General features: G+C 51.3%; 1 protein-coding gene across 5 annotated transcripts; it reads left to right on the top strand.

The window, feature by feature from the left end:
• The first annotated feature begins 13069 nt into the window (after positions 1-13069).
• ARHGAP8 (Rho GTPase activating protein 8) lies at positions 13070-118639 on the top strand. Of its 5 annotated transcripts, XM_054675649.2 has the most exons (13): positions 13098-13152; positions 26418-26744; positions 47082-47231; positions 61813-61900; positions 68652-68783; positions 74903-74989; positions 82638-82736; positions 85747-85857; positions 105513-105586; positions 108220-108297; positions 109174-109302; positions 115589-115692; positions 118130-118639. In XM_054675649.2, the coding sequence occupies exons 3-13, from the start codon at positions 47153-47155 to the stop codon at positions 118448-118450; spliced, it is 1302 nt and encodes a 433-aa protein (XP_054531624.1). In that variant the 5' UTR covers positions 13098-13152; positions 26418-26744; positions 47082-47152; the 3' UTR covers positions 118451-118639. The 5 variants fall into 5 exon arrangements, with proteins under 5 accessions (XP_016794856.1, XP_063663758.1, XP_054531624.1 ...); XM_016939367.3 differs by lacking the exon at positions 26418-26744 and having other exon boundaries at positions 13070-13152; XM_063807688.1 differs by lacking the exon at positions 26418-26744 and having other exon boundaries at positions 13084-13101.
• Positions 118640-118916: the final 277 nt, after the last annotated feature.

Genomic DNA, 118916 nt, shown 5'->3' on the forward strand with positions numbered 1-118916 from the left:
CTGGCCCCTGGATGCTGCCGGGCCTGGGGTGGCCCAGGGACTGGTGGCCCCTGCTGGCTGGCACTTGGGCCCTTGGCAAGGCGGTCCCTAAGCTCTCAGTCCTCCTGCCCTGGGGCAGGAGGGGAGGTCCCTGGGCAGCAGCCAGCAGCATCCCCAACCACAGATTGGGGGGCTGCAGTCCAGGAGGGTGGGTACTGGGCCTGGGCCCTGCAGCAGCTCACAGGACTCAGTGGGGGCCCCGAGGAGGTGAGGAGGCTGCACTCCCACTCCCAGAAAGCAGCAGCCCACCAAGAGGGGGTGTGTGTGTGTGTTCTAGCCTTGTTCCCAAAGATGTCAGAGGTGATCTGCATTCAGACATCTTATAAATTGGTAAACACCTGTAATCCCAACAGAGTCTCGCTCTGTCACCCAGGCTGGAGTGCAGTGGCGCAATCTCATCTCACTGCAACCTCTGCCTCCTAGGTTCAAGTGATACTCCTGCCTCAGCCTCCCGAGTAGCTGGGACTATAGGCATACATCACCATGCCCGGCTAATTTTTCTATTTTTAGTAGAGACAGGGTTTCACCATGTTGACCAGGTTGTTCTTGAACCCCTGACCTCAGGTGATCCGCCCACTTCGGCCTCCCAAAGTGCTGGAATTACAAGCATGAGCCACTGCACCCGGCCCTTATTTATCTTTTAAGGAATAGAGTGACTCAGGGAAGAGGCGTGGGAGACCATGTGCTCCATCCTGTTTGGTCTTCAAGGCATCCTCCTGGAGAGCTGCGCCTTGTCACAGAGTCAGGGCTCGATGAAATTATATTGACAACAGAAATGAGCAGACACGGCTTCTTAACATTTGCTGTTCTGTCTCCCACACCCTAAGGTTTGTTAAAAGAGTGAAATCGCTAGTTAATTAGTTAGTGGTTGGTCTACCATCGGCATCACCGGGGTGTCCAGTGGGGTGGATTCCTCTGCATCTCCAGGGCTGGGGTTCTAGAAACTGCTTTATCGTTGTCTTTTGTGTGCTTGTTGTAAGTTTTGTGCAGGATTCTCGTGAATGCTCTACCCCTTACCTCTCAAATGCACAATCTCAGGCCCTGGCCCCATCTGCTGACCCTAAATCTGCATTTCAGCCCCGCCTTGGGGTCCGTGGGCCTGCCGGGACATGTGAGCCTCACCTGCACTGTGACAGCGTCTGGTGTGGAGGTGGCACTTAGGAAAACCCAGGGTGGGTTACGATAGGCTTCCCAGTGACCCTGACTGCACCCCTGCTGAGAGCTCAGATTTGTTTGGGCGTGTGTGTGTGTGTGTGTGTGTAAGTGGGTAGGTGTGTGTGTCTGCACGCACGCACAAGTGTTTGGGTGTGTGTGTGTGCACGCACGAGTGGATGGGTGTATGTGTGTGCATGTGTGTGCGTGTATGTATGTGTGTGTGTGTATGTGTGTATGTGTGTGTGTGCAAGTATACACCACACAGCAGCTAAGCCCTGGTAGGAGGTCTCAGAGGCGGGTCCGCTGGAGTGCTGATGCCCACCCCGCGTGCCCTCTCAAGCACCCACTTTGGACCCCGTGATATTCATCTCCAGAAGGACTAGCTCCATTTCAGGAAAGTGCTGCTGGGTGGGCTGTGGCCCAGGAATCACGAGGTAGGGGGCAAACGTGCTCTCTGGATGTGCCGGCCCTGGGAAGAGGAAGAGGAGGAGTCCCAAAGGTGGAGATGCCTGCAGCCAAAGGCCCTCCCAGAGAAGGGAAGACTCCCGAAGAAGAGAGAGGGACTGGGAAGCGTGTAGGCCAAAGGGGTGCCCACAATAAGCGCGGGCCCATTTGTCATTTTCCATCTGACCATGAAAGTAATAGCTTACGGCCAGGCACGGTGGCTCACACCTGTAGACCTAGCACTTTGAGAGGGCAAGGTGGGTGGATTGCTTGAGCTCAGGAGTTGGAAACCAGCCTGGACAACAGGGTGAAACGCTGTCTCTATAAAAAATATTTTAAAAATTAGCCAAGTGTGGTGACCCGTGCCTGTAGTCCCAGTACTCTGGAGGCCGATGTGGGAGGATCACTTGAGTCTGGGAGGTTGAGGCTGCAGTGAGTCGTGATCATGCCACTGCACTGCAGCCTGGCCAACCGAGTGAGACCCTGTCCCTGCCACAAAAAAAAAAGTTGGCCTATAATTGAGACTTCTGGGTCTACACCCAAAAGAATTGGAAGCAGGATCTCAAAGAGATGTCTGCACACCCATGTTGATAGCAGCATGCTTCACAACCGCCAAAAGGTGGAAACAACAAAGTGCCCATCGTTAGCTGAATGGATATGCAACGTGGTCATCCATACAAGGGAATATTCTTCAGCCTCGGAAAAGAATGAAGTCCAAATAATAATAATAATGAAGTCCTGATACATGCTACAACATGAATAAGACTTAAAAACCTGATGTGAGGCCGGGCGCGGTGGCTCATGCCTGTAATCCCAGCACTTTGGGAGGCAGAGGCGGGCAGATCACGAGGTCAGCAGATCGAGACCATTCTGGCTAACACGGTGAAACCCCGTCTCTACTAAAAATACAAAAAGTTAGCCAGGCGTGGTGGCCGGCGCCTGTAGTCCCAGCTACTCGGGAGGCTGAGGCAGGAGAATGGCGTGAACCCGGGAGGCGGAGCTTGCAGTGAGCAGAGATCGCGCCACTGCACTCCAGCCTGGGCGACAGAGCGAGACTCCGTCTCAAAAAAACAAAAAACCTGACGTGAGGTGAAAGAAGCCAGCCAGGAAAGACCACATACTGGATGATTCCATTCCGAGATGTTCAGAATAGGCAAATCCACAGGGACAGAAAGTAGCGTGGTGGTCGCCAGACCCTGTGGGAGGGGAGTTTAAGGAGTCGTCGATGGGATTCGAGTTTAGTTTTGCAAGATAAATAAGAGTTCTGGAGATCGGCTGCTCAGCGACATGAATGTGACTTAACACTACTGAACTGCCCACTTTATTGTGTGTATTTTACCACAGTAAACACACAAGGAAGGGGAGAGGAGAGGAGGGGAGGGGCGCAAAGGAGAGGGGGAAGGGAGGGAAGGAAGCTTCCACCTTTTGGCTGTTGTGAAGAATGTTACTATGAACACGGGTGTACAAATATGTCTTTGAGATCCTGCTTCCAATTCTTTTAGGTATAGACCCAGAAGCCTTTTTTTTTTTTTTTTTTTTTTTTTTTTTTTGAGACGGAGTCTCACTCTGTCGCCCAGGCTGCTGGAGTGCAGTCTCACAGTCTCGGCTCACTGCAGCTTCCACCTCCCGGTTTCAAATAATTCTCCTGCCTCAGCCTCCCAAGTAGCTGGGATTACAGGCGTGCACCACCACACCCAGCTAATTTTTGTATTTTTAGTAGAGACAGGGTTTCACCATGTTGGCCAGGATGGTCTCAATCTCTTGACCTCATGATCCACCTGCCTGGGCCTCCCAAAGTGCTGGTTTCACAGGCATGAGCCACCGTGCCCAGCTAACCCAGAAGTCTTAATTATAGGCCAACTTTTTTGTGTTTGTTTTTTGTTTTTTGTTTTTGCAGTGGGGACAGGGTCTCCCTCTGTTGCCCAGGCTACAATGCAGTGGCATAATCACAATCAGTCTCACTGTAGCCTCAACCTCCCGACTCAAGTGATCCTCCCACCTCAGCCTCCAGAGTAGTTGGGACTACAGACACATGCCACCACACCTGGCTAATTTTTTTTAATAAGGAAGGGAGGGAGGGAGGAAGGAAGGAAGGAAAAGGGAGAGAAGGAAGGAAAGGAAGGAAGGGAGGGACGAAAGGAGGAAGGAGAAAGAAAGGAAAGAGAGAAGGAAGGAAAGGAGAGAGGAAAGGACTCCTTCCTTCCTTGCAGTCCCTGTAGCTGCTTTCCTCAGGGAGCGTGAACTGATCGTCTTGGCCCCTCTACTGAGACTGGAGTGGAGGGACACAGCACTCCATCGGGGGACCGTGGTCCCCAACTCCAGGACTGTCCAGCAGTAAAGCAGGCAGTAGCCTCAGAAACGCTGGGAGGAGTAGGGAGGATGCCGAGGCACAGGAGCCTCTGCCAGGGATGCAACTGACACAGACTGGAGATGAGCGCCTAAGAATCAGGATGCTCTTTCTGGTCCCCATGTAGCTGGGGGTGGCGATATGACCAGCCCTGGCCAGTGAGTTCTAAGTGGAAGTGATGCGGGGCGCTCTAGAGCTGGAGCATTTCATTGCCAGACACAGGCCCCTCCAGGACTGTCCTTCCCTCTGCCACGGTGGTTGGCAGTGTCCCAGGCAAGCCTGCTCCAGCAGGCAGACGTGTGGCCTGGATAAGAAGGCCGGCTACGGTGGTGGAGGCCCCTGTGATTGGGAGATGCTTGTTGCTCGGCACAACCAGGTTTGACTTGACACTACGCTCCTTTTTCCCAGTACTCTAGAATCACATAGTCCTTGAGTGGGGAGAAGGCCAGCATGGGATATTTCATTGTATATATTTATGTATGTCATACACTACCCTCATGGGCAGAGCCAGGACCTCCAGGGTCTGATCCTAAGTTGGGCACTGTGTGATATTGCGCAGGTTGCCCTGTCCTCAGTTTCCCGATCTATAGCCAGGATCTTCCCAGCTATGAAATCAGTGACCAGCACTGTTTCTTTGCCTGTCTGTGCACCGTGGACTCACATGCAGAGCAGGGCTGTTAGATTGTAAACTCCAGACACCAGACGTCTCTGACAAAGGAGCTTCGTGCAGATGACAAGCATCGGGCAGATGCGTACTTAATGGTTTTTGACCTGAAGGTGATAATGGATTAATAATAAATGGATGGTTTTACCCCCAAGAACCCTTCTTCTCATTGACTGATGTGTTTGCAGAGAGCTCAGAACTGCTCTCACAGGCTGTAAAAAGCTATAAAAATGTAAACTATCATTGACATCATCTGCAAGAAGAATTTCTCATACTGACATTTCTCTTCTCACAATGGGGATTCATGTCAGCCTGTGTTTGGTGGGGGAGGAGGCCAGGGGAGTGTAAAATATGAGGATGCAGGATCAGGCGGGCTCTGATTTGCAAGCAGCCGAGGCAGATGCCAATGACCATGCAGAGAAGGAGTTTATTGAAGAATGTTGCGAGCTCTTACAGCTGTGATGAGGTGGGTGAGCCAAGCCCACTTCCAGGAACGGTGTCCCAAATCACCCCACACGACAGTGGGCCTGATGGGAAACCGGCAGCATTGCAGCCATGGAACGGGGAAGGCACCCATCATATGGGGATGGTCCCACTGCACAGAGAGGCACCCATCATATGGGGATGCTCCCACTGCACAGATGCTCCCATTGCACAGATGCTCCCACTGCACAGAGAGGCGCCCATCATATGAGGATGCTCCCACTGCACAGATGCTCCCATTGCACAGAGAGGCGCCCATCATATGGGGATGCTCCCACTGCACAGATACTCCCACTGCACAGAGAGGCGCCCATCATATGGGGATGCTCCCACTGCACAGATGTTCCCATTGCACAGATGCTCCCACAGCACAGAGAGGCGTCCATCATATGGGGATGATCCCACTGCACAGATGCTCCCACCATGCAGAAAGGCTCCCATGATATGGGGATGCTCCCACTGCACAAATGTTCCCACTGCACAGATACTCCCACCACACAGAGAGGCGCCCATCATATGGGGATGATCCCACGGCACAGATGATCCCATTGCACAGATGCTACCACTGCACAGAGAGGCACCCATCATATGGGGATACTCCTGCTGCACAGATGCTCCCCACACACAGAGATGCCCCAGTTACGCTGGAACAAACCCCACTGCCACCAGCGCCAATACCCATTGTATTCCAGGCACTTCACTTTGTAGCCACTGTGTCCTCCCTCACCATCCAAGCTGGGCATCGCTGGGGGCACCCTCTCCAGGGTTATGAATTCTAGGGCAGCCTCCTCTCTCAGGGTGGACATCAGAATGGTGCAGTCTGTCACTGTCTGGTCTCTGGTAGCAAAGGGACCGGGTGAACCCGTTGTCAGGCCACCTTGGGGCTGTGAGATGTCTGTAAGGTCGGGAGTGCCAGTATGGTAAAGGCATTTGAGGGGTGGGCAGGTCGGTGCACAAGATCAGCGTCCACCCTGCTGTCAACCAGGGCAGCAGGAGCATGGCTGCCTCAGCTGCAAATCAGAAGGGTTTCCATTATTGGACCCAAAGATCCCAGAAAACCCAGTGGAGGCAGTTTGCAGGCGGTACTAACCACACAATGCATTTGCTCTGACACGGGACCAGGGCACGTAGTAGACGGGCAGGGGTCAGGGAACCTGCCTGGGGTTCTGGGCCAGGCTACACAGGGATAAAGCAAGCCCCTTAACCGACTGGATCCCAGGATCCTGGCCCATAAAGGGAGAGGGTTGGAAGAAGATCTTCCACATCCCTTTTGCCCTAACCTGTCAGTCATACACCCAAATCGGGGGGCAGTGTTGGCTTCGTGGTTTTAATAAGGTTAAAAGCAGGCCAAGTCTTAGCTCAAGAAGCTGGCAGGCTGAGTTAATTCTGGAGAAAACAAACGGGAAGCCCAAGACCTTGGACATAGATCTTTTATTCCTTCCTCCTTGAAATTCTCCATCCCCAAGCGCTTATTAATGTGGGATTTGCTGCTTGGGGGAGAACCAACTCTCCGACTTCAGAAACATTTGTAAGAGGAAATTTAATAAAGCTAAGAATAATACCATTCAGATGTAATTCCTTTATTTTGCATGATTATTCCTTCTTTTCTATCGCAAGGCATTTGAAATGCAAGGAGTTATTGGGAAAGCAACAAAAGGAAATGGCTAACTGGTTGATTACTGACTAACAGTGCTTGGGGAAAAACAGAAGAAAGAACTTGAAAAGGGAACCAGCCTGGGTTGTACAGTTCTTTTATATTTCTTTTTCCTTTGATTATGAATGGCAGAACACACCTGCATTCTTTGCCACACAATCATTCGGTATTGTTGCTTTATTGTATGTATGTTAATATCGCTAAGCTATGGGGTGAAATTTGTATGAGATTTTCACAAAACACAAATGCAAGGAGGGTGATATTTCCCCTGACATCTCTTAATACTGTGAAATTATTCTGCCAGCCATAGGCCGACTGCGGGGGGGGGGGGTTTCCCTTACTCCCGTCCAAAGTCGCTTTTTAAAACAGAAACCCTGCAAATTGCCCTTCTTTCATGAGGGCCGGATCTTACATTGGTATTATAAAAGATGTTTACATTCCACAAAAGGAGAAGAGAACCCTGCACCCAGCGCCAGATGAAAACGATCCAGTGTGTGTACGTTGCTGGAATAAGACATTGTGACTTCCTTGTCATGTTTTGAGAGCAATGAAGTGTTACCACTTCGAGTCCTTCGAGAGCCAGGAAAGTACAAAATAATAACACAAAAATTGTGTTGTGTTAGTTGAACAGGCCACAGGCTAGGATGGCTACGAATTCTTTGCTCAGGAATAAGGCAGCTGCTTGAGTGTTGAGAGAATGAGATGGAGGTTGTCCGTTCATATTGTCAGAGATGTTTGAACCAAAACGACTCCATCTTGAATAGGGGCTGGGTAGAATAAGGCGGAGACCCACTGGGCTGCATTCCCAGGAGGTTAGGCATTCTTAGTCACAGGATGAGATAGGAGGTCAGCACAAGCTACAGATCACAAAGACCTTGCTGATAAGATAGCATGCAGGGCCGGGCATGGTGGCTCACAGCTGTAATCCCAGCACTTTAACAAGCCGACGCGGGTGGATCACCTGAAGTCAGGAGTTCGAGAGCAGCCTGGCCAACATGGTGAAACCCCGTCTCTACTAAAAATACAAAAATTAGCTGGGTGTGGTGGCAGCGCACCTGTAATCCCAGGTACTTGGGAGGCCGAGGCAGGAGAATTGCTTGAACCCGTGAGGTGGCGGTGGCAGGGAGCCAAGATGGCGACACTGCACTCCAGCCTGGGTGACAGAGTGAGACTCTATCTCAAAAAAAAAAAAAATAGCATGTGGTAAAGAAGCTGGCCAAATCCCACCAAAACCAAGATGGCGATGAAAGTGACCTCTGGTCATCCTTACTGCTCATTATATGCCAATTATAATTCATTAGCATGCTAAAAGACACTCCCACCAGTGCCATAACAGTTTACAAATGCCATAGCAACATCAGGAAGTTGCCCAATATGGTCTAAAAAAGAGTGGACTCTCAGTTCCAGGAACTGCCCACCCCTTTCCCGGAAAACCCATAGATAATCCACCCCTTGTGCCTCCCTCAGACTCCCAAGTAGCTGGGATCCTCCTGCCTCAGCCTCTCAAGTAGCTGGGATTACAGGCACCCACCACCACGCTCAGCTAATTTTTGCATTTTTAGTAGAGATGGGGTTTCACCATGTTGGCCAGGCTGTTCGCAAACTCCTGACCTCAGGTGATCCACCCGCCTTGGCCTCCCAAAGTGCTAGGATTCCAGGCGTGAGCCACCGCGCCCGGCCAGCTTGGGTCATTCTAATCTCTTCTGAAATGAAGGAGAAACCACTGCCCGAGAGCCTCTGGAAAGGCCTGGTGGGCGGCAAGGGTGCTGGGGCGGGGGGGTCCCAACTATTCACGGGGGGTATGTCTTCGTCAGCAGCGTGAGAATGGACTCATACATCCTCTAATCAGACTCCTCTGCAATTGTCTGGTCTTCATCAAACCGAAGCATAGAAATACACATTGGCCTGTTGCTTTGGGCCTTCATTTCCTTAGGAAAGTTCCTGTGTCACATAAAACGTACTTTAAACATGTGTGTAGGTTTTTCTCTGATAAATCTGTCTTTTGTTATAGGGGCCTCAGCCATGAACCCAGCCATGGTTGAGGAAAAGATCTCTTTTTATCCCCAACACCAGCACTCCCCATGTGCCAGGCTTTGTCATCAGGGCTTGGGGAGAGAGAAAGAGAGGGCACAGTAAGCCCCAGCCATCCGGGCAAAGTCCAGTTACTCTGGCCTGAACTGCTCACTGTGGCCGGAGGAAGGCCTGGGTTGACTGGCACAGGCCCAGTTCCTTCCAGAACCTGAAATAATCATTGTGGCAGGGAGTCGTTGATCTAAAGGAAAAAACTGAGGCAAAATTAATACAAGTAAGAGCATATTTGGGGGCTGCGTGCGGTGGCTCACGCCTGTAATCCCAGCACTTTGGGAGGCCGAGGCAGGCAGATCACCTGAGGTCGGGAGTTCGAGACCGGCCTGACCAACATGGAGAAACCCCGTCTCTACCAAAAATACAAAATTAGCTGGGCGTGATGGCGCATGCCTGTAATCCCAGCTACTTGGGAGGCTGAGACAGGAGAATCACTTGGACCCGGGAGGCGGAGGTTGCAGTGAGCCGAGATCATGCCATTGCACTCCAGCCTGGGCAACAAGAGCGAAACTCTGTCTCAAAAAAAAAAAAAAAAAAAAAAAAAAAAAGAATATATTTGGGTCAAGTTTGAGGACTGCAACCTGGGAGTATATATTCAAGTTGCCCTGAATATTCACTGTGATTAGCAACAGTTACAAGTAGGTTTTTGAAGGAAAAGAAGAGGCAGTTCCTAAATTGTTTACCAAGAATTTACATTAAAATAACATAAATTGGCTGGGTGCAGTGACTCATGCCTGTAATCCCAGCACTTTGGGAGGCCAAGGTGGGTGGATCACCTGAGGTCAGTAGTTCAAGACCAGCCTGGACAAAATGGTGAAACCCTGTCTCTACTAAAAATACAAAATTAGCCGAGCATGGTGGCGGGTGCCTGTAATCCCAGCTACTTGAGAGCCTGAGGCAGAATAATTGCTTGAACCCTGGAGGCAGAGGTTGCAGTGAGCCAAGATTGAGCCATTGCACTCCAGCTTGGGCAACAAGAGCGAAACTCTGTCTCAAAAAAAACAAAAACAAACAAACAAACAAAAGTAAATTGTTCTAAAGAGCTTCTGCATAGCAAAAAGGAACTATCAACAGAGTAAACAGACAATCTATAGAATGAGAGAAAATATTTGCAAACTATGCAGCTGACAAAGGACTAATATACAGAAACAATAAGGAACTTAAACGAATCAACAAGAATAAAATAATCCTATTAAAAAGTGGGCAAGGGGCCAGGCACGGTGGCTCATGCCTGTAATCCTAGCGCTTTGGGAGGCCAAGGCAGGCGGATCCCTTGAGGTCAGAAGTTTGAGACCAGCCTGGCCAACATGGTAAACCCCATCTCTACTACAAGTACAAAAATTAGCTGAGTGTGGTACCGTGTGTCTGTAATCACAGCCACTGGGGAGGCTGAGGCAGGAGAATTGCTTGAACCCAGGGGAGGAGGTTGCAGTGAACTGAGATGGCGCCACTGCACTCCAGCCTAGGTGACAGGGCAAGACTCTGTCTCAAAAAAAACAAAGAACAAAAGACATGAACAGACACTTCTCAAAAGAAGACATACACGCATACAAGCAGCCAACAAACATGAAAAAATGCTCAACATCACTAATCATCAGAGAAATGCAAATCAAAACCACGAGGAGAAACCATTTCACATCAGTCAATGGCTATTATTATTATTTTTTTTCTGCCAGCATCTTGATTTTGGACAGAATGGCTATTATTAAAAAGTCAAAAAATAGTAGATATTGGCAAGGCTGCAAAGAATGGGGAATACTTATACACTGTTGGTGGGAATGTAAATTAGTTCAGCCACTGTGGAAAGCAGCTTGGAGATTTCTCAAAGAACTTAAAATAGAACCACCCTTCAACCCAGCAATCCCGTTAGTGGGTACACACCCAAAAGAAAAGAAATCATTCTACCAAAAAGCCATCTGCACTCATATGTGCATAGCAGCACTATTCACTATAGGTTAGATATGGGGTCAACTGAGGTGCCCATCAATAGTGGATTGGATAAAGAAAATGTGGTACATTTCCAACATGGAATACTATGCAGTCATGAAAAAAGAATGAAATCATGTCCTTTGCAGCAACATAGATGCAGCTGGAAGCCATTATCCTAAGTGAATTCATGCAGAAACAGAAAACCAAATATGACATGTCTCACTTCTAAGGGGGAGCTAAACCTTGGGTACCCACAGATATAAAGATGGGAACAAAAGACATTGGGGACTCCAGAAGGGTGGGGGGAATAGGGCAAGGGCTGAAAAACTTCCTATTGGGTACTGTGCTCACTACCTGGGTAAGGAGATCAACAGAAAACCAAACCTCAGTGTCACCCAATATATCCCCTAACAAACCTGCACATGTACCCCTTGAATCTAAAATAAAAATAAAAATAATAAGTTGTTGATTGGCTACACATTGTTCTCTGTATCACAAGTTGCAGGAACATGCAGATAATGGGTGAGGCAGTGAGTCAGGAACAAAATGCTTTTAAACCATGGCCCCCACGGCCGGGTGTGGCAGCTCATGCCTGTAATCCCAGCACTTTGGGAGGCCTGAGGTGGGTGGATCACTTGAGATCAGGAGTTCAAGACTAGCCTGGCAAACATGGTGAAATCCCGTCTCTACCAAAAATACAAAAAATTAGCTGGACATGGTGGCAGGCCCCTGTAATCCCAGCTACTTGGGAGGCTGAGGCAGGAGAATTGCCTGAACCCAGGAGGTGGAGGTTGCAGTGAGCTGAGATCGTGCCATTGCACTCTCAGCCTGGGTAACAGAGCAAGACTCTGTCTAAAAACAAAAACAAAAAACAAACAAACAAACAAACAAAAAAACCATGGCCCCCAAGCACTGCAGGGGGACCTGGACTGAAGTCCTATACTACTGTTTCTCTGGGCCAGATATATTTTGTATCTAAGCTGCTTTCCTCAGATACAAAATTTCCTCAGACACAAATCCTTCAACAAACCCTAGGGAAAATTTCCTCTCAAGTCCCTCCAATTCTCCCAGTTCTGCCAGGCTTTGCACACCCCTAACGAAAGGGGCCAGGTGCAGTAGCTCACGCATGTAATCCCAACACTTTGAGAGGCTGAGGAGGGTGGATCACTTGAGCCCAGGAGTTCCAGACCAGCCTGGGCAATATGGCAAGACTCCTGTCTCTACAAAAACTACAAAAATTAGCTGGGTATGGTGGTGCACACCTGCGGTCCCAGCTACTCGGGAAGCTGAGGCCGGAGGATCGCCTGAGTCCAGGAGGTAGAGGCTGCAGTGAACCAAGTTCGAGACACTGCACTCCAGCCTGAACAGAGCGAAACCCCTATCTCAAAAAAGTAAAATTAAAAATGGGGCCCGGCGCAGTGGCTCACGCCTGTAATTTCAACACTTTGGGAGGCGGAGACGGGAGGATCGTTTGAGGTTGGGAGTTCGAGACCAGCCTGGCCAACATGGTGAAACCCGGTCTCCACTAAAAATACAAAACTTAGCCGGGCTTGGCGGCGCACGTCTGTAATCCCATCTACTATGAAGGCTGAGGTGGGAGGATCGCTTGAACTCGGGAGGTTGAAGCTGCAGTAAGCCAAGATCGCGCCACTGCACTCCAGCCTGGGCGACAGCGCGAGACTCCGTCTCAAAATAAATAAATAAATATATACATACATAAAGTAAAATAATGAATAAATAAAATAAGAAATGGGGAAATGGATCAGCAAGAAAGTGCCCGCCCCAGGCATGGGTGCCGTGCGGGACGGGGACGCGGCCCAGCCGGGAATCGGGGTGCCCAGGGTGCGATGTGCGAGGGGCTCCTGAGCGCGTGTGCTCTGCCCGCCCCCGCCCTGTCCTCCCGACACACAGGTGGACCCAGGGTCAGCTCGTGCACCTGGGAAATGGCTCCCGCCGGGTAGCAAGGGCGAAGGGGCGGAGGGGCGGAGGGGCGGGGCTGGGCGGAGGGGCGGAGGGGCGGGGCTGGGCGGAGGGGCGGAGGGGCGGGGCTGGGCGGAGGGGCGGAGGGGCGGGGCTGGGCGGAGGGGCGGAGGGGCGGGGCTGGGCGGAGGGGCGGAGGGGCGGGGCTGGGCGGAGGGGCGGAGGGGCGGGGCTGGGCGGAGGGGCGGAGGGGCGGGGCTGGGCGGAGGGGCGGGGCTGGGCGGAGGGGCGGGGCCGGGCGGAGGGGCGGGGCCGGGCGGAGGGGCGGGGCTGGGCGGAGGGGCGGGGCCTGCCCGGGAGCCACGTCCGGGGAGCGGCCAGGTGAGCGGCAGACCCGGCACGCAGGTGGGGGCCGGCGGGGTCCGTGGCGAGGTAAGGCGGGCGGTGGTGGGAGGGAGCGCGCAGGGAGGAGGCCGTGCTCGGGGTGGGGGGGTGCGCCGCGGGGGTTCCCAGGGCGTGTACGGGGACAAGGGGCCGCTGGCCGGGTAGGGACGCCCAGGCGGGCGCGACGCCACGTGCGGCCAGGGGGAGACCCTCCGGCCGGCGCGCAGCCTCCAGGTCCCCTGTGGGTTCTAGACTCCCTCTCCCTTCACCTCCTTTCTTTCCCGCCCCCCCCACCCTCCCCTCCTCTGCTTTTTCCCCTGTCCTGTTCCTTCTCACCCCGCACCGCCTTCCCCGCCCTCGCCTCTCTCTGCCTGGGTTTTGGTCTGGTCTGGCCGGACGGTGTCAGCTCAAATGTTCCTTTTTTGCTTCCGTCCTGGGGTCTCAGGTTAGGTCGGGTCAGCGCCTGGGGGAGGCACCTCCCCCGCCCCCACACACCCCAAACCTACAAGGTGGGTGAGGTCATTCCCGTTTCACAGATGAGAAAACGGAGGCCGGGGCAGGTGCTGCGCTGATTCAAACTCAGGGGTTGGGGGTCTGGCCGGTTCAACACACAGCGGTGGAACCCCCCGGGAGTTAAAAGCAGAAACTTTTTTTTTTTTTTTTTGACACCGAGTCTTGCTCTGTCCCCAGGCTGGATTGCAGTGTTGCATCTCTGCTCACTGCAACCTCCGCCTCCTGGGTTCAAGCGATTCTCGTGCCTCAGCCTCCCGAGTAGCTGGGATTACAGGCACTGATACCATGCCCAGCTAATTTTTTGTATTTTTAGTACAGACAGGGTTTCACCATGTTGTCCAGGCTGGTCTCGACCACCTGACCTCAGGTGATCCGTCCGCCTGGGCCTCCCAAAGTGCTGGGATTACAGTCGTGAGCCACCGCGCCCGGCCTAAAAGCCCAAAGTTTAAACCAATCCGCTAGCAGCCTCGGAGGTCGTCAGGAAGGCAGGGAGGCCCTGCCTTTCACTTTCCCTCAATCCTGTGGGGGGTGGGGGGGCTCCTGAGAATCCCTCGGGCTCTGCCACACCCTGGCTTGGAAATTTCCCCGCTGCCTTGGGAGGAGCGTGAAGGCCCCGGAGAAGGAACCGCAGAGTCCACCCGGGAAGGAGGGTGGGATTGTTTGGCGGGATGGGAACAGCACCTTGGCCACCGACTTCAGGGTTTTGTGACAGAGGCTGTGTAGATTCCAGAGAGCTCTGTGCCGTCCCTCGCTTGCCTGTGAAATGCAGTGTTGACATTTGTCCAGCTGAGAACTCAATGCTTAAGACTCAGCCGTTTCAGAAGTCGATGTCCTTTGGTTGGCCTCTCTGTTGGCAGCTTTAGGATCATGTTTGTGGACTCCTCATTTGATTCACTGACTAACCATTCCCCAAACCAACGCCAGAGTTGGGGGTAGGGCGAAGAGGGACATGGGATGTGGGCCTGAGTCCAGCTGATTCTTGTGGACAGCTAGCTGCCTGGTCCCTGCCCTCAGGGGCCCAGAGTCTGGCTTCTGTGTAGAGAGAATCCAAGGGTTTGTGGGAGCTTAGGAAGGGCTTCCTGGAGGAGGTGGCCATTGAGCTGGAAGGTGGATGGGAGGTGGACGGGGAAGAGAATGGCACCTACTGGCTAGGGATACTTCGCTTGTGAGGTACAGGTGGAAAAGTCCATGGAGTGCCTGACGGGGTGGGCCAATTTACTTGGATAACATCATCAGGTCATTGAAACTTTTTTTGTGTGCGTGTGTGTGTGTGTGTGTGTGTGTGTGTGTGTGTGTGTGTGTAACGCAGTTTTTGCTCTTGTCGCCCAGGCTGGAGTGCAATGGCACGATCTCAGCTCACTGCAACCTCTGCCTCCCCAGTTCAAGTGCTTCTCGTGCCTCAGCATCCAGAGTAGCTAGGATTACAGGCGCCCACCACCACACCCAGCTAATTTTTTTTATTTTTAGTAGAAACGGGGTTTCACCATGTTGGGCAGGCTGGTCTCAAACTCCTGACCTCAGGCGATTTGCCTGCCTTGGCCTCCCAAAGTGCTTGGAGTGCTAGGATTACAGGCATGAGCCACCACACCCGGCCGAGTCATTGAAACTTACTTGACTTAAACATGCCTGGGACATCATGCCATCTGCCTAACAAGCCAGTTCTAGGCTGAGCTATTCATGGGCACACTGTAAACGATGGAGTTAAAGGCGGCTTTGGTTAAAGAGACGAGAGCAAGGAACTCAGGTCCTGGAGGTGCCTGACAGTATGTTTCACCACATTAAAAAAAACCCATCCCATTCCCTGATTTTACCCTCATTTCACTGATAGGGAAACTGAGGCACAGGCAGCATGAGGGTGAGAAAGAGATGGAGAAGGAGTCAGGAGACCTGGTTTTTAGGCAGGTCACTCTCCTTCTGGGGCACTCAGCCTCCTCATCTGCAAAAGGAGCTATTGGCCGTCCTTCCCCACTGTGATGGTGGTCACCAAATGGCCATGAAACCCTCACTGCACACTTGGCTGCCTGACTCCTTGCTCACATCAGGAGGCAGGGACTGTTACTGCCCCGTTCACAGATGAGGAAACAGACAAGGAAGGTTAAGGTCACATGGCTAGTGATTAGAGAGCCAGGCTTGGAAGCCAGCTATGCTGCAGCTACAGTGTCCCCCGTGTCCCCACCTTCCTCCCACACACACTGTGCTGAGCCACCTCCCTGGGCACTGAGGTGTGCCTCCCACATGGGAGCTGGTGTCTGGTGTAAGATGGAGCCATTCGGAGCCTGCCGGTGACTACCCTTCAAATCTATGTGAAATTAGCATGGGGAGAGAAAATAGACGTTTTCCATTTCTTTCCAAATTGTTTAACTTTTACCCCTTGGTCCTTTAATTAAAACTGATGCTCAAGGAAGATGCATCACGTGTGTCCAGATGCTTCCCAGGCCTCCCTGGGGTGCATTTGAGGGGAGAGCCTCTGGCCCTGCACTGTGGGACTTAGCTGCAGGAGAGCGCACTGCTCCGGAGTCCTGCCCCAGCTGCCTTCACACGGCGTCTCCCTGGAGCTTCTGGCAGCCTGTTGTGTCCAGATTTCTGTGTCCCTGGAAGGCAGAGGACCTGGCTGAGTGACTCTCTCTCCAAGTTAGGTCTTTGGGCCCCCATTTTCTCACCTCTCAGATGGGTGTCATAAACCATCGGTTCGTCTTGAGGCTGGGGAAGTGGGGGGTGGGGATAATGTCAGGGCTCAGGAGAGGCAGGCGCTGCAGTGGTTAACAACCAGGATGGGGCCTGCCTTCCACTCTCTTGACCTGGAGTCAGTTGCTGGCCACTGTGCTTGGTTTCCTCGTCTGCAAAATAGGGGCCATGTCATTACCAACTCATAGGACCATTAGGAGAACTAAATGAGTTAATGCATGCGAAGCGCAGGTGTTCCTGTTTATTGGTCTTGGTTCTGTCTCCTGACCTTGGGGGAAGATCTTGCTTGGGGAGAAGAATGCGCTTTGTTTAGAGCCTGCTCTTTCCACGCTGAAGGCCAAGGTCAAACAGTTCTTTCTTCAGTGGCCTGGACTTTCTAGGGGAGGAGAGTGGAGCCGGTGACTGTCCAGAAGGAACTGGTTGGGCAGGTCTGAATTCCTGAAACTCCTGGGTAGCTCCCCGCTCCCTTCCCCTACCTGGCCGTAAAATGAAAACAAGCAAAGGAAACTCAGACGGGGCAGTGGGTTTTTCTGGGCTGCAAGTTTGTTATCACAGGAAAGGTTGACCCCGTGTGGCACTCGGGTGGGGCTCCCTGAAGGTGCCTCTGAGGCCCCTGCAGCTGGGACTCCCACCTGACTCTCCAAAGCGGACCCCACGCTGTTGTAATTCCTTGCATTTTGTATAAGAGGGTTTATTTTTTCATTTCAGTTCTTTTTATTTGTGGAGAATTTTAGACACTCAAATGATGTACAATGAGCCGCCATTCTCCCAGCGTCAACCATAGCCACCCTGCAGCCAACCTGGCCTGTGCTCACCCCACACCCCGCCCCCCACCCCATACACCTACCCTCACCCTTCCTGCAACTCACCCTTCCACCCTCTCACCCCTTCTCTCCCCTCCCTATTCCCCATATCATTTTAGAGTAGCTCCCAGACCTCATACTCCATAAATACTGTAAGTTGAATCCCTGTTCTAAAAAGTTATTTTTTCCTCCAGCTTTATTTAGGCATAATTGGCAAACAAAACTAGTACACATTTACAGTGATCAATGTGGTTTTGATATATGTATGCATTGTGATGTTAAATCAAGCTTCAATCCACCCCTCACTTTTTTTTTCCGCATTACTGCAGTACTATGATGTTTAAAACGATTAGCAACAGTTTTTTATTTTTTCCTTTTATTGAGATAGGATCTTGCTCTGTTGCTCAGACTAGAATGTGATTATAGCTCACTGCAGCCTCGAACTCCTGGGCTTAAAGGATCCTCCCACCTGAGCCTCCCGAGTAGCTCAGACTACAGGTGCACACCACCCTGCCTCGTTAATTTTTAAATTTTTGTAGAGACGAGGTCTTGCTTTGTTGCCCAGGCTGGTCTTGAGCTCCTGGGCTCAAGCGATCCTCCCATCTTGGCCCCCCAAAGTGCTGGGATTACAGGTGTGAGCCACTGTGCCCGGCAGCAACAAGTTCTTAATATCAGCCAATGCTCAGTGTTCAAATTCCTAATTGCCTCAAATATTTAATTTTTTTTTTTTTTTTTGAGACAGAGTTTCGCTCTTGTTGCCCAGGCTAGAGTGCAATGATGCCATCTCAGCTCACTGCAACCTCCGCGTCCCGGGTTCAAGCTATTCTCCTGCCTCAGCCTCCCAAGTAGCTGGAATTACAGGCATGCGCCACCACACCTGGCTAATTTTGTATTTTTAATAGAGACAAGGTTTCACCATGTTGGCCATGCTGGTCTCAAACTCCTGACCTCAGGTGATCCGCCCGCCTTGGCGTCCCAAAGTGCTGGGATTACAGGCGTGAGCCACCATGCCTGGCCCTTTGATCTTTCTTTTAAATTCCTTCCAAACTTTAACCCCCTGCTCCTTTGGAGTGTTTTTGTTGTTTTGTTTTTGACATGGAGTCTCACTCCATCACCCAGGCTGGAGTGTAGTGGCGTGATCTCAGCTGACTGCAACCTCCGCCTCCTGGGCTCAAATGATTCTCGTGCCTTAGCCTCCGGAGTAGCTGGGATTACAGGCACCTGCACCATGCCTGGCTAATTTTTTTTTTTTTTTTTTTTTTTTGTATTTTTAGTAGAGATAGGGTTTCACCATGTTGGCCAGGCTAGTTTCGAACTCCTGACCTCAAGTGATCTGCCCACCCTAGGCTTCCCAAAGTGCAGGGATTACAGGCATGACCCACCGCCCCCAGGCTGTGCTGCTTTTTCATAGCAGCCAGTGGCCTCCACCTCAGAGGTACAGAGGGGGATCCCTGGATGGGGTCACAGAGGGAGTCGGAACAGGTGGGAGGCATAGGGCTGCCTGAACTTCTCCAGGGACCCGTGGCAGTTTCCTCTGGCTGCAGGGAGGGCAGGTCTCTTTAGCCTGGCTAAAGAGTAACCAGATCTTTCTGTGAAGAGACATCTGAGGCCGGGCACGGTGGCTCACACCTGTGATCCCAACACTTTGGGAGGCCGAGGCAGGCGGATCACAAGGTCAGGAGATCGAGACCATCCTAGCCAACATGGTGAATTAGCTAGTGGTGGTGGCGTGCACCTGTAAACCCAGCTACTCGGGAGGCTGAGGCAGGAGAATCGCTTGAATCCGTGTGGCAGAGGTTGCAGTGAGCCAAGATTGTGCCACTGTACTCCAGCCTGGGTGACAGAGTGAGATTCTGTCTCAAAGAAAGGAGGCATCTGAAGGCCGAGGCTGGGTGTATGGGGGCTCCGTGAATCCCCACTTTAATTTCCCAGGAGGCCGGTGAGGAGGTAGATTTGAATTGAGACTGAGTCATTGAATTGGACTTTAGCCAATGATGATAATAGAAACCATCTGTGGCTCACTTACTTTGTGCAGGGCTGTGCGTTCCAGGTAGTGGGGAGGGGGGGAACATAGCGTGTGCAAAGGCCGTGAGGTGGCAGTGGGGGGTGTATTTGAGGGGCAGCCGGGAGGCCGGTGTGCCAGGGCAAAGGCAGTAGGGTGGGAGTGAATGACATGAGCTCTGGAGGGCAGCAGGTCCAAACCACAGGCTCTTTCAGGCTTGTGCAGGGGTTTGAATGTTATTCCAAGAATGACAGGAAGCCCTTGACAGAGGGTTGTCATGGAAGGTGTTGAATAGGCAGTTTGGATATTCAAGTTTGAGTTGGGAGAGAGGTCGGTCCTGAGATCTGGGTTTAGGAGTGGAGGACACGGATTTACCATTTTTTAGGCGGGAGAAGAGAAAGCCCAGTGTGAACCCAGCAGGCACAAGTGTGGATGGTAGGGATCATGGCAGAGGCCCCAGCTGCATCCACTTCAGGGACAGCCTGGAATGGCAGAGAAAGAGGTGAACAAGGTGGATGGTGGGGTGACCCTGGAGTGTGGGTGGAACCAGGCCAGGCTGGGCCTTGGATCCCGGGGTCTGTCCCAAGCCCTCTGCTTGTTCTTTTATTCAACAGACCTCCCAAGTCCCTGCTCGTGTCCCCAGCCCCGGGTTGGCTGAGTGCAGAGACTCAGACGTGAGTCAGACATGGCCCTGCTGTCAGGGCACACACAGTGATGGGTCAAGAAGAGCATACAGGTACATGGTGCAGACTGATGAGGGCTGTGATGGATCTGGGGGCTGCCAGAGCCCACAGGAAGCCCCTCTCCCAATCTGGGGTAGGCAGGGCACCTGGAGCATCAGGACGCTTTTGGCTGTAATTAACAGAAAACACAACTCTGAACCGGCCCAAAGTCAAGGGGGGTGCATTAGCCCATGTAGCTGCAAAGGTCTGGGGATAGTATGGAGATCAGGTGTGGCTTGATCAGGGGTTAGCTATTCCCTTCATTCTCTGTGGGCTGCTGGGTCTGCAGAGGGGCGGCAAGTTGGCTGCAGCCCTCCAGGTCTCATCTGCATACCCAGCTGCACGGAGAGACTCTCACGTGGTTCTCTCTTGAGAAACAGGATCTTCTGTCTCAGAAGCACCTGGGATACTTCCTGGAGCCTCAGGGGCCTGAAGGAACCGATTCCCGTGGTCAGGGAGATTGCCTCGTGCTGATTAGCTCTGGCTTGGGTTTCTGAATTAACCTTTGAAAAGGGAGATATGATTACTCTTAGCCTAACTGGGCGGGCCCTGGGAGGCGGGACAGCCTCACCTCTTACAGCTGGAGGGTGTGCAGGTGAGAGTTGCGCACCCGAATGATCACCTGGGTGCCCTTGCGCAGGGCAGCAGAGATGCTTGGTGTTCCCTAAAGGCTGTGTGAGGAGCCCTGAGTCTTGACCCACAGGAGAGGGGGTGACCCCAGCAGCCCTTTAGAGACCCCCTTGCCCTTTCAGGGTGCTGAAGGTTTCCTGCGGTTTGTGGGCAGGCCTCTGACAAGGTCCTGATGCAGGTCACAGTCAGCTTGTTTGGACTTCGCTGCCGCCACCTTCGGGGGTCTCACGTATCTGCTACCTGGACAAATGGCCTTGCACATGCCGTCTTGCCAGCGTTGGGGACCCAGTGGTGGTTGTGATGAAGACTGGGTAGTGAGGGTCTGTATTAACGAATTCATGCATAGCTGAGACAAAAGAGTGGAAGTTACTTTTTATGGGATGCCACTGGGGGACCCTGGAATCCCAGCTCAGTAGTGACCCCCATTCAGCCATGAGCAAGATCTCCTGCCCCCATCATTCCTGGACTTTCCCAGGAGTCGCTGGCCAGTGTCTGCCTCAGGTATGACTGTGTGCAAGCTTCTTTGTCTCTGGGTCTTGGAAGCTTAGGCCTGGGTGGCATCAAACTCATTGCCTCCTTCTCCCAAGAGCCCTTTATCAGAACACCCAGTTCCAAAACGAGAGCCTGCATTGTGCAAATACCACAGCGAGCTCTTCCTCTGTATGCCCTGCACATCGGACTTGCCACTCAAATTAAGTTTGGTGCTAATTTGCCCGAGGTAAATAGGTGTTAATTTGTAGCTACAGCATTAAGATAATTGCTGTGAGGGTCTATTTGTGTAATGTGCAAATATATTTTTACAGCAACAAACCATTTTGCTATGAATTATAAATAGAACAGTTGGGCGATTTGAATTTTCCTTTGCATAACATCCACTCCGCCAGCATGCCTGTTCGGGTCCATGTCTAATGAGCGGCTGCAGCCATTAGACTGCAGCCACAGATGCTGATGGTGCCTCTGTGTCCTTGTCCCCGACCCTGGGGGGGATCCGAGAGAAATGGCTTGTCAGGGAGGGTCGGGAGGGAGTTGAGGCATGTGTGGACTCACATGCAGGGCGAGGCAGGCTTTGGGGGATGGAGCTTCTGCTCTGAAGCCCACTGGCCAGGAGAAAGGGCCCACTTGTAATGTCTGGTTTATTTTCACTTCATTTTGATGATTATGAAGGACCTGCATGTACCAGGCCCTGTACTAGGCACCACGGATACTGTTTGAGCAAATCCAGGCATGGGCTTGGTCCTCGTGAAATTTTGATCTGCTAAGGGAGGCCCATGTTAACATTAGCAAAAGGATCACGGAAATAAGTGCCATCAGCCCTCCGTATTGGTGGCCTCTGTATTCGTGGGCTCCACATCCGTGGCCTCTGTAACCGTGGACTCTGTATCCATGGGCTCCATATTATGGGTTCCTCATCTGTGGATTCAACCAACCACGGATTTAGTGTATTGGGAAAAGAAAATAAATGGTTGTGTGTACTGAATTTATACAGACTTTTCTCCTTATTCCCTAAACAACACAATGTAAGAACTATTTACAGGCATTTACATTGTGTTAAGTGTTACAGGTAATCTAGAGATGATTTAAAGCATACAGAAGGATATGCATAAGTTATATGCAAATACTACACCATATTTCAGCAGGGGCTTGAGCATCTGTGGATTTTGATATCTGCCAGGAGTCCTGGAATGAATTCCCCAAGGGACATCTGTAAACTTGCACCTGGTTGAGAGCTATGAGTAATGGATACAGGGAGCTAAGAGTATATGGCGAGGGGCCTGCCATGCTCCTGTTTGGAAAGAGAGAATATGTTAGTCAATTTTTACGCCGCTGATAAAGACACACCCGAGACTGGGTAATTTATAAAGGAAAGAGGTTTAATTGACTTACAGTTCCATGTGGCTGGGGAGGCTTCATAATCATGGTGGAAGTGAAGGAAGAGTAAAGGAACATCTTACATGGTGGCCAGCAAAGACAGAGTGAGAACCAAGCAAAAGGGGTTTCCCCTTATAAAACCATCAGCTCTCATGAGACTTATTCACTACCATGAGAACAGTGTGGGGGAACCCCCCCCCCCACTCATAATTCAGTTACCTCCCACCAGGTCCCTCCCATAACGTGAGAATTATGGGAGCTACAATTCAAGATGAGATTTGGGTGGGAACACAGCCAAACCATATCAGAGAATTGTCTTAACAGAGATCAGAGGGACAGATAGGAGCTGACCTGCAGGTGGGGGCTGTGGTATAATGAATCTTAGCTGAGCACAGTGGTTTGTGCCTGTGATCCCAGTGAGCCGGAAGGCTGAGATGGGAGGATCACTTGAGGCCAGGAGTTTGAGACCAGTTTGGGCAATATAGTGAGACCCAGTCTCTACAAAATACATGAAAAAGCCAGGTACAGTGGTGTGCACCTGTAGTCTCAGCTACTCGGGAGGCTGAGGTGGGAGGATCGCTTGAGCCCAGGAGTTCAAGGCTGTAGTGAGCTATGATCATACCACTGTACTCCAACCTGGGCAACAGCATGAGACCCCATCTCTAAAACAAAAAAAATCTTTGTTAGGTCTTTGTCCCTGGTTCCTGGCAGAGCTCCTAAAACCCTTGGAAGAGCATCTTTTGTTACTCATTATGAGCTCTGTCTCTCTTTTTTTTTTTTTTTTTGAGACGGAGTCTCACTTTGTCACCCAAACTGCAGTGCAGTGGCACAGTCTCGGCTCACTGCAGCCTCCACCTCCCGGGTTCAAGCGATTCTCCTGCCTCAGCCTTCTGAGTAGCTGGGATTACAGGCGCCCACCACCCCTCCTGGCTAATTTTTGTATTTTTATTAGAGATGAGGTCTCACCATGTTGGCCAGGTTGGTCTCGAACTCCTGACCTCAGGTAATCCACCCACCTCAGCCTCCCAAAGTGCTGGGATTACAGGCATGAGTCACCATGCCCAGCGATTATGAGCTCTCTTGACCGTACCTGAGTTTGTACTGTAATGAGGTGACTCAAGGAGGGGCCTAGATAGCTTCAGGATGGGGGCTGTCCCAGAGGAACCAGCCATGAGATTAAAAGTTGGAGCTATCAGTCCCTCACAACCTTTGGGGAGGGGAGAGAGACTGAAGTGTGAGCGGATCACCAATGGCCAGTGATTTATCCAATGACGCCTACATAACAAAACTTGGGTCCAGATTGTGAAACAACAAGGCTAAGAGTCTGTTTTCATGCTGGTTGGGAAGGTGGGGAGAAAAACGACTTTCCTTTTTTCAGTGCCTGCTCATTCAATGGGCTTGGTGCCCAGAGCAAACTTAGAGCAAAAGATAATTTTCAGGCTGGGTGTGGTGGCTCACACCTGTAATCCTAACACTTTGGGAGGCCAAGGCGGGTGGGTCACTTGAGGCCAGGAGTTCGAGACCAACCTGGCCAACATGGTGAAACCCCATCTCTACTAAAAATATAAAAATCAGCCAGGCGTAGTGGTGCATGCCTGTAATCACAGCTACTCGGGAGGCTGAGACACAAGAATCACTTGAACCTGGGAGGCAGAGGTTGCACCGAGATCACGCCACTGCATTCCAGCCCGGGTGACAAAGCGAGACTCTGTCTCAAAAAAAAAAAAAAAAAAAAAAAAGATACTTTTCAGAAGAGGGTAAAATCATGACTGTCATACAGATGTAAAAATGAACGCATTAAAGATTTTATTTAGCTCATGAGAGAATCAGGCAGATGTTAGCGACTGAAAAGGGAATCGGAAGGACAGGGCATTTGCAGATCAGGGTATTGAAATGGAAGTGCAAATGGAGGCAAATTCGGGGAGTTTTGGCAGGAGAAGGGGAGGAAGGGAGAGAAGGCAATTGCACTTCCACCAGACAAGGCAGAATCGGTGTGTTTATTGGTGAGAATGATTTTCTTTTTCTTTTTTTTTTTTTTTTTTTGAGACGGAGTCTCAAAAAAAGTACAAACTCAGGTATGGCTGGAGTGCAGTGGCACAATCTCGGCTCACTGCAAGCTCCACCTCCTGGGTTCACGCCATTCTGCTGGCTCAGCCTCCCCAGCAGCTGGGAGTACAGGTGCCCGCCACCACGCCTGGCTAATTTTTTTTGTATTTTTAGTAGAGACGGGGTTTCACCGTGTTAGCCAGGATGGTCTCGATCTCCTGACCTCATGATCCGCCCGCCTCGGCCTCCCAAAGTGCTGGGATTACAGGCGTAAGCCACCGCGCCCGGCCATGATTTTCACTGCTATAAGTTATCCACAGCTTGCAGAGTTGTAAAACAACTCCCGAAGAGTCAGAGTCAAAGAACCTGGAGGAGCGTTCTCTGGTCTTCATGATGCAAGCGTGTTCCGTTGAGGCCCACATTTGTCACTACAATTACAGGGAAGCCCCTGCAGGGACTGGTAGCAAATGCTGGAAAAATGGATTTGTGGCATGAGATCTAAATAATAGTTCAAGACAACCGATGAGGAAGAGGAGAGGGGTCCCATGGCAAAGACAGACCTGAGAGTGACAGCCACGTCCTGGTGCCATACAGAGCAGCCCCTCAAAAGGCAGGAAAGGGTCGGCTGCGGTGGTCCGCGGCGGTGGCGCGTGTGACGGTGGTTCTTCCTGCTCACGTTCCTTCGTGTGTTTGACATTCCCTGTATGTTCTGAGTCATGCAGGTTCTCGGCTGGAGCCGAGAGACCTGGGCTGCAGACGCAGCTCTCTGCCAACTTGCTGTGTGCCTTTGGGCAAGCCCTCACCCTCTCTGGGCCTCTGTGTTCCTCCTTTACAGTGTCAGTTGACGACACAAGATGCTCGCTGGGGTGGTCCTGGTGCCACTCTCTGGAATTCTGGCAGTTCACGGGAAAGAGAAACCTGAGTGTGCGGAAAAGGCCTGCGTCAGTCAGTGTTCTCCAGGCCAACAGAATCAATAGCAGTTACGTGTGCGCATTACGTGTCCCTGCGAGAGGGAGCTGAGAGTGCTGTCAACTGTAGGACTGAGAGAGGGGAGAGGGGCTCCCGGGGCTCACCCTGGCACACTCCCCTCCTGGCTGTTGCTACACAAGGCCTGGATTATGTGGTGCTCACATTGAGTGAGGAAACTTCAAAACAAATCATCCCATCAGTGGTTTTTGAGGTAGGGGAAGGGGTGAAAGGCTTTGTCCTTGTTTGGATGATGCAGAGGCTGGAGGAAAAAACAAAGCCTTCTTGGCTTCAGAGGTGCTGGGCTCTGGGCAGGCTCCTCAGCCCTGTGACCTGAGAGTGGCCCTGGGGCCACAGCTGGCCCGGGGCCTGCAGTGGGGTTTGCATGTGACAGGGAAGAGGAAAAGACCCAGGGCCATTTTGGCTGTTCCGTCTCGTGTCACTGTCTCCTGCAAGGCTTTGAAGCAAGAATGCTGTAGCTGTGTCCCTGTGCCCTGGGAGGGGTGCATACCTCAGGAGGTGCCCCTGCATTGCCAGGGAGGGGGATGTGTCCAGGTGGGACCTGGTGCCCCCAGAAGTTTGCTTCCCAGCTGTTTGCTTGGCTTGTAACAGGTTTGTCACAGAGGCTGTGTCGCTAGTGAGGGCCGGGTTTCCTGGCCAGCCCACAAGGCGGGTGTAATCGGGACCCTGGGGGCCCTGGCGAGGGGTGGGACGGAGCTGGAGGGGCCTAGAGCCTGGGCTGCAGTGAGGTCCAAGTGGTGGGAGTGGGGACAGGTCAGGTCTGTCCCCGGCTGGAAGCTGCCCTCCTCCCATCATCAAGCATCGGGACCCCCTCCTGCCTGTCGTGAGGTTTGAGTGGCATGACAGGGTGGCAGGGAGTCCCCCCGGGCCAAGGACGGGAGCAGCCCTCATCACCTCTGCATCTGGAAGCCAGGGCTTGTTGGGCGGCCAAGGGACACATGACCAGCATGTGCCAAGTTCTCAGGTCGCCCGGCAGCCCTTCTTCCTGACCAGCTGCCTGCGGTTTGGCCAGAGCTGTGGGTGTAGATGATTGAGTTTCTTTTCTCACTTTCCCAGCAGGCAAGGGGCAGCTCCCTGAAGGGTGTGAACACAGGGTCCCAGCCTGGGTCTCGCTCCTATGCTCCTCTCCAGGCCCTAGCAAGCTGCTCCCCGGCGCAGGGAGGACTGGGAAGAGGCACTGGGGCTCCGCCTGGAGAAGGCAGGCCCGGGGGCCTCTCGGCTGGGACACGCTGGGCCCCCCCTGCCTGGCACCCGGGGTCCTGCACCCTGCCAGGGAGGCCAACCTGATCCTGGGTCTGCATGCGAGGCCCTGCCAGCTGGCTCCACCACCTCCACCCATCTGCCTCCTGCCCTCAGAAGCCGTGGTGTGGTCTCCGGGATCAGGTGATTGTGGAAAAACAGAGGACCAAAGCCCAGGGGAGGCTGTGGGGCGGGGCTGGCAGCAGGTCATGTACCTGGTGTGAGAGGTTGTGTGTCCTTGGAGGGTGCTCTGGAATCAGTTGTCTATACTGGAGGAGGAAGGAGTGTCCATGAGGAACTTTCTGGAGTCTGACGGCCCAGAACTGCAGGTGCGGAGGAGACAGAGTTTGTGTGGGCACATGTGCGTGTGTGCATGTCTGTGCACACGTGTGTCTTTGTGCATATGTGTCTCTGTGTACGTGTGTCTCTGTGTGTGCATGTCTGTGTGTGCGTGTGTCTGTAGGCGTGTGTGTCTGCATGTGGGCATGTGTGTCTGGGTGCATGTATGTGCGTGTGTGTCTCTGTGTGTAAGATATGTGGAAAGTACGCACATGATTCCAAGACCCCGCCTGCCTGTCTTCCTGGGGACCCTTCTGGGGGCTCTCTCTGGGGGTCTTTGCCGCCCTTTCTTCCTTCCTCTCCCCGGTTCTGGGCTCTGGCAATGCTCTGGAATCCCTCAGGTGCTTGGCACCAAGTCGGTGAGTAGTGGGGCAGGGTTCTTGCTCCATCTCACAGCCCAGAGAGAGCAAAACTCCTGGCCAAGGCCACACAGCAGTCTGGCAGCAGAATGCAGCCTGAGGGAGCAGATGACAGGGGCTTCGGGGAGGCCTTTGGGTGGGGGTGGGGCTGCCGCAGGTGGAGTGAGGAGGCTGGTTGAAAATGGATATCAAGTCTGGGAAAATGGCCACTGCTTGGCTCCAAAACCAAAAAGTCTAGGCTTACCTGTGTCAAGGTAAAAGAAAATGCAGAGCCGGGAGTTACAGGAGCCATCCTCAGGCTGGTTTGCTGTGTGACCTTGAACAAGTGTCTGCCCTTGAACAAATGTCTGTAACTTCACTGGCCTTTGATTCTCTGATAAGTGAGGAAGTTGGATGTATCATGGTAATGGAGCTGTGGAAGGGTTTCCTTCCTTCTCTGCTCCCTCCCTCCCTCCTTCCCGCTTTCCCCTGACTACAGAAACATTCCAGAAATATTGCTGAGAACACACATACACTCCTTATCTTGATTCAGAAGTTGGTATTGTTCATTTCGGATGCTCTTTCTCCCCCTCTCTCTGTCTTTCTCTTTTAGCTGAACTATTGGAGAGTAAGCTGCAGACCCCCAGCAGTCCCTGCTGAACATGTTAGCTGCCCCTCCTGAACAGAAAGATATTCTCCCGTATAGCCTGATACCATTATCACACTAAGAAAATTACCAGCAATTCCTTAATGTGATCGACTATGCAGGCCACATTCAAATCCCGCAGTTGTCCCCAGAATGGTTGCAGCACTCTTTTATAAACCAGAACCCACCGAGGCTCCCACGCTGCCTTTAACCGTTGTGTCTCTTTAGCTTCTTTCCTTTGGAAAACAACCCCCTACCACCTCCCTCCTTTTAAAAACTGACATCCCAGCCTGGCCAACATGGTGAAACCGCGTTTTTACTAAAAATAAAAAAATTAGCCGGGCGTGGAGGTGTGTGCCTGTAATCCCAGGTACTCAGGAGGCTGAGGCAGGAGAATCACTTGAACCCAGGAGATGGAGGTTGCAATGAGCCGAGATCGAGCCACTGCACTCCAGCCTGGGCGACAGAGTGAGACCCCATCTCAAAAAAAAAAAAATTTAAAAATGACATCAACATTTAAAGCAACCAGGCCAATTGTCCTGTAGAATGTCTCTCCTAGATTTGTCAGATTTCCTCCCCACGTGATGTCTTTTTTTTTTGTGTGAGACAGAGTCTTGCTCTGTCACCAAGGCTGGAGTGCAGTGGCACGATCTCGGCTCACTGCAACCTCCACCTCCCGAGTTCAAGCAATTCTGCCTCAGCCTCCTGAGTAACTGGTATTACAGGCGCCCGCCACCACGCCCGGCTAATTTTTGTATTTTTAGTAGAGACAGGGTTTCACCATGTTGGTCAGGCTGGTCTCGAACTCCTGACCTCGTGATCCACCCGCCTCAGCCTCCCAAAGTGCTGGGATTACAGGCGTGAGCCACCGCCTGCGGCCTCATTTCTTTTTTTGTTGTTTTTGAGACAGCCTCTCACTCTTTCACCCAGGCTGGAGGGCAGTGGCACAATCAGCCTCAGCTGCAGCCTCAACCTCCTGGGCTCAAGCAATCCTCCCACCTCAGCCTCCTGAGTAGCTGAGACTACAGGTGCACACCACCACACTTTGCTAATTTTTTTTTTTTTTTTTCCATCTTGTAGAGACAGGGGTCTTGCTTCATTACCCAGGCTGGTCTCTAACTCCTGGGGTCAAGCACTTCTCCCGCCTCAGCCTCCCAAAGCACTGGGATTTTGGGCACGAGCCACCGCACCTGTTCTTGATGTCTTTTCTCTTGTTCTTGGACCTAGGGGTATTTCCTGTAAACTGAACATTAGCACCGAAGGCTTAATTAGATTCAGATGAAGCCTTTTGGGCAAGAGTTCCTTACAGACGTGTGTCCTTCCTGTTGCAGGAAGGTATGACATCAGGTCGCCCTTCTGTCATGACGCCAGATGAGCTTCTTGGCTGAGGTGGTGGCTGCCAGAGTCCCTGTCGTGGAGGTGTGTTTTTCTTTTTTTTTTTTTTTTTTTTCAAGACAGAGTCTCTGTTGCCCAGGCTGGAGTGCAATGGCACGATCTCGGCTCACCACAACCCGCTTCTCCTGGGCCCAAGTGATTTTCCTGCCTCAGCCTCCCAAGTAGCTGGGATTACAGGTGCACACCACCATGCCTGGCTAATTTTTGTATTTTTAGTAGAGATGGGGTTTCACCATGTTGGCCAGGCTGGTCTTGAACTCCTGACCTCAGGTGATCTGCCTGCCTTGGCCTCCCAAAGTGCTGGGATTACAGGCATGAGGCACCGTGCCCGGCCTAAGCCACTGCTCTGGGCTGTGTTTTTCCCTTTGAGCAGCCCTGGGCTTTGGTGAGCATCCTGTTCTCCATCATCTTTCACCTGAGGCTCCATCATCTGCCCACAATCTTGCCCTGAAACACTTCTCGAAAATCAGCTGAACATATATGTGGTCTATTCGAGACTTTCTGTTCCGTTCCACTGACCTGTATGTCTCTCTATGCCAACCTCATGCTGTCCTGATTAGTGTAGCTTTATAATAGGTCTTGAGATCAGAAATTCTTCCAACTTTCTTCTTTTTTGCAATTGTTTTTGCCATTCTTGGCCCTTTTTAGTTTCAAATAAATTTTGGAATCAGTTATTAATTTCTGTGAAAAAGCCTGCTGGGATTTTGATTGGGATTGTGTTTGAATCTAGAGATTAATTTGAGAAGAGTTGATATCGTAACAATATTGTGTCTTTTAATCCAGGAGTGTGATATATTTCCCTGTATACTTAGATCCCTTTACTTTTTTTCAACAATGTTTTGTAGTTCTCTGTGTAAAGGTTAGGCACTTCTTTTGTTCTCTCTCTCTCAGTATTTTGTAATTATTGGTGCTATTGTAATTATCTGATGGATTCTTCCTGCCTGCTACACAGAAAACCCAATTCATTGAGACCACAGGATTGCAGTAAAGAAACAGTTTCATTGATTCAAGGCCAGCCCACACAGGAGAACTGGAGTTATGACTCAAATCCGTCTCCTTGAAAATTCAGAGGCTAGGGTTTCTCAAGGATATTTTGGCAGGCAGAGGGCTAGGGAATGGGTGTTGTTGATTGGTTCAGGATGAAGTCACAGGACTGTAGAAAATGATTGGCGCAGTGGCTCACGCCTGTAATGCCAGCACTTTGGGAGGCCGAGGCAGGTGGATCACGAGGTCAGGAGTTTGAGACCATCTTGGCCAACATGGTGAAACCCCATCTCTACTAAAAACACAAAAATTAGCCAGGCATGGTGGTGTGTACCTGTAATCCCAGCTACTCTGGAGACTGAGGCAGGAGAATTGCTTAAACCCAGGAGGCGGAGGTTACCGTGAGCCAAGATCATGCCACTGCACTCCAGCCTGGGCAACAGAGCGAGACTCCATCTCAAAAAACAAACAAAAACAAACAAAAAAAAACAAAAAGAAAATTCTCCTTGTCTGCTGAGTCCACTTCTGGGTGGGGGCTACAGGACCAGAGTCAGGAGTCTTGGGTGCAGGTGGAGTCATCTGCCAGGAATGCAAAAGTCTGAAAAGGCCAATCTTAGATTCTTTTTTTTTTTTTCTTTTTGAGACAGTGTCTCTCTGTATCACCCAGGCTGGAGTGCAGTGATGCCATCTCGGCTCATTGCAACTTCTACCTTCTGGGTTCAAGCAATCCTCCTGCCTCAGCCTCCTGAGTAGCTGGGATTACAGGTGTCTGCCACCATGTCTGGCTAATTTTTGTATTTTTAGTAGAGACCAGGTTTTACCATGATGCCCAGGCTGGTCTCACACTTCTGACCTCAGGTGATCGACCCACTTTGGCCTCCCAAAGTGCTGGGATTACAGGCATGTGCCACTATGCCCAGCCTAATCTTGGGTTCTACAGTAGTGATGTTATCTATGGGAGTAATTGGGGAAGATATAAATCTTGTGACCTCCAGGACAATGGCTGGTGACTACACCTAGGTCTTTGCAGAATTCAGACCCCTCTCATTAATCCTCACCTTGTAGCCTTGTATTCGTTTTATAAAGATGGTTTAGTTTTGGGAAGGGCTATTATCATTTAAACTATAAACTAAACTTCCCCAGAGTCAGCTTGGCCCATGCCCAGGAATGGCCAAAGGCAGTTTGGAAGTTAAAGGCAAGATGGAGTTGGTCAGATCAAATCTCTTTCACTGTCATAATTTTTTCACTGTTATAAATTTGGCAAAGGTGGTTTCACTGTTGTTGATGGATTTTTAAGTTTTAATTTTCAGTTTGTTCTTTGCTGGCATATAGAAATAGAATTGATTTTTGTATATTAAGTTTTTTGCAAAACTTTGCTAATTTTGTTTATTGGTTCTGGTAGTTCCTTTGTAGATTCCTTAGGATTTTTACTTAGATGATCATGTAGTTTGCAAGTAAATTTTTTTTTTTTTTTTTTGAGACGGATTCTTGCTCTGTCGCCCAGGCTGGAGTGCAATGCCATGATCTCGGCTCACTGCAACCTCTGGCTCCCTGGTTCAAGCAATTCTCCTGCCTCAGCCTCCCAAGTAGCTGGGACTACAGGCGCTTGCCACCACGCCCAGCTAATTTTTGTAATTTTAGTAGAGATGGGGTTTCACCATGTTGGCCAGGCTGGTCTCGAACTCCTGACCTCAGGTGATCCACCCGCCTCGGCCTCCCAAAGTGCTGGGATTACAGGCGTGAGCCACCCTGCCTGGCTTTTTTTTTATTTTTTATTTTTTTTGAGACAAAGTCTTGCTCTTGTCCCCCAGGCTGCAGTGCAATGGCGCAATCTCAGCTCGCTGCAACCTCTGCCTTCCGGGTTCAAGCGATTCTCCTGCCTCAGACTCCCGAGTAGCTGGGATTACAGGCACCTGCCAACACGCCTGGCTAATTTTTGTGTTTTTAGTAGAGATGGGATTTCACCATGCTGGCCAGGCTGGTCTCGAACTCCTGACCTCAGGTGATCCACCCGCCTCGGCCTCCCAAAGTGCTGGGATTACAGGCATGAGCCACCACGCCCGTCCTGCAAGTAAATTTTTATTGCTCTTTCCAATCTTTATGCCTTTTTCTTCCTTGTCTTATTACAGTGGGTGGGACCTCCAGTATACTGTCAAATAGAGGTGCTGAGAAGGGCTATCACTGTTCATTGTTCTGAGCGCTTTCAGTCTTTCAGTCTTTCACTGTTCTGTATGATGTTAGCTGTAGATTTTTTGTAGTTGCTCTCTACCTGGTTTAAGAAGTTTTCTTCTGTTCTTATTTTGCTAGTTTTTATTATGAGTGAGTCTTGAATGTTGTGAAATCCTTTTTTCCTCTTCTGCATCTGTTTTTTTCCTCATTTTTTTCCTTTTCTGTTTTACTATGTTTTTATGTTTCTGTTTTACTACTGTTTTGCCTTTTTTTTTTTTTTTTTTTTTTTTCAAGACAGAGTCTCTGTTGCCCAGGCTGGAGTGCAGTGGCATGATCTCAGCTCACTGCAAACTACACTGATTGACTTTTTTTTTGTATTTTCTTTTTTCTTTTTTTTTTTCTTTTTAAGTAGAGACAGGGTTTCGCTATGTTGACCAGGTTGGTCTTGGACTCCTGACCTCAAGTGATCCGCCCGCCTTGGCCTCCGAAAGTGCTGAGATTACAGGCATGAGCCACCGTGCTGGCTGATTTTTGAATATTAAAACAACTCTGCAAAGCTGAAACAAACCCTCGTTGGTCATGATAGGTTGTACTTTTTATATATTGCTGGGTTTGATTTGTTAATATTTTGTTAAGATTGTTTATGTCTCTGTTCCTAAGGCAGATGAAGCTTTCTTTTCTTGTATTGTCTTTGGTTTTGGCATAAGGGTAATGCTGGCCCCATAAAATAAGTTAGGAGGTATTTCCTTATCTTCTATTTTCTGGCAGAGTTAGTGGAGAATTGGTATTATTTCTGATGTAACTGTGGTGGAATTCACATGTAGCACCAGAGTTTTCTTTGAATTTATTTTCTCTCTCCCACTTTTTTTTTTTTTTTTTTTTTTTTGAGACACGGTCTCTTCCCATCTCCCAGGTCTCCAGTGATTGTGCTGTGGTGCAATCATGTCTCATTGCAGCCCTGACCTCCTGGGTTCAAGCGGTCCTCCTACTTCAGCCTCCCAAGTAGCTGGAACTACAAGTGTGCACTACCATGCCCAGCTAATCTTTATTTTTTGTAGATATGAGGTCTCATATGTTGCCCAGGCTGGTCTTAAACCTCTGGGCTTAAGTTACCTTCCTGCCTTGGCCTCCCAAAGTGCTGGGATTATAGGTGCAAGCCACCAAGCCTGGCCAGGAAGCTTTTCTTAACAAATTTGACTTATGTACTAGATAGTGGGCTATTCAGGTTATCAGTTTCTTCTTGAATGAGCTTTGGTAGCTTGTGTCTTTCAGGAAATGTGTCAAATTTATCTAGATTGTTGAATGTATTGTCATAAGGGCATTTGTAATATTCTCTCATTATCCTTTTAATGTCTGTAGTATCTGTAGTGATGTCTCCTGTCTCAAGATGTAGATTTAGCTTCACCTTTGTATTTTAAGACATTTACTTTGTAAACTTTACTGTATTCTGATTGGTGAATTGAAACATACATGCATTTATATAGTAATAACACCTTTCCCAAAAGACCCTAAATAGCTTGGTTTTTACTAATTACACTGTGTGTCAGCAGAATATTAACATACTTCACAGGACAGATGTTTTACGACACCAGGATGGTATGGGATTTGTAAAACTATGTGAAATGTAGAATTTTTCTTTTTTCTCTCTTTTTTCTTGAGACAGGGTTTCATTCCTGTTGTCCAGGCTGGGATGCAATGGCATGATCTTGGCTCACTGCATCCTCCGCCTCCCAGACTCAAGTGATTCTCCTGCCTCAATCTCCCGAGTAGCTAGGACTAAAGGTGCACACCACCACGTGTAGCTAATTTTTGTATTTTTAGTAGAGATGGGGTTTTGCCATGTTGCCCAGGTTGGTCTTGAACTCCTGGCCTCAAGTGATCCACCTGCCTTGGCCCCCCAAAGTGCTGGGATTGCAGGCATGACCCACCACACCCAGCAAAATGTAGAATTATTAACATGCCCTTTATACTATAATGATGATGGTTGTGAACATTTACTGCATACCAATCACATACCAGGTACCATGCTGGGCAATTGACTGCATTATCTCGCTAAATCCTTATATTCTCTCTATGAGGAAGGTGCTGTTGTTGTCTATATTTTATAAGCTAAGAAATGGAGACACGGGTTGTGACAGGTGCCAAAGGCTCTCCAGGTAGTCTGGCTGCAGGATGCACACTCATTCTGCTCTAGGGTCTTAAATTTATGCCTTTCTAACTCCAAGTCTTATGCCTTTCCTTCCACACCAGGCTGGTTTTCAACAGTCACGGGGTTAGAGTTAAGGATGAACTGTTGATAGAGATGGATTTTAGTCTTGGTGAAAGGAAGAACGTTTTAGCAGTCATTTCTGAGCCAAGATGAAGTGAACTTCCTGAGAAGGTAGTGAGTGTCCTATCACTGCCGATGTCTGTGCCAAGGCTGACACAGCTGCAGTGATAGGACATTGTAGTTTGAATATAAGTTATCCAATCAACAACATCAACAAAAAAATGCCTTTATAATTAGTGTCTTTATGGTAGCAGAGACTGTATGACATTTGACTATTTTCTTGTTTATTGGTATTTCTTTGGGAGATTTTTTTTTTTTTTTTTTTTTTTTTGAGATGGAGTTTCGTTCTTGTTGCCCAGGCTGGAGTGCAATGGCACAGTCTTGGCTAATTGCAACCTCTGCCTCCCGGGTTCAAGTGATTCTCCTGCCTCAGCCTCCTAAGTAGCTGGGATTACAGGCACCCGCCACCACGCCTGGCTAATTTTTGTGTTTTTCATAGAGACGGATTTTACCATGTTGGCCAGGCTGGTCTCGAACTCCTGACCTCAGGTGCTCCACCCACCTCGGCCTCCCAAAGTGTTGGAATTACAGGCATGAGCCACCATGCCCGGCCTTTTTTTGGAGGGGTGGGGGCGGGGGGCGGATGGAGTCTTACTCTGTCACCCGGGCTGGAGTGCAGTGGAGCAATTGTGGCTCACTGCAACCTCTGCTTCCTGGGTTCAAGCAATTCTCCTACCTCAGCCTCCCGAGTAGCTGGGACAACAGGCACTCACCACCACACCTGGCTAATTTTTTGTATTTTTAGTAAAGACAGAGTTTTGCCATTTTGGCCAGGCTGGTCTCGAACTCCTGACTTCAGTTGATCCACCTGCCTCGGCTTCCCAAAGTGCTGGGATTATAGGCACAAGCTACGGTGTGCAGCCTTGGGGAATATTTTTTAATAGAAATTCCAAGAGGCAAAGGTTTCCTGGGCAGCACAACACATAAACTGAAAGGAGAATGAGCACTCTGAATTTTTCGTACTCAGCACCAGCGTTTTATGTACCATATGAGCTGGCCTGGGCCTATGGGTCAGCAGAGATGGCGAGAGTACAGCTGCCTGGATATCAGCCTCTGGTGGACTTGGCTGCTTCTCCCCTCACGGCCTCCTGGGTGGTAGCTAGGCCATTGCCCACAGCTTGGTCATCTGCAGGCAGCCTTTCCCTGACCTGTGGACAACTCCAGTAGGGCTGTCATAACCCTGAGGGGACATAATTCTTTCTTTTTTTTTTTGAGACGGAGTTTCGCTCTTGTCGCCCAGGCTGGAGTACAATGGTGCGATCTTGGCTCACCACAACCTCCATCTCCCGGGTTCAAGCGATTCTCCTGCCTCAGCCTCCCAAGCAGCTGAGATTACAGGCATGTGCCACCACGCCCGGCTAATTTTTTTGTATTATTAGTAGAGATGGGGTTTCATCATGTCGGCTGGGCTGGTCTCAAACTCCTGCCCTCAGGTGATCCACCCACCTCGGCTTCCCAAAGTGCTGGGATTATAGGTGTGAGCCACCACACCTGGCCCATAACTCTTTCTTTAAGGGAAATTTTTAGTACCTGAATTCTATTTTTTAGCACAAATCGTATCTCATTTTTAATCAGTTTATCTATATTATGTAGCTACTTAGCATTCTGGAAAAATTAGCTTCCTTGGTAATAGAAGGACTCCTTCAGTCACCTAGATTGGCCCACATTTCCAAATTTGCTTGATGTTTCAACTCGAGCTTTGCCTCATTCAGAAACCAGTAGCCTTCCTGATTCTGGTCACTCATGGAGTGAGTCCTCCGCTCCCAGGTGAGTAAGTCAGAAGCGAGTGAGTCACCTCCAGATTTCAGGTCCCAGCTGCCAAGCTGTAGTCTAAAACTTCACGGCACTTCCCATCCCCTGAAGATGTCACAAGTACAAGCTGCTTCCAGAGGCTTCTGTAACCCTCATTAATATGTAGGCATCCGGCCAGGCGCAGGAGCTCACACCTGTAATCTCAGCACTTTTGGAGGCCGAGGCGGGTGGATCACCTGAGTTCAGGAGTTTGAGACCTACCTGACCAAAATGGTGAAACCCAGTCTCTACTAAAAATACAAAAAATTAGCCGAGCATGGTGGCGGGTACCTGTAATCCCAGCTACTCGGGAGGCTGAAGCAAGAGAATCCCTTGAACCCGGGAGGCGGACATTGCAGTGAGCCGAGGTCACGCCATTGCACTCCAGCCTGGACAATAAGAGTGAAACTCCGTCTCAAAAAAAAAAAAAAAGAAAAAAAAAAAGTAGGCATCCTTGTTGTACTCGTTAAAATTATTCCTGTATCTCCACTGTGGTGAGGCCTGTGGTAAGCAACATCTCCTGAAGTGCCACCTGCCTTGTTTGAGAGTCAAAAAACGCTGTCTTCTTAATAGGCTCCTGGAGTTCAGATTTTTCATTAATGTAAATGGGCCCTCCCTGTGTTGCCCTTTATTCTGAGTTACTGAGGCTTCACTTGCCGGTTCCCAGCACTGGGCACTCCGGGAGGACTTGGTAATTAACTGAAAGGCTTGCTTCAGCGGGTGGCGTCAGAGCAGAATTAATGGCGCTGCGCACTGTAGGTGGCCTGGTGGCGGGGGTAGGGGTGCATGGGAAGAGGTGTTTGCTGTTGCTTGTAACTCACCCCTCCTTCCACTGGGAGCCTCTTCCTGTATCCCCCCCTGTCTCAAGGCCCACTGTGCCCTGCCTGCTCTGTCCATCACCCTCGCTGTCTATGCAGCTTGGGACATGTCCCATGCACCTGCTCCTCCTGCAATGCTGCTCCTGCTGTTTCTGGGACTGGCTTTTTGCCCTCAGGCTCCTGAGCTATTGTAGGTTCTAGAAGCCTCTGCTGACCTCAGGCACTCCTCTGCTCAAGAACCTGCTGTGTCTCCCTAGCATGTGTTCCTCAAGTCTGAATTATTCCACTCCCGTAACACTCTGCTATTCTTCAACAGGCATACTCTACCACCTTCCGCTGGGCCCAGGCCTCCCCCTTGGCACAGTTGGAGCAGCCTCTGTTATGGTATGTGCCTGTCTCACGCTAGGGACCAGGGCTGGGCTCAGACCCTGGTGGCTGACTCCCCATGTTGTGCTTAAACGTTCGTCTCAATTTTAAACATTTCTCCCAACACTTTTTAAATAAAATCCCTGAGCTCTTCTGCTTGGAGAAAGTCCTGGCAAATCATTCCCAACAATAAAATCTCATGATCAGAATGTAGTAGCACTTTTCTCACTAGCCAGGTAGGTTCATGTCATTAAAAGGTGGCTTTAAACACTTTTCTCTTGGCAGAAATTCAAAGACTTTCGCCCCTGAGCAGGGTCACTCTGTTGGGCCTGAAGTCTCCTCCCTACTGCTCGTTACCCGTTTAACAGCTGCTATCAGACACCCAGTGGCTTTCCTTCTGCAGCTGCTTTTTTTTTCTCCCTTCTGAATTCTTAACTTGTATTTGAGCCCACCCGATGGTGATTGTTTTGTTTTATTTTATTTAGTTAGTTGTTAATTTTGAGACAGAGTTTTGTTCTTGTCACCCAGGCTGGAGTGTAATGGCACAATCTTGGCTCACTGCAACCTCCGCCTCCCGGGTTCAAGCGGTTCTCCTGCCTGACCCTCCCGAGTAGCTGGGATTACAGGTGTCCGCCACCATGCCCAGCTAATTTTTGTATTTTTAGTAGAGACGGGGTTTTACCATGTTGGCTAGTCTGTTCTCAAACTCCTGACCTCAGGTGATCCACCTGCCTCAGCCTCCCAAAGTGCTGGGATTACAGGCATGAGCCACCGGGCCTGGACTATTTTATTTATTTATTTATTTATTTATTTATTTATTTCCATAGATTATTGGGGAACAGGTGGTGTGGCTACATGAGTACATTCTTTAGTGTTGATTTGTGAGATTTGGGTGCACCCATCACCTGAGCAGTATACATTGCATTCAATGTGTAGTCTTTTATCCCTCACCCCCTTCCCACCCTTTCCCCCTAAGTCCCCAAAGTCCATTGTATTTTTCTTATGCCTTTGCATCCTCATAGCTTAGCTCCCACTTATGAGAATGTAACAATGTTTGGTTTTCCATTTCTGAGTTACTTCACTTAGAATAACAGTCTCCAGTCTCATCCAAGTTGCTATGAATGCCATTAATTCATTCCTTTTTATGGCTGAGTAGTATTCCATCGTATGTCTATATCACAGTTTCTTTATCCTCTCGTTGATTAATGGGCATTTGGGCTGGTTCCACATTTTTGCGATTGCGAATTGTGCTGCTATAAACATGAGTGTGCAAGGATCTTTTTTGTATAATGACTTATTTTCCTCTGGGTAGACACCCAGTAGCGGGATTGCTGGATCAAATGGTAGTTCTACGTTTAGTTCTTTAAGGAATCTCCACACTGTTTTCCATAGTGGTTGTGCTAGTTTACATTCCTGCCAGCTGTGTAGAAGTGTTCCCTGTTCACCGCAGCCACGCCAATATCTATTATTTTATGATTTTTTGAGTATGGCCATTCTTCCTTCTGTAACTTCTTCAGGTGGTCAGGCTAAAATCAGTTTTCTGTGCCCTGGGACGATAGCAAAACAGCAGAAATAACGGCCTCACCCTTGATTCATTTCTGCCCCCAATTCTAATGGTCAGCCCTCCTCTCTCTCTAACCCCACATTAAGAGGTAACTTCCAGGAAATGGAAAATCAGAACTCACACAGATATAAAACAAACATGTTAATGATTTTCTTTCACCCATAATGAGTGAAGCAGGCAGCAGCTACCATCAGTTCAAAAGATGGTCTGCAAAACACACCCACAAATAGATCAGGAATCTTGGAATGGATACGTAACGAAAGGCAGAAAGTGGAATTGCACAGTGACTGACTTTTTGGTCTCTGACTTCTTTTTTTTTTTTTTTTTTTTGAGACAGAGTCTCACTCTGTCACCCAGGCTGGAGTGCAGTGGCGCGATCTTGGCTCACTGCAACCTCCGCCTCTTGGGTTCAAGCGATTCTCCTGCCTCAGCCTCCCTAGTAGCTGGGATTACAGGTCCCCGCTATCCACGCCTGGCTAATTTTTGTATTTTTAGTAGAGATGGGGTTTCACCATGTTGGCCACGCTGGTCTCGAACTCCTGACCTCAGGTGATTTGCCTGCCTCGGCCTCCCAAAGTTCTTGGATTACAAGCATAAGCCACTGCGCCCGGCCGGTGTCTGACTTTTTGTTCAACATATTGCGAGACCACTCACGTCGGTACACGTGGCTATAGTGGCCTGTCCACCTGGCATGTAACATCACCCTGTAGGACGTCCGCCATTTACATCTCCTTTGCCTGCTGTGGAGATTTACATGGGCGGTTTCCAGTTGGAGGAATTTTTTTTTTTTTTTTTTTTTTGAGTTGGAGTCTTGCTCTGTCACCCAGGCTGGAGTGCAGTGGGGTGATCTCGGCTCACTGCAACCTCTGCCTACCAGGTTCAAGCAATTCTCCTGCCTCAGTTTCCTGAGTAGCCGAGATTACAGGTGTGAGCCATGGGCCACCACGCCCAGCTAATTTTTGTATTTTTAGTAGAGGTGGGGTTTCACTGTATTGGCCAGGCTGGTCTCGAACTCCTGACCTCAGGTGATCTGCCTGCCTCGGCCTCCAAAGTGCTAGGATTACAGGCATGAGCCACCACGCTCGGCCTTTTTCTTCATTTTAGACAAAACAACAGGGGGGTCCCTTGAAGGGCGTTTCCTCAAACTCTGCGGGTTTGTGTGAAACACGCCTCTGTGTTCTGTGTGCTTCTCCCTCAGGGTGTCAGAGGGAGGGACCCCCAGGCTGGGACCCCAAGAGGTGGCAGCAGGTGTCCCATCTGCCAGGTGAGCGTGTCCGGGCTGGACTTTGAGGAGCTGGCCGGCTTAGCTAACGTATGTTCTCCCTCCAGCCTGGTCCTGGGAGAAGATCATTGGTATACATTTAGTTTTTGAGTAGATAATATATTCATGTGGCTCAAAAAAATCTAACTCTATAAAAATACACTCAGTGGGCTGGCACAGTGGTGCACAGCTGTGGTCTCAGCTACTCAGGAGGCTGAGGCAAGAGGATCACTTGAGCCCAGGAGGCCGAGGCTGCAGTGAGCTGTGATTGCGCCACTGCACTCCAGCCTGGGCTACAGAGCAAGATCCTATCTCTTAAAAAATAAAATAAAAAACAGGCTGGGCACAGTGGCTCATGCCTGTAATCCCTGCACCTTGGGATGCCAAGGCGGGTGGACCATCTGAGGTCAGGAGTTTAAGACCAACCTGGTCAACATGGTGAAAACCCATATCTATTAAAAACACAAAAAATTAGCCGGACATGGTGGCGGGCGCCTGTAGTCCCAGCTACTCAGGAGGCTGAGGCAGGAGAATCTACTGAACCAGGGAGGCGGAGGTTGCATTGAGCCGAGATCGCACCACTGCACTCCAGCCTGGGCAACGGAGCAAGACTCCATCTCAAAATAAAAAATAAAATAGGTATTCAGTGAAAAGTCTTTCTTCCACCCCATCCTCAGGCCCTGCCCTCACCCCCACCACTGGCCAATGCCATTAGTCCATGTTTTATCTTTGTAGACTTGCTGTATGCAGATTTAAATAAAGCCCTGGGGATGAGGGTCATCCTCCTGGGTTGTGAGGCTTTAGTGAGATAACACCCTCATTCACAGTAGAGCTACCCTATAAGGTGCTAGGTTCTGTGTCCCATTTTACAGAAAAATAAACTGAGGCTCAGAGGCACTGAAGAGCATGCCTGAGGAAACCAGGCGACAAAGGCCAAGCTGGGAGGAGAGCCTCGCTTCCAGGTATCCCCTGGGTTCCACGGACTCCCGTGCACGTGTGTCCAAGTGAGGGGCAGTGGCTGTCACTATCACGTGCGCTGCCGGCGGCTGCCGGGCAGATTTCTCTTCTGGGTTTGAAATAACCGGAGGCGATCTTAAGAACCTACTGACGACCCGCAGCTCGGGAAGAAATCATTTTCCATTCTGCATCTAGCATCAGCATTTCACATCCAGATGCAGGAAGTCTTCGTGGAATTTTACATACATTGCTTGGTTTGCTTCCAAGAACTCATGATTTTGCCTTCTGGTTTACTCTCCTTACTGCTTCAGGCTTGCAGCGATAGGAACCCATTTCTCCCTTGGGTTGCTGTGGCAGCGTGACGGTAATGCAGATTCAGGAGATTGCAGTATGAGGTTCAAGTGTGGGCTGCGTTCAGATGGGGTCCCTTGACCTGCCTCATCCTGTTTCCTTACCATAGTGCTTCCCATGTACTGTAGCATTTTTTTCTTTTTAAAATGATTTATATTATATTATTTTATTTTTTTTAATGTTTATTTATTTTTGAGATGGAGTTTCACTCTTGTTGCCCAAGCTGGAGTGCGATGGCGCGATCTCAGCTCACTGCAGCCTCCGCCTCCCAGGTTCAAGGGATTCTCCTGCCTCAGCCCCCAAGTAGCTGGGATTACAGGCGCGTGCCACCACACCCAGCTAATTTTTTGTATTTTTAGTAGAAACAGGGATTCACCATGTTAGCCAGGCTGGTCTTGAACTCCTGACCTCAGGTGATCCACATGCCTCAGCCACCCGAAGTGCTGGGATTGCAGGCGTGAGCCACCGTGCCTGGCCTATTTTATTTATTTTTATTTTATTTTTAGAGACAGGATCTTGCTGTGTTGCCCAGGTTGGAGTGCAGTGATGTGAAATTGGCTCACTGCAGCCATGACCTCCTGGGCTCAGTCGATCCTCCCACCTCAGCCTCCTGAGTAGATGGGATTACAGGCATGCACCACCATGTCTAGCCCTTTTCTTTTAAATTGGACTGAAATTCGTGTAACATTAAATTAACCACTTTAGGGCCGGGTGTGGTGGCTCACACCTATAATCCCAGCACTTTGGGAGGCTGAGGCGGGCAGATCACTTGAGGTCAGGAGTTTGAGACCAGCCTGGCCAATGTGGTGAAACCCTGTCTCTACTAAAAATACAAAAAAATTAGCTTGGCATGGTGGCACGTGCCTGTAGTCCCAGGTACTCAGGGGGCTGAGGCAGGAGAATCGCTTGAACCGGAGAGGAGGAGATTACAGTGAGCCAAGATCGCACCAGTGCACTCCAGCCTGGGCGACAAAGTGAGACTCCATCTCAAAAAATAAAAAATAAATGAAAAGAATAAATTAATCACTTTAAAGCACACAATTCAGGGCTGTCGAGTCCACTCACAGTGCTGTGTACCCACCGCTGCTAGTTAGTTCCAGAACGTTTTCATCACCCCAGTGGGAAACTCCCATTAAGCAGCCACTCCCCTGACCTCCCTCCCTCCATTCCTGGCATCCACCCATCTGCTTTCTGTCTCTGTGGATTTGCCTATTCGGGACGCTTCATGTAAATGGGATCATACCGTGTGTGCTTTTTTGTGCCTGGTTTCTTTCACTGAATAGAGCGGTTTCAAGTTCCTCCATGTTGGGTCATAGGCCAGAACTTCATCCTGTTACGGCTGAGTAATATTTCACCATATGACTGGACCGCACGTGGCTTATCCATCCATCCACTGGTGGACATCTGGGCAGTTGCCACCCTTTGGCTGTTGTGAGCAGTGCTGCTCTGAGCATGCGTGTACGTGTATTTGCTCAGTCCCCGTCTCCAGCTTTCCTGGGCTTCTCCTTGGCTGGGTCATAGGTTTGGCTTTCTGGGGAGCTGCCACGCTGTTTTCCACAGCACGCTTTAGCACTGAAACATCAGGAGGCCTCCACCTGTGCAGTGATGGGGGTGTCCACGTGGCTAACGTGTAGGGCCACGGGGGTTTCCAGGCTGGTTCCCGCAGTGGGCCTGGGCCAGCCCAGCTCCAGCCCGATACACACGCTCCCCTCCCTCCCTCCCTCCCTCCCTCTGGGCCAGGCTGCCCCACTCCATCTTTCTGCTCAATCTTCTCAGGGCCCAGGAGGTTTCACCACGTTGGCAGGGCTGGTCTCGAACTCCTGACCTTGCATGAAGCCCAAGTCCTCCCCAGGTTCAAGGTTCCATGGTCTGGCCTGGCTCTCCCATAGCCACGCTGACCTTGGAGGCCCTCCCCTGCCTGCAGGGCTTTGCCACTCTCTGAGTGCCCCCTCCCCCCCCCCGCAGCAGTCCATCCCCGAGCTGTCCACACAGAGGCAGGCGGGCAGTCCATTTCACTGCCACTCAGGGCCAGCACCAGCCAGGACCCACACCCGGGGCTTGTCATTGAAGAGCTCGGCCCCCACAGGCCTCCTGCTCCCCCTTCTCTGCAGCCAGAGGGATCCTGGAAGCCCCATCAGGCAGGCTCGACTCAGGACGTCCAGCGGCTCTGTCACACTTGGGGTGAAAGTCCCTGGAGGCCCACCTCCTGCACCCACCTCCCCTAGGTCTCTCTCCTTTCCCTGTTCATGCCTCTGCTCCACCGCACTAGAACCGGCATCCCTGAGGCCAGAGCTGTGCAAGCTTCCAGTGGCTGCCGCAGCAGGTCCCCACCCCGTCAGCGGCACAAATAGCACAGAGACCTTAGCTTCCCGACCTGTCCGAAAGGTGTTTCCTGGGCTGAGGTCAAGGCGTTGGCGGCCGGGTGTACCTCCGGAGGCTCCAGGGAGGCTTTGTTTCCTGCCCTTTGCTGCCCACATTCCTAGGCTCGGGCCCATCCTGCCTCCAGCTGCAGAGCCTCTCCCCATCATTCTCTCTGCCTCCACCCACGGTCATGGCTGCTTCCTTGACTCAGCCCTTCCTGCCTCATTCTTGTAAGGACCCCCTGCAATTATACTCAACCTCTGCACCCACGGGTTCTACATCCAAGGATGCAACCAGCTGCAAATCAAAAATACTTCATAACATAATACATAAAAAATACAACAATAAAAACTGCAAAAATCTTAATACCACAATAAAACCATGCAAATTAAAAATAAAAAAAAGTACACTGCCAGCCACGGTGACTCACACCTGTAATCCCAGCACTTTGGGAGGTCAAGGAAGGCAGATCACTTGAGGCCAGGGGTTCGAGACCAGTCTGGCCAACATGGTGAAACCCTGTCTCTACTAAAAAGACAAAAATTAGCTGAGCGTGGTGGTGCATGCCTGTAATTCCAGCTACTCAGGAGGCTGAGGCAGGAGAATTGCTTGAATCCAGGTGGTGGAGGTTGCAGTGAGCAGAGATCATGCCACTGCACTCCAGCCTGGGCGAGAGAGTGAGACTCGGTCTCAAACAAAACAAAACAACAACAAACAGTATAAAAATTCCTTACATAGCATTTACATTGTATTTGGTATTATAAGTAATCTAGAGGTGATTTGAACAATACGGGAGAATGTGTGTAGGTTCCTTGCAAACACTATGCCATTTTCCATCAGGGATTTGAGCTTCCAAAGGTTTTGGTATCCCTGGGGGGTCCTGGAACCAATCCCTCCAGGATACTGAGAGACAACTGTACTTTGGGCCCAACTGGATAATCCATGATAACCCACTCATCTCAAGATCCTTAACTTAATCCCCTCTGCAGAATCGCTTTTGCCACAGACGGTCACATGCACGGGGTCCAGGGAGCGGGATGTGGACATCACTGGGAGGCCTCTGTTCTGCCCGACGCAGGGGCTTTGCCTGTGTGGCTGCCGTGTCCTCACTGTCAGAAAGTGTTCTTGGCACATAGTAGGTACTCAATGCATATTTGTTGACTGACTGGAAGGAGGGGTGTCCTGTGGCACCCCCTACTCACCCCACCCTGGGACCCTCACACCTGTTGATGAACAGGGGCCTTGGCCCCATCCCCTGCCCCATTCCTGCACAGAGTGGTGCTGAGTAAATACCAGGTAAACACCCCAAGGACTGGGGTGGACCGGGACTGAGTGGGCAGGGAGGTGCGGGAGGCAGCTTCCAGCCCATGTGAGGCAGCCCTCAGGCCCCGCCTCACGCTCCCTCCTCGATGGGGTGTTGGTCTGGATGAATGAATCTCAAACCTGGCTTTGCATCAGAATCACCTCCAGAAATTGTTAGAAAAGCCAGTGCTTTCTCCTTGGGCACCCTCACCAGCCTCGTCATGCCCTGGGCCTCCTAACTCCATGGGACCTGACTCTACCCATCTCCTCGGGCCGCCAGCAAAGTGCCACAACCTGGCGGCTTAAGACAACAGGTCACTGTCTCAGTTCTGGAGGCCACCAGTCCAAAGTCAAGGTGTCTACAGAGCTGCACTTTCCCGAAGGCTCCAGGGGAGGGTCTTTTTTGCATCTTCTGGTGGTTCCTGGTGTCCCTTGGCTTGAGGCCGCATCACACTAGTCTGTGACTCCGTCCTCACACACCCTCCCCTTGTATCTCCTGAGTCATTGGATTCAGGGCCCACCTTGATCCAGTTGACCACATCTTAACTAATTACATCTCTAAAGACCCGACTTCCAAATAAGGTCACATTCCGAGCTCCAGGAGGAATACTGGGGTGGGGAGGGGTGGGGAGGGGATAGTCTTCAACCCCCTACACCTGGGGTCCTACATCTACTCTAACCTTGAAATTCAAAATTCCTGTTCTTTTTTGCAGCTGAAAACATTTCTCTAAGAACCCCGATTGGTTTTGCATGAGAACCTCCCCTGCTAAGATTCAACTTAGGAGGGCAGCCTTTTCTTTCTTCCTCATATGGCAGTGACCCCAGTGCCTGCCCTCAACCCCAGCTCACCCTGGTGCTTTCGGCAGCACTGGCTTCCTGCTGGCTGCCAGTGTCAAGGTCTTTCATGGAGGCCTGGCTCAGAATTTGGAGCTGGAGGTTCAAGGTTAAGTCCACACCTTGCTGCCAGTTAGCAAGTCACTCTCCCTCTCTGAGCCTTAGTTGCCACCCCTGTCAATGTGGACAGTATCTGAACTTAGGTCTTATTTTTCTCCCTCCATGGTGCTGGACACTGGATGGGCACTTGGTGTACAACCGAGGTAGAGTACACAGTGGGTGCATGGCTGAGGTAGGTCGCATAGTGGGTGCTCGGCTGATGTCGAGTGCATAATGGGTGCTTGGCTGAGGTAGGGCGTATAGTGGGTGCTCGACTGATGTAGAGCGTATAATGGGTGCTCGGCTGAGGTAGGGCGCGTACTGGGTGCTCGGCTGAGGGAGGGCGCGTACTGGGTGCTCGGCTGAGGGAGGGCGCGTACTGGGTGCTCAGCTGAGGGAGGGCGCGTACTCGGTGCTCGGCTGAGGGAGGGCGCATAGTGGGTGCTCGGCTGAGGCAGGGCGCGTAGTGGGTGTGCAGCAGAGGTGGGTGACTGTCTTATGAAAGGCATCAGGAGGCTCCCTCATTCCCCGCCTTACTGGAGAATGCACTGACTTCCTTTAATCTTCTTTGCTGCAGAGCTGCAGAGAGACAAGGCGGCGGCGGCTGCTGTGCTGGGTGCAGTGAGGAAGAGGCCCTCGGTGGTGCCCATGGCTGGCCAGGATCCTGCGCTGAGCACGAGTCACCCGTTCTACGACGTGGCCAGACATGGCATTCTGCAGGTGGCAGGTAGGACCCCAGCTGGGCAGTCTGCAGGACCATGGGCAGAGCAGCCTTCCTCTCGGCAACTTTGAGGCAAAGTGGGCTTGTCAGGGGCTGCCTCACTGCAGCTGGGCAAGATTGAAATCTAATTGGAGCCAGGTGCAGTGGCTCATACCTTTAATCCTAGCACTTTGTGAGGCCAAAGTGGGCAGATTGCTTCAGCCCACAAATTCGAGACCAGCCTGGGCAATGTAGTGAGACCCCATCTCTACAAAAAAAACACAAAAATCAGCCGAGCATGGTGTTGCATGCCTGTATTCCCAGCTACTTGCGGGGCTGAGGTGGGAAGATTGCTTCAGCCCGGGAGGCAGAGGTTGCACAGTGAGCCAAGATCACACCACTGCACTCCAGCCTGGGTGACAGAGTGACAGAGTGGTGAGACCCTGTCTCAAAAAAACAAAAAAAAAAAAAAAAAAGAAAGAAGTAAAACTAATTGGAAAAGGAGGGCCTGCTAGTGTGTTTGGAGAAATAAATTACACACTTGTTAAAGCATTGCCCAGGTGCTCCGAGAAGCCAACGGGCAGTGTCCTGCTAGGCTTTAAACAGCAGAGGCTGAAATTTAATGAATTGTTTTATTAATCAAGGGCACTGTTATGTCTCATCCAAAGCAACAAACATCTGCAAAAACGTAGACAACAAGCAACTCCGTGCCCAGCAGTTGGTCAGAGGAAAACATCTTGCGTTGCTTTGTTTTGTTTTGTTTTGTTTGAGACAGGGTTTCGCTCTGTCGCCCAGGCTGGAGTGCAGTAGTACGATCCCAGCTCACAGCAACCTCTGCCTCGCGGGTTCAAGAGATTCTCCTCCTCAGCCTCCCAAGTAGCTGGGATTACAGGCGCTCACACCCACACTCAGCTAATTTTTGTATTTTTAGTAGAGACGGGGTTTCGCCATTTTGGTCAGGCTGGTCTTGAACTCCTGACCTCAAGTGATCCACCTGTCTCGGTCTCCCAGAATGCTGGGATTATAGGCGTGAGCCACTGTGCCCGGCCTTGCGTTGCTTTAATTTAGGCCTGAGCATGCATTTCTCCCATGGGCAGTGAGTCCAACCCTCACGTTGATGTCCCCTGCACTGAGCTCCATAATCATTAGCTGTCATCTCTGAGGGGCCTGGAATCTTGTCAAGGTAATAATAAAAAGAGGCCAGTTCTCAAACAGTAAAAGACCCCAGAAACATGATAAACACTTTAGTGCACACTGTGTACAGGAGGGACAGCAAGAGGGCAGGACTTGACAGGCACTCAGTCATTTGAAGCCCCAAATGTCCTTTTTTTTTTTTTTTTTTTTTTTTTTTTTCCCAGATGTCCTTTTAAGAAAACTTCTAGGATTTAGGTAGAGGGGACACTGGACCGAGTGTGAGGAATGCAGATCCCCTGGCCAGGTGCCAACAAAAGGAAGGCAGGAAATATATATTTTTAATTTATATAGTGTTTAAAATTTTTATTATATATTATTATTATTATTATTATTTTATTATTGTTATTTTGAGATGGAGTTTCATTTTGTCACCCAGACTGGAGTGCAATGGCACGGTCTTGGCTTACTCTAAACTCCACCTCCCGGGTTCAAGTGATTCTCCTGTCTCAGCCTCCCAAGTAGCTGGGATTACAGGCGCCTGCCACCACACCCAGCTAATTTTTGTGTTTTTAGTAGAGACGGGGTTTTGCCATGTTGGTCAGGCTGGTCTCGAACTCCTGACCTCAGGTGATCAACCTGCCTTGGCCTCCCAAAGTGCTGGGATTATAGGCATGAGCCACCATCCCTGGACTTTAATTTTATTTTTTGAGACAGGGTGTCACTCTGTTGCGGAGTGCAGTGGTGCCATCTTGGCTCACTGCAGCCTCACCCTCCCAAGTGCAAGTCCTCCCGAGAAGCTGGGATTATAGGTATATACCACCATGCCTGGCTAATTTTTGTATCTTTAGTAGAGACAGGGTTTTGTCACGTTGGCCAGGCTGGTCTCGAACTCCTGACCTCAAGTGATCCGCCTACCTCTGCCTCCCAAAGTGCTGGAGTTTACAGGTGTGAGCCACCATGCTGGCCGGTTATTATTATTTTAAATGAATAAATATTTTTGAATTTTCTGTTTTAGTTTTCTAATATGGTAAATATATATGGATACAATCCGCTTAAAAAGATAAAGCTCTTCGAAGTCCTTAATAATAACCTTAGGAATACTGATGGGTTCTGAGACCTGAAAGTTTGAGAACGAGTACACTTGCCTATGATCTGTCTAGGTAAATAAATGTTTCTTGTGCACGTGGAAAGAATGTATGTTATGCGTTGTTGGGCAGAATGCTCTATTTCAGTTAGGTTAAGTTGATTAATGATTAAGTTGTGTTCACATCTCCTACATCCTTATTCATATTCTGTCTGCTCTCAGTTACTAATGGAAAAGTGTTCACAGCTCCCAAAATTGGACTTTGTAAATTTCTTCCTTTAGTTCAGTCCGTTTTTGCTTCCTGTGTTTTGATGCTTTTTGGTTTTTTTTGTTTGTTTTTTGTTTTTTTGGAATGAAGTCTTGCTCTGTTGCCCAGGCTGGAGTACAGTGGTGCGATCTCAGCTCACTGCAACCTCCAACTCCCTGGTTTCAAGTGATTCTCCTGTCTCAGCCTCCCAAGTAGCTGGGATTACAGGCACCCGCCACCAAGCCCCGATAATTTTTGTATCTTTAGTAGAGACAGGGTTTTGCCATGTTGGCCAGGCTGGTCTCAAACTCCTGACCTCAGGTGATCCGCCCGCCTCAGCCTCCCAAAGTGCTGGGATTACAGGTGTGAGCCACTGCGCCCGGCCGATGCTTTGTTACTAGGAGCATATATACTTAGTATTGTTATGACTTCTTGATGTATTGACCTTTTTTTGAGACAAGGTCTCACTTTGTTGCCCAGGCTGTGCAGTGGTGCTGTCTCCGCTCACTACAGCCTCTACCTCCCTGGGCTCAGGCAGTCCTCCCACCTCAGCTTCCTGAGTAGCTGGGACTACAGGCACAGGCCACCATGCCTGGCTAATTTTCTTGGTTTTTTTGTAGAGACAGGGTTTTGTCATGTTGCCCAGGCTGGTCTTGAAGTCCTGGGCTGAAGCAATCGGCCTGTCTTGGCCTCCCAAAGTGCTGGGATTATAGGTGTATTTTTTACCATTATTAAGTGACCTTCTTTATGTCTGGTGATACTGCTTGTCTTAAAGTCCGATTTTTCTGATACTAATATAGCCAAGACAGCTCTACCAGCTTTCTCATCACTGGTGTTGGTAAGGTGTGCCTCTTCCATCCTTTTTCCTTTCAGTCTGTCTCAGTCTGCACAGAAAGTGCATCTGTTACAAACAGCTTATCACTAAACGTTTTTTAAAAACTTTAATTGCAAGATGGACATATAGCAGTAATCACATTTTCAAAGCCTGGGAGGGTCAGCAGAGGAATTTGCATTTGGTCATGGTGGCTCTGGGGCACATTAAACATAGGACGGATGTAATCAGATGTATAATTTAGAAGTCTCGGGTTGGAGAATGATGACGGCAGCTACTGGAGTCAGGGAGGCCAGTAAGAGCAAGAATAGAGGTTTGAGTTAATGTCGTGGCAGTGGGATGCAGAGGAGGGCATGGATTTGAGAGATGTTTTTAAAAACATCCAGCTGGTGGCCTAGCTGAAACCAAAAACTGGGGGTGAGGGCTGTCACATGGGATGAGGTTTCCAGGGGTGTAAAGGAAGAGTTTAAATTAAGAGAAGAGGTGGCTAGGCCACCTACAGGCCATGGTTCATGCCTGTAATCCCAGTACTTTAGAAGCCCAAGGAAGGCGGGTCACCTGAGGTCAGAAGTTCGAGACCAGCCTGCCCAACATGGTGAAACCTCGTTGCTACTAAAAATACAAAAATTAGCCAGGTGTGGTGGCACATACCTGTAATCCCAGCTACTTGGGAGGCTGAAACAGGAGAATCACTTGAACCCGGGAGACCGAGGTTGCAGTGAGCCAAGATCACACCATTGCACTCCAGCCTGGACAACAAGAGCAAAACTCTGTCTCAAGAAAAAAAAAAAAGAGAAGGGGGAGCCCTGGGAAGTAACTTGGCAGTCTTCTTTTTTTTTTGGAGACGGAGTCTCGCACTCTCTCCCAGGCTGGAGTGCAGTGGCATGATCTTGGCTCACTGCAATGTCCGCCTCCTGGGTTCAAGGGATTCTCTTGCCTCAGCCTCCCGAGTAGCTGGGACTACAGGCACGTGCCACCATGCCCAGCTAATTTTTTGTATTTTAGTAGAGACAGGGTTTCACCGTGTTGCCCAGGCTGGTCTCAAACTCCTGAGCTCAGGCAATCCACCCTCATTGGCCTCCCAAAGTGCCAGGATTACAGGCGTGAGCCACCGCACCTGGAACTTGGCCTTCTTCAATGTGCCTCCCTCCACTTGCTCTCCCGGTGGGTACCCCGGGGGCTGGGAACCTTCCAGATTATTCGTCCTTCTCCCAGCAAAAAGAAAACTAATTGGAACAAGAGGACCTGCCAGGGTTTAGCCTGGGAGGGATGTTGTGGGATTTCAGTGCAGTCTACTGTGGTCCTTCCGCGTCATTAGGGGGCTGTGCGCTGTGCTGGGGTGTGTGCTCCTCCCGGGGAGTATATGAAGTTGTCAGAGTTGACACTTGAGCCAGGGCCTCGATGCTGCAGACTTCCTTGGGAGATGATGGCACAGGCAGCAGTCTTCAGCTTTTAGATAGTTCTCTTGTGTTGGAGCAGAGTTTTCACTTATTTAAAACCCAGCTTCACCGGGCGCAGTGGCTCATGCCTGTAATCCCAGCACTTTGGGAGGATGAGTCAGGTGGATCACCTGAGATCAGGAGTTCGAGACCAGCCTGACCAATATGGTGAAACCCCGTGTGTACTAAAAATACACAAATTAGCTGGGCGTGGTGGTGGGCACCTGTAATCCCCACTACTTGGGAGGCTGAGGCGGGAGAATGGCTTGAACCCAGGAGGCGGAGGTTGCAGTGAGCTGAGATTGCATCATTGCACTCCAGCCTGGGTAACAAGAGCAAAACTCCATCTCAAAAAACAAACAAACAAAAATACCCCCAGCTTCTTGAGAAACTTAAGCATATCAAGAGACCATATGAGGGCCTCAGCCATCCTGAAAAGATGCCGGCCTTAACCAGCAGTCATCAGGAACAACAAGGATGGAGGTGCCTGGAGAAGAGCTTAGTGGAAGCCATTCTCCACTTGGGTGAAATAGAGTTTACAGTCAAAGCACCAAAGCAAGAAAAATCTAAACATTCCAATGCAGGTGCATTGGATACAGAGAAAATTATTACAGCAAAACTTCCAATTGCCAGCAGCTTTTTCTTCTTTTTCTTCTTTCTTTCTTTCTTTTTTTTTTTTTTTTAGATGGAGTCTTGCTCTGTTGCCCAGGCTGGAGTGCAGTGGTGCGATCTCAGCTCACTGCAACCTCCACCTCCCGGGTTCAAGCAATTCTCTGCCTCAGCCTCCTGAGTAGCTGAGATTACAGGCACCCACCACCACGCCTGGCTAATTTTTGTATTTTTAGTAGAGATGGGGTTTCATCATGTTGGTCAGGCTGGTCTTGAACTCCTGACCTCATGATCCACCTGCCTCGGCCTCCCAAAGTGCTGGGATTACAGGCGTGAGCCACTGCACCCGGCCTCCAGTCGCTTTTTCAGTTGGGACAACCAGCAGAGAACATCCCCAGATGGCCCCTCACTGAGGACTGTTCTTGGCAGAACAGAGGCCTCTCCCCTTCCTCCTCCTGGGCCTCACCTTGGCGTCAGCTTCGTTCTCTCGTCCCCTAAGTGCAGTTCATGCACCTGAGTTTTCTGTGGGCCCAGGGGGACAGTTCAGGACCAGGAACCCCCTTCCCTCCTGCTCCTCCAGGGTGTGGCATGGACCCCTCCAAGACTTCTTCGGCCAAGGGCTCTCCTGCGTCCTTCAGGTGTGACCAGATGTCACTCCCCACCAACGCATTTCTGAATTTTTCTGTCCCAGCTGCTGCTTCCCCCATGACCAACATCTGGAACCACAGCCAGAAACCAGACTCCTGTCAAAAGGAATTTTGAATGATCTCTCCCTACTTGAGTGACTATATGCTTGGCCAAATGGAAGCTTTGTAGAATTTTGACATTAACGATAGTGGTGGTGGTGGTGGTGGTTTTTTTTGTTTTTTTGTTTTTTTGTTTGAGATGAAGTCTTACTCTGTTGCTCAGGCTGGAGTGCAGTGGCGCAATCTCGGCTCACTGCAACTTCTGCCTCCCAGGTTCAAGTGATTCTCCTGCCTCAGCCTCCTGAGTAGCTGGGATTATAGGTGCCTGCCACCATGCCCAGCTAATTTTTGTATTTTTAGTAAAGATGAGGTTTCATCATGTTGGCCAGGTTAGTCTCGAAATCCTGACCTCGGGATCCTCCCACCTTGGCCTCCCAGAGTCCTGAGATTATAGGCATGAGCCACCGCACCTGGCCAGAATAGTGTTTTGTAAATAAAGTTGACTTCAGTATCTTAAGAAGTGGTCATTGTGGGGCTGAGCATGTGTTTCAGAGTCTGAAGCTCTGGTCTGGGGCTGAGGCTGGGAGCTCAGAGTGGAGATCCATCAGGTGGTGTGAAGCAGGGTGGGGGATGGAAGGTTCCAGGTCTGAGGACCAGAAGAGGTAGAGGTAGACGCTCAGAGACGTGGAGGGTGGTGAGTGGCAGGGGAGAGAAAGAGAAGTCCACGCCGGACCTGGCCCTGCAGGACAACACACGTCCACCGCCCTGGGTTCGGATCTTTTGGCACACAACCCATTCCGTTGCCGGCTGGGCTTTCCTGCAGCACGCAGGCCTAAAGGGGTCTTCAGCTCTCCTTCCACTTTTGCAAAAATGGTTAGCAACTTCAAACAAAAACCATAGCAAACTTGCGACTCCCTGCCGATAGATTGCTACTGCCTTTATGATGCGTTTTAATCGCCGTCCGCTGGGAGAGAATGATGAATCGCCCCACGCACCCTGTGGGTAACGGCTCTGGGAATCGTTGCTTTATTCATAAACCAGGCTTCTCCTATTGCAGAGACAGTGAGTGATGTGGTGTTGTAAACAGCCAGGGGAGAAACAGGGGTCATGAATTCATCTGATGCCTTGCCGAATTTGCATTTTATTGATAGTTTTCATTTCCTTCCATATCATATCATATTGAAGTCTGGTTTTGATGTGCTGGCCTGTGTTCCCAGAGAACAGCGAAGGGTATTTACTCATATTGACTGATGGCATCAACACAGATGCGGCATTGATGGCTTCATAAGTGGGAAGGTTGAAGGTTCCGGGGATTCCTCTCAGCTGCTGGGGAGACCGAGGGAGCGAGGGAGGCCGGCCTCAGTGCGGGGCATGCGCAGCGCAGAGGAAGCCGCGGAGGCTTGGCTGGGAGTCAGCCTCGGCCAGCTGCTCGCGTCAACCCACCCTGACGCTCACTTGGCCTCTGGGCCTCAGTTTTCTCACCTGTAAATGAGAAGATGGGACACAGCACTCCTGGAAGCACCCAGCATCCTACCTGGTCCGTGGTAACAGCTCACAGTGCACTTACTGTGTTCTGGGGCTGTGCCAAGACTTCATGCAGGTTATTGATTTAATCCTTCCTGTAACCCTCCAAGTCAGTTTCATTATTATTTCCGTATTGCAGATGACCAAAGAGGCGCCAGCCCAGCTCAGCCAGGGATTGGGCAGAGGAAGAGATTCTACCCTGGCAGGCTGGGTACAGCCCTTTGCTTTTTTTTTCTCTCTCTCTTTTAAACTTTTTATTGGTCAGGCACGGTGGCTCACACCTGTAATCCCAGCACTTTGGGAGGCCGAGGCAGGCAGATCATGAAGTCAGGAGTTCGAGACCAGCCTGGCCAACATGGCGAAACCTCGTCTCTACTAAAAATACAAAAAATTAGCCAGGCATGGTGGTGCGCACCTGTAGTCCCAGCTACCGTGGAGGCTGAGGCAGAAGAATTGCTTGAACCCAGGAGATGGAGGTTGCTGTGAGCCGAGATTGGGCCACTGCACTCCAGCCTGGGTGACAAAGCAAGACTCCGTCTCAGAAAAATAATAATAATAATAATATACTTTATTATGGAAATTTTCAAATGCTACAGATGTAGAAATAATAGAATAAGGAACCCAACTTCTCTGTCGTGGCACTTGCTCTAAGCTTCATAAGCTTATGAGATCTGAATAATGCTGTGTGTTCATTTGGAAGGACATTTAGAAATGTATTGATATGAGCCAGGTGCTTTAGCTCGAGCCTGTAATCCCAGCTACTTGGGAGGCTGAGAAGAGAGGATCGTTTGAGCCCAGGAGGTCAAGGCTGCAGTAAGTTATGATCATGCCACTGCACTCCAGCCTGGGTGACACAGCCAAACTCTGTCTCTTAAAACAAAACAAAACAAAAACAAAAAAAACGAAATCTGTTGGTATGAAAACAAAATACCAAATTAGTTGCCCTTCTGGTTTGGGAGGGAGTAAAAAGCCTTCAATAACAGCTCACTCTCAGAGCTCAGTATCATGCAAGACCATGGGCTCTGCAAACAGTAGGTGTTTAATAAGTGTTTATTGAATGAATGAGTCAGCACTGTATGCAAGCAGGATGCTTGTGAGGAACAGGGACATGACCCAGTGTGGGCTCTGGGCTGGGGTCTCTTTGCATGTGCCGTACTCTGCCCTGGGACCCTCTTACCCTCATTGCAGATGGCAGGGTGGAGGGGGCCCATGGCGTGGTTGGGTACCTCGGGCCCTGTGGCTGGCTGAACTGAGTCCAGGTTTCTCAGGTGGGAATTCATCGTTACCTGCTTATCTTGGCTTCACCCCACACCCCCCTCTACCCTCTGGGCCAGCTGACCAGAGCCACAGGTCCCCTCCCCACACTACCCCAGACAGCACAAAGCCCCCTCACCAGCAATAGGCACTGGTGCACTGGCAGGCCACGAGCCCTCCCGTCCCCACCACCTGCAAACCAGACGAGGGTGGGAGGCAGAGGGGAGCCCCCTGGTTTGGGATGAGCCTGTAGGTGTGAGAAGGAGGGTGCTGGGATGGCCCATTGTGGCCCACAGGCTTCTCTTTCTTGGACACCAGGTCTGAGCCATGTTCTCCCACCAGGCCTCCCAGGACACCTTCCGGGACCCACCCAGTCTGGGGGGCTGCTCCTCCCACAAGCCTCCCAGCCCCTCCCCCACCCCAGGTGGCACCGCAGCCCCACTTGCCCACACATGCACAGGCAGCTCCTCCTCCTGTGTCCTCTCCCCTGTAAGTGGCCTTGCCACTGTCCCTGGGATCCCTACTCCTTTCCATGTCTGCAGCCTCCGCTGGCCTTGCTGTAGGCTGTCCCTACCCCTCCTCACCTGGCTTCCCAGGGTCAATAGAAAAAGTCAGACCTCAGTCCTTGCCCTGGCGACCTTGACCCTCCCTCCCATTTGGGTCCCAGTAGCCCAGGGAAGCACATCTGTGATCTCTGAACACCCCCTGAGGTTCCTCAGTGACCAGGGGTCCCAGAGCAGACGCTGTTCTGCTCCCGGGAATGGCCTGGAGCTGGGAAGCAAAGCCACTGCCCGCCGTCCCTGCTTCTGCTGCCTCTGCTCTTGCTGGAGACCGGCCTCTGCTGCATCTCTGTGCCCGGTGGGTGGAGACCCCACAGTTTGCTCCTCGGGGGCAGCTGATGGTGGGCTGGGGTGCAGGGTGGGCCGATGCTGTATCATTCGGAATGCGGCTGGCCCTCGTCCCCAGTTCCCTCGAGGTAGCTCTAAGTCTTTGGAATTTCCCAAGTGAAAGGAGTCTTTTTGTTATTCATGGCGGGGGTGGGGGGCTCTAAGACCTCCAGGAAGGGAGGGGCTGGAGGCTGAGTTCACTCTGTGGCCTGTGATCCCATCAATCCCACTGAAGAAATGAAGCTTCAATGGGGGCCCTGGATTTCCAGAGGTTCCGATGGCCCCTTGCTCCCCCAGTTGGTGATGCTATGATGATGGGCCCAAAGGGGAGGCCTCTTAACTCCACGGGAGAGGTCACAGACGCTCTGAGTCCAGGACGCTCCCAGACCTTACCCTGCGCGTCTCTTCCTATGGCTGGTCCTGAATTGCATTGTTCGTAATAAAGCTGTAATTGTTAAGTATAGTGCCTTCCTGAGCTCTCCAAGTCATTCTAGCAAATTATCAAATGTGAAGGGATTGTAGGAACCCCTAGATTTGTAGGCAGCTTGTCAGATGCGTGGGTGGCATTCTCATGGGGGTGCCCTCAACCTGAGAAGGGTGGTCTAAGCCCAGATAAAAGCCGTTGCAGACATAGATGATGGGTGTGGCTGCCAGGGCTCCCACGGTTCTCAGAGAGCTGCTTGTGGGGCTGGGCATAGACCTCCCATTTCCCCCGGATCCCTTTCCCCTGGACCCTGGGGCCTGGCAGGGGCTGTGTCTCATCTTTTCTCCCTGGAGCTGAGTATACGGTGGGCCCCCAACAAATGCTGGTTGAGCTGATCTTCCATTGGTCCAATTATCTGGCACATCCCCCAAGACTTGCACTTGGTCTGATTCCAGACATGATAATGCTACTTGGCTTTTTTTTTTTTTATTATTCCTGATGTTATCTTTCTCTTTCAACCCTAAAGGCATTGATTTGACTCCTTGTTTCTTCAGTAGCCTTATAAATGACCCATCACTTTAGGAGCAAAGTTGTTCTTTCCCCTGTTATCCCACAGGAGGAGGGCGCAGGCTCCGGGTCAGCCATGGAACCCTGGCCTCCGCGGTGGTAGACACTTTGTCTGGAAAACACTCTACTTTCAGGCATAGCCATTGAAGATTTTTGTGCCTGAAAACTCCCACTTGGCAAGGGAAGCAAATAAAAGTGTGGCTTGCAGTGCAGCCCTTTAAAACAGAAGCTTGCTAAACAAATGGAAAGCGTGACCAGAATCCGTAAGGAACTGTGAAATGAGGAGGATGCTGTATTTGGAAGCTGTGAAATTGCTCTAGGATTCCAAACCTCGGAGTAGCTTCCAGGCTCCTGGGAAGAATCAGATGCGTGGCCTAAATAAAAGACAGCCCCCTGGCCAGGCAGCCAGGGCGGGGACATCAAAGAGTTCACACACTGCGCGCGCGTGTGTGTGCGCTCATGCCAGTGTGCGTGTGAGTATGTGTGTGCACGCAAGTGTGTAATTTTTTTTCAAGAGATAGGGTCTCACTCTGTTGCCCAGGCTGCAGTGTAGTGGCGTGATCCTAGCTCACTGCAGCCTCGAATTCCTGAGCTCAAGTGAGCCTTCCACCTCAGCCTCCCAAAGTGCTGGGATTACAGGCGTGAGCCACCACACCCGGCCAATAAGATTTTTTTTTTTTTTTTGAGACAAAGTCTCACTCTTGCCCAGGCTAGAGTGCATTGGTGTGATCTCAGCTCACTGCAACCTCCACCTCCCGAGTTCAAGAGATTCTCCTGCCTCAGCTTCCTGAGTAGCTGGGACTACAGGCGTGCACCGCCACACCCAGCTAATTTTTTATTTTTAGTAGAGATGGGGTTTCACCATGTTAGCCAGGCTGGTCTCGAACTCCTGACCTAGGGTGATCCACCCGCCTCGGCCTCCCAAAGTGCTGGAATTACATGAGTGAGTCACTGCACCTGGCCAAAAAATTTTTTTTAGAGACAAGGAAGGTCTCATTATGTTGCCCAGGCTGGTCTCGAACTCCTGGGCTCAAGTGATCCTCCCATCTTGGCCCCCAAAATGCTGCTGGGATTACAGGCGTGAGCCACTGTGCCTCCAATCATTAGATTTGAAGCCTACGCTAAATCCGGGATAATCTTATCTTGATCCTTAGCTAATTAGATCTGCAGTGACCCTGTTTCCAGTGTCACATTCTGAGGGTCCAGGGGGACTTGCGTTTTTTTTTTTTGGGTAGGGCTGGGGTACTCTTCCCCCACTACACAGGGTTAGAGGTGGACTGAGCGGCCCCACAGCCCCTTCCCTGAGGTCCACACCTAATCTGCACCCTCAAGGTCAGCGCTGCCCAGTGGAACGTTCTCTGTGCTGGACACGCTCCATCCCTGCCTTGTCCAGGGCAGCCCCCACCGTGCGTGACTGCTGGACACCTGAAATGTGGCGAGTGCCACTGAGGAGCTGGACTTTTTTTTTGAGACGGAGTCTTGCTCCTTCACCAGGCTGGAGTGCAGTGGTGCAATCTCTGCTCACTGCAACCTCCGCTTCCCGGGTTCAAGCAATTTCCTGCCTCAGCCTCCCGAGTAGCTGGGATTACAGGCATGTGCAACGAGGAGCTGGACTTTTAAAAATGTGAATGCTTTCGTCCTGGAAGGTGCACGTGTGGGTCTTCCCACTCCTGTGTGAGGAAAGGAAGAGGGAGCAGAAAGTGCTGGGAGGAGGGGCTGCACCCTGCTCCAGGCTTCCCATCCCCAGCCCCCACCTGGGGGGCCCCCAAGGTCTCCTGGGAGATGAGCACCCTCACAGAAGCCAGGGCCTGGGCCCCTTTGCACAGCCCCCCGCCCCTGTGCTGGGCCTGGAACCTTGGCCAAGGAACCTTTTACTGCATTGAGCAGAGCCCTTTGAAGGGATGAGCCCAGGGGCCTTCAAAGCCACCAAGGCTGCATGTGGCCTCTCCCTGTACATTACCCCTCCTGGGCCTGTACCACTGGGGTTGGAGCCCCTGTCTCTGTGCTCACGGCCAGAGGAGCTGCTCCCGTATGCAACGGCATGTCCACAGACCGGCCAGAGGGCATTGTGGATGCGGGGGGCAACAGCTTTTCTGCAGAGGTGGGGTTTAGTGGGAAGGGGTGTAGAGTCAGCAAGGAGGCGGGAGAGCATTCCAGGTGGAAGCTCAGGCAGGAGGATGCCCTTGAAGAACTGAAGGAAGGCTGCTGGGCCAGGTCCTCGGGGGCAGAGGTAGGGCCTCGTGGACCAGCAGTGGAGGGATCTCCGTGTTCCCCACTCCTGACGACAGCCCGGTGTGGGTTTGGGCTCCCTCCCCACTGCTGCCTGTACCCCTTTGTGCCCCGTTTTCACCCTTGGCACATGTGCCTCAGGCTGTTCTTACCTGTGTCCTTGTGTGTTTAATTGTAATGAGGAAGCTGTGGGTGCTGGGAAGCGGGGCGGCCCTTCTGTTCTCCGTGTCCCTGAGCCGTGGCCGTGGAGTGAGAAAGTGCTGAGAATCCAGGGGGTGGGGGGTGGGTGGTGACATCAGACTGCACTTGAGTCACTGTCAGGGCCTTCCCCAGGGTGTCCTGCATGCAGGGGGTCCTCTCTCTCAGGGCCCTGGGCAGAGAGAGGAGGAAGGTCTGAACCATGAGGTCTCCAACCTCTTCTGGCCACTTGTGGGGTGGGGCAAGGTGGGGTTGGGGCTGGGAGAGGAGGGGCAGCTGTGTCTGCAGGCACGGAGGATGGTCTGCAGGGGCACGGAGGATGGTCTGCAGGCATGGAGGATGGTCTGCAGGCATGGAGGATGGTCTGCAGGGCCCTCTCCTTCAGGAGTCTGTTCTGTCTTTTTTTTTTTTTTTGAGACAAATTCTTGCTCTGTTGTCCATGCTGGAGTGCAATGATGCAATCTTGGCTCACTGCAACCTCTGCCTTCCGGGTTCAAGCCATTCTCCTGCCTCAGCCTCCCAGGTAGCTAGGACTGTAGACATGTGCCACCACGCCTGGCTAATTTTTTTGTATTTTTAGTAGAGATGGGGTTTCACCATGCTGGCCAGGCTGGTCTCGAACTCCTGACCTCAAGTGATCTGCCCGCCTCGGCCTCCCAAAGTACTGGGATTACAGACATGAGCCACTGCACCCGGCCTGATCTGTCTTTTTATCTCACTAAGCGCCTGGCCCGGAGCCTGGATTCTGAGGACAGAGATAAGCAGACCCAGTCCCAGCTCTCAAGGGGTACCCCTCCCCGCAGCTGTCCATATGTGGGGGGCACCCCTCCCCGCAGCTGTCCATATGTGGGGGGCACCCCTCCCTGCAGCTGTCCATATGTGGGGGGCACCCCTCCCCGCAGCTGTCCATGTGTGGGGGCACCTCTCCCCGCAGCTGTCTATGTGTGAGGGGCACAGATGTGTCAAGAGACCGTTGTAGCACATGGTGACCCGGGCCATAATGGACAGCAGGGCTGAGCATCTGCATTCCTGAGAGGGCTCCTGTACCCCCGACATGAGGTCATGCCCAGGAGCCATTGTCCCCCAGGCCACCCTGGCCTCCACCATGGCCCAGAATCATGGGGTGGGGGGTTGGAGGAGGAGGTAGAGTGGCTACACCCTGCCTTTGAAGTCAGATGCGTCTCGATTTAAGTCCTTGGTGCCGCCTGCCAGCTGGCTTTGCACTGATGACTTAACCCTGCTGGGCCTCGGTTTTCTATCTGTAAAGTGGGGGGATTATTTCCAGTGTACGGCTGGTCATGAAGATGAACTTGGGCCACGTGCATAAAGCCACAGGTGATGGATGCTCACTCAGCAGGTGTCGCCTCCGAGGAACACTGCTGCCTGTGCCTCCCAGCTCGGGCTGGACTGGCCAAGGAGGCTGCTTTTTGCTAAGTGCCTGAGGATTTTCTAGGAGAAGGTGGCACAGAGGCTCACCTGTGTCTGCTCCTCCAGGGGACGACCGCTTTGGAAGACGTGTTGTCACGTTCAGCTGCTGCCGGATGCCGCCCTCCCACGAGCTGGACCACCAGCGGCTGCTGGAGTAAGTATTCTGCCCCCTCTCTTTCTGTCCCTGTCTCTCCATGTTGCTTGTCCCCATCCCTTCACCCCACCTCACTCTGAGTCACCTGCTGTGTTCTAGGGCCTCCTTCGTGACCTTGCTGGTGTGCAGAGCTCTTGCACTCATGAGCCTACCCGAGGGCCATCTGTGGACACCCCTGGTCCCTGGGCTTCTGTGCACCATTCATTAGCACAGTGGGAGCCAGGTTTTGTTTCCTTTTAGCCACCCGAGCTGTGGGTGCCTCCCTTTGGAGTTGGGGACAGTCCCCTGGTCCTAGGTGTAGGCCAACCTTGCAGATGACATGGCTGCCGAGCGCCAGGCCTCCCCCACGCACTGTCCCTTTGAAACCTCCCTGGGCCTCTCTCTGGGAACACCTTCAGAGCTGTGTGAGTTTCCTGTAGTGGCCATAACAAATGACCACATGCTTGGCAGCTTCAAATGCTCTGAGTGGATCCTCCATGGTTCTGGAGGGCACCAGTCCCCAAGGTCAAGGCAGCGGCAGGGCTACACTCCCCCTGGAGGCTGTGGGGGAGCTTCTGGCCTCTTCCAGCTCCAGGGGGCCCCAGATGACTTGTGGCCACCTCATTCCTATCTCTGCCTCGGTCTTCACATGGCCTTTTTGCCTCTGTGTCTTCCCATCTCATAAGGACACCAGCCACGGGACTAGAGCCACTCTAACTCCATGGCACCTCATCTGAACTCATTGCACCAGCAAAGACCCTATTTCCGAATAAGGTCACACTCTGAGGTTTTGGGTGGAATTTTGAGGGGTGGCATTCAAACCCAGGACAGAAGACAAGGGCCTGCTGCTGCTGCTGCTGCCGCCGCCGCTGCTGCCGCCGCCGCCGCCGCTGCTGCCGCTGCCGCCACCACTGGCTCAGCAGGCATCTATTGAGCGCCTACTGTATGTGAGACTTTGGATAGATAGTCACTGTATCAGGGCCCACCTGTGAACTGAGGAAATCACCCCTGTGGTTTGGGGTGGGAGAACTAAGGCCAGGAAATGACTCTGAGACAGAAGGTGGCAGGACATGGAAGGGGCCGAGTGAGGGGGTGCCTGGGCCCCATGTCCCTTGTACACTCCCAGGGACACCCAGGTGCGCATGGGCTCCACAGCTGGTACAGGATGGGGGGCCGTAGAAAATCAAGGTGGTTGTTAGTTTGCCATACCAACAAGCATCAGGAGCATTCAGAAGGGGAGGTCTCAGGCAGTTTCCCAAACTAACTTGGGCAAGGAACCTTTTACTGCATTGAACAGAACCCTTTGAAGGGATGGGCCCAGGGGCCCTCATAGCCACCAAAGCTGTGTGTGGCCTCTCCCTGTACATTACCCCTCCTGGATCTACACCTTCTGTTCCCCCAGCCTTTGCATGCAGCACCCCCAAACACATCGTCCCTTGCATATGTCCCCTTGTGTGCTCACCTGCGTTCTGTGCCAGTCCCCTACTGTGGCTGTCCTCTCTCCACCCCCCACCACCATGCAGACACCACCTCCCATGCACACACCCCCTCCCATGCACACACCCCCTCCAGGAACACACCCCCCCATGCACACACCCCCTCCCGTGCACACACTCCCTCCCGTGCACACACCCCCTCCCAGGAACACACCCCCCACATGCACACACCCCCTCTCGTGCACACACCCCCTCCTATGCACACACCCCCTCCCAGGAACACACCCCCCCATGCATGCACCTCCTCTCATGCACACACCTCCTCCGGGCACACACCCCCTCCCGGGTACGTGCCCCCTCCCATTCACCCACCTTCCCCATGCACACACCCCCTCCAATGCACACACCCCCTCCCGTGCACACACCCCCTCCCGTGCACACACCCCCTCCCAGGAACACACCCCCCCATGCATGCACCTCCTCTCATGCACACACCTCCTCCGGGCACACACCCCCTCCCGGGTACATGCCCCCTCCCATTCACCCACCCTCTCCCATGCACACACCCCCTCCCGTGCACACACCCCCTCCCATGCACACACCCCTTCCCAGGAACACACCCCCCCATGCATGCACCTCCTCTCATGCACACACCTCCTGCCGGGAACACACCCCCTCCCGGGTACATGCCCCCTCCCGTGCACACACCCTCTCCCATGCACACACCCCCTCCAATGCACACACCCCCTCCCATGCACACACCCCTTCCCAGGAACACACCCCCCCATGCATGCACCTCATCTCATGCACACACACCCTCTCCTGTGCGCACACCCGCTCCCGTGCACACATACCTGCTCTCATACACACACACCTCTCTCGTGCACACGCTTCTCCATCACTAAGTCGACTAAGTCACGTGCTCAGCACAGACTGGGTGTTCAGAGTGAAAGACTAACCTAAAGTAGATTGACTCATGGGTCCTTAGATGGCTGTCACATGACCCCCAGGCCACCAGACCCACCTGCAGGACTGAGCCTTCTCCAGCCCAAAGCAGCTTTGGGCCCACAGTCTTGAGTGCGGGCCCGGGCCTCACGCCCTCTTAGGTCTGCCTGCTTCCTTCCCTCCCTCCATCACCCTCCTCAAAGCCACATGGGCCTCGCACCCTGCACCCTCTGCATTGGCCGTTTCCCATTGCTCAGAAGGAACCACCTGTTCCTCACCTGTGTATGGCCTTGGGCGCCCTGTCATCCTCTTTCATCTGTCCCTTGCTGCTGGTGTCTGCTGTGCTGGCCACACTGCTTTCATAAGGCGGCCACCGAGCCTCCTTCCTGGTGAAACTCCCGGGCCCAGGAGAGCTGCTGCTGGGGGAGAGTTGGCAAAATAGCGAGAGCAGCACCTCTGCTGGAATCCCTGTCTGTGTGAGAGGCCCCCAGGCCCAGGGGAGAAGCTCAGTCTTAGTGAAGGGAATTTAGGTTCTGAGGGCCTTGGAATTTGCTCCCTGACAGTGAACTGGTTGAGCTTCATTTCTGAGGCCAAGCCCTGGCCGATCTCTGGGTGTCCCTGGAAACATTTATGTGCCCTTGTGAGGACAGGGAGCACGGCACCTGGCCTGCTGCAGACTCCCTCACTGCTGGGGACAGCTCAGGACGTGACCCTGGCGGGGAGGCTGTGCCAGCCACCACTTCCAGATGCCAGCATCTAACTGCTAAAGCCAAGGGACTCAGGGAGTGGGCTCGACCTGGAACCCCCAACTCAAGATGAACAAAGGCATGATCGGACATAGAAGCACCCAGAAGACTTTGGGCTGGTTGCTTCGTGAGAGTCCCCCCAGTATATGCATTCTATCTGGTCTGTTAAAGAATCTTCTGACCACAGCTGAAACTGCAGTGGCGAAGGCAGAGACCTGGCGGGGAGCAGGTGCCGGGAGCGACTTCCACCAGTGCACCAGTGCTGCTGCTGCACGGCGAGACCTGCAGGATTCATGGGGCGAGCTTGGATCCTGGTGCTGATTACCCCAGACAGTGAGGCTGGCTTTCCCCAGGAGGTGCTCACCCCAGTGAGGAGCCGATGCCAGCCTGCAGCCCACTCTTGGTGTTTACCAGGCACACAGGGAGAGATGGATGCTAGATCCAGGCAGAGCTCGCCTCCTGGGGTCCTCTTGAGAGGACGCATTCCCTTGTCAGGTCATTTAGGCACGGAAAGACCTGTGACCTGTGGGTCAGCTCTCCCCGAGGGGGCTGCTGCTGGGCCAGGAATGAGCTCACGATTTGCTGTTCTTATAAAGACAAAAGTGCCTGCAAAGACAGAAAGCGCATTGGTGGTTGCCGGGTACCGGGAGTGTGATGGGGAGAATGACTGTTGAACAGGTCTCAGTTTTCTTTTGGGGTGATAACAGTGTTTCCGAGCTGTAGAGAGGGGGTAATTGCACAGCTTTGTGAATGTACTAGATGCCTGAATTGTTCACTTTAAAGTGGTTAATTTATGTTATGTGCATTTCAACTAAATTGGACAAAAAGCACCCCTGACAACAAATTGGTACCTTGTGCTCTTTTATGTGCTTATCCAAGATTCCTTTACTATTAGGTGGAAGTAGTAAGCATGGCTTCCATGAACAGTTGTATAGGTTGTTCACAGCACAAGGCTAACCAGATGAGAAGCTACCATCACCTGGTGCTTTTTTCACTCAGCGTGGGACAAGCATCTGCCCAGAGGAAAAGGCATCTTTTTCTAACTCATGCAAAGGTGCTCTGTGGGCTTCTGGGCCTTGATAAGAAGAGCCATCAGGCTTACTTCTCCGCAGCCTTTATGAAAAAAATTAACACGCCGTACATTATCCTCCCTATCCATCCCAACCGGATGGCTTTCCTGTGGCCAGATGCATGCTCCTATTTTTGAAGCGGGTGAAGAAACAAGTCTATGTCTTTGAAACCCAACTAGTAATTTAGTTAATGACTTCCTGTGCTGAGCACGCGGGCAGATGCATTGACACCCAGAGGATTTCAGTGTGCCGAACAGAAGGCACTGGGGAGAGCCCAGCGCTGGGGCCAGAGGAAGGGTGCCTGCTTTTACAAGGAGGCGCCCAGAGTGGGAAGAGGAGCTGTGCAAAGACATTGGCCTCAGTTTCCCTCTCTTGAAAAAGTCATTTGCGAAATACAAAAGTGGCTATCCTGAGAAGTGAGGAGGAGTGAAGAGTTCTCAGTGGTTCGTGGACTCTTCCACCCCTCTGTGTTCAGGTGGAAGTCTCGACCTGGGTTTTTCTGAGAAAGTGACTCAATAAAGGATGACCTTGGTGAAGTATGCCCCTTAGCCCCCATGGTGTTCGAGAGAGCGCGCTGGAAAATGAGTGTTGAAGTTACTTCCACAACGGGTGAGCTGAAATCATGCATGGTGTGAGGTCAGATGTGCGTGATTTCTCTACATCAAAGCAGACAACAGGATGGGAGCAGGCGTGGATGGCAGCCCACAGTTCTCAGAGACGCTGAGTGTGTGGAAGCTGGAGCCAGGCCGCTTGGTTCAAAGCCCAGCTCTGCCCCTTACTGATTCACCTCTGTGAGTCTCAGTTGACTTGTCTATAAAATGGAGATAATAGTACCTGGCTCCTAGGGTCACTGGGAGAATTAAACGTGTAGAAGGCCTGGAGTTCAGGTGGTTTGGGCTTTTGACAGAGGGCACTCTGACATCACTTAGAAATCAAACGCACAGGCCGGGCACGGTGGCTCATGCCTGTAATCCCAGCACTTTGGGAGGCTGAGGCGGGTGGATCCCGAGGTCAGAAGATCAAGACCATCCTGGCTAACTCAGTGAAACCCTGCCTCTACTAAAAATAATAGTAATAAAAAAAAATTAGCCGGGCGTGGTGGCAGGCGCCTGTAGTCCCAGCTACTCAGGAGGCTGAGGCAGGAGAATGGCGTGAATCCAGGAGGCGGAGCTCGCAGTGAGCCGAGATCACGCCACTGCACTCCATCCTGGGTGACAGAACAAGACTCCGTCTCAAAAAAAAAAGAAATCAAACGCACACAGGAGAAGCTGGCATCCTTGGTCTCCAGGCTTCCGGGCAGTGCGGGACCAGCCGAGCCTCTGCAGGTGGGCACAGGCTGCTGCGGCTTTCTCCCGAGGCAGTTCTGGGAGCTTCTGTCTGCAGAGCACCCCACCCACAGCCTCAGAGTGGGGCCACCTGGGTGGATTAATTACAAGATGTGCTCCAGGTGAGAACCTGGACAACCTGCGCTGAGGGATCATGGCCTGACCGGCTCAGTGTCAGGCCCTGCAGAGTGCTGGTGGAGGGTTAGGGGGTCCTTCTGGAGCCCTTCCTCCTGCAGATGGCAGGGCAAGCCCTTTCCCACAGGTGACATGAAGACAGTGCTTCCTAGGTGCAGCAGGGCAGGATGGAACGTGGTCCATGGGAAATGGGTAGAGCCTACACCATAGGGGGTGGCGGGCGACAGACGCAGAGCACAGTGTCAGGACTCTGGCTTTGTAATGAAAAGCAAAATGTTAGGAGCTCACCTGGAGGGAAGGAATTGCTTGCCTTAGAAATGCAGCAGGCAGCCGGGTGTCTGAGGTAGAAGGGCCTGTGGTGTTGGGGGTCAACGGCAAGGGCTGAGCAGTCAAGCATTCCTGGGTTCAAATCCCAGCTCATCCTCCTTGTGAGTTTCCCGGGGCTGCCGTAACCATGATCGCAAATGTGGTGGCGTAAAACCAGAAATGTATTCTCTCACAGTTCTGGAGGCCAGAAGTTCAAAATCGAGGTGTGGCCAGGGCCGTGCTCCCTGCGGAGGGAGAAGCCCTTCCTTGCCTGTCCAGCCCATAAAGGCTGTCGGCAGTCCTGGGCCTTCCAGGGCTGGTGGCCACATCATGCTGTCGTCGACACTCTGCTTTGCCTCTGTCTTTACGTGACCTTCCCCCCTCTGACTTCTCATCTTCGTGTCTGCCTTAGAAGGATGCATGTGATTGCACTGAAGGTCCGCCTGGGTAGTCCAGCATGAGCCCCTCCTCTCAAGGTCCTAAATTTAATTGCACCTACAAAGACCTTTTTCCCAGATAAGGTCACATTCTCAGGCTCCACGGATTTCATATGGATGTCTTTCCACGGCCAACAATCTGGCCTACCACATCCACTTACTAGCTGTGTGACTTTAGGTAAGTCACTTAACGTCTCTGAGCCTCAGATGTCATCTGGGAAATGAGGACCGGGGCCCACAGTGCGTGGAGTCTCCATGTGGCCCGGTGCTGGCACCCACTGGGTGACCATAGCTTCCATTATAGGGAAAGCACGTTTGGTTTCAATAATGAGCAGGTGATTTTCATAACTGAATCTTCTGTGTTGTGCCCAGGTATTTGAAGTACACACTGGACCAGTACGTTGAGAACGATTATACCATCGTCTATTTCCACTACGGGCTGAACAGCCGGAACAAGCCTTCCCTGGGCTGGCTCCAGAGCGCATACAAGGAGTTCGATAGGAAGTACGTGCCCGCAAGCCTTCAGGGACGTGGGTGTGGGCTGCTTGTGGCAGGAGGAGGCATTGTGGCCACAAGGGGTCACAGAGTGTGCAGTGGGGGAGGGGTCTGGTAGGGCGGAGGGTGGAGGGTGAGCAAATGTGGGGCACTGGAGCTTCACCTCCCCTCTGGGCCAAGCTCTGGAATCCCGGGCAGGGGTTGGCACTCTTGCTCTTTTTTTTCTTTCTTTCTTTTTTTTAAGAGACGGTCTCACCCGGGCACCATGGCTCACACCTGTAATCCCAGTACTTTGGGAGGCCAAGGTGGTTGGATCACCTGAGGTCAGGAGTTTGAGACCAGGCTGGCCAACATGGCGAAACCCTGTCTCTAGTAAAAATACAAAAAAAAAAACAAAAACAAAAACAGAGACAGTCTCGCCCTGTAGCCCAGGCTGGAGTGCAGTGGTGCAATCATGGTTCACTGCAGCCTCGACCTCCTGGGCTCAAGCAGTCCTCTTGCCTCAGCCTCCTGAGTAGCTGGGACTACAGGCGTTCACCACCATTCCTAGCTAATTTTTGTATTTTTTTGTAGAGACGGGGATCTCACTATGTGGCCCAGGCTGGTCTCAAACTCCAGGCTCAAGCGATCCTCCCACCTCAGCCTCCCAAAGTACTGGGATTACAGGCATAAGCCACCATGCCAAGCCAACACTCTTGTTCTTAAAGGGCCAGACAGTCAGCATTTTAGCTTTGCAGGCCTGTTGCTCTATTGCAACAACTCTGCCGGACCGTGTTCCAGTAAAACATTATGGACGCTGAAATGTGAATTTCATGTCATTTTCACGTGTCATGAAATATTCTTCTGTTTTTTTTTTTTTCAACCACTTAAAAACATAAAGCCATTTTTAGCTTGCAGGCTGTACCAAAGCAGGAAGCAGGCTAGGTTTGTCCTGCCTGCCCATTCTCCCACCCCTGGTCCAGTGAATTACTGGCAAAGAAACAACTGCATGACCGTTTCTTCACTAAAGCCTCTTCTTGCTTGCACAGCCCTTTACAGTCTGCAAGGGGCATTCTGATGCCTCTTGTTGGTGAGATGGGCAGCCTCATTCTACAGATGAGGACATAGGCCCCAGAGAGCAAGTGACTTACCCGTGGTCACTCAGCTTGTGTGTGGTAGGGCAGGATCCCACCCCAGGCCCCCGCCTCCCTCTCCCACCCAACGCTACTCACCACTCGGCCATGGCCTGGAGCCGGCAGACTTTTCCTGAGGGACGTCCGGCCTAATAATCAACTTTGCAATATATCTGGCTCGTAGACTGCGGCGATGGGCGTTGATGTGGATATCCTAGATTCCTCTGGGTTTTCCTTCTTCAAAGTCCTTTCAAACCTGTAACAGAAATCTGCTTCACAGATATCTGAGTCAATGGGACAGTGGGAGGCAGTGCCTGAATGTCCCAGAAGTCCTCCCTCCAGTTGCCTTTTGGGTCCTGCTGTCATTATCAATAGGACCTTTGGAGGGACTTCTTGGTTCCCCGTCCTATGTCTTAGGGAAAGAATTGTTGCTGTATTTTGCGGTCATTTACTGGGCACCTGTATAAGCTGGAGATGGCCTAGCCCCAGCGCATGTCCTCCTCCAGGAAGCCTTCCTGGGTTGTCCTAGGAGAATCAATAGCCCCTTCCCTGCAGCCTCACTGTGCCTAAGCAGACACCAATCCTAGCTAGCACTTAGGGGTTTGTGAACAGGTCTGCCTCCTGCACTAGGCTGTGACCCCTGACCTGTCTCTGCATCCCTTGCAGGTGGGAAAGGGTCTGCATATGGCGGGCTTTTTTTTTTTTTTTTTTTTTTTTTTTTTTTTTTTTTTGAGACAGAGTCTCATTCTATTGCCTGGGCTGGAGCACAGTGGCGAGATCTCGGCTCACCACAACCTCCACCTCCCAGGTTCAAGTGATTCTCCTGCCTCAGCCTCCTGAGTACCTGGGACTACAGGCGTGAGCCACCATGCCCGGCTAATTTTTGTATTTTTAGTAGAGACGGGGTTTCACTATGTTGGCCAGGCTGGTCTTGAACTCCTGACCTCGTGATCCGCCTGCCTTGGCCTCCCAAAGTGCTGGGATTACAGGCGTGAGCCACTGTGCCCAGCCGGCAGGCTTTTAATAAGCGTTAGATGGGAGGATAGAGGAGTGAAGTGGTACTGGCAGGAAGTACCAAGGTTCCAGCCAGCGTAATCAGGAAGGCTGCATGGAGGAAGCAGCCTTTGAGCTGCCTGTGGAGTGGTGGGCAGGGTGTTGTGAAGTGGCAATCACTGGATTTTGTTTCTGGTACGAGGTGTGGCCAGATGCAAGAAAGAGCAGGGTGGACTTTGGTGCAATTGGTGGGGGTCTGGTCTGTAGGGTTCCCGTGGGGAGCCGTGGAGGGAGGCAGCAAAGGAGGGAGGGGCACAGAGGATGCTGGACTGTGTTTAAGAGGCAGCAGGGAGCCATGGCAGGTGCTTGAGGAGAAGCGAGTGATGTGTTTAAAGCAGCCCTTTCAGGAGGCTCAGGCTGACACAGCAGGATGTGCACAGTAGCCCTGTCTTGAGCTAAAGCAGATGAAGGTTTTGCCCTCTGCACTTCCCCACGTGAGAAACGAAGATGCACCCGCAGATTCCTTGAGGCAGCTCCCCCACTTCTCAGTTGCCAGAAATCAGCCCAGAGAAACAAACCCGTAATCAGCCCAGGGTGCTTTCCCTTCCCTTTCTCGAGGGGGCTGCTGGTTCGCACATTAGGAGTGGGTCACTCCCGCTTGGGAGAAAGCAGCAGAATTCCTTCACAGCCAGGTAAGATGTGCCAGTGGTCGATGGATGAAATCTAGCTGGGGAGTTGGAATCTGTGTTGCCAGCAGTGACCTGTGAGCAGTGACAAGGCCAAAGGTAATGGCACCAGCCCGGGGAAGGAGGCTGGCCTCGTGGCAACCTGGGGAGGCTGTCAGAGCTCTCACATTGAAGGGCATTGATAAGTGGAGCCACGCAGGTGGGGAGACTTGAAGCAGTGACTTCCAATCGGCGGTCATTTAACCTTGGCCAGAGGGGACTAGGCAGGGAAGAGAGGAAGGTGGCAGCCATGGCCTTCAAGGCATCAGATGGAAAGAGGCAGACTTGTTCTGTGTGACTCTCCCACTCCCCGGGAGGTTGGATAGGGGTGGGGGTTAAGGTTAGCGTTACAGATCTTGGCTCAGTAAAAGCAAAAAGGAGGGACACTCTAGGCATCAAACTACCCAAAAGTGGAGTGTCTGCAGGGGTGGTGAGTTCCCCATCGCTAGAGGTATGCAAGTGGTACTCCAAATAGAATTAGATGAGATCGCCTGTAATCCCAGCACTTTGGGAGTCTGAGACGGGTGAATCATTTGAGGTCAGGATTTCGAGACCAGTCTGGCCAACATGGTGAAACCCCATCTCTACTAAAAATACAAAAAATTAGCCAGGCGTGGTGGTGCACGCCTGTAATCTCTGCTACTCGGGAGGCTGAGACATAAGAATCCCTTGAACCTGGGAGGCAGAGGTTGCAGTGAGCTGAGTTCACGCCACCGCACTTCATCCTGGGCAACAGAGTGAAACTCTGTTTCAAAAAAAAAAAAAAGATTTATGCGGTGAGGGTTTTCAGTCTGCCATTGCCACACCCCATCAGGTTTCCTGCATTCTTTTCTGTTCTCTCTGCCTTTGGCTTCTCATCCTCCAGACCGTCCTGCCAGGTCATTCCTTTTAGGGACGAACAAATTCGCACACAAGTGTTCACGACCCCACTTCTGGGAGTGCTTGCCTCACCAAAGAGCTCCTGCCATGGGTGGCAACTAATGGAAGCCACTGGAAGCTCAGTCTCAGGGTGAACCTTGCAGCAGCTGCCCTCTGGGCTCCTGGAGACTCTGGAAGCCACTGCTACTGCCCCACGCCCCGCCCCTCCTCTCAGAGCCTTTTTTTTTTCCTTTTTTTTTTGAGACAGAGTCTTGCTCTGTCACCAGGCTGGAGTGCAGTGGCGTGATCTCGGCTCACGGCAACCTCTGCCTCCTGGGTTCAAGTGATTCTCCTGTCTCAGCCTCCTGAGTGGCTGGGACTACAGGTGCGCACTACGACACCCGGCTAATTTTTGTATTTTTAGTGGAGACGGGTTTTCACCATGTTGGCCAGGATGGTCTCCATCTGTTGACCTCGTGATCCGCCCGCCTCAGCCTCCCAAAGAGTTGGGATTACAGGTGTGAGCCACCGAGACCGGCCTCAGAGCCTTTTTAAAATTAGTTAATTAACATTTCTTGGAGAGATGCTTTGAGATTATATAAATATCCTGCTCCTTGTCAAAATACTTTTCACCTTCATTGCTGCTTCTTGGCTTACTTGTTCATATGATGGCAGCCAATGGTGGTCTGATGAGCAGTCAGCATCTGACGAAGGGAAGAGCTTTTTCTTCTCCTCACTTATTTATCTCAGTGTGGACATGTGTAAAATGTCCTATTTTATTCATTGAGTTACTATCCATTACTATCATTTTAATGATCAAATTGTCCCAAATTTTCCCATGTGGGTGCCGTTTTAAGGACTCCCAGGTCCTTCTGACACTCCCCGTCACTCTTTGAGTGCTTCCTTTACTTTCTGGCACAGGATCTGCCAGGCTTATCTTGTATTTTTCTTGCTCCAGCTCAGGAATCTGCCATTCTCCAAGGAGCACAGTTGCCCTGGCTCCCTGTAGTGGAGAATCCTATTTAGAGACCAAGATCTGGACAAGCAGAGTGCTTGTTGCTTTTGGGGTGTTATGGCTCCCAGGCCCTTTCAGTGGACAGAGTTAGGGTATGTGTGTGTGAATGTACATATACATACACTTACACACACACACACACACCCCTACATACACACATACACACCTGGATGCAGTACATACACCTGCATACACATACATACAGACACCTACATATACATACACTTACACACACCTACATACACATACATATACACACCTACGTATACTATACACTTATATACACATACACCTACATACAACTACACACACACCACTTACAGCTACATACACCTACACACACTTATGCTTACTTATATCTACACACACCTACACACACACCCACACACCTAAATACACCTACACACCCCTAGGTATACCTACACATACTTTCATACACTTACATCTACACACACCTACATACACACCTATATACACTTACACCTACATACACCTACACACACACCTATATACACTTACACCTACATACACCTACACACACTTACATACAATTACACAGTTACATACACTTACATAGACCTACACACACCTACACACTTAGACTTACATACGTCTACACACATACACAATTGGCTTCCAAAAATTCCTGAAATTTTGACAGCCCGTGTGAGTGGATAAGAGGTGGCTCTGGCGTCCCGCAGGCTGACCCCACGCAGGCCATGTGGATGCCCCTTCTCGCCTGGGCTGTGTCTCCCCAGCAGGACACACCGTCCCCTACTCACCCTCTAGAGCCCTGGCATGTCCTCTGCCCCCATTCCCACCCTGGTTGGCTGCCTACCTTTCTTCCCCAACCTGATGGCTTTGGGCTGAAATATTCAAGAAGGAAGCGTGGAGACTGGGAAGGAGGGAGAGAGAGAAGTTCACTGGGTGTTCCATTGTGTGGGTGGCTGTATTGCATTGAACTGGCCTCTGGCCGGCTGATGTTTAGGTTATTGCCGGGTTTATCTGCCATCATAACCGACACGGTGAGCTCCTTCTAGCCCAGGTCAGCTCCTGGCAGGGCAGGTGTTGGCCAAGAGGTTCTGTGCGGTTTTAATTCTGAGAGCTGTTGCCAAATTGCCCCCAGGTTGTGCTCCAGACCCCCACCCCACCCTGGTGTGAGTGAGCGCCTATAAACAGGGCTCCGACTTGTACCTGTACCTCTGCAAACTAAAGCACTGCACGCATGCCTGGCGGGGGCAGCAGGTGAGGGGTCCTGATTTTCCCCAAGTTTATTTCATTCTTTGTTTGATGTCCTTAAATTGATCCTGTTGAGAGGAGTAACATTCTGAGACTCACAGTGGAGGCAGCTGTTTCAGGGTTATTGGGCGTGGGGTGTTTCTCAGAGCGCGGCAGCCTGAAGTCATCTCCCGTTTCCCTCCTCAGGTACAAGAAGAACTTGAAGGCCCTCTACGTGGTGCACCCCACCAGCTTCATCAAGGTCCTGTGGAACATCTTGAAGCCCCTCATCAGGTATGCGTCACTCTGGGAGAGGACCTCGCTGGGGTTGGAGGTTTCACCCCTCAGGGTCCATGGGACGGCCTTCCCTATCCACGCATCATGGAGGGCCCGTCTCCAGGGTGCCTGTGTATCTGGGGCTCCCTACCCGCCCTGGGGTCTGCAGGGGGTCACAAGGCCAGCCCAGGTCATGGACAGGAGTGCAGTGCCGGCCTTTGACACCTGTGGGGTTTGCACCTGGTGTTTAAAAGCCCCCCCTTGGCCTGAGCCCCCACACTGTGTGACCACCTTCAGGTGCCGTGATTTTCCAGAGGGACTCACAGATGTCAGGAAAGCTGTTATCTTCACTGTTGTGGTCTGTTACAGAGACAGGGCACAGATTTAAGTCAGCAAAGGTAAAAGGCACACAAGGCTGTGTCCAGGAGGACCAAGTGCAAGTTCCCAGCTGCCCTCTCCAGGCGGATTCATACAGGCAGTGCTCCATTCTCCCAGCAAGAATGTGTGGGGGAGGAGAGAGCATGGCTGGCCGCGGAAGCTCACCGAGCCTTGGTGCCCAGGGTTTTTGTTGCGGGTCGGTCATGTAGGCACGGAGCATCCACCCGGCTGACCTCAGCCACTCGGTCTCCAGCCCCTCCTGAGATGAGACGAATACAACCCAAGGCCCCCACCCTCAATCACATTGTTGGCACAAACTCTGTGGTGTTGGCCCAAGGTTCCCGGTGGGCAAAGACATTACCAGGCCGACTCTCCCAGGAGCTGAGAGGTTTCCACCCAGGAGCAGGTCACCCATGGCCAGCCTTCTCTTTGGAACGTGCGGGGCTTGGATACCCCAAGCCTGCTGAGTTAAGCCTTGATTGCATAGCAACCCAAATAAGCGGCCTAAAGAAAGGCAGCCACAGCCCGGAAATGTGGCGACTTCAGTCAGCTTCTTCCATATTTAGACTTGTTCCTGCTAAAGGATTTCTGCCTCAGTATTGGGAGGCAAGAGCTCAAGGGGCTGGTGAGGCCTGGGAGGCTCTGCCTGGGTCGCATGGGCATCTTCTATTTTCTTCCGTTTTGGCTGTATGCATCAGGCACAACCTGTGTGCACGGAGCCACATGACGGGGGTGGGGTGGGGAAGAGACTGACAGATGTCGTTCTTGCACGGTGGCTCTGGCCCTCCCTGGGTGAGTTCTGCAGGCGAGGGAGGGGCTCAGAGCAGGAGGGCGCAGGTGTGCACCAGACGGGTCAGGATAGCCAGGTGAGGTGGTTGCCTCTGTGAGAGGGCGGGAGGACTCCTGGAGGGCCTTCCTAGGACGAAGCCTTTGGGGACAGGGAGGCACATCCCTGGAGGGGTGGTCATTCTTCCCCAGAGGTTTGCATCTCACAGGCCTTTGCCATCTCCCCCCTCGGCTCCTTCCACTTGTTGAAGCCCACGCATGTGGCTCTGAGGCTGCTGCTGACACAGGTCTCTTCTCGTGCCCCACAGACACCGTGCGAGTGGGTGTGACGCCCCGTGTACAGGGAGCACTCAGACAGGGCTGGAATGCCAGCTGGGACCTCGGAGTCCACACTGTCTCCTTCCCATTTCCCCATCCATCCCTGGGAAGCATCTCGGCCCCCCAGGAGCATGGACTGCTCAGGCTCTCAGGCACCTGCCTGTCTTCCCACCAGCCGTCTCCCGCCCCAAGGGCTACACTGCCCCGTCCCACCCTTGTCCCTGTGTCCCTTTGTCTCTTACTGTGACTGGCACTCAGAGGAATGTTGGCAAGCACTGGTCCTTGGGCACATCGAGAGCTACTCTGCAGCCAGACACAGTGGCTCATGCCACTAATCATAGCACTTTGGGAGGCCAAGTCAGGAGGATCACTTGAGCCCAGGAGTGTGACCTGGGCAAGAAAGTGAGCCCCACCTCTATAAAAAATTTAAAAATTAGCCAGATGTGTAGCATGTGCCTGTGGTCCCAGCTACACGGGAGGCCAAAGCAGGAGGATTGCTTGAGTCCAGGACTTCAAGGCTGCAGTGGCTTGTGTTTGTGCCATTGCATTTCAGCCTGGGCAACAAGCAAGACCCTGTCTCAAAAAAAAAAAAAAAAAAAAAAAAGAACTGCCCTGCCAGGCGGCTTGGAGCCTTTCTTTTCTTTCTTTTTTCTTTCTTTCTTTTTTTTTTTTTTTTTTTTTTTTTTTTTTTGAGACGAAGTCTCGCTTTTCTCCCCCAGGCTGGAGTGCAATGGCGCAATCTCGGCTCACTGCTACCTCTGCCTCCTGGGTTCAAGCGATTCTCCTGCCTCAGCCTCCCAAGTAGCTGGGATTACAGGCACCTGCCACCACGCCTGGCTAATTTTTGTGTTTTTAGTAGAGACGGGGTTTCACCATGTTGGCCAGGCTGGTCTCAAGCTCCTGACCTCAGGTTGATCCACCCGCCTCGGCCTCCCAAAGTGCTGGGATTACAGGCGTGAGCCACCATGCCCGGCCTTCTTTTCTTATCAGCTACCAAAGTTGTCATTCCAGGGACTGAATCATGTGGCCCTGAGGCACACTGGGAGAATTCCCAGAGCAGCAGACTTGAGTCAGCTCCTGCTTAATAGAAGGAGAGATTTTTGGGGCCAAAGAGCTCCTTTCATGTTACTAGAATTTCCTGCCAGTTTTTCTCACCTACTGGCCTATGCCGCACACATTCCCCTATTGGAAGGTGAGGTTTTGTTTGTGTTTAACCAGGCCCAGCACCCTTGTGCCCTATGTGACATGTGACATATTTGACATAGCAAAAAAGCTAGTCCTGTCATTTACCTTAGAAAAGTCCTTAGAGGGGCTGGGCGCAATAGCTCACGTCTGTAATCTCAGCACTTTGGGAGGCTGAAGCTGGCGGATCACCTGAGGTAAGGAGTTCAAGACCAGCCTGCTCAACATGGCAAAACCCCGTCTCTACTAAAAACACAAAAAATTAGCGGGCGTGGTGGTGGGTGCCTATAATCCCAGCTACTCAGGAAGCTGAGGCAGGAGAATTGAGGCTTGAACCCACGAGGCAGAGGTTGCAGTGAGTCAAGATTGCACCATTGCACTCCAGTCTGGGTGACAAGAGCTAAACTCCATCTCAAAAAACAGAGAAAAGTCCTTAGAGGGCGAGGCATGGTGGTTCACACCTGTAATCCCAACACTTTGGGAGGCCAAGGCAGGTGGATCACTTGAGCCCAGGAGTTTAAGACCAGCCTGGGTAACATGGCGGAACCTCGCCTCTACAAAACAGATAAAAATCAGCCAGGCATGGTGGCGCGCACCTTAGTCCCAGCTACTCAGGAGCCTGAGGTGGGAGGATTGCTTGAGTTTGAGAGGCAGAGACTGAAGTGAGCTGAGATAGCGCCACTGCACTCCAGCCTGGGCGACAGAGTCAGACTTTGTTGTACTTAAGAGTTCTAGAAACCTCTAAAGTTCTTGGAAAAAAAGTTCACCTGCTTGGCCAGGCACAGTGGCTCACGCCTGTAATCCCAGCACTTTGGGAGGCCGAGATGGGAGGATCACTTGAGGTCAGGAGTTCGTGACAAGCCTGACCAACATGGTGAAACCCCGTCTCTACTAAAAATACAAAAATCAGCTGGGCGTGGTGGCGCATGACTGTAATCTCAGCTACTTGGGAGGCTGACGCAGGAGAATCACTTGAATCCAGGAGGCAGAGGTTGCGGTGAGCCGAGATCACACCATTGCACTCCAGCCTGGGCAACAAGAGTGAGACTCCAGTCTCAAAAAAAAAAAAAAAAAAAAAATTCACCTGCTCCTCCTGTTTTCCACGTGGCAGCGTGATGGTGATGGCACCAGACTGCCTGGGCTCGACTGCTCTGCCCCTTGCCATCCATTACCCATTACCCTCAACAAAAGAGCCAACCCGTCTCTGCCTCAGTTTCCCCATGTGGCTGACAAGGCTATTTAAGTCATTCTATTGTCATAATAATTCACTGACTTAATACATACAGTGTTTATTTTATTTTTCTTCCTTCCTTCCTTTTCTCTTTCTTTTTTTTCATAGGTTCTTGTTCCATCACCCCGGCTGGAGTGCAGTGGTGCAATCATGGCTCACTGCAGCCTTAACCTCCTGGGCTCAAGTGGTCCTCCCACCTCAGCCTCTCACATAGCCGGGATTACAGGTGCGCACCACTGTGCCCAGCTAGTTTAAAACAATTTTTTGTTGAGACAGGGTCTCGCTATGTTGCCCAGGCTGGACTGGAACTCCTGGCCTCAAGTGATCCTCCTTTCTCAGCCTCTCAAAGTGTTGGGATTATAGGAGTGCACCATGTTGACTGTTTAGAATAGGGCCTGCCAGGCAAATACTCAATGTTAGCTGCTAGTACTGTGTTTTTTGTTTGTTGTTGTTTTGTTTTGTTTCATTGCTTTGAGACAAGGTCTCAGTCTGTTGCCCAGGCTGGAGTGCAGTGGTGCCATCACGGCTCACTGTAGCCTCGAACTCCTGGACTCAGGTGATCCTCCCACCTCAGCCTTCCAAGCAGTTGGGACTACAGGCACGCCACCATGCCCAGCTAAATTTTGTATTTTTAGTAGAGACAGGGTTTTGCCATGTTACCCAGGCTCGTCTCCAATTCCTAAGCTCAAGCAATCCTCCAGCCTCGGCCTCTCAAAGTGCTGGGATTATAGGCATGAGCCACTGCACCTGGCCCTGATTTAAAATGTTTTTAAGCTGGCTGGGCGTGGTGGCTCACCCCTGTAATCCCAGCACTTTGGGAGGCCAATGTGGGCAGATTACCTGAGGTCAGGAGTTTGAGACCAGCCTGGCCAATATGGCAAAACCCTATCTCTATTAAAAATACAAAAAATTAGCGGGGAGTGGTGGCAGGCACCTGTAATCCCAGCTACTCAGGAGGGTGAGCCACGAGAATCGCTTGAACCCGGGAGATGGAGGTTGCAGTGAGCCAAGATCGCGCCATTGCACTCCAGCCTGGGCAATAAGAGCGAAACTCCACCTCAAAAAAAAAAGAAAAAAAAATCTTTTAAAACTACCCTTTTGTATTAATTTGATTCCAATATCTCACGCACCTTATGTGCCAGCACCGCAAAACAGTACTGTGAAGTCAGCCACATTTTCCCCATTCCAAAGAAGAGGAGGTTGATGCTCAGAGAGGTTACGCCCAAGGTCGCACCATGAGAGGGGGCGTGGGCTGGGATCCAACCTGAGCCTGTGTGGTTTTCCCCCTCATTCTGCCTCATGCCTGGACATAAGCAGCTGCCAGGAGAGGACCATAGGAATTGGGCTGGGGCTCTGGAGCCCAGATTGGGCTCCGCAGCCCATTGCCTGTGAGATCTTGGGCAGCCACATAACCTCTCTGTTTCCCAAGTCCTCATTTGTAAATGAAGGAAGTAGAGGAACTCTGAGGCCCTGGGTCTCGCCCAGACCTCCTGACTCAGATCCCCGCAGGTGGTGCCTGTGGCTGCAGGTCTAACAAAACCCCAGCGGCTCTGCCACACGCCATGTTGGGAGCCCCTGGCTGAGCTGGCCTGTGGGCCCTTTCCCGAGAGGAGAGGCAAGTGGCAGGGCCCTGGCTGCGCCTGTCCCAGAGTCCATGTTTGGCAGAGCCTGGCCTGCAGGACAGGTCAGGGAGGTTGCAGAGAGGAAGGTGAGGGGCTGGGCATGGGAGGCCTCCCTGCAGCTCTGAAGCGGGCACCTCTGTCCCTGAGAATGGTTCCTGCAGAGGGGCAAGACTCCCTTTGCCCTTAGTGGGTTCCTCCCGCCCATCACACAGGACATTGACAGTACTTCACGGCCCCGGGGACACCCTCCGGCATCCTTCCAGCAGAGACCAGACTGTCCCCGAGTCCTGTGGCGTCTAAATGGGCAGGCGGTGAGGACACTCCTGCAGGGGTCCCACCAGCCCCTTCCCTCCGGGGGCTGGGGTGCAGGCACTAAGGCAGGCCCCGCTTTCCTCCCTCCCCTTGTCCTTGGGGTGAGGGGCACACTGCACTTTGGTGGCTATTCTGCAGCCCCAGCCTTCAGCCCGGGTTCCCTGGCCTACCTGGCAGTGTCCTTGAATACAGAAACCTGGCAATCCCCCGCGCCCTCCTCCCTCAGCCCCCGGGTCCGATTCTTTCTCGTCCACTAGGGGGAGCCGGTGCACACAGCTCGGCCTCCCTCGGGGCTCCTTTAGGAACCCCCTGGCGCTGGTGCTGGCGCTGGACTGAGCTGTGGGCTGAGCTTTGGGCTGAGCACTGGGCGGCCGCTGTCCCTTTGGATTCTCCTACCTGTCATGATCTCCGTATTTTTTGTTTTTGCCATGGTAACTTGAATTATTTTGATTTCACAAAATAAACGACATTGAAAATACATGAATACTTATTTCAAGACTTTCAAATTGTCATAAAATAACATAAAATATCTTCGGTTTGGCTGAATACATAACTTTCCTTTTCCAGTAACAATATAATTCTTTACCCACATTAATAGTTGTATATCTTGGCCAGGCACGGTGGCTCATGCCTGTAATCCCAGCACTTTGGGAGGCCAAGGTGGGCGGATCACGAGGTCAGGAGATCGAGACCATCCTGGCTAACATGTTGAAACCGCATCTCTACTAAAAATACAAAAATTAGCCAGGCGTGGTGGTGTGCACCTTAATCCCAACTACTTGGGAGGCTGAGGCAGGAGAATCACTTGAACCCAGGAGGCGGAGCTTGCAGTGAGCCGAGATCGCACCACTGCACTCCAGCCTGGGTGACAGAGCGAGACTCCATCTCGAAAAAAAAAAGAAAGTTGTATATCTTAAACATATACAATAAAGAAATAATACTGTCCTCCAAAATAAAACTCAAATGATATATTTATGGCAAAAACCAAACCTAGACTGTCATAAAGAAGGCGGGGATTACAGGCTTCTTATAAAGGGGTGCTCACATCCATCTGTCAATGATCCCCACTTTGCAATTCATGCTGAGCCTTGTTACTAATAGCAGTCGTCACAGCGAGCATGTCCACCAGACATCAGGCAGTGGACTAGACCTGCAAATAGCCTTGCATTGTCTTCCGCCCTCACTTAGGAGGGAGAACCCCCACTTTCAGACCCAGGCACTGAGAGGGAGTGAATTGCCCTGGGGCACAAGAGGAGGGAGAAGACGGAGTTGCTGCACCTGGTCAGGGCATGTCTGGCCCTGTGGCTGCGCTGCTCCCTGGGGTGCGAGAGACTGTCCTGGAGACAAACCTGGAGAGCCTCGTTGGTTCCTCTCCTTAGAGAGAAGAGGTGGCCAAATGTGAAGCCACCACTGACCCCAAAACCGCCAGCAACTGAGGCTACCCTGGGGCAGGCTTCAACCTCAGAGCTTCTCTGTCTGTGCCAGTGGCTTAGTGCCCCCTGTCTAGCCTGCATCCCCCAAAAGCGCTTCTTGGCACTTCAGCGCTATCTCCTATATGCAAATTCAGGGCAGATGTAAATTGGAGGCAGATATTTATTTTTATGCAGATGAGCCACTCCAGCGTGTTTGGTGCATTGGAGATCTCGTGAAAGCAAAATATCTCCCGGCGTGCACGGCTTGTGTTATGTTCGGGTTTTAAGTCGTGTCAGCGTTTACATTTTCTTAATATGAAAAATGCCTGCATTGTTCTACCGCCAACTGCCCCTCCCTCCCTGCAACCCTCGGCCTCTCTGCTGGCGCCTAATCGTTTTTCATTCTCTTGCTTCTGCTTTCTTAGTCACAAGTTTGGGAAGAAAGTCATCTATTTCAACTACCTGAGTGAGCTCCACGAACACCTTAAATACGACCAGCTGGTCATCCCTCCCGAAGTTTTGCGGTAAGTGCCTGTTAGACCCCAGAAGCCGCATCAATACATCTTCGTGCTTCCAAAGGGCTTGGTTCAGTCCCATGAATGTTTAAGGCTTGATTTCCAAATGTGTGCTTGGCTAGATTTGGCTCAGAAATCTGCGGCATCGACAAAGATCCGCAGCAAAAGGTGCTAACTGCTGACTCAGAGAAATGAAATGGCAAAGGTTGTATACAGGACGGGATGTTTTCCTCGCCCACCATTGCAAAACTGATTTAAAGAATAAGCCCTAGCATGGCAACGGCCGTTTGTTGCCTTGGTGTTTACCGTTTTTGCTTTTGAGCAGAAAATTAGGGGAATTTCCCAGGCGTGTGGATAACGCTGTGTACAGAATGAAATGTTCTCAGGGACGTCGCGGGTGCTCTAGAAAACGACCTGTCTCCTGGATGCTGAAAGCTTAATTGGTGTGTCTGCTACAAGGCTTAAATGTAGGCCCAGATGGATAGAGGCTGCCCAGAAAGGCGTATGCCACACAGCCAGTACAGGGCGCGGCCAGATCCAGCCTGGGTCTCTGGACCCCCAGCCTGGGTTCCCTCTGCCCCTGTGTTTCCCTCTCTGAGGCGCTCCTTTGAAGGAGCAGGCCCTTGCCAAAGTACATGCAGGTAAGGCTGGTAGCCTTGCAGGGGTAATGGAGATAATAACTTCTCTCCGGACGCCAAGTCACATGGCAGGTGCTGGGATATAGAGGTGTTTAGGGAGTGTGGTCTCTGCCCTCATGACACTCTCAGACTAGTGAGGGCCACAAATCAGTGATGACAGGGGCCAGAGGAGGCACAGAACCCAGCTGGGGAGGGCACTGGTGTGTGGGGGTAATCCAGGAAGACTTCCAGGAGGAGGTAGCTCTTAAAGTGAGTTTCACAGGGATAGTTGGCTAGATGAAGAGGCCAGGGAAGCACATTTCCAGCAGAGGGAAGCCCTCCTGCAAACATATGGGTGAAATAGTGGGAGATCTGGAGGCAGTGAGAAGTCCCATGTGATCAGGCAGAAGTTGGTGAACGTGAAGCTGGAGGTCACCTTGGGCCGGGAGTCCTTGGTGCCAAGCAGAGGAGAGTGAACTGGACCTGGAGGCCATGAGAGGATGATGGGAATCCCTGGTCGCCCGTGGGCCCTGGCAAGACCCCACTCCCAGACCTCACTAGAGTGATCCGGGGGAGTCCATGGAGACGGCTCAGAAGATGTATTTGTAGCAGCTCTGTGGTGGAAGTGATTTGGTTCTGGTGACAAAGGGTAACTCACATCCTGTGTGGGAGAGTGATTTGGGGATGAAATGCACGGCATCTGTGAAACACGCAGCTCCGGCTTCTCAGTGGGTACTGGGTGCAGTCTAGGCCTCTGGAATGTGCAGGTGGCTGGCGACACTGAGGGTGCAGGGTCCCGTGAGTCAGAGGGGTTGAGGTTTGGGAGAGGGGCTTGGGCTTGGGCATTGGGAGCTCCTGAACTTACTCAGTAGGCAGCCGGCACCCCTGTTCCATAGCCATGCAGCAGAACCCCAGAGGACACGTCCAATGCTGATGCTTTTAAATGAGCAGCTTCTAGACTGGGGGTGGGGCTGAGTCTGGATTTTCTCCACCCCCACATACTTCCTGGTGGGTGCTGCGAGCACCAGAGGCTGAGACCCACTGGCACAGCAGCAGGGCAGGGCCTTGGGGTGCTGAATCCTGGCTGTCGTCCCAGCTTGTGACCTGGGGCATGTCACCAGACCTTGACAAGCCTCAGTTTCCCAATCTGTAAAGTAGACAACCCCTCTACAGTAGGCCCCTCATGAGGGACCGAGACGTCTCTGGGAAGCCACTCGGGGCGCAGAGCGCTGTGATTAACTCACAAAGAAAAACCGCACGTGGTAGCAGCTCACACCTGCTTGGCTGGCCAGGCTCGGTCCGGTGCACCACCTTCTCCGCAGACCTTTCCTGCGTGTCGGGTGCCTCTGCGACGTGTGCCTGCACCATCTTGTGTCACTGACGGCCTCGCTCCCGAGCTGCCAACTAATGGTCATGTGCCCCCTCATCCTGTGGCCGGGTCCCTGCTGTATGCACAGTGCCCGGCACATAGTAGGGCTTCAATACATATTTGCCTGTGTTAAGGAAGGACTGTTACCTGCAGCACAGAGGGTCTTTTCTTTCTTTTTCTTTTCTTTTTTTTTCTTTTTTTGAGATGGAGTCTTGCTCTGTTGCCCAGGCTGGAGTGCAATGGCGCAATCTCGGCTCTCTGCAACCTCCACCTCCTGGGTTCAAGTGATTCTCCTACCTCAGCCTCCCGAGTAGCTGGGATTACAGGTGTGCACAACCATGCCCAGCTAATTTTTGTATTTTCAGTAGAGATGGGGTTTCATCATGTTGGCCGGGCTGGTCTCAAACTCCTAACCTCAAGTGATCCACCTGCCTCGGCCTCCCAAAGTGTTGGGATTACAGGCGTGAGCCACCGTGCCCAGCACAGAGGTTCTTTTCACCTGAAGGCTTTAACTACCTCCTTCAGAGTTCATCCATCTTTTTCAGAGTCCATCTGTTCATTCATGGGTTTCTTGTTTCATTCAACAAATATTTTAATTGAGCATCTACTAAGCAGCAAGCCCTTTCCAGGCACTGGGGATAAAGTAATTAACAAAAGGGAAGAGGTTCCTTTAGCATTACCGGCCAGCTCTTGTCTTAAATTCAGAGACCCAGGAGAGCTGAGGGTGGTCACGCCCACCTTGGGGCTGACCGCATGGTAAGCAGGTGAGGCTGCTCTGCTGGCCAGGGGCCTCAGGAGAGACTGGACATTTGCTGGAGGTTGGACTACTGCCTCTTATGCCAACAGCCCACAGCAATGGGGGATTGTGACTGTGTGTATGTGAGTGTGTGTGTGAGCTGGCAGTGTGGCACGTGAGCCCAGAGGGATGAGATGCCCCGGTGTCCTGCAGGTGGGGCATCCAGCCCCACCCAGCGCCTCCGTGGCTGCCAGCTGCCCCTGCCAAGTGAGATCCCAGCCTCTGTTGTGTCTACAGGTACGATGAGAAGCTCCAGAGCCTGCACGAGGGCCGGACGCCGCCTCCCACCAAGACACCACCGCCGCGGCCCCCGCTGCCCACACAGCAGTTTGGCGTCAGTCTGCAATAGTAAGTGAGCCGGGGATGTGCCTGCTCCTATGCCCTGGAGCCCTGGGAGCTGTGGGGCGCTTCTGGGTCCAGAAATATTTTCCCCAGACGTTTGTCTCCAGCAGCCAAGCTGAACCCTGCAGGAAAGATAAAGCCTGAGCCCGTCACTGAGGCTATGGCTCGCTGCTCGGTGCCTGTTTGGGGGGTGCGTGCTCGCTGCTCGGTGCCTGGTTGGGGGGCGCGTGCTCGCTGCTCGGTGCCTGGTTGGGGGGCGCGTGCTTGCTGCTCGGTGCCTGGTTGGGGGGCGCGTGCTCGGTGCCTGGTTGGGGGGCGCGTGCTTGCTGCTCCGTGCCTCGTTGGGGGGGCGCGTGCTCGGTGCCTGGTCGGGGGGATGCGTGTCACTGCTCTGTGCCTGACGGGGGGGACCAGCAGTGGGTAGTGGATGGGGGTCTCTGGGGTTCCCGCCCCAGCTTCCATCACTGCTGCCCCCTGTCCTCCGGGTACACAGCGGGACACTTCCCACCACCTTCAAGGAGGGCGTGGTCATGGGATGTGCTTAGGTGTAGGTGTGGGGTGTGTCGTGCTAGGAGGAAGCTTCCAGAGCCAGTGGGCAGCTGCCTCTCATGGTGATGTACAGGCCTGGGTCCGGTAGAGACGGCACCTGGTCACTCTGCATCCCTGATCCCCGCCTCACCATGCACCTTGCTAACACCCAGGCTGGACACAGGCATAGAGAAGACAGGCTTGTGCTGGGCTCAGCCGCTGAGATTTAAGGGTCATTGTTACTGCAGCGTAACCTGTCCTTCCTAATACCCTTTATCAGCCGCATGACCTCGAACTCACCTCTTCTCTCAGCTTGTTTCCTTATTCCTGTTATACTACCTTTTTTGGGGGTGGCGGGAACAGAGTCTTGCTCTGCTTCTCAGGCAGGAGTGCAGTGGCACCATCTCAGCTCACTGCAACCTCCGCCTCCTGGGTTCAAGCTATTCTCCTGCCTCAGCCTCCTGAGTAGCTGGGATTACAGGCGCACACCACCACGCCTGGCTAATTTTTTTGTATTTTTAGTAGAGACAGGGTTTGGCCATGTTGCCTGGCTGGTCTCGAACTCCTGACCTCAAGCGATCCACCCCTCTCAGCCTCTCAAAGTGCTGGGATTGCAGGTGTGAGCCACTGCACCTGGCCACCTAGGGTAGATTTTGAAACATTTTGAAAGGTTTTGAGAACTGAGGAGGCTCTGGGCGGCATCTGGGCCAGGGGAGGAGGTGCATCAGTCACCTGCCCTTACTGAGCCATGTGGGCAGGGGCATTCCTGGGGTTAGAGGGAAGTGGATACGGCCCTGGGGACCTGCCTGTTTCTTTCTTGGCCAAGAGTGGAGGAGCTCAGGGAGGGGAGGGAGGGAGGCAGAATCATGGCCCCCGACGAAGTCCATGCCCTCATTCCCAGAACCTGTGATTTAGGTCACCTTACATGGCAAAAGGGGCTTGGCAGAAATGATTAAGTAAAGGATCTTGGGATGGGAGGTTATCCTGGGTTCTCTTGTGGGCCCAAAGCAATCGCCAGCGTCTTTACAAGAGGGAGGTAGGAGGGTCAGAATCAGAGAGGAGATGTGGCAGCAGAAGCAGAGGCCGGAGGGGTGCGGGGCCAGAAGCCAAGGCACTCAGGCACCTCTAGAAACTGAAAAAGGCAAGGAATGGATTCTTCCCTGGAGCCTCCAGGTGGAACACAGTCAGGTCAACCCCTTTTTGACTCCTGACACCTCCAGGATGTGAGATAATACATTTGGGTGTTTTGTTTTTTGTTTTTTTTTGAGGGAGTCTCGCTGTGTCCCCCAGGCTGGAGTGTGGTGGTGTGAGCTCAGCTCACTGCAACCTCCGCTCCCCAGGTTCAAGCAATTCTCCTGCCTCAGCCTCCCAAGTAGCTGGGATTATAGGCGCCCACCGCCATGCCTGGCTAATGTTCGTATTTTTAGTAGAAATGGAGTTTCACCATGTTGGCCAGGCTGGTCTTGAACTCCTGACCTCAGGTGATCCACCTGCCTCGGCCTCCCAAAGTGCTAGGATTACAGGTGTGAGCCACCTCGCCTGGCCCATTTGTGTTGTTTTAAGCTACCAAGTTGATGGTAGTTACTGGGGCCACATGAAAATAAAGTAGGTGGTAGTGAGTGGTGGGTAGTTGTGAGTATAGGGGGAGGGAAGTGTGTCTAAATCTTGTTCCCAGAGGTAGCAAGTTTGCTTCCAGGGTGCTTGAGCCCAGGAGAGGGCCGGGCCTGGAGTGCACATGTGAAGTTGGCTGGGCATCTCGGGTGTATCACAGCTGAAGAGGACCGCTGGTGCCCCAGCGTGGGTCCCTAGACCAGCACTATCTGATGGAACTCTGTGAGGATGGACGAGATCTGCACGGTCCAGTATGGTAGCCAGTGCTCGCGTGCGGCTAGTGCCGATGCTGAATTTCTAATTTTATTTCATTTTAACTAAATTAGAATCATCACATGTGACTTGACTGTCGTACTGCACCGCACAGCTCTGACCGATTCACCCTCGCCTTCCCTAAGTAGGCACACACACGAGGAGTTGTACTTAAGACATTTTGTAAGCACTTTGCCAATAAATGAGCAAGAGACTATATGTTGAAATAGAATGTGCACCCCAAATATATCTGGAACACACATTTTACTACCAAATAGTACTTCCTTTTCTTTTTTCAGACATTGTGAGAATGTGCGGGTGCGAACAACTCTTCCACTCCCACCACCCCTTAGGGGCCGCCCAGGAATGCTGGGCGGGGCAGGCACCTGCAGTGACCTCGGTCCCCTCCTGGGGGCACTGGTGAGAACTCAGCCCTTGACCAGGCTGAGCCAGCAGACCAGAATTTTTTTTTTTTTTTTTTTTTTGAGACAATTATTTTTTTGAAATGGAGTCTCACTGTGTCGCCCAGGCTGGAGTGCAGTGGCAGGATCTCGGCTCCCTGCAACCTCCGCCTCCCGGGTTTAAGCAATTCTCCTGCCTCAGCCTCCTGATTAGCTGGGACTATAGGCGTGCGCCACCACACCTGGCTAATTTTTTTTTTGTATTTTTAGTACAGGCAGGGTTTCACCATTTTGACCAGGCTGGTCTTGAACTCCTGATCTCAAGTGATCCACCTGCCTCGGCCTCCTACTGGGATAACAGGCGTCAGCCACCACACCTGGCCGGGGCCAGGATATTCCAGCCATCAGGTGACTGTTTTCCCCACGTTCCTGAAGCCCTGTGTCTCCAGCCCGTTACTGGGGCTCTGCTGGGCTGATACTGCTTCCATGTGCTGTGGCACACAGGGTCCCAGGGGTGGGTCCTTAGCTGGGAGATTCCAGCCACGCCTTTCTGGTCTCTTATCTTATTGTTTAGAGCCACTTCTCTCTTCTTATCATCTAACAAAACTTTAAAAATGAAAAACAAAGCCCCGGTGGGGTGGCTCATGCGTGTAATCCCAACACTTTGGGAGGCTGAGGTGGGTGGATCACCTGAGGTCAGGAGTTCAAGACCAGCCTGGCCAGTATGGTGAAACCCTGTATCTACTAAAAATACAAAAAAGAAAAAAAAAAAAAAAAAAGTTGGGCATGGTGCCGCACACCTGTAATCCCAGCTACTCGGGAGCCTGAGGCAGGAAAATTGCTTGAACCTGGGAGGCGGAGGTTGCAGTGAGCCGAGATTTTGCCACTGCACTCCAGCCCAGGAGACAGAGCGAGACTCCCTCTCAAAAAAGAAAAAAAAAAGAAAAAGAAAAAACAAGCATAGCTCACAGACTTCGAAAGCCGTCTACCTGAGTGAAGTGTGGGAAAATTGTTAGCCATGGCTGTAGGCCTCTCGGCTCCTAGAAGGCCACCAGAGATACCATTAGCCCTGCATTCTGAGCAGGTGCCTTTCAGAACGTACTGATGCAGGGCTGTTGGCTTTAACTGTCACTTTGCCATAGTCCATCCCTCTCCCAGGGCCAGTTGTAACTGTAAAAGTCTGGTCCTTAGCTGCTTTTGGGACAATGGGCCACACTGCGCGTGCAGCTTGGAGAGAGAATCCCTGCAGTTGCCTCTTTAAATTAATATTTTATGCGGTTTCATTGCCAATGATTATAATAAAATGGCAATAAACATTTTAAAGGAAGCACTAGATATGTAATTTGTTTGGACTATGAATGAATGAAAGTCATTAAAATTCATAACTGAATCCTATTCACAAATGTTAATTTGCCAAGTTCAAAAGCATACAGCAGAAAGCTATCACCTTAGAATGAGCTAATGAAGTTAATATATTAAAGGGAAGTCAAAGATTCAAGAGGTCTTTGCTTGCCATCCCTGAAAAGGAAAAATGGAAACCTGAGGCCTGTGTGGGCACCTGGGGGAGGCAGGTACAGGGCAGAGCTTGAGGTGTCCTTAGGCTGGGTGGGGCAGGTCATGGCTGAGCTCTGGCATTTTCTTTTTTTTCCTCTCCTGAGATGGCGTCTCACTCTGTCGCCCAGGCTGGAGTGCAGTGGCACGATCTCTGCTCACTGCAACCTCTGCCTCCTGGGTTCAAGCGATTCTCCTGTCTCAGCCTCCCGAGTAGCTGGGACTGCAGATGCACGCTACCAAGTCCAGCTAAGTTTTGTATTTTTAGTAGAGACAGGGTTTTGCCATGTTGGCCAGGCTGGTCGCAAAGTCCTGACCTCAGGTGATCCACCCGCCTCAGCTTCCCAAAGTGCCGTGATTACAGGCGTGAGCCACTGCACCCGGCTGTTACTGTTTTTTATTTTTATTTTTTTAGACAGAATCTCGCTCCATCACCCAGGCTGGAGTGCAGTGGCACAATCTTGGCTCACTGCAACCTCTGCCTTCCAGTTCGGATGATTCTCCTGCCTCAGCCTCCTGAGTAGCTGGGATTACAGGTGCCTGCCACCATGCCATCTAAATTTTTTTTTTGTATTTTTATTTTTTATTTTCTGTTATTTATTTTAATTTTGTTTTCTGAGACAAAGTCTTGCTCTGTCACCCAGGCTGGAGTGCAATGACACGATCTCGGCTCACTGCAACCTCCACCTCCTGGGTTCAAGCGATTCTCCTGTCTCACCCTCCCGAGTATGTGTGACTACAGGCATGTGCCACCATGCCCAACTAATTTTTTTGTATTTTTAATAGAGACGAGGTTTCACCATGTTGGCCAGGCTGGTCTCGAACTCTTGACCTCAGGTAATCCACCCATCTTGGCCTCCCAAAGTGCTGGGATTACAGGCGTGAGCCACCGCGCCTGGCCTGTTTTTATTTTTTATCGTAGCCATCCTAGTAGGTGTCAAGTGTAGTTCATTATAGTTTTGTTTCACATTTCACTGATGCCTAACGCTCTTGAGCATCTTTTCATGTATTATCAGCCATTTGTTTTCCTTCTTTGGAAAAATATATATTCACTAGATCGTTTGCCCATTTTTTGTTCGGACCGTCTTTTCATTGTTGTAAAGATTTGTTGATATATGCTAGATGCTAGGCCCTTATCAGATGTATGGTTTGCAGATGTTTTCTTCCATCCTATGTGTTGTCTTTACACCTTTTGATGGTATTTTCTGAAGCATGAAAGTTACATTTTGATGAAGTCCAATTTATTTATTTTTTTTCTTTTGTCACTTGTGCTTTTGGTGTTTTATCTAAGAAATCATTGCCAAATCCAAGGCCATGACAATTCATGCCTATGTTTTCTTCCAAGAGTTTCACCATTTAGGGGTTAGATTTGGGTCTTTGATACATTTTGAGTAGATTTTTCTACATGTTGTGAGGTGAGGTCTGATTTGCTTCTTTGTGTGTTGTTACAGCACCATTTGTTGAAAAGACTTCTCCTGGCCAGGCAGGGTGGCTCACGCCTGTAATCCCAGTACTTTGGGAGGCTGAGGCGGGTAGATCACCTGAGGTCAGGAGTTCAAGACCAGCCTTACCAACATGGTGAAACCCCGTCTCTACTAATAATACAAAAAAATGTGCTGGGCATGGTGGCGGGCACCTGTATTCCCAGCTACTCCGGGGACTGAGACAGGAGAATCGCTTGAACCTGGGAGGCGGAGGTTGCACTGAGCCAAGATCATGCCATTACACTCCAGCCTGGGTGACAAGAGCAAAAGTCATCTCCAAAAAAAGAAAAGAAAATACTTTTCTTTCCCCCATTCAGTTGTCTTGGTACCTTGTCAAAAACCAATAAACATGAGGGTTTATTTCTGGGCACTCTAATTCTTGTCTATTGGTCTGTATGTTTATCCTTATGCCCGTGCCACACAATCTTGATTACTGTAGCTTTGTAGTAAGTTTTGAAATTGGGAAGTGTGAGTCCGTGAGTCCTCCAACTTTTTTTTCAACATTGTTTTGGCTATTCTGCATCTCTTTAATTTCCATATTCATTTTAGTATCAGCTTGTTAATTTCTGTAAAAGGCAGCTGGGATTTCAATAGGGCTTGTCCTGGGTGTGTGGACCAATTTTGAAGGTATGCCATCTTGAAAATAGTAGTCTTCCAATCCATGAACATGGGATGTCTTTCCATTTATTTGGGTCTTTTAACTTTTTTTCAGTGGTATTTTATGGTTTTCACTGTACCAGTTTTTTGAACTTTTTTGTTAATTTTTTGTTTTTAAATTTGTGATGCTATTGTCAATGTAATTTTTTTTTTTTTTTTTTTTTTTTTTTTTTTTTTTTTTTTTTTTTTAAAGACAGAGTCTTGCCCTGTCACCTAGGCTGGAGTGCAGTGGTGCAATCTTGGCTCACTACAACCTCTGCCTCCTGGGTTCAAGCGATTCTCCTACCTCAGCCTCCCAAGTAGCTGGGACTACAGGTGTGTGCCACCACACCTGGTTAATTTTGTATTTTTAGTAGAGATGGGGTTTCACCATGTTGGCCAGGCTGGTCTCAAACTCCTGACCTCTGGTGATCTGCCTGCATCAGCCTCCCAAGGTGCTCAGATTATAGGCGTGAGCCACCACACCCGGTTGTCAATGTAATTTTTAATCTATCTTTTTGTTACTGATTGCTAGGTTCTAGAAATACATTTTAAAAATATGTTGATCTTGTATCATGCAACCCTACTGAACTTGTTTATTAGTTCTAATATTTTTGTGTGTGGATTTTTTAGAATTTTCTATATCCAGGATCATGTCATCTGCAAATAGAGATGGCTTTACTTCTTCCTTTTCAACCTATTGCCTTTTATTGCCTAATTATGCCTGACTGTAACCTCCAATACATTGTTGAATAAAAATGATAAGAGCAGACATGGTTGTCTTACTCCTGATCTTAAGAATCAGCAGTTAAGCTGGGCTAAGCAGCATGTACCTATAATCTCAGCTATTTGGGAGATTGGGGTGGGAGGATCACTTGAGGCCGGGAGTTCAAGACTAGCCTGGACAACATAGCAAGACCCTGTGTCTATTAAGAAAACACACACACACACACAAAAGAATCAACAGTCCTTCACTACTAAGCATAATGTTAGCTGTGTACATTTCATAGATGCCCTTTATCAGGTTAAGAACCATCTTTTTTCTTTTCTTTTCTTCGAGATAGAGTCTCCCTCTGTTGCGTAGGTTGGAGCACAGTGGTGCAATTATAGATCAGTGCAACCTCAGATTCCTGGGCTCCAGTGATCCTCCTGTCTCAGCTTCCCAAGTAGCTGGTACTATAGGTATATACCACCATGCCTGGTTAATTTTAAAATTTGTTTAGTAGAGACAGGGTCTCACTATGTTGCCCAGGCTGGGAACATCATTTCTATTTCTAGTTTGTTGAGTGGTTGGTTGGTTGGTTTGTTCATGTAAAGGTGTTAGGTTTTGTGAAATGCTTTTCATCGCCATTGAGATAATCACATGGCTTTTGTCCTTTATACTGTTGATATGGTGTATTATATTGATTGATTTTTACATGTTGAATAAACCTTGTATTCCTGGGATAAATCATTTGTGTTCATGGTGTATAATCTTTTTCATATATTGCTGGATTTACTTTGCTTGTATTTTGTTGAGGATTTTGTATTTATAAGAGGTATTAGTTTGTCATTTTCTTGTCTTATGATATCCTTGTCTGGTTTTGGTGATACTGGCCTCAGAATGAGTTGGGAAGTGTTTCCTCCTCTTCTATTTTTTGGAAGAATTTGTACCATATTAGAGTTAATTTGTTAAACATTTTACAGAATTCACCACTGAAGCCATCTGATCTTAGGCTTTACTTTGTGGGAAGTTTTAAAATTACTAATGTAACCTCTTTGCTTGTTATATTTATTCAGATTTTATATTTCTTCTCGAGTCCATCTTGATTGTTTGTGTCTTTCCAGGAATTTGTTCGTTTCATCTAGGTTTTCTAATTAGTTGGCATGTAATTGTTCATAGTACTTCTTTATAATCCTTTTATTTGTATAATGTCACTAGTAATGTTTCCTCTTCCATTCCTGATTTTAGTAATTTGAATCTTCACCCTTTTTTTCTTGGTCAGTCTAGCTAAAAGCTTGTCAATTTGTTGATCTTTTCAAGGAGTCAACTTTTGGTTTTGATGATGTTCTCTATTATTTTCCTATTTTCTATTTATTTCTACTCCAGTCTTTACTATTTTCTTCCTTCTGCCTGTGTCAGATTTAGTTCATTTTCTTTTTCCAGTTTTTTAAGGTGGAATGTTTATCATTTTGGAATCTTGCTTTTTGCAATGTAAGCATCTATGGCTATAAATTACTAAGTCCTGCAATAGATGTATCTGTTAGTGTATTATTTCCACGATTTTAATTAATCTTAAAGTATTTTCTAATTTATCTTGTAATTTTTTTCTTTGATTCATTGATTTCTAGGAGTCTGTTGTTAAATTTTCACATATCTGTTTTTGATTTTTAATTTTATTTTATTATAATTAGAGAACTTACTTTGTATGATTTAACTTCTTTCAGATGTATGGAGGCTTGTTATGTGGTATAACATATGGTCTAGCCTGGAGAATATTCAACGGACACATGAGAAGAATGTACATTCTATTATTGTTGAGTGGAGTGCTCTATAAATGTCAATTAAGTCTACTTGGTTTTTAGTATTTTTCAGTCTTCTGTTTCTCTGTCAATTTCTGCCTAGTTGTTCTATTTATTATTGAAAGTGGGGGATTGAAGTCTCCAGTATTATTTTAAAATTATTTATTTCTCCCTTCAGTTATGTCTGTTTTGGCTCCACATGTTTAGGGGCTGTATTGTTAGGTGCATACATTTTTATGATTCTTACTTTCTTATGAATCCTTGCATGATGATAAAAAAAAATGTCCTTCCTTGCCACTAGTAACAATTTTTGTGTTAAAGTCTATTTTGTCGGATATTAATATAGCTATTATAGCTCTCTTTAGTTACTGTTTGCATGGTGTATCTTTGTTCATCTCTTTACTTTCAACATATTTGTGTCTTTGAATCTAAATTGTGTCTCTTGCAGACAGTGTATAATTAGGTCATGTTTTTCCCCATTCCACCTTCTTTATTAGATTATTTAATCCATTTACATTTAGTGTGATTACTGGAGTTACATCTGCCATTTTGCTATTTGTTTTCTATATGTCTTTTTTGTTCCTTTATGTCTTCATTAATACCTTCTTTTGTGTTAAATACATACTTTCTAGTGTACTGTTTCAATTTTTTGTTTCTTTTGCTATATATATATATATATATATATATATATATTTAAAGTATTTTCTCAATTGTTGCCTTAGGGATTAGAATTTATATCTTAATTTATAACCATCTAGTTCTAATTAAGAAGGATTGTGGAGCCAGGCGTGGTGGCTGAAGCCTGTAGTCTCAGCACTTTGGGAGGCCGAGGTGGGCGGATCACGAGATCGAGACACTGAGACCATCCTGGCCAACATGGTGAAACCCCGTCTCTACTAAAAATACAAAAAAAAATTAGCTGGGCATGGTTGCAGGCGCCTATAGGCCCAGCTACTCAGGAGGCTGAGGCAGGAGAATCACTTGAACCTGGGAGGCGGAGGTTGCAGTGAGCCAAGATCGCACCACTGCACTCCAGCATGGCAACAGAGTGAGAATCAGTCTCAAAAAAAAAAAAAAGAAGGACTGGGGACTTGCAAACTCTTCAGAGAATACAACTTTTGGGTGTTGTCTTCCACCCCATGCTAACACTCCTTCTTTGCCACTGGAAGAAACTTGATCTGATGGTGATCTTATTAGCAAGCAGGACCATGTGGCCCTTTTAGTTTCTGCTTATCTCCCAGAGCCAAGGTTTTAACTGAGCCAGTGCTCACTTTTGTCAGAAAGGAACTGGTAAGTATCTGTCTTTCTAGTCTCTTTTTTCCTGTGTGCGTAGGATATGCTCTTCTTCGGTCTCCTGTACCATGTGGCTGTCTGGAGACTATACAATCCTTCTCTTTGCGATCGGCCTCCAGGGTGGGACACTGGCCTCCCATAGGCTCTGGTTCTGAGCCGTGTGTGCCAATCTGACTTGCCAGAACCTCTAGCCCATTAGAGTTTTGGGGACTGACCTCACTAAGGATACCAAGCAGTTTCTCATTCCCCATCTGCCTGCAAAGAGGGGCAGCCCTGCAGATGTGAGACTACAGGATTCCAGTGCCTTGTTGCCACCTTTCACCTCACGACAGCTCCACCTCATACCAAATCACAACTCTAAATGCAAGACTGTGATCTGTACCTTTTTTTTTTTTTTTTTTTGAGACACGGTCTCACTATGTTGCTCAGGTTGGTTTCAAACTCCTGGGGCCAACTAATGTTCCTGCCTCAGCCTCCTGAGTAGCTGGGATTACAGGTGTATTGTCACACTGCTTGTCTTTTGAACCCAGGTATAATGAGGACTTTGAAGTCAGATTTTAACTTGAACCCTGGCTCTAGCCAACCCTAGGCTGTGTGACTCCAGACACAATAATTTGCCTGAGCCTCAGTTTTGTCCTCTATAAAAATGGGGGCACAGTGATGCAGTGAGTGGGCTTTAGTATTGCACGTGGTGCACAGTAGGTCCTCAGTACACAGTGGTCACTGTGATCGTTCACATGCACTGCGCATTTCTCTGGGCATCCAGGACCTCCCTGGCTGACTCTGTGACTGAGAACTTTGCAGGTCAGTGGTGCGAGCTGCAGCCATTCATCCCCTTTCAAATATTGGGAGGGGACGTGTTGTATTTAGAAGATGCAGGACCATCTCAGAGGGTTGGGAAAAGCCTGGGTGCCCAGCTGAGGCAGGCCTGCTCAGCACTCCCCATTATCACTGTAATTTCAGGTTGCCATTCCTCCCTCCCCCTTCCCTCCTGTTTCTTTCTTTCTTGTTTTGTTTTGTTTGTTTGTTTTGAGGCAGAGGCTCACTCTGTCACCCAGGTTGGAGTGCAATGGCACGATCTTGTCTCAGTGCAACATTCACCTCCCTGTTTCAAGCAATTCTCCTGCTCCAGCCTCCTGAGTAGCTGGGACTACAGGCGCGTGCCACCGTACCTGGCTAATTTTTGTATTTTTGGTAGAAACGGGGTTTCACCATGTTGGCCAGGCTGGTCTCGAATTCCCCACCTCAGGTGATCCGCCCACCTTGGCCTCCCAAAGTGCTGGGATTACAGGCGTGAGCCACTGCACCCAGCCCCTACTGTTTTTAATTAGTCACAATTTCTCCTTATTTGTGCATTCCTTGCATGCAAAACCAGAGAAAAAACATGCTCTGAATTACTCTAAGCACATCTCCCGAGGGGAGGGGTACAAGCAAGAATTCTATGCTGAGAGTCCCCGATGCCCTCCAGTGGGTGGACGACTGTGGGAAAGCCAGGTGGGAGTCACTGGCCACAGAGAACGCTGTGCTGACCAACAAACTGTGCTCTGTGCTCCAGAGTCCTCCTGCCCAGCATGCATCTTGGAACTTTAGTTCATGGTGTGGGTTTCATGCAGTTTGTGCATCCTTGCTGAGACCTGACCCTGGCCCGCGCACATTGAGATGCACGAGATGAACGTGGTATGATACGATTCACCGCCGCCCTGGGCATCCCCACCCAGCCAGGAAACACAGCACATCTGCCAACCAGAGTCCCCTGGGGTCATTGCTATGCACAGCACTGACTCTGTCAGTCCATTGAACAAGCCTCTCTCTCCGAGCCAGCAAGTAGCGGATGGGCAGGGGAGGAGAAACCCAAATTGTGGGTTTCTGCTCTATGGAGAGTAGTAATTTTATGCCGGGGCCCTGTTCTTCTGCTAGCTGTGAGAGCCTCAGAGTAGATGTGGGTGCACCTGAAATGCACGGGCAGCGGAAAACACGCTTGGCTGGGAGCACGGCAGCTCTGGGCCAGTCCCTCCGCTTTGGGGACCTCAGTTTTCTCATCTGCCTGAGGAGGTTGGGCTGGATGATCTCAGAGTCTCTTCCTGCTCTGAGAGTCTTTTATTTTATTATTTATTTATTTTGAGATGGAGTCTTGCTCTGTCTCCTAGGCTGGAGTGCAGTGGCACAGTCTCAGCTCACTGCAGCCTCCACCTCCCGGGTTCAAATGATTCTTCTGCCTCAGCATCCCAAGTAGCTGAGATTACAGGAGTGCGCCACCATGCCTGGCTAATTTTTTTTTTTTTTTTTTGAATACAGAGTCTTGCTCTGTTGCCCAGGCTGGAATGTGATGGCACGATCTTGGCTCACTGCAACCTCCGCCTCCCGGGTTCAAGCAATTCTCCTGCCTCAACCTCCTAAGTAGCTGGGATTACAGGCACGTGCCACCACACCTGGCTAATTTTTGCATTTTTAGTAGAGACAGGGTTTCACCATGTTGGTCAGGCTGGTCTCGAACTCCTGACCTCATGATCTGCCCATGTCTGCCTCCCAAAGTGCTGGGACTACAGGTGTGAGCCACCGTGCCCAGCCTTAATTTTTGTATTTGGTAGTAGAAACAGGGTTTCTCCATATTGCCCAGGCTGGTCTGGAATTCCTGACCTCAAGTGATCCACCCACCCCGGCCTCCCAAAGTGCTAGGATTATAGGCGTGAGCCACCATGCCCCATCTGAGAGTCTACTTTTAAAGGACAGCACAGAGACAAAGCAGTAGGCAAAGGGGTCTTTCAGGAACTCGTCCTCATAACTCCACATTGTCCCGCCTGTTGAGTAGGACTCAGTGGGTCTCCCTCCCCGGGAACAGTAGCCAGCCAGGGCTTTGGAATCAATGGATGCAGGCTCTCCAGCTGCATGAACCCGGATAAGTCACTAGCTCACTGGGCCCATTTGTTCATCTGTGACATGGACCACCTGTGTGCAGCCTGGGAGGCTGCTCAGCCCCTGGCATTGGGACGATTTTTGTCAGTGCCGTTGGCTTGTAGCTCAGCAAAGCCTGCACCTCCCTTGTCATTTAATATTTGCAGACCCTGGGGAGAGAGCGCCAGCATCTCTGCTTTCCAAATGGCGAAACTGAAGCTGGAGAGGATAAGGAAACTGGCCGGTGGTGATCTAGCTCCTACGGGAAGGGAGGGACAGGGTTTGAAAGGGTCTGTCTGGCTTCCTAAGGAAGCAGAGAGGAGGAAAAGAGCCTGTAACTTTGGCACATCCTGGGAGAAAAGGACCTGCCTGCCACATTCCTTCCTCCCCAGGGACACTGTCTCTGTGGGCCCCAGGACACCTTCTCCCTCCCAGAGTGGAAACCAAGATGGGAAGGAGGCAGGGGGCCAGGTCCGTATTCCTGCAGCAGCAGGACCTCCTGAAGGTCACGCCAGCCCTCAGGGCACCTCGGGGAGCTGTGGATTGCTGCTCAGTGTCCCCAACGTGAAGCTTCAGCGAAAGCAAAATTGCCATGAAACCAAACCACCCATCGAGATTGGATATGCAGAAGCCTTATGGCTGTGGACAGAGTTCTAATCGCCGTTTAAGTGGATTAGCAGATTCCTCTGTAAATCTTGGAATAAAACTAAAGCACACTCGATACCATGTTCACCTGATAAATCATCTGACATAGAGACGTTCCCAGGGGGCCGTGGAGCCCAGCAGGAGGAGCAGAGATGGAAGCCCAGGCCGGGCTTGCCTCCCTGTGCCACCTCTCGGTTGTGGGACCTTGAGCTGGTCACCTGGCCTCTCCTAGTGTCATCCTCTGATCTCTAACTTGGGCTCATGAAACGATGGTGGAAATGAAGCAGACGATACACACGTGGAGGAAAGACTTCACACTCAGCCCGGTGGGTTTCAGTCGGGCCCTTTTCATCATGACCCAGTCTTCCGTTACCTGTTACCACTTCACAGATTCTCCAGGACTTAGTGGTTTCCAACAGCAACCACGTCACACGGCTCCTGGTGTTTGTGGAATTTGAGCAGAACTCGGCCAGGCGAGTTTGCCCATGGGGCGTTGGCAGAGGGCACGTGGTGGTGTCCAGCTGGTGGCTGGCTAGGATCATCCAAGACATGCCTTATGTTCCTGCACCTCTGGCCTCAGTGGGGACTGTTGGCCAGTGCACCTGCCCACAGTGTCCCCAGCCTGATGTTCCCAGGGTAGCTGTGCTTCTTCCAGGGCAGCTCAGGGTTTCCAGCAAAAAGGTTCCCGAGATCACAGGTGGGAAGAGTCAGGCTCTTTAGGACAGGAGAGAAGGACCTGGCCCAGAAACTGAACAGTTGCTTCTGTCAAATTCTGTTGATCCACACAGGGTCCTTGGGGACCTGTGGCTGCTGTCACAGTGGCTTAAAGTAACACATATTTATTTTCTTGCGATTCTGGAGGTCACAAGTCCTGAAATCAGGATCTCGGCAAGGCTGCATTTTTTCTGGAGGTTCTGGGGGGTATCTGTTTCTCTTCTAGTTTCCAGAGGCGCCTGTGCTCCTTGGCTCCCAGCCCTCCCTCCCATCTTTTGCACAGCACACCACTCTGGCCCAGCTTCCCTTGTTACATCCCCTCTCCCTTCTGCTCACTAGATCCTCTGCAAGAGTCTTTATGATCCTGTCGGGTATCTTAGTCTATTCCGGTTGCTATGACAAAGTACCATAAACAGAGTGGTTTATAAACAACGGAAATTTACTTCTCATAGAGCTGGAGGCTCTATGAGTCTAAGATCAAGGTGCCACCAGATTCGGGCAAGTAACTGTAGCTCGCTGGGCCCGTTTGTTCAGCTGTGACGTGGACCGCCTCTGTGTGGCCTGGTTGGAATGATTTTTGTCAGTGCCGTTGGCTCACAGCTCAACGAAGCCGGCACATCCCTTTTCATGATGAGGATTCGGTGTAGGATGAGGACCTGCTTCCTGGTTCATAGATGGTGCCTCCCAGCCGCGTCCTCGCTTGGAGAAAGGGAAGCTCCCTGGGGTCGCTTTTAAAAGAGCACTCTGTCTGCCTGGAGTGTCTGAGGTGAGCCAGGCCTTTGGGGAGGTCTGGCTGGGAAGGGGCTTGTGGCCGGATAAGCGCCTCACTGAGTACCTGGTGAGTACCTGCCGTGCCAGGCACTGCCAGCTCCGTGGCCCCAAAACTTGGCTCTGCAGGCCTCATACATGCGGGGCTGCCTTTCAGGGGAGTCCAGTTTACATTTATTGGCCCCATAGAGAGCAAGGAGGAAGCGTGGGTGCCTGCCTGGCAGGGTGGAATCTGCCGTGGTCCTCGTAGGGAACGGGGGAGGGAAGATGCCAAGCACTGATCCAAGTTAACGTTAAGATTCAGGTACGCGTCATGGCCAAGAATCTGAGTCAAGTTTCCATGTATTTTTTCTTTTTAGAATTGTTAAGTCTCTGTGCGAGCATGATTTGCCGATTGTTTTGTAACAAGTCACATAGACTGCATGTTTTCTGAGTGCTGGGGTCCATTCTCATTTAATTCTCACCCCCCTGCCCACCCTGGGAGGTAGATGCTAGTATCCCGCCCATGTGACAGGAGAGGAAGTAGAAGCAGAGGTGTCGAGTAGCTCTCACGCCTGCTCCCTGCCTTCCAAGTGCACTCCTAGCTCCACGTGGCCAAATCCAACTTCCTTTTTCGGGTATCCCTAAAATGCCTCCTCTGCGGTACCGGACTGCGCTCAGGGTATCTGTCTTCCTGTGCACACCAGTCAGCTTTTGCTAATTATGCTGCATAACAGTCTCACTGGGCTGCAACATGTTTCTTTCTCGCTAAGGTTGGGAGGTAGACAGGCCAGCAGGGGCTCGGCCCACCTCCACGTACCTGCATTTTGGTACCAGGCTGAAGAAGTAGCCTCTTGACATGCCATTCTCAGGGTGGGGACTGGAATAAGAGTGGCCACGCCAAACTACGCTGTCTCCTTGGACGTGGTATATGTTGTGTCTGCTCACGTCCCACAGCAGGGCACATGGCCCAGCCCAGAGTCAGTGGGGCAGGGAGGTGACTGCCCTCCAGGAAATGAAGGTGACACAGAGAGGAAGGGGACGCTTGTTGATGGCACCACAGTCTACTCCCGTGTGGCTCCTGATCAGCACCAGGTGCAGGGAGCACTGCCAAAATCTGCTTCTCATCCTCCCCCAAGTATGTACTGTTTGCTGGGTCTCAGGCCCTGTGTTGGACACTTGATTTGAAGGGTTAAAACCAGGCACAGGCTGAGTGCAGTGGCTCATGCCTATAATCCCAGCACTTTGGGAGGCTGGGGCGGGCAGATCACATGGTCAAGAGATAGAGACCAGCCTGGCCAACATGGTGAAACCCCGTCTCTACTAAAAATACAAAAATTAGCTGGGCATGGTGGTGCGTGCCTGTAGTCCCAGCTACTCAGGAGGCTGAGGCAGGAGAATTGCTTCAACTCAGGAGGTGGAGGTTGCAGTAAGCCGAGATTGCGCCACTGCACTCCAGCCTGGGGGACAGAGCAAGACTCCATCTAAAAACAAACAAACAAACAAAAACAGCACAGGTCTTGCATACACATCCCCAGTCATTTCCTTGGGATGAATTACTAGACATAGATTCACAGGATCAAACAGTGTGACTGTTTGTAAGGTTTTTGGTTGTCGTGGAATCACCCTCCAGAAAGGTCACGTGCTTTGTAGAGCCTGAAGCCAGGGGTCACAGGCAGACCTCAGTGGCTCAGGCAGGTGGGGCTGGTGGCGAGAGGAAAGTCCCTCATCCTAACACTCACTCACGTGCAATGTGCAAACATAGCTGATGCGTCAGCTGGAGGTGAGGGCCAGCTGGCACTGGCAGGCAGGAGCCCAGCCTGGCTTCCTTGGGGGCCACCGGGGGTGACATAGACCCTCAGAGCCAGGGCTGAGCATCAGGAGGTTGGCAGGGCCTGGAGGACGCCAGGAGCTCTCTTGCAACGAGAGAGAAAAGCAGCATCTTAGAGTTGTCTCAGTGCAAAGACTCACATCACGGTCAGCCCCAGCAAGGCCAGGGAGACCCAGTCGAATACTTTGACCCCAGATGGGCCTGTGTTTGTCTTTGTGTGTGTCCAGCATTGTGTTCTGTTTTGATGAGAATGTATGCCATGGGCTACGTTTTCATTTTCATCTTGGTGAAGGTTTACGTTGTTGTTGACCTATGGACTCTAAGGATCAGGGAGAGGACCCTGCATCCAGAGGTGGGCGGTTGGAATGTAAACCCCTCACGAGGCCAGCTGTGGACAGGCACGGAAGCCTTTCTCTCTCTGGACCCCTTTTCCTTATCCATGAAGTGGGTAACAGTAGCCTGCCTTGCCCACCACATTATTTCCAGTGAAACAATGCATTTTGCAAGCGGTAAAGCTGTGTATTTCAAAAATAAATGTCCAGTAAAAACTCTTTCAGATAAACCAAAGCTGAGAGAATGTATTTTCAGCAGAACTACAGTATAAGAAATGTTAAGGGAAGCTCTGCAGAACAAAGAAATAGAATGCCAAATAGAAATTGGGATCCTCACAAAGGAATGAAGCATGCTGAAAATGGCAAATATGTGTAAATAGAAAATAAATAGATTTTCTCATTTTTAAGAATATCTTTGAAAGTAAATTGACTGTTTAAATAAAAATAATAAAGTAGTATGAGGCTTAAAACATGTTAGAGTACTGGATAATGTATTATATTATAAAGACAGGCCTGGCCCAGTGGCTCATGCCTGTAATCCCAGGACTTTGGGAGGCCAAGGCAGGTGGATTGCTTGAGCTCAGGAGTTCAAGACCAGCCTGGGCAACATGACAAAACCCTGTCTCTACAAAAAATTAACTGGCATGGCATGGTGGCACATGCCTGTAGCCCCAGCTACTTGGGAGGCTAAGGTGAAAGTATTGCTTGAGCCCAGGAGGTCAAGGCTGCAGCTAGCCAAGATCACACCGCTGTACTCCAACCTGGGCAACAGGGTAAGACCCTGTCTCAAAGAAAAAAAAAAAAAAAGGATGGGATATGAGACTTATACTGTAAGTAGAATGGTATAATATCATTTGAAATAGACTGTATTACATTAAATATGTATAATGTGAAACTAGGGTCACTACAAATAAAAAGATATAGCATATATACATAGAGAGAGAGAGAGAAGAGGGAGAGAGCTGAAGTCTTGCTCTGTCATCCACACTTGGAGTGCAGTGGTGCGATCTTGGCTCCCTGCAACTTCCGCCTCCTGGGTTCAAGTGATACTCCTGCCTCAGCCTCCAGAGTGGCTGGGATTACAGGCATGCATCACCATGCCTGGCTAATTTTTGTATTTTTAGTAGAGACGGGGTTTCACCATGTTGGCCAGGCTAGGCTTGAACTCCTGACCTCGTGGTCTGTCCACCTTGGCCTCCCAAAGTGCTGGAATTACAGGCGTGAACCACTGTGCCCGGCCACATCTACTATATTAATAGAGGGATAAAATGAAGTCCTAAAAAATAATTAGCCAGCAAAATAAAGTCAAGAAAAGAGGAAAAAGGAACAGATAACAAATAGTAGATTCAAACCTAGCCATATTGATAATTACATTAAGTCTAAGTGGCCTAAACATTCCAATTAAAAGACAGAGATTCTCAGATTGGATTTTATTTTATTTTATTTTATTTTATTTTTTTTGAGATGGAGTCTCCCTCTATCACCCAGGCTGGAGTGCAGTGGCACGATCTCAGCTCACTGCAACCTCTACCTCATGATTTCAAGTGAGTCCCCTGCCTCAGCCTGGAGAGTAGCTGAGATTACAGGTGTACACGATCACATCCAGCTAATTTTTGTATTTTTAGTAGAGACAGGGTTTCACCATGTTGGCAAGGCTACTCTTGAACTCCTGGGCTCAAGTGATCCGCCTGCCTTGGCCTCCCAAACTGCTGGGATTACAGGTGTGTGCCACCGCACCTGGCCAACATTTCTTTATGTGAATCTCTGTCTCAAAATAGTTAAAGTAAGAGACAGGTTAACCCAGAAAACATACTGGGTTTTTTAATTGAATCAATATCTAGTCCAGGGCTTCTTATTCTGCCCTCACAGCCAAGCCATCTCATACCACTGGGACTTCCCAGTATGGCTTCCCTGTCTAGAATGCCCTTCTCTCTTTTGTCCTCTGGCAGGCTCCTACTCATCCCTCAAAACCCAGCTCTGAAGTTGCCCCCTGGTCCCCAACCCCCATGTCTTCCCTGTATCATAAATATCCCTTTCATGGAGTTGTCAAATACTGCACTATCATTTTATTATTTGGTCTTCAGACTTTCTACTTCCTGAGGGCTGAGCCTACCTCTGTCTTCCTGGACAGTGCCTGGGTCCTGTGTTTTCACAGGGCTGTGGAGAGGACCAGGGCTTCTTCTCATTGTGATCACCCATCAAGCTCAGGTAAAAACTGCGACTTTCTTTTCTGTTTCCTCAGCCTCAAAGACAAAAATCAAGGCGAACTCATCCCCCCTGTGCTGAGGTTCACAGTGACGTACCTGAGAGAGAAAGGTGAGACGGGGCCGGCTCCAGCTGGGTGACGTGAGGGCTGCTGGGTGCACCTCTCTGGGTGGTTTGTCTTGGATCCTGAGCACCCACAAGCCAGGGGGTGTGACCAGGAAGGGAGGGGCTCAAGCACAGTGGCTCCAGGTCTGGGCTCTGGCCTCGGATGGTCTGGGTTTGAATCCTGTCTCCCCTGTGTACTAGCTGTGTGACCTGGGGCCAGTTACTCACCCTCTCTGGGCCTCCATTCCCTTGTCTGTCCAGTGGGGTTAATAACAAACAGTACCTGACTTGTAGGATTGTTGTAACCCCTAAACGAGACAGTGCCTGCAAAGCACTTCGGGCGGTGCTGGTCTGTAGGAAGCCCTCTCGAAATGGGGACTCCTCTGATGGGATCAACTTTGATTTGCAGACACCATTGCCAGTGGGGTGGGTGCAGTCAAGAACTTGGAGTGGGGTGAGGCTTGTGGGCTCTCCACGGCTCCTGAGGCTAGAACTGAGGTCCGTGGAGAAGGTGCGTGGAGGCTGCTTTTACCTTAATGGGAGGAAAGAGGTTCCCACGGAGGAGCAGGCACCAGAGAGGTTTACCTGGCACCACAGGTGCAGGTGTGCTAGGTGGGCCGGGTGGTCTCCAGCCTGGGTGCTGCAGCGCAGATGCGTGGGTGTCAGACAAGAAGTGAGTGCCCCCCCATCCCCACCACCCAGGCAGGGCTGGCTCCTCTCCAGCCTCCAGAGCTCGGATCAACAGTTGCTTCCTCAGGGAATCCCCCTAACATGGCCAAACCCCCTAAAGCAGACCCCAGCTCTGCCCATGGACTCAGCACCGTGGGCCCCGAGACCCCGCCACCGTGTGGTCCCTTGGCTGCTGCCGTTTCTCACGTTTCCATCTGGCGGGGAGTTCCCATGCAATGGCTCTTAAAGCCACCGCCTCAGCCCTGCACCTTTCTGGTTACGAGTGGGTTGATTTCCTCTTTGGAGCAGGCCAGGTGGGTGGTCTTGGAAAAACCTGCTTTAGACAGGCGGGGCCTGGAGAGCCCCTCCTCACTTGTAGGCCAGGGTGCCCAGGAAATGTGCTTTGGCACGAGAGTCCATGCACATGGGGGTGGCATCAGTGAGCAGATGTGCTGGGCGGGGGCCTGGGAGACCATCTCCCTCAAACCCCAGACCCCGCGGCCCCAGCATTTCCCTCAGTCACGATGCTCAGCTGGCAGGTGAGCAGGTACGGGGGGCACCCCACACTGGGACCCCAAGAGGCCTGCCTGTCCCCGGCCTGGACTGCCCCTCCTTGCCCTCTGCCGGTTAGGTCCTGCTTTCCGGAAGCCCTCTCCAATTCTGCCCCTCTCCCAGGCAGAACTGCCTTCTTCACGCCTCCCCATCATTCACTCATTCACTCGGGAGGCATTCGCTACATGCCTCCCTCGTGCCAGACTCTGGGGATATCACAGTGAGCACACGGGACGGGGAAGCAGCAGCTATTCCACCGAGAGCTGCCCAGATGCTGACTTCCATCAGGGAGAAGGCCCTGCCAGACCGGGGTCCCTGTTAGGGGGGTTGACCTTGTTGGGGGGCTTCCCTGAGGGAGGGGCAGTGGAGCTGAGCTCTGAGGACGGGGAGAAGCTGGCCATGCCGTGTGACAGAAAGGCCCCAGAGAGGAGAGCAGGTGCAGGGGCTCGTGGCTGTGGGAGTGCGGGAGCGTGTGGGGCTTCGAGGAAGTTGGGAGGAGAAGGGGAGGTCAGGCCTTGCAAGTCCCAAGAAGACTTGCACCTCCAGATGCCTGCGCCACAGTCCTAGGTCCTGGTGTTCCGGGGCACCCCCATCATGCACCGCAGGCCCCCCAAGGGCAGGCTCAGGCCTGTTTCTCTTTCTGGCTCTGAAGCCAGCAGGGGCCTGGCCAGAGGAAACCCTTCCCTCCACCCCACAGCTGCTTTCGTGAGCCAATTACAAACACTGAAAATGCTCTTTATAAACTGACAATGGAGACAAGTTTTCTTCTTTGATTACAATCACCTCTTTAGCAGAATTGCCCAATCGAACTTGGACATCATCTATATCTTCACTGTCTAAACAGCAGTCACCAGCCCCTGTGGCAGTAGCTCAATAGGGCAGTTCATATGAGGCTCATGCAATTGAGTGACTAGATTTTTAATTTTATTTAATTTTAATTAAAGTTAAATCCCCATGTGCAGCTACTGGCTGCTGTGCTGGACAGCTCAGCCCTAGCCCTTGTGGGAAGTCACGTGTCTGGACGTCTCCCAGGTGCCAGGCACGTGCTGGGCATCACCGTGTCCAGTCCTCTCTGCAGCCCTTGGAGACAGGAGCTCATGGCCTTATTCTGTAGATAAACAAGGCAGATAGGCTCAGAGAGGCCGAGAGCTTTCTCTGAGGTCACACAGTTGGTAGGCAGAGCTGGACTAGAGCCTAGGTCTGTCTGAGATTAGAGTCTATTTCCGCTTTCCCTTTCCATGGACCACAGAGGTGGGAAATCGGGTGGGTTGCGGAATATGGAAAGGATTTGAGGAACAAATAAATGTGTGGAGGCCAGCCACAGGTGGGTGATGCCGTGGGCAGGGGAGTGTCATATAATGTCCTGGAAGCCCTTTGGGCTGGGACCTGTGAGATGCCTGGAAGCCCCTCTCCTGCAGGCCTGCGCACTGAGGGCCTGTTCCGGAGATCCGCCAGCGCGCAGACCGTCCGCGAGATACAGAGGCTCTACAACCAAGGTGAGGGTGTCCCGCAGTCCTGAGTCCCGAGCTGCCTGGTCAGCGAGCACAGCGCTCCAGGGCCTCAGAGCGGAGGCAGGGAAGCACCGCCCCCGCAACCCACCCAACTCCCAGAAAACACTCAGGGTGGGGGCAGCTGCCCAGGAGGCATCGAGGGGCCCACTGGTAGTCCAGAGTGGGGACCTTTTGTCCAGACCCCCAACCCCACTGGGACATGGTGGCCGCATGATGCCATTTTGCCTTTAGGGTCTCTCCATCCACACCACGTGGCACGTGCTTTCAGGAGACACCCTGCAGTGCAGGGAAGCTGGTTTTTTTTATCTGGCAGCTCCCCCGAATTGGCTCAGCACGGCTTCCTTAAGTGCCATGTGTAACCCGCAGGCAGGGGCAGTGGCCTCTGAGCTGAGGATGCATTGCACCGACACTAATGAAGGCGCTGTCTTGCTGACAAGACTTGCCCTCGATCCCACTCGCTCCCGTCATCAGTTGTGCATTACACAATCATGGAGCATCAGGCCTGCACGGGGCCCAGCTCAGGCCTGCCTGTCTCAGGCCCAGGGCCTGCGGTGTCATCTCTGCCACAGACCTGGCCTCAGAGAGCTGGCATTGTAGCCGGGAGCAACAGCACAGAGAAGCCGGCAGCCCACCCCAGTCCCCACTGGGAGCCCGGGAGGAGGCAGTTAGGGTGGTGTAGGGGCTGATGGGGCCAGAGCACACCCATTTCTAGGTGGGGACAGCATCATCCCTAGGACACATGGCTCCAGCATCAGGTGCGTCCCATCCGGACATCTCACGCCCTGTGTCTCAGAGCTCGTTCTGCAGCGGCAGTGCCCAGGCCGGGGTGCAGACCTCAGCAGTGCTGTGTTCTGTGTGCAGGGAAGCCCGTGAACTTTGACGACTACGGGGACATTCACATCCCTGCCGTGATCCTGAAGACCTTCCTGCGAGAGCTGCCCCAGCCGCTTCTGACCTTCCAGGCCTACGAGCAGATTCTCGGGATCACCTGTGCGTAGCTGCCCTGGCGCGGGGGTGGGGGGCTTGGTCCTCAGATGCTGTCCCCCAGCTACTGGCCCAGGGTCAGGCTCTGGGGTGGCCGAGGTGACGTGTACCCACCATTATCCTGTTGCCATCTGGCACTGCAGGGCAAGAGAGGGGGTCGTTGGGGCTGCCCCCCCCATGCACAGCCAGTCCACACTGTCCAAAGGCAGAGGAGGTGGGGTCTGTCAGGGTTGTCCAGGCCGGTCTCTCAGGCACAGCTGGGCCAGGAGGCAGGGTGATGGGGGGCTCTCTAGATTTGGGGCTCATCATCCTGGTCAAAGTCCTGCCTGTAACTGCTCCCAGGCCCCAGACCCTCAGCTCTCTCATCTAGAAAGGGGCTCTCGGCATTTCTCCCCAGATCATTGTAGGATGCCAAGCATGTATCATAGGAACTGAGCAGCTATAGGGTCTGATCCTACAGGCGCTTTGTGATCGGTCAAATGCTCAGTGTGGCTGAGCACAGATGACTCGTAAACAGCTCCGTAACAGCATCTCAGAACACTGGCGAATGCTAAGGAAAGTGATGCCTCAAAAGAACCATAAAACCCCTCAGGCCTTCATCTAAGTCATCGAACACCCTCTTTTCAAATGGGACTACCTCCAGCACCCTCCTTTCTTCTTGGAGCACTATCAGTCGAAGGGGGAAAGCTGATTTTGGTGTGAATTCTAAAGCAGCTCGGTTAAGATATTGTAAAGACAAATCTTGAATCTTAAAATCAGTGTTTCTACCCCACTGTGTATTCAAGAATCACATTTGCCCAAAGGGCAGCCTGGCCTTTGTCCTGGCCCCTGGGTGGTAACTTCTGAACCTTGGACTTTCCCAAGGGGCAGGAGTTACCTGTGTCACTCATCAGGGGCCCTGATGGTTTATGGTAACTGACGGTTATGGTGACTCAAGATAGGGGTGTAGGGGTGGCCATTCCAGAAAGACCAATTACATGGTTAGAGGGTGCGGGCTTTGAGTCACGTGAGACCAGCCTGACCTCTGGGGAGGGCAGGGGGCTGGAGATTGATTTCAGTCTCAAGGCGTCCCATCAAGGTCGCTGGACCCCAAACTCCCCTCAAAGGCAAATTTACACCCATTTACTCAGCAGTGCTCCTAAGCGCCTGCCAAATGCAACGCCCTGTTTGAGATGGGGAAGGTCTCTCCTACAGCCTGGAAGACCATGAAAGATGTTGAGGGCTGACTGACTTTGGCTAGTGGATGGGAAGCCTGGGAGAGTTCAGAGCCAGGCTGAGCCTCATGGAGACAAATTTGATCATGTGCGTAGAGGTAGCTATCTGGTGGAGACAGAGAAGGAGGCACTACATTCAGCAGCATCCTACCAGCCGGGCCCAGAGCAGGCAAGATGGACAATGCTCCATCACCTGAATGCGCCAGGCTGTGTCCTAGAGAGAAGCTTCCAGAAGCCTCCCAACTTCATTAGCCCCTGCAGAGGGATGATGACTCCAGCCTCTGTAGGTTCCTGCTTGAGAAAACTCAATGCTGCCAGGCGAACTTACTGTTTGTTCCAGCCAAAACCTGGTGACAGGGAGATAGGCCCTGGAACCCCTCTTTGAGCAGCAGTTCCTTTAGAAAGCTTGCAATTGTGGGCCAGGCATGGTGGCTCACACCTGTAATCCCAGCACTTTGAGAGGTTGAGTTGGGTGGATCACTTGCCATAGGAGTTCAAGACCAGCCTGGTGAACATGGCAAAACCTGTCTCTACTAAAATACAAAAATTAGCCGAGCGTGGTGGTGCACGCCTGTAATCCCAGCTACTCAGGAGGCTGAGGCAGGAGAATCACTTGAACCCAGGAGGCAGAGGTTGTAGTGAGCCAGGATCGTGCCATTGCACTGCAGCCTAGGTGACAGAACAAGGCTCCGTCTCAAAAAAAAAAAAAAAAAAGCTAGCAATTATGAATTCTTCATCTGTCCTTTGAGATGAAAATCAGAGTGCCACCTCTGCCTCCCAGTCCCCAGGGAGGGAAGGACCCAGCTCTGGCTTGCACCACTGCCTCCGGTCATAAAGATACCAGACATTTGTCCTCTTCCGGATAGGCACCAATTAACAAACCTGGAGAGCGTAGTCATATTAAGCAACCCTCTGTTGGGAGGGAAAAAATCCTTTCCTGCTACGTGTCTCAGGTTCATTGGTGGGGACCCTGTAACTTGTTATTCTGACAAAAGAGATTCACATGAGAAAAGCATGCCAGTTTATTTAATGTAAATTTTACATGACACAGCCTTTTAAAAAATATTTATTTATTTATTTATTTTTGAGACAGTGTCTCACTCTATCGCCCAGGCTGGAGTGCCGTGGCATGATCTCGGCACACTGCAACCTCCACCTGACATGGGAACCTTTATGAAAATGAAGAAAATTAAGACCCAGGCTGGGCATGGTGGCTCATGCCTGTAATCCCAGCACTTTGGGAGGCCAAGGCAGAAAGATCCCTTGAGTCCAAGAGTTTGAGTCCAAGAGTTTGAGTCCAGCCTGGGAAACATAGACCCCCTCGCTACAAAAGATTTTAAAAATTGGCTGGGCTTGGTAGTGTATGCCTGTAGTCCCAGCTGCTCAGGAGGCTGAGGTGGGAGATCACTTGAGCCTGGGAGTTTGAGGCTGCAGTGAGCCACGATCACACCACTGTACTCCAGCCTGGGCAAAAGAGCAAGACCATGTCCCCAAAACAGAAGGAATGACAGAGGGAGGGAGTGAGGAAAGCAAGAAAGAAAAGAAATAAAATGGGCCGGGTGCAGTGGCTCACTCCTGTAAACCCAGCACTTCGGGAAGCCACGGTGGGTGGATCACCTGAGGTCAGGAGTTTGAGATCAGCCTGGCCAACATGGTGAAACCCCGTCTCCACTAAAAGTACAAAAATTAGCTGGGCGTGGTGGTGGACACCTGTTATCCTAGCTACTCAGGAGGCTGAGGCACGAGAACTGCTTTGAACCCAGGAGGCAGAGGTTGTAATGAGCCGAGATCGCACCACTGCACTCCAGCCTGGGTGACAGAGTGAGACTTTGTCAAAAAAAAAAAAAAAAGTTAGGAAGGAAGGTGAAGACACAGTTCAGCCCGAATGTTTTGATACTAGGTTTGATGAAGAGTGGAAAGTCATGGAGCTTCAATTCCTTTTGTCATTCCGCCGTCTTTAGAGATAAGGCACCCTCTGGGCATAGGGAAGGCCCCCTCCCACGAGAAGGTTTTATGATCTGTTACACAGAAGTAGGGGGAGTCAGAGAGCCCTTCCCACACCTGCCTTTCTTAGATTCCTTCAGCTCAGTAACATATTCAGCATGCCCAGGCTCCATATTTGGGACAGTAGTGTTCCGGACCCCAGCATTCCCCCATCTAGAACTTTCCCCAGGAAGTTTTACAGTCCAGAAACTGAGTTGGTAGATTGTCTCATGTTGCATGAATCCTTCTCTCAGTGCTGTGACTAGGTCACTCCAGGGAAACAGTTGTGTCTCAATTCAGGAGGTAGCGGTGGAGGTGGGAGTAGGGTGACTACCTAAGTCAGCCTGTTAATAAGGGGCCTTTCTATGTCAACAAACATGAAGTTCAATGGTTTGAACAAACCATAAATTCCGGGGATTTTTTTGTTTTGTTTTTTGTTTTGTTTTTGAGGTGAAGTCTCACTCTCACTCAGGCTGGAGTGCAGTGACACGATCTCGGCTCACTGCAACCTCCACCTCCCAGGTTCAAGCCTTTCTCCTGCCCCAGCCTGCCGAGTAGCTGGGACTACAGGCCCGTGTCACCACGCCTGGCTAATTTTTTGTATTTTTAGTAGAGACAGTGTTTCACCGTGTCAGCCAGGATGGTCTCAATCTCCTGACCTTGTGATCCGTCCACCTCGGCCTCCCAAAGTGCTGGGATTACAGGCATGAGCCACCGTGTCCAGCCTAAAATCCATTTTTTTAGTCAGGAGAACATTTAGTTGAGAAGATTCCTAGATGTTGGCTTGAAGTATCCTTTCATGGTAGAGAGTGAGTGGCAGCAGCTGGCCAGTGAATTCCGTAGTTTGCAATTTAGATGTCTTTGGTGATGGCACTGGGTGTTCCAGTGAACTTTCTGAGCAGACTGAGCAGGAGGCACAAGGACTATCCGTACATCATCTGCTGTGATTTCTCTGAAGTTTATATCAAGTCTTCCAGCGTCAGCTTTTGGGGCTTTGGGGAAATGGCAGGTTTCAGTTCTTTGTCATGCCAACTCAGGGGGTAGGAGAAAAACTGGCAATGTTAGCTTGGAGCGTCGTAGCCAGGTATTGGAGGAAACGAGAGGAACTGAGAACCCGCAAGCGTGCGCTGTAGTTTTCCACGGGAGCATCATTTCTCCATACAGTTGCTTCACTCTTGATTCTCAGTTACAAAATAAGTCTGGTTTCACTAGAATTTGGCCTGATTATTTACATAAGGGCAGCAAGAATGGGAATTGACCTATGTCGGCTCTTTTTAAGTCTACCTTGCTAGAACTTTTAATAAGGAATCTCAGATTCACTTTTTAAAAGCCTCTTGAGGCTAGAAAGCCAAGTTAAAAATTTGTCATCAGGGCCAGCTGCAGTGGTTCAAGCCTGTAATCCTAACACTTTGGGAGACCTAGGTGGGTGGATCACCTGAGGTCAGGAGTTCGAGACCAGTCTGACCAACATGGAGAAATCCCATCTCTACTAAAAATACAGAATTAGCCAGGCATGGTGGCACGCACCTGTAATCCCAGCTACTCGGGAGGCTGAGGCAGGAGGATTGCTTGAACCCGGGAGGCAGAGGTTGCAGTGAGCTGAGATCTCACCATTGCACTCCAGCCTGGGACACAGCGAGACTCTGTCTCAAAAAAAAAAAAAATGCCATCAGACTTTGCCTGCAGTATCTGTAGATTTGAGAGAATTCCTCTCTTTTCAAGGTTCTCAGTATATTTTAAGTTTCTTGGGCCTGCCAGGAAGCGGCCTTCCTTACTCACTGTAATGTCATACATAACACTGAATAAGGCTAGTTGTCATTTCAGGGAATTCCCCTTGTATCTTTTTTTTTTTCCAGCTTCAGCCTCCCATGTAGCTGGGATTACAGGTGTGTGCCACCACACCCAGCTTTTTTTTTTTTTTTTTTTTTTTTTTTTTAGTAGAGACAGACAGGGTTTCACCATGTTGGGTCAGGCTGGTCTCGAACTCCTGACCTCAAGTGATCTGCCTGCCTCGGCCTCCCAAAGTGTTGGGATTACAGGCATGAGCCACTGTGCCTGGCTGGTTGGTTTTGATTGAAAGGTTATGGAGCTCCAGTGGTAGATGTGGTTATAAGGGTAACTGGCGGGTCTCAGAGTGGGGGCCAGTTGCATCAGGCCCCTGGAGGGTGGGACACTGCCTTTCCAAGAGCAACAAAGTGTGGGCGATTTGTGGTGCTGAGAATCGTGAGCAGGCAGTTAGTCTAGAGCAGGGTTGCAAACTTTTTCTGTAAAAGGCCAGATAGTAAATATGTTAGGCTTTGTGGGCCTTGTAGTCTCTGTTGCAACTACTCAGCTCTGCCCTGATGAGGCAAAAGCAGCCACAGGCAATGTACAAAATGTCTGTGGCTGTGTTCCAAGAAAACTTTATTGGCAAAAACAGGCAGTGGGCCAGATCTAAGCCATGGGCCGTAGTTTCCCAACCCCTGGTCTAGACTACTCCCATTTATAAAGTGATTTGGCTTTAGCAGCTTCCTGGAAGGTGGTCCTGCTGGCTGATAAAGCAGAGGGATGGAGCTTGCAGAATTCAGGTGATAGGGTTTGGATCTGAGTCCCCAGCACATCTCATGTTGAATTGAAACTTTGGAGGTGGGGACTGGTGGCAGGTGATTGGATCATGAGGGCAGATACCTCATGGGTTGGTGCTGTCCTCTAGACAGTGAGTTCTTACCAGATCTGGTTTAAAAGCATGTGGCACCTCTGCCCCACACTCTCTCTTGCTCCTGTTTTTGCCATGTGATGCGCCTCCTTCCTTTTTGCCTTCTGCCATAATTGGAAGCCTCCTGAGGCTTCCCCAGAAGCTGAACGGGTGCTGGTGCCGTGCTTGTACAGCCTGTAGAACCATGAGCCAGTTAACCCTCTTTTCTTATAAATGACCCCATCTCAGCAAGAATAGCCAAACACACAGGTTTGCTGAGCAGAGCCACACAGCCAGAACATAAGTGGGGGTCCCAAACCCAAATGTGGGATAGTCCATCCTCAGAGCTGTCCTTCCTATGCCCCTGTTCTCCTCCCGGGCCGGGATGCAGCTCTCAGCAGGGAGCCCCATGCCGTTCCAGGTGTGGAGAGCAGCCTGCGTGTCACTCGCTGCCGCCAGATCCTACGGAGCCTCCCGGACCACAACTATGTCGTCCTCTGCTACCTCATGGGCTTCCTGCATGCGGTGAGTGGGCAAGGGGGGGCGCTTGGGGTGAAGCTCAGTGGCCTTCCCTGCCATGCTGGGCCCGCATGGACTAGTCCTCTCCTTGCCCTGGGTCTGGGGTCATGCCCTGCTTGGGCCTCGGAATACCACTCCCCGGCCCCCAAGGCCCGGTCCGGCACCCAGGCTGCTGAGGACCCCCTGCCTGTCGGACAGGGCGTACCTGCCCCTGCCTGCTCCTGTACCTGCTGTCCGTCAGCCATTGCAAGTGACTTTTGTTATTGGGGGTCCTCTGCCCCCATGTCAGTTCCTGCTTGGGCTGAGTTTCTGGGAGGTGGGAGCTGTGTCCACCACTGGTACAGAGCCCAGTGGACTGAGCGCACCATTCCTGGGGAAGGGTACACCCAGAACCAGGTACATTAAGTTCCTGTGACTGCATAGTGAGTGGCTTAAAACAATAGGATTGACCATGTCACTCTTCTAGAGGCTAGAAGTCCCAAAGCAAGGTGTGCCGGGCTGTGCTCCTTCCAGAGGCTCTAGGGTCGGTTCCTTCCTGGCCTCTCCCAGCTCCTGGTCACTCCAGCTCTGCCTGCAGCTCCCCCTGGCCTTCGCCTGTGTGTGTGTCTAATCTCCCTCCACCTTTCCCTCCTAGGCGTGGACCCCCTGCCATATGTCACTGGGTTTAGGACCCACCCAGATGACCCGGGATGATCTCATCTTGAGATCCTCAATGACAGCTGCAATGACCCTGGTTCCAAATAAGGTCACAGTCAGATTCTCGGTGGTCTATTTTAGAGGGGCCACCATTCAATCTACTGCACCAGGCTAAGCAAATGACCAGAGAGAGAGAGAGAAAAACCCTTCAGTGTTCTGGGCCTGGGCTTAGCGTGCTCTCCCGCTGGGGCAGGGATGCACTTGGAGCAAAAGCCTGTGCAGCCAACAGGGGAAGGCTCAACACCTCCAAGTAGGTCCACCCCCAACCCCCAGACCCACGGCCTTGAATGTTTAACCCACTCCATCTCTCCAGGCCTTTGCCCCAGGCTGTGCAGGGTGAGGAGAGCCCGAGCAGAGTAGGGGTCCCATCCCAGCGTCTGTTGGAGAATGCCACTTCTTGGTTTTACAACAATTTTTTTTCTCCCTATTGCTTGACATAATTTCTCAGAGGCCCAAAACTAAACTCTCCTAATTCTCTCAAAAAAATTTTTTGAGACAGTCTTGCTCGGTCGCCCTAGCTGGTGTGCAGTGATGCAATCTCAGCTCACTGCAGCCTCAGCCTCCCAAGTAGCTGGGATTACAGGTGAGAACCACCATGCCCGGCTGACTTTTGTATTTTTAGTAGAGATGGGGTTTCGTCATATTGGCCAGGCTGATCTTGAACTCCTGACCTCAGGTGATCCACCTGCCTCGGCCTCTTAAGAGGGCTGGGATTACAGGTGTGAGCCACTGCACCCAGTCTCTTCTTTTTCATTAGGAGAGACTGATTTCTCTCTCTAGCCGCCTCCTCCATGGGCACCGCTGTGGATGCACCTGGTGGGGCGTGGTGTTGCGTGTTATCCCCCCAGTGGCACCTGGGGGCCTCGGCTTGAGGAGGGGTGGCCTGCAGTGGGCCTGGCTGGTGCACACCTGCAAGGGGCTGGGGGGACCGGCAGCCAGGGGGAGCCTCGAAGGCATCCAGCCATCTCACCTGAGCATCCTCAACAGGTCTGTGAGGGTGGTGCCTGGCCCTGCCTCCCTCCAGTTCTCTGCTCTGCCCTGGTACTCACAGCCTCATGACCCCTGTTTCTGACTGAGGTTCCCCCCAGCTTGACTCTTGTAGGGAGGCAAGGAGCAGAGAACAGGCCCTGCCCTCACGTTGGTCCACATGGCCCCCTGCCACTGGCTGGCCACATGACCTTGGGCAAGTCTCCTGTACCTTCCAGGCACCAGATTCCTCATCTGTAAGATGGGGAGTAATGACTCCCACCTGCTGGGGTTGCAAGTGTTGGCGGAGATGGACAAGGAGCCCTTCTAGGAGGCAAGCTCTTTCCACTCTCGCTGCCCCTCGTAGTGGCCCCTAGATGTGCTGGCTGGTCCCCATCATGCCCAGTTCGCCACTCACAGAGCCAACGCCAGAGAGGTTACCGAGTTCGTACCGTCCCAAGATGGATGCTACAGCCCATCCCCAAGATTGCATCTCCCCAGAAGGTGCAGTGGAAGAGGAGATAGTGGGGGGTTGAGGCTGTCACAGAAGGTCAGAGCCAGAGGGTCCTCCAGGACATCGAGGCCAAGCCTTCCTTTTAGAGATAGGGTAACTAAGGCCCTGAGTGGGCAGGTGGCTGCACAGGGTCCCCATTACTGGCTGCCGGCTCCCAGTCCAGTGCTCCTCTCACTACCTACGCCTCTCCCTAAGTTCGGGAGGGAGTTCCAGGTACCCGTGCCCCTTGGTGTTCACTCCCCTTTACTTGTGTGTGGTTTCCTCCAGGTGTCCCGGGAGAGCATCTTCAACAAAATGAACAGCTCTAACCTGGCCTGTGTCTTCGGGCTGAATTTGATCTGGCCATCGCAGGGAGTCTCCTCCCTGAGTGCCCTTGTGCCCCTGAACATGTTCACTGAACTGCTCATCGAGTACTATGAAAAGATCTTCAGCACCCCGGAGGCACCTGGGGAGCGCGGCCTGGCACCATGGGAACAGGGGAGCAGGGCAGCCCCTTTGCAGGAGGCTGTGCCACGGACACAAGCCACGGGCCTTACCAAGCCTACCCTACCTCCGAGTCCCCTGATGGCAGCCAGAAGACGTCTCTAGTGTTGCGAACACTCTGTATATTTCGAGCTACCTCCCACACCTGTCTGTGCACTTGTATGTTTTGTAAACTTGGCATCTGTAAAAATAACCAGCCATTAGATGAACTCAGAACCTTCTAATGAAAACTCCATGCCTCTGGTCCTTGGACTCTTGTCCATGGTTCCTGAGCTGTGGACTGGGATAGAATAATGCATTTGTTAGGATGGATGTTTTGAATCGCAACCCAATGTGGTTTAACTGAAAACAGGAATGGAGTGGCTAGCGGCTGCCAGGCCCCACTGCTGCCACACTGCTGTGTAACACACCACCTAAGCCCAGTCACTGAAAGCTACTGCCCAGGAGTCAGTGGGTCAGCTGGGTGGTTCTATTGGTCTTTTGAGGGGGTCACTTACATGTCGTGGCTGAGCTGGCTGGCAGCTGGGGTGACTCTGTTCTCCCACAGGTGTCCCAAGTCCTTCCAATGGCC

The sequence above is a fragment of the Pan troglodytes genome, chromosome 23 (assembly GCF_028858775.2).
Source record: "Pan troglodytes isolate AG18354 chromosome 23, NHGRI_mPanTro3-v2.0_pri, whole genome shotgun sequence".
Lineage (NCBI taxonomy): Eukaryota > Metazoa > Chordata > Mammalia > Primates > Hominidae > Pan > Pan troglodytes.

Coding starts and splice junctions, on each gene's coding strand:
- ARHGAP8 (XM_016939364.4), top strand. CDS start 46,476: ATGGAGGCCTGGCTCAGAATTTGGAGCTGGAGGTTCAAGGTTAAGTCC. Junction 68,784..74,902: donor TACAAGGAGTTCGATAGGAA/GTACGTGCCCGC, acceptor TTCCCTCCTCAG/GTACAAGAAGAACTTGAAGG. Junction 105,587..108,219: donor GACGTACCTGAGAGAGAAAG/GTGAGACGGGGC, acceptor CCTCTCCTGCAG/GCCTGCGCACTGAGGGCCTG.